This window comes from Dama dama, chromosome 22, assembly GCF_033118175.1.
Source record: "Dama dama isolate Ldn47 chromosome 22, ASM3311817v1, whole genome shotgun sequence".
Taxonomy (NCBI): domain Eukaryota; kingdom Metazoa; phylum Chordata; class Mammalia; order Artiodactyla; family Cervidae; genus Dama; species Dama dama.
The window spans coordinates 53,255,913-53,374,892 of NC_083702.1; the positions used below are offsets into that span (position 1 = coordinate 53,255,913).

General features: G+C 43.7%; 1 protein-coding gene across 3 annotated transcripts; it reads left to right on the plus strand.

The window, feature by feature from the left end:
- The first annotated feature begins 25,048 nt into the window (after nt 1–25,048).
- Nucleotides 25,049–103,354, plus strand: GNPTAB (N-acetylglucosamine-1-phosphate transferase subunits alpha and beta). 3 transcript variants are annotated; one of them, XM_061125532.1, is made up of 21 exons: nt 25,049–25,242; nt 55,082–55,167; nt 63,350–63,469; nt 64,509–64,550; nt 66,724–66,929; nt 74,528–74,592; nt 74,856–74,990; nt 81,384–81,545; nt 82,139–82,318; nt 82,534–82,704; nt 84,010–84,133; nt 85,140–85,343; nt 86,011–87,095; nt 89,159–89,358; nt 89,575–89,794; nt 90,451–90,564; nt 93,810–93,895; nt 94,139–94,237; nt 97,867–98,034; nt 99,957–100,047; nt 101,961–103,354. In XM_061125532.1, exons 1-21 carry the CDS (start codon nt 25,126–25,128, stop codon nt 102,036–102,038), a joined length of 3,753 nt encoding a protein of 1,250 aa, XP_060981515.1. In that variant the 5' UTR covers nt 25,049–25,125; the 3' UTR covers nt 102,039–103,354. The 3 variants fall into 3 exon arrangements, with proteins under 3 accessions (XP_060981515.1, XP_060981517.1, XP_060981518.1); XM_061125534.1 differs by having other exon boundaries at nt 25,058–25,175; XM_061125535.1 differs by lacking the exons at nt 25,049–25,242; nt 55,082–55,167; nt 63,350–63,469; ... (1 more) ...; nt 74,528–74,592; nt 74,856–74,990 and having other exon boundaries at nt 66,728–66,929.
- Nucleotides 103,355–118,980: the final 15,626 nt, after the last annotated feature.

The following is a 118,980-nucleotide window of genomic DNA, read 5'->3' on the forward strand; positions in this document are numbered from 1 at the left end:
GGTGTTAACTCAGACTGTGGGAGCGTGGGACAGGCCTGTAGCCTATCTCTCAAGGCGGATTGACAGTGTCGCCACCGGATGGCCCGGATGCTGCGAGCAATTGTCGCATTTGCCCTACTAGTACGAGAAGCTACTAAATTGACTTCAGGCCAAGATCTGGTCGTAAGAGTCCCACATGAGGTCAACACACTCTTACAAGGAGATCCCCACAAATGGCTATCAAACTCCCGGATTATTCAATATCAAGGGCTGTTATGTGAAAACCCTAACCTCCAGTATTGAGCTTTACCAGATTTTAAACCCAGCCACACTTCTTCCAGTCAGAGAGGGTGGGCCTTCTCATGACTGTGGGCAAGTCTTGGAAGACATCCACGCTAGCAGACCCGACCTCCGAGACCAACTGATTCCGGACCTTGGTTGGGTCCTACATACTGATGGCACTAGCCTGATAAAACAAGGACAGCGGCTGTCGGGTTACGCTATAGTCACGGAAAAGACTATCATCGAGGCTGGCTGCTTGCCACAACACTGGTCTGCCCAACCAGCTGAGTTATGGGCCTTGATTCGAGCACTCCCGCTGTCAACAGGCAAGAGTAAACATCTTCCCCGACTCCAGGTACGCTTCTGCCACACTACGTGTACACGGGCTCTGTATAAGGAGAGAGGCCTCTTGACAGCTAGTGGAAAAGATATAAAAAATAAGGAGCCAGATGCTGTCTGGGAATCAGAAAAGGTTGCAATCATACACTGCTGAGGACATAAAAAAGAGGATACCCCCCAGGCTCGGGAAACTGCTTGAGCTAGCATTGGACTCTCCAAAATACACTGGAGCCCAAAACCAACTAGCCAAAGTGGAAGGGGCTATTAAGACTGAAAAGGGGTGGTGCGAATTGCCAAGTGGCAAATTATTGGTACCAGAGGAGCTGGCACCCACTCTGGTAAGCCAAACACACCAAGCGACCCATCTATGCCATGATAAACTGGAAGAGCTAATTCGAAAATATGTTTTGGTTCCCCGCCTCTCTTCCCAATGCAGAACAGAATCTCAGAACTGCACTGCCTGCTCACAGGTTAATGCTGCCTCTTGGCACAGACAGAAACCTCCAGGGATTCAACTAAAAGGCATGCTGCCCTTTGAACACCTGGAAATGGACTTCACTGAAATGAAACCTCACTGACACTACCTACCGTTACCTGCTGGTCATGGTATGTACGTTCTCAGGATGGGTGGAAGCTATTCCTACCCGGACTGAAAGAGCATCATAAGTAGCCCGGTGCTTGCTTAGGGAGATAATCCCCAGATTTGGATTTCCTACCAGCATTGGATTGGACAATGGCCCAGCTTTCGTAGCTGATTTAGTACAAGTAAGTAAAACTTTAAACATCAAATGGAAACTGCACGCAACATATAGACCCCAGACTTCTGGGATGGTGGAAAGGACCAACTGGACACTTAAAGAGACACTCTCCAAATGGATCATAGAGACTGACTGCTCCTGGGTGGACTTGCTTCTGATGGCTCTACTCAGACTCAGGATGACCCCACCCACGGTCCCATGGCTGCTCCCCGTACTAAATTGTATATGGGAGACCCCTTCCCATAATAAAACAGGTGTCAACCAATGGGATTTCACGGCAGATGGAACAGTTAGGTAACGTAATTAGTCAGGTAACTAAGTTTGTACAAGAAAGAGTGCCATTTCCCTTGGGGGAACAGATTCATGAGTTTACACCTGGTGACCAAATATGGGTCAAAGATTGGAAACATGATTCACTAGCCCCTCGGTGGAAGGGCCCTTATACTGTTATTCTAACTACCCCTACTTCAGTTAATGTTGCAGGTATAATGTTGCCCCTTGGATCCATCATATGAGGGTGAAGAGAGCATACCACACAGATCCAGAAAACGCTGAGTGGACTACGCAGAGGGACCCCACTGACCCTCAAGAGACTAAGATCATCCTTAAGAAGAAAAAGAAAAGAAGATCCCAGACGAGCCTCTTCAGGATGAAGCCGCACAATCAACTCCTGCTGCTTGGCCTCATCAATGTGATTTTGAATTTAACTTCCGTTTCAACTCAGGCCTATGTTTTCATCTCATGGGCACATTCCTACTCAGACTTCCACAACACTTCCAACTGCCGAGTATGTGGGGCTATGCCTCACACTGATGGATGGACTCCCTTTGTGGGTGTCACCGCTCTGCCAAGGAGATTTTAAACCACTCTTCTCTTTTCTGGGACGACAAAAAGAGGCTTTCCTCTCTTTTGTCAATCATAACCTCTCCTTGCTCTCTTGGTGTAAGCTAGACCTACAGTCAATAGACTCGGGTCATGGGGTTACATTTGATATTGTAAAGTATAGTTCCAGCGAGGCAGAAAAGGAAAGATGACCTCAACAGAAATAGGTTACCTTTATTCAGGCAAGGAGGGGCGACAGTCGGCCTGACAACCAGGCTGAGAGGGATCAGGGAGGCTTCAAACTTATAGGGAGGTTTGTGGAAGCGATAAGGGAAACGTTAATCAGGAGGGATATTTTGAGTATTCTTTTGTTGAGATGACATTTGTAGTTGGGCAGGGGATGATAAGTCTTCTGGGCAGGTGTAGGGGGTACAAAGTTCCCGACAGGGGGCGATAAGTCTTCTGGGCAGGTGTAGGGGGTGGAAGGTTTCTGGACAGGGGTTGATAAGTCCCAGATAAATGCAACCGGCCTGGAGCATCAGGGTGGAACTAAAATTCTGTTTTGTTTTCTCCAAAGTTAGATGATTCAGCAAGGGGCCTTTGAGACTGTTGTTCTCTTTTTTAGGCCCAAAAGACTCCTTCAGATATAAATGCCAGTGTAACAAAAGCCTAACCTACAACAAGCCCCGGTAAATATACCTCATTTACATGCTAGGTGGACAAGATCTGTGTTTCAATGGTATGAGTATATTGCTGCCTTATTCGTACCCTCTATAGGGACAACAGATATTATGATTAAAGTAGAGGCCTTGACTAATTTCACAAAACAGGCCCTCCTAGGTAGAACAAAAGTCATCCATGCCTTGAATGAAGAGCAAATCCAAATGAGAAAAGCAGTAATTCAAAATAGAATGGCTTTGGACATACTCACAGCTGCTCAAGGAGGGACCTACGCTATAATTAAGGTTGAATGTTGTGTATACATTCCTGACTTATCTGGCAATGTATCAACTGCTTTAGATGACATGAAAAGCCAGGTAAAAGCAATGTCAAATGAAAACATTCCTTTCTGGACGTTGGTCCTATCTTGGGTGAAGGGCGATTGGTAGAAAACTGTATTTACCACTGTTATAGTTGCCTTGATAGTTCTGCTTTGTGGACCCTGAACTTTACAATGTATTAGGAACTTTGTAACCCAAAGGTTGATGTCATTCTCCCAAATTGGCGGTCGGAGAGCCAGGGTGCAATATAACCCTATGAATGATGCTCTAAATATGATTTAAGAGCATCAAGAGGGGGGGAATGAAGGAGGAAGCAGACAGAGCTGGACTCCCTCTTAGGCCAGGCTGTGAACATTAGGCTACACACATGGTCACCCTCCCAATGGGCTCTGAACTTTGTGCCTGGTGTCTATAGAAGTGGCATACCAATGGGAAACCAGACCCCCCGGATAAAAGAGCCTCAGGACTTGTACTTGGACTCTCCCTTGCCTAAAAGAATATGCTAATTATCTCTGTAACAGAACAAAGTCGGAAATTCCATTATGTTTATCGGGATATGACCAGGCCTATTGATAAATGTCCACTGTTTATCTAGCCTTGTGACACATGAATCATGGGTTAACTTTGATCGTATCTCTCTTTTACCTTGTCCAGACTAGTTTCAAGGAATTTGGGGAGGTGGGTTTGAGCAAGTACACAAGTATATAAGGTTTTCACAAAAACTGGTCAGGGTCCTTGGCTAAGAGGAGACTCTGCCTTGGGCCCGCTGGTTTAATAAACTGCACTCCACTATCTGCATTGTCCTTCTGAGTGAGTTTGTTTCCTGAAACGCATGGCTACAACAGCCTCAACAGTTATGTCATTCTTTTAAAGACTGTGTCTTCGCGCGCGCGCACACACACACACACACACACCTCATTTCAATGTCATCCAGGGGTTCTTTCTGTTGCCCAAGGCAAGCCCCATGCACAGTGAGCCCAAAGGAGCTGAAACATTGGGAGTTTGGAGCAGAAAATGTTGGCTGCAGGGTCATGCGAGGAGAGAGGTGGTTCATGTACAAAAACCTCAAACTCTTGGTTTCGGGGGAGAAGTTTTCATAGGTACATAGGAGGTTAGGGCTCCTGGGTGATTTACTTCTGATTGGATGGTGGTAAGGTAACAGGGCTGTGGCTCCAGGGATCTTGTGCTCAGCCTCAAGTTACCATCCTCCACCTGGGTGGAGCTTTTAGTTCTTCAGAAGAGCTCAAAGATATTATTATGTATATCGCTTCAGGAGGAAAACATACCTACCCCAAGGCTTCACCATTCTTTCTGGATTGCTCCTCCTTTGTTCCTGCATTCCTTCACTTTCCTGGTTAGTAACTGCTGTTTGAATCTGCCCTTTAGTACTCAGAGAAGGTCTAGGAGGCCTAAACTTTTATTCCGAAGAACTATAACAAAAAAAGAAACAGGCAACATACAAAGGATTTGTATCCTGCTTGGTTTCATCATCATTTCAAAACTGAAGATTTCAATTGTTCTTACTCTATAAGGTTAAACTAGTTAATATTTTAAAAGTACTTAAAACAGTGTCAGGGTTTTAGTCAGACACATAGGAAATACTACTTTATTGTTATAATAATAATTATCAGTATTTTGTCATAATTTTATTATACTGGGGCTTCCCTGGTAACTCAGTGGCAAAGAATCTGCCTCCCAATGCAGGAGACCTGGGTTCAATCCCTGGGTTGGGAAGATCCCCTGGAGAAGGGAAAGGCTACCCACTCCAGTATTTTTGCCTGGAAATCTGATGGATAGAGGAGCCTGGTGGGCTACATAGTCCATGGAGTTGCAAAAGAATCAGAAACAACTTAACAGCTAAACAACAAGAAGTTATTATTACTAGCTTTGTTATTATCATTACTGTAAGCAGATAGGTTAGGAAGTCCCCAGAGAAAGAGAACAAAGTGTTGGCTAAAAAAATGCACAACATTAGAGTTATGAATTAAGCTTTTTGGGGCAAAATGAGGACTGCAGCCCAGGAGACAGCACCTCAGATAGCTCAGAGAGACTGTTCCAAAGAGGTCGTGCGGGAAGGCAAGTATATATGATTTTGGTGAAGAGGGAGTTCAATGTAATCAAGCCCTTATTTTAAAAAAGGTTTTCTGCAGTCACAAGAAGCTGATGTCACCATGAAAGGATTTAGTGCTTTTCTAGATCAGAGGAGATATAAGACCTGGATATGATATCAGCTCCTGAAAATATCTATCTAAAACCCTATTCCACCAGTGTGCCTGGAGCACAGAGTGCCTCACTTTCCACTCCTTTCAGAGCATGTCAACGGTCAAGAGCTGCAACAGCTCAGGGTTCAGTCTCTGCAGAGGCAGACTGCAAATGCTACTGGAAAGCGCCGATTTGCAATTGACACAGGAATGGCTTTCTTGACATAAGAGAAGCCATTTCAGCCTAAGCCATATTTTTAAAAATTATTTTAGGCTGTGCTGAGGCTTCAACAGGGCTTCCCAGGTGGTGGGTCTTCATTGCTGAATATAGGTTTTCTCTGATTGCAGTGGATGGGCTTCTAACTGCAGTGGTTTTGTTGCAGGAAGGGGGACCCCTTCCAGGGCCTGAAACTGGGCTCTTGTCTAACACTTGGAAATGAATTGTCCGAGGAGACACATGTGCTGACAAAGCAAGAGATTTTATTGGGAAAGGGCACCCGGGTGGAAAGCAGGAGGGTAAGGGAACCCAGGAGAACTGCTCAGCCTCGTGGCTCGCAGTCTTGGGTTTTATGGGGATGGGATTAGTTTCCGGGTGGTCTTTGGCCAATCATTCTAATTCAGAGTCTTTCCTGGTGGCGCATGCATCGCTCAGCCAAGATGGATGCTAGCAAGAGGGATTCTGGGAAGTGGACGGACACACAGTGTGTCTCCTCTCAACCTTTCCCGAACTCTTCTGGCTGGTGGTAGCTTATTAGTTCCGTATTCCTTATCAGGATCTCCTGTCATAAAACAACTCATGCAAATGGTTCCTATGGTGCCTGGCCAGGGTGGGCAGTTTCGGTCAGTGTGCTTCCCCTGACAGTTTCTCTTGTGGAGCATTGGCTCTAGGGCTCGGCTTCGGTAGTTGTGGTGCCTGGGCTTAGTTGTCCTGTGGCGGATGGAATCTTCCCAGACCAGGGGTGGATCCCATGTCCCCTGAATTGGCAGGCAGAGTCTTAACCACTGGACCATCAGGGAAGTCCTAAATGTAATTAATGGTGAAGTGTTTAGGGATGATGTATACTGATCTCTGCAACTTATTTTAAAATCAAAAAAAAAAAAAAAAACAACGGATTAATGAATGGAAATTGGTATAACTGTTTGAATAGGTATGTGAAAAAAGCAAGTAAGGCAATATGTTAATAGTATTGTAGAATTTTAGGAACTAGATAAGAAGGTGGGGGATATGTATTGTACTTTCAACAAGAAAAGCTTCAACTTTAAAAAAAAAAAAATAATTAAAATCTGAAAAAACAATCGTCTGGAAAAATATGCATCCTGTTGTTAACAAGGGCTACCGCTTGAGATTGGAAACAGGGCTTTGGAGGGAAGGAAGTCATTACCTTCTTACCTTATTCAGTTATTGTTTTTATTTTTATGAGCATGACTTGTTTTGGAACAATAAATTTAAAGGTCAATTTGTGGGAATTCGCTGGTAGAATAAAAAACATCTAAAAAATAGATAAGTCAAAAACAAAGGTCAATATGCAAAACAAAGAAACAAAATAGTAAGATGAAACATTCACAGAGAAAAGATATTGTACCAGAGCTATAGGAAATTTTGTCTTCTTTGACCTCCTAAAAACATAATACTTTTATAATAAGAAAACCAAACTAAGATTTACTTAAAAACAAAAAGATATTAAAATTCATAGAAATAGGGACTTCCCTGGTGGTCTGGTCTAGTGGTTAAGAATCTTATGAATTCATCTTTCAAGATGGTAACAATGACCATATATGTAAGACTGCAAAAGAGACACAGATGTAAACAACAGACTTTTGGACTCTGTGGGAAAAGGCGAGGGTGGGATGATTTGAGAGAATAGCATTGAAATGTGTATATTACCACATGTGAAATAGATCGCCAGTCCAGGTTTGATGCATGAGACAGGGCGCTCAGGGCCAGTGCACTGGGATGACCCAGAGGGATGGGATGGGGAGGGAGGTGGGAGTGGGTTCAGGATGGGAACACATGTACACCCATGGCTGATTCATGTGCATGTATGGCAAAACCACTACAATATTGTAAAGTAATTAGCATCCAATTAAAAGAAATAAATAAATTAAAAAAAAAAAAAGTTCATCTTTCAGTGAAGTGGATATGGGTTCAATCCCTGGTCCGAAGCTAAGATCCTGCATGCTATTGTCAACTACAAATTGGCACTTACCAAGAGCATTGCCAACGACTGAGCAACAAAGGCATTTGCCAGCTGCCTCTATGGAGAGAGAACCCCATGCAGAGCTGTTGACCTTCAGCAACCCCTGTGGGGGCTCAGGGAGGAGTGAGGCACTCTGTGCTCCAGGGGGTCTTGTGGGACAGGATGTTTTTAGGAACAGATTTTATGATCGCAATCCTTGCATCTCCTCATATCTATTTCAGTTCAGTTCAGTTCAGTTCAGCTCAGTCTGCAGCACACCAGGCTTCCATGTCCATCACCAACTCCCGGAGCTTGCTCAAACTCATGTCCATCAAGTTCATGATGCCATCCAACCATCTCATCCTCTATGTCCCCTTTTCCTCCTGCCTTTAACCTTTCCCAGCACCAGGGTCTTTTCTTTTCTTTTTCTTTTTTTTTACCAGGGTCTTTTCTAATGAGTCAGTTCTTCGCATCAGATGGTCAAATTTTCCAGCTTCAGCTTCAGCATCAGCCTTTCCAATGAATACTCAGGATTGATTTTCTTTAGGGTGGACTGGTTGGATTTCCTTGCAGTCCAAGGGACTCTCAAGAGTCTTTTCCAATACCACAGTTCAAAAGCATCAGTTCTTCAATGCTCAGCCTTCTTTATGGTCCAGCTCTCACATCCACACATGACTCCTAGAAAAACTATAGCTTGGACTATATGGACCTTTGCTGGCAAAGTAATGTCTCTGCTTTTTAATATGCTATCTAGGTTTGTCATAACTTTTCTTCCAAGGAGCAAGCGTCTTTTAATTTCATGGCTGCAGTCACCATCTGCAGTGATTTTATAATCAGATTGATTATATTCTTCACAGCCAAAGATGGAGATGCTCTATACAGTCAGCAAAAACAAGACCAGGAGCTGACTGTGGCTCAGATCATGAACTCCTTATTGCCAAATTCAGACTTAAATTGAAGAAAGTAGGGAAAACCACGAGACCATTCAGGTATGACCTAAATCAAATCCCTTATGATTATACAGTGGAAGTGACAAATAGATTCAAGGGATTAGGTCTGATAGACAGAGTGCCTGAAGAACTATGGAGGGAGGTTTGTGACATTGTACAGGAGGTGGTGATCAAAACCATCCCCATGAAAAAAGAAATGGAAAAAGGCAAAATGGATTGTATGAGAAGGCCCTACAAATAGCTGAGAAAAGAAATGAAGTGAAAGGCAAAGGAGAAAAGGAAAGATATACCCATCTGAATGCAGAGTTCCAAAGAGCTGACTTGATTAATGATTAAGAAAATGCAGAAACAAAGGAAAAGCAGTTGAGCAAGAAAAGCAAGAATATTGGAGTGCAGACTTCCCTGGTGGTCGAGTGGCTAGGACTCTGCACTCCCAATGCAGGAGGCCTGGGTTCGATCCCTGGTCAGGGAACTAAATCCCATAAGCCACAAGATCCCACATTCCGAGACAAAGACCAGGTGCATCCAAAAAAAAAAAGAGAGAGAGAATACTGGAGTGGGTTGCCATTCCCTCCTCCAGAGCATCTTCCCGACACAGGAATTGAACCCACATCTCCTGTGAGCCGTTCGGGGAGCCTGAGCCTCAGTACACTCTCACTGTAACACATCGTCAGCTAAAGTGACGCCCCCCAGGGCCCCGACAGTCCTGAGGCCGGCTGAAAGCGAAAGCGTCAGCCGCTCAGTGTCTGACTTTGCGGCGGCTGCTGTGTCAACCACTCAGTCTTCTCCAGCTCTTGGCAACCCCATGAACTGTAGCCCTTCAGGCTCCTTTGTCCACGGAATTCTCCAGGCAACAAAGAAGCCATTTACCACAGACTGGGACTTGAGCCCACGTGCTGGGACTCAAACCCAGCCAAAACCCTGCTTAAGACTTGAACCCTACTCAAACCCAGCCAAAACTCACAGTACCTGGTTTCAGGACCTAATGAAGCTCCGGTTCTTGATGTCTCATCGCAGAAAGAATTCAGTGAGAGACAAAGTGATGGGTAAGAAGTGGATTTATTCAGATACAGAGAGAAACACACTCCACAGAGAAAGTGTGGGCTATCACACAGGGTGAGTGTGGCCCTGAAATCTGGCGTGGTTAGTTTTTATAGGCTGGGTAATTTCATATGCTAACGAGTGGGAGGATTATTCCAGCTATTTGTGGGACTTGAACCCATGTGGCTGGGACAGCGGATGAGATGGTTGGAAGGCATTACCAACTCGATGGACATGAGTTTGAGCAAGCTTTGGGAGTTGGTGATAGACAGGGAGTGCTGCAGTCCATGGGGTCGCAAAGAGTTGGACATGACTGAGCGACTGAACTGAACTGATTTTTGGGAAGGGGCAGATATTTCCAGGATTTGGGCCACTACCCACTCCTTGTTCTTAACAATGCCTTGGAACTGTCATGACACCTCTGGGTGTGTCATTTCACTTGCTGATCGAGGATCAAGGTCTAGTCTTCTCTTCTATCTTGGTCCCATTCTCGGTTTATTTTGTGTCCTTGGGCTATGTCATTCTTTCAAAAGTTGTGCCCTACCCCTTTCCCTCCTGTTACAAGAATATTGGAGTGGGTAGCCATTTCCTTCTCCAGAGGATCATCCTGAACCAGGGATAGAACCCAGGTCTCCTGCATTGCAGGCTGATTCTTTCCTGTCTGAGCCACAAGGATTTCCCTGAGGGCAACTATCACAGATCAAAAAGTGGGTGGTGGCACAATTCCTGGAAATCTCTCCCTCTTCCCTGAAACAGTTGGAATAATCCTCCATTTATTAGCCTATGAAATTATCCAGCCCATAAAAACTAACCATGTGTCTTCCATGGTGGTCCAGTGGTTAAGACTCTGAGCTCCCAATGGAGGGGGCATGGGTTCAATCCCTGGTTAGGGAACTAAGATCCCACATGCTACATGTCCAATAAATATATAAAATAAAACATTAAAAAAAAAAAAACTAACCATACCAGGGCTTCCCTAAAGGCTCAGTGTACCAATGCAGGAGACACGGGTTCAAACCCTGATCCAGGGAGATCCCACATGCCAAGAGGTCACTAAGCCCACACGTCACCACTGAAGCCCACACTATGGCGCCTGTGCTCTGCAAGAGAGGCCACTGCAATGAGAAGCCCGAGCACTGCAACTAGGGAGTAACCCCATTCGCCACAACTAGAGAAAGCCTGTGTGCAGCAAGGATGATCCAGTGCAGCCAAAAATAAATAAAATAATAAAATTATTGGAAAAATAAAAACCTAACCACACCATATTTTGGCACCACTCTTGATGTCTAAGATGGCTCACACTCTATGGAGTGGGTTTCTCTAAAGAAATACACTTCCTACCTGTCAGTTTGTGCTGCAATGTCAAGAACCTGAGTTTGGACTTCCCTAGTGGGTCACTGGATAAGAATCCTCCCGCCAACGAGGGGCCTCAGGTTCGATCCCTGGTGTGGGAAGATTCCACAAGCCTTGGAACAGCTAAGCCTGTGTGCTACAACTATTGAGCCCACTTGCTGCAACTACTGAAGCCCTGGAAACTAGAGCCCGTGCTCCACAAGAGGAACCACCGCAATGAGAAGCCCGCATACCACAACAAACAGTCCCAACTCTCAGCAGCTACAGAAAAGCCAGCACAGCCAATAAATAAACAAATATTCTTAAAAGAAAAAAAAAAAAAAAAGAGAGAGAGAGCGAGAACCTGAACTTCAGTAAGTGCTGAAGCCTGGTGTGTGATCTCAGTTAAAAGACCATGGGTTTTGCCCGAGTTTGTGTCCCAATCTGAGATGCATGGTTTCAGTTCCTCCTGAAAGGCTATAGACATATAGATATACAGATATATAGAACAATCTGATCCATATCCTTGAGTTGTTTTATGGACACCTGGACCCTCCTTGAATAGAAACTGCTAACCAGACTTGCTGGAACCAGAAAGTTGAGGATTGAGGTTCCAGAAATATTATCTTGTTATCTCACCACCATGGCTTCCCAGGTGACGCAAATGGTAAAGAACCCGCCTACCAATGCAGGACATGGAAGAGATGCAAGTTTGATCCCTAGGTTGGGAAGATCCCTGGGAAATAGGAAATGGCAACCCACTCAAGTATTCTTGCCTGGAAAATTCTATGGACAGAAAATTCTATGGCAGGCTACAGCCTATGGGTTTGCAAAGTGTTAGACACGACTGAGTACATGGAATCGGTATGTAACATGTGGTTTCTACCTCACCACCACCCACAATTAGAAGAATGTCCACAAGCTGATCACACACCCTGCAACCTTCACCCTAATGTTGCCTTTAAAAACCATTGCCAACAGGGAGTACCTGGTCTCCTGGCCTGATGTCCTGCAAAATAAACTCTCTATAGTTTCCTTCACTACAATCCAGAGTCAGTAGATTGGCTTTGTTGCATATTGGGTGAGTGAAACTGAGTTCTGTTCAGTAACAAAATGAGTTGAGTGTGTGTTCTCACAATCTGTAATTTGGACAAAGGATTTAGGCAAGTTTTAGGCCCATGTCTGAATCATTCATCTATTCCTTTTATGAACATTTTCTGAATGCCTACCCTAACAGAAACCTGATGGACATGAAGAAGATTTGAAGGAATATAGAGAGTAGAAGTGAAACTGAAAATGTTAGTCACTCAGTTGTGTTCGACTCTTTGCGACCCCATGGACTGCAGCCTGCCAGGCTCCTCTGTCCATGGAATCTTCCAGGCAAGAATACTTGAGTGGGTAACCATACCATTGTCGAGGGGATCTTCCAGACCCAGGGACAGAACCGGATCTCCTGCATTGCAGGCAGTAGACCCTGCCCCCACCCCCCAGAATGTACTATCTTGTTCAAAAGACAAATATACATGTGAAAATTACAATAAAATCATGATGCACTATTGAGTACCATAAACCCATGGAATCTCACATTTATGCAAGGTCTTAACCACTGTTTGTTTCAACCTCATGAGGTGGCTAATGTCAAATAAGGAACAGAGAATTTGCAAGCAGAAGGGATCACTGACTGAGGGTCAGAGTGATTTCTGAGGTTCCAGCCTGGGAGACTACGAGAATAGTGGTACCACTGACAGGCACAGAAAAACAGGGAGGTGATGTAGGCGCTATGATGACACCTGTTCTCGACACTGCATGTGACGGAACAGTAGGATGTTATGTTGACTATTCTCCATTTGCTCCCAGATTCATTTCCATATCCTTTGCTGACCCCATATATGTCTTTCTTTCCCCAGACTCTTGTAGTTTCTTCCTGGCTAGCTGCATCTGTTCTGATCTATCTATCTGCATCTCTAATCCATGACTGCAACTCCTTTGGGCAGCTCCCCCTTCGCAGCTCCACTTCTCACCAGATTCTGAGAACACTACTTCCTTAAAGATGTTATTAAATACCTCCTTTCTTATTAGACTTTTCCTTAGAGGTATTATAATATTATAATATTCTATGGGGAAAAAAAATGGAAAAGGAGACGAGCATAGGGCAGAGATCTAGTTCATGTTATCTGGACTACCTAGAGCAGACAGGAGAATACCACCCAAAAAAGGAAGTTATCAAAGACACTTGAGGGGAATTTTTTGGTGGTCCAGTCATTAGGACTCTGGTTCAACCCCTGGTTGGGGAACTAGGATCCCACAAATCTGTGGTGCTCAGCAAAGAAAAAAAAAATAACTTGAGAAGTATCAGGGAAGTATTCTGTTATGAACATCAAAGTAAGACAACATTTCAAGAAGGAGGTTATTTGGGAATTCCCTGGTGGTTCAGCGGTTAGGACTCAGTGCTTATGCTGTCATGGGCCCATGTTAGATCCCTGGCTGGGAAACTAAGATCTCACATGATACAGCCAAAGAAGGGGGTTATTGAAGGTATTACCAAATAGTGCAGAAAGGTTAAGGTGAAGATGAATAAGAAAATACTTCTGGATGTGTCAGGATTCATTATTTCAGTGATATTTTATTGTTTCAGAGGGCAGTTTTAATAGCAGCAAAGGTAGAAATCAGGTTGTCAAAGGTTTTAACCTCTTTTCAACCTCTCTTTAGAGAGAGTCCAATTTAAGAATTGGTACGGGGGACTTCCCTGGTGGTCCAGTGGTTAGGAGTCTGCCTGCCTATGCAGGGGACATCGGTCTGATCCCTGGTCCAGGAAGACCCCACATGCCTCAGGGCATTTAGGCCCGTGTGCCACGACCCCTGAGCCCACACTTTAGGGACAGACAAGAGAAGCCACTGGAATGAGGCGTCTGTGCACCATAGCTAGAGAGTAGCTCCCACTCGCCACAGCTAGAGGAAGTCCAAGCACAGCAACAAAGATCCAGTACAGCCAAATATAAATAAACAAATAAAAACAAAATTAAACAAAGAATTGGCAAGGGATTTGAATTGGCATTTCATCAAAGAAGACATACAAATAACTAACAAAGATCTGAGAAGATGCTAACAACATTAGTCATTAGGGAAATGCAGTTCAGTTCAGCTCAGTTCAGTCGCTCAGTCATGTCCGAGTCTTTGAGACTCCATGGCTTTGTGAACCACAGCACGCCAGGCCTCCCTGTCCATCACCAACTCCCGGAGTCCACCCAAACCCACGTCCATTGAGTCGGTGGTGCCATCCAACCATCTCATCCTGTCGTCCCCTTCTCCTCCTGCCCTCAATCTTTCCCAGCATCAGGGCCTTTTCCAATGAGTCAGGTCTTCTCATCAGGTGGCCAAAGTACTGGAGTTTCAGCTTCAGCGTCGGTCCTTCCAATGAACACCCAGGACTGATCTCCTTTAGGGTGGACTGGTTGGATCTCCTTGCAGTCCAAGGGACTCTCAAGAGTCTTCTCCAACACCACAGTTCAAAAGCATCAATTCTTTAGTACTCAGCTTTCTTTATAGTCCAACTCCCACATCCATACATGACCACTGGAAAAACCATAGCCTTGACTAGACGGACCTTTGTTGACAAAGTAATGTCTCTGCTTTTTAATATGCTATCTAGGTTGGTCATAGCTTTTCTTCGAAGGAGGAAGCGTCTTTGAATTTCATGGCTGCAATCACCATCTGCAGTGATTTTGGAGCCCAGAAAAATAAAGTCTCTCACTGTTTCCACTGTTTCCCCATCTATTTGACATGAAGTGATGGGACCGGATGCCATGATCTTACTTTTCTGAATGTTGAGCTTTAAGCCAACTTTTTCACTCTCTTCTTTCACTTTCATCAAGAGGCTCTTTAGTTCTTCTTCACTTTCTGTCATAAGGGTGGTGTCATCTGCATATCTGAGGTTATTGATATTTCTCCCGCCAATCTTGATTCCAGCTTGTGCTTCCTCCAGCCCAGCGTTTCTCATGATGTACTCTGCATAGAAGTTAAATAAGCAGGGTGACAATATATAGCCTTGACATACTCCTTTTCCTATTTGGAACCAGTGTGTTGTTCCATGTCCAGTTCTAACTGTTGCTTCCTGACCTGCATACAGGTTTCTCAAGAGGCAGATCAGGTGGTCTGATATTCCCATCTCTTGAAGAACTTTCCAGAGTTTATTGTGATCCACAGTCAAAGGCTTTGGCATAGTCAATAAAGCAGAAGTAGATATTTTCCTGGAACTCTTTTGCTTTTTTGATGATCCAGCGGATGTTGGCAATTTGATGTCTGGCTCCTCTGCCTTTTCTAAAACCAGCTTGAACATCTGGAAGTTCACCATTCATATATTGCTGAAGCCTGGCTTGGAGAATTTTGAGCATTACTTCACTAGCATGTGAGATGAGTGCAATTGTGCAGTAGTTTGAGCATTCTTTGGCGTTGCCTTTCTTAGGGATTGGAATGAAAACTGACCTCTTCCAGTCCTGTGGCCACTGCTGAGTTTTCCAGATATGCTGACATATTGAGCGCAGCACTTTCACAGCATCATCTTTCAGGATTTGAAATAGCTCAATTGGAATTCCATCACCTCCACTAGCTTTGTTTATAGTGATGCTTCTTAAGGCTCACTTGACTGCACATTCCAGGATGTCTGGCTCTAGGTGAATGATCACACCATCATGATTATCTGGGTCGTGAGGATCTCTTTTGTACAGTTCTTCTGTGTATTCTTGCCAGCTCTTCTTAATATCTTCTGCTTCTGTTAGGTCCCTACCATTTCTGTCCTTTATTGAGCCCATCTTTTCATTCATAAAATGTTCCCTTGGTATCTCTAATTTTCTTGAAGAGATCTCTAGTTTTTCCAATTCTGTTGTTTTCCTCTATTTCTTTGCATTGATTGCTGAGGAAGACTTCCTTATCTCTCCTTGCTATTCTTTGGAACTCTACATTCAAATGGGTATATCTTTCCTTTTCTCCTTTGCTTTTCACTTCTCTTTTTTTCCAGCTATTTGTAAGGCCTTCTCAGACAGCCATCTTGCTTTTTAGCATTTCTTTTTCTTGGGGATGTTCTTGATCCCTGTCTCCTATACAATGTCATGAAACTTCATCATGAAATGCAAAGGAAGTACAAATCAAAAGTGTACCAAGTGACCATAATTAAAACAAGAGACCATGCAGAGTGTTGGAGAGAATGAGAGAAAACTGGAATCCTCTTGCATAGATCCTGGGAAAGGAAAATTTGTATGCCCACTTTGGAAAATGGTTTGGGAATTTTTTCAAATGTCAACGTAAACTTACCACGTAAGTCAGCAAGCCCATGCCTTTATATTTACCCAAGAGAAATGAAAACATAAGTCCACCTGAAGACATGTATGTGCATTGTTCATAGCAGCATTACAAATAATTAGATGCAATCCTAAAAACAAAGCAAAACAAATAATTAGACCCAATCCAGAAATGATTCGAATATCCATGCCTGCATATGTGCTGTCATTTCAGTCGTGTCTGACTCTTTGGGACCCTGGGGACTGTAACCCACCAGGTTCCTCTGTCCATGGGATTCTCCAGGCAAGAATACTGGAGTCAGTTGCCATTTCCTCCAGCAGGGGATCTTCCCGACCCAGGGATAAAACCTGAGTCTCTTATGTCTCCTGCATTTTCAGGCGGTTTCTTTACCACTAGCGCCACCTGGGAAGCCCTTCAGATGTTCAGTGAATGGACAAACAAAACATGGTAGGAATACAAGTGAGTACTATTCAGAACGGCAAACAAGTCCAAGATAACTTTTTTTTTTTTTTTTTTTGCTGCTCTGCGTGGCTTGCAAGACCTTAGTTCCCCTCACAGTTTCCTGCACCCTCGAGTTGAAAGCGCGGGAGTCCTAACTGCTGGATCACCAGGGAATCCCCAGGAGAATTTTAGAGTAATGAAACTATTCCAAATGCTAATTCTGGATTGCCATGATGGTTGAACAACTCATAAATTTACTTAAATAATTGTTGACCTAAAATGGTTCAATTTTATGGTATGTAAATTATCCCTCTTAAAGAGGGTTGCTTTTTTAAAAATAATGTTAACTAGATAATATTCTAGGAAATTGAGGCAAAAGAATTCGGGCAGTAAATGGATACAGAAACCAAAACAGTGTTCCATGATTGCTCAACAGACACTGGCTTTGACCCATAACTTTTTTAAAAACGTGATCATTCTTATCTTTTTAAATTAAACATTTTTTTGTTTATTTATTTAATTTTTGGCCACACTGCATGGCTTGTGGGATCTTAATTACCCCATGAGGGACTGAACCCACACCTCAGCAATGAAAGAGTGGAGTCTTAACCACTGGGCCTCCAAGGAATTCCCAAGACCTATAACTGTTTATTTAATATTATTAGAGAGAAATGTGTCTTAATATAAAATAATGTTTCATTTTTTAGAAAAGGAATATTCCTAGCTTATCTAGAAGAACTTCTCAGAATTAATTAGCAGCAAATCTGCACATTGTGAAGTGAAAATAAAGCCAAGAAGAATAACTAACTATCCACTTTAGACCAGAATGAGGTGGAATGGGAGACATGGGCAAAACTAGCCCTATCTCATCTCAACTGAGGACCCAAAGAGGATATCAGCTTAGGGAGGAATAGAACTGTCTACATTGCAAGGGAGGGAACTTAGAATGTAGCTTTTCAAATTTTTTTTTTTTTTTAGTCACAGGAGACATGTGGAATTTTAGTTCCCCAACCAGGGATCAAACCCATGCCCCTTGTATTGGAAGCACATAGTTTTTTTTTTTTTTTTTCCCATTTATTTTTATTAGTTGGAGGCTAATTACTTTACAATATTGTAGTGGTTTTTGCCATACATTGACATGAATCAGCCATGGATTTACATGTATTCCCCATCCCGCTCCCCCCCTCCCACCTCCCTCTCCACCCAATCCCTCTGGGTCTTCCCAGTGCACCAGCCTTGAGCACTTGTCTCATGCATCCAACCTGGGCTGGTGATCTGTTTCACCCTTAATAATATACATGTTTCGATGCTGTTCTCTCAAAACAACCCACCCTCACCTTCTCCCATAGAGTCCAAAATTCTGTTCCGTACATCTGTGTCTCTTTTTCTGTTTTGCATATACGGTTATCATTACTATCTTTATAAATTCCATATATATGCGTTAGTATACTGTATTGGTCTTTATCTTTCTGGCTTACTTCACTCTGTATAATGGGCTCCAGTTTCATCCATCTCATTAGAACTGATTCAAATGAATTCTTTTTAATGGCTGAGTAACATTCTATGGTGTATATGTACCACAGCTTCCTTATCCATTCGTCTGCTGATGGGCATCTAGGTTGCTTCCATGTCCTGGCTATTATAAACAGGGAAGCACATAGTGTTAACCACTGGACCACCAAGGAAGTCCTAGAAATTTTTGTTGTTTTGTTTTACATACAGTTTACGATGAAGCAATAGAGCAAAACCAGCAGCTAGTTTGTACTTGATGATAGAAAAGAAAGACCTAAAGAAAATGGATTTTCTTTTTCATGAGTTTCCCTCTATTCACACATAATGCTAATCATTATTAACTGTTTCCCTTTGTACCCTCTAGGGAGTCTTACCATAGTTATCTCCTAACCCTCTTGGACTGAAATGTCAGAGGCAACAGTTATATTGTCTTCTACTGTGACATTTGCACTTTTTATTTATTTTTTTATTTTTTAAATATTTATTTATTTATTTGGCCTTAGTTGTGGCATGTAGTGGAGAAGGCAATGGCAACCCACTCCAGTGTTCTTGCCTGGAGAATCCCAGGGACGGCAAAGCCTGGTGGGCTGCCATCTATGGGGTCGCACAGAGTCGGACACGACTGAAGCGACTTAGCAGCAGCAGCCGTGGCATGTAGGCTTAGTTGCCCTGCGGTATGTGGCATCTTAACTCCCTGATCAGGGATCAAAACTTCATCCCCTGCATTGGAAGGTGGATTCTTTTTCTTTCTTTTTTTTTTTAGGTAATAAGTGGATTTATTTAGAGAGAAACACACTCCACAGAGGGCTTCTATGGTAGCTCAGCTGGCTAAGAATCTTCCTGCAATGCAGGAGACCCTGATTTGCTTCCTGGGTCAGTAAGATCCCCTGGAGGAGGGCGTGGCAACCCACTCCAGTATTCTTGCCTGGAGAATCCCCATGGACAGAAGAACCTTGCCGGCTACAGTCCATGGGGTTGCAGAGTCGGGCATGACTGAGTGACAAAGCACACACACATCACACACACACACACTCACACTCCACAGAAGGAGTGTGGCCATCATAGGCAAGAGTGGCTGGAAGGTGAATTCTTAACCACTGGACTGCCAGGGAAGTCCAACATTTGCACTTTAGATAAACTGTCAGTGACTCTGAAATTTGGTGCCCATAATTTGGCATCACTTGGATTTATACCGTTCCCTAACATGGGTTATAGTGACTATAATAAATTTAGAACCTTGCCAAAGCTTTGTAGCAAACGATCAGAGTACTCCTGACAGTCTTCTTGAAGCAAGGCTGTGCATGCTAGAAAATTCTTCCGATTTAATTATGCATGTAACATGCAATGAGTTAGATAATCAGGGTTTACAGATTATCAAATACATACATTGAGTGCTCATTACTTTGGCTGTATGGAGGAGAAAACCAGAAACCAATTAAAAAAAAATTGTGGCTATCAGAAAGCTCCAAAGGCGTGGGAATCAGGAAATGGACACAACTTTCAAACAGAAAGGTGGGATTAACTTTTGCAAATATATTCTGCAAAGTATATCATGGTGGGCTTAATAATGATCTTGGGAAATTGTTGGAACCTCTAGTTAAATGGATGGCTCACGAGAACTTAAATGGGGGAGTGTAGGAGCCCGGATACAGAGAGAAAGAAAGAGAAGGAGGGTAATACATATTCTTTTTGAGCAAACCTGAAACTCACAAAAATTGACCATGTACTAGGCAACAAAGGAAGTCTATGAATTCCAGGGTGTCACATCATATAGAATACACTCTTCTGTTTTGGTCAAATTATTATTTGTAGACTAAAGAATCTATTCATTGATTTAAACAGAAAAGGATTCAGCTGGTTCATCCATGAACAATCAGGAGGGTTGAACAAAAAGAGACTTTAGGTTGAATTTGCAAGGAAGTGCTCCCCAAACCTCAACTGAACTGAGCTCCAAGGGAGTTGTGGATTCTGCCACGGTGGGCCGGGGAAGAGCAGACCAGGACGTCTGCTACAGCGCGCGGAAGCCACTTCAGCAATGCTGGCTTCAGAACCACATCACATTTCCACTGTCTCACTAGCAAAAAAGCTGGGTGCCCTTTCCCCAGCTTCTTATCCCATGTCACTGCCAGATTAAAGTCTTCTGTGAATTCACCTGACTAAGAGAATCTAAACTACACCCCAAACCCTAGTTTCAGGGATGTACTGGTTATCAGAGAGTGCCTCTCCGCTCCAAATTCATCCGCTCAGAACCGTCTCTGTGTTAATGGACTTGAACTAAGCATTTCTCTTTCGTAGTGCTGTGATCCTAAACTTTGCCAGTAGAGGGCGGTGGAGGGCTATTGCAGGGAGGAAGGGGGCGCTTCCTGATTCCAGCGTGTGATTTTTCGCTTTTTTCTTCCACGTTCTGCGTGATGGGTTAGTGTACCAGTGTGTGGTGATACAGTGCTGCTCCGCCCCGGCCATGCACGCCCTGGGAACCCAGTTACCACCTCGGCCTCGGCCTGGAGCCATCCTGCTGCGGTTCCCCTGATGTGGACCCCGTGTGCCCGCGGCGGGGTACCTACAGCGTACACCTGCATTCCTTGCAGACGTTCATGGGATGCAGTAAAAGTAGTAATCGAAGCTTATAGTTTGAGGACATTTATGAAAAGCAATAAACACTAAAAATAAAAATTGACCTAAGTATTACATTTGAGAAACTAGCTGAAGAAGCAACGAAGAAGGGGAATTCCTTGGTGGTCCAGGAGTTAGCACTCTGCTTTCACAGCCGAGGTCCCTGGTAGAGAACTAAAATGCCCCACTGGCGTATCCTGAAGAAAAAAAAAGAGCAAGGGAGTAAATTAAGAGAATAAGAGGAAAGGAAATTACAAAGATAAAGGCACAAATCAATGAAATATAAGACCACACAAAAATAGAATGAGCCAAAGCATAAGGGGAAAAATTCCTTAGCAAAACGTTGAGACAGTACAAAGTAATATACAAAATGACACAAAGAGTAAAGAACAATAAACATGACAGAGATTTAGAAACCTAGATGCTGCTGCTAAGTCGCTCCAGTCGTGTCCGACTGTCTGGGACCCCGTAGACGGCAGCCCACCAGGCTCCCCCGTCCCTGGGATTCTCCAGGCAAGAACACTGGAGTGGGCTGCCATTGCCTTCTCCAATGCATGAAAGTGAAAAGTGAAAGTGAAGTCGCTCAGTAGTGTCCGACTCTTCGTGACCCTTCTGCATTGCAGACAGACTTCACCGTCTGAGGCACGTGGAATGCTAAGGGTAGGGATGTAGTTATGAGTAAGAGGGCCGGGCTCCTGCCTTCGTGATGTCTAGGTTGCAGAGATGTGTGTGTGCTAGTCACTCAGTCAGGTCTGACTCTTTGCGACCCTGTAGCCCACCAGGCCCCTTTGTCCATGGGATTTTCCAGGTGAGAATACTAGAGTGGGTTGCCATTCCCTTCTCCAGGTGATCTTCCCAATGCAGGGATCGAATCCAGGTCTCCTGCATTGAAGGCAGAGTCTTTACCATCCAAGCTATTGCAGAGATGAGATATACCCAAAAAACCTACAAGTGAAAATCAAGTAAAGAGAGTAAAGCATGGTCACTCTTTTGTGAAAAAGTGACACTGTCAGTCACTCAACCGTGTCTGGCTCTTTGCGACCCTATAGACTGTAGCTCGCCAGGCTCCTCAGTCCATAGGATTTCCTAGGCAAGAATACTGGAGCGGGTAGCCATTCCCTTCTCCAGGGAATCTTCCTGACCCAAGAACTGAACCTGGGTCTCCTGCACTGCAGGCAGATTCTTTACCGCCTGAGCCACCAGGGAAGCCCCACTTATGTGATAACTATGTGTATTTGTTTATATATACATGATATATTTGCATTCACAAAAAAATACGCAGTGGGCCATGTTATGTTTTGGCTCTTGGAATTCTATCAGAAGCAATGAAATTTTTTAATAATTTGCTTTAGCTATTATTTTGCAAAAATAAATAAATAAAAGCTGTGTTGGCTTTCTTTTTTAAAAAAAAAAGAAAGGCATGAGGTCACTTACAATAGACTTGTGTTTTACGAGCATGCACTGTTTATCTTGAAAGGAACAAGTAGGGGACAAAATTAAAGTATGTTTTCTGACAACATGCAAGCTTTTCAAGCCTAAAGCTGAAAAGTACAAGTATTTCATAAGGTTAACATTTTTATCTTTTTACCTTGAATAAAGCAAGGACTAAGCTAAGTATAGACATATCAGGAGTCATTTCAACTTTGCTTAAATCAACTAGTTAAAGCTCTCTGTTTAGGGTCATTTTCTTATCAAGGTCAAGGTATGCCTTCCAAGTACACCATATCTATATTCGAGGTTTATATTTTGCCAGCCCAGGGCAAGAGGCTCTTCACTGTGTAGGATTGTTTACTTTGGTTGTTCATTTTTCATCAGGACTGAGCAGAAGGTGACACAGAGATACATGGTGTTTAGGTGCCCAACACCTAAAGCATTTTTGTCTCCTGAGTTTCAAACTCATTGAGAATATGGTGTAAGATACAGACAGATGGAGATGGATGCATCGGTTTTAGTGCTGATACGGTGAATTGAAGAATGTTGTTCATCTTTTCAAACCAGCGAGCAGCTAATATTTTCTCTCTGAATGAGACACACTTTCTAGGCCCAGGCCCAGGCTGGGCCATAGGTGCTCCTATGGTTGGCAGATAGTGGATGAGAACTTCTGTCTCTGGCAGACAAGCTCAATTTCTTGCAACTTTGCCAGTCAGGTACCTCCCTCCTCTCCTGGGATGAGGAAAAAGGCACCAGGAGTATTAATAAAATGTTGAAAGAGAAAACTGTGTGTCCTGATAGGAAATATTGTCATTGCAAACCCCTTGAGACTTAAGTCCTCTGGTTTTATCCAGTCCGTCCTAAAGGAAATCAACCCTGAATATTCATTGAAAGGACTGATGCTGAAGTTGAAGCTCCAATACTTCGGCCACCTGATGCGAAGAGCCAACTCATTCGAAGAGACCCTGATGCTGTGAAAGACTGTAGGCAAGAGGAGAAGAGGATGACAGAGGACGAGATGGTTGCACGGCGTCGATGGACATGAGTTTGAGCAAACTGCGGAAGATGGTGAAGGACAGGGAAACCCGGCGTGCTGCCTTCCGCGGGGGTGAAAAGAACTGGACACGGCTGAGCGACTGAACAACAGCACTGTCCACAGGCTTCCCCAGGTGGCTCAGTGGTGAGGAATCCGCCTGGCAATGCGTGAGCCACAGGAGACTCAGGTCTGATCCCTGGGTCGGGAAGATCCCCTGGTGGAGGAAATGGCAACCTACTCCAGTATTCTTGCCTGGGAAATCCCAGGGACAGAGGAGCCTGGTGGGCTACAGTCTGTGGGGCTGCAAAGAGTCAGACACGACTGAGCAAGCATGCACGGATACGGTCCACACTCCCTCTTCTACCTGTGAGTGAAGTCGCTCAGTCGTGTCCGACTCTTTGCGACCCCATGGACTTTAGCCTACCAGGCTCCTCAGTCCATGGGATTTTCCAGGCAAGAATACTGGAGTGGGTTGCCATTTCCTTCGCCCTCTTAAAAATCACCTGGTGCCAAAGTAGAAATAACTGACCTTCTTTGCAACACACGGCACAACATCTGTTGTAACAACGTTTTTATTTTTTAAATAGTATTTAGTGCTTTCTGTGTTTATCTCCCCAGCTAGTCTCTCCCTGGGAACAGTGGCCAGATCTAGTTCATTTCTGACTGTTTTTTTGGCCCCACCTGAACACCACCACCACCACGGGGGCCTGGGAGCTCTTAGTTTCCCAACCAGGGATGTAGCCCTAGGCCCCTGCAGTGGAAGGGAGGAGTCCTAATCTCTGGACAGCCAGGGAATTCCCTCTAGTTCATTTTTGAACACCTGACACCAAGCACCCCGCCAGACACTGGACACTAAATACGTATTCACTAACTAGATGAATGAATGAATTTCGTTTTTAGCACATTTAGTGGTGTTGGAGAAGACTCTTGAGAGCCCTTTGGACTGCAAGGAGATCCAACCAGTCCATCCTAAAGGAGATCAGTCCTGAGTGTTCATTGGAAGGACTGATGTTGAAGCTGAAACTCCAATACTCTGGTCAACTGATGTGAAGAAGAGCTGGCTCATTGGAAAAGACCCTGATGCTGGGAAAGATTGAGGGCAGGAGGAGAAGGGGACGACAGAGGATGAGATGGTTGGATGGCATCACCGACTCAATGGACATGGGTTTGGGTGGACTCCGGGAGTTGGTGATGGACGGGGAGGCCTGGTGTGCTGTGGTTCATGGGGTCGCAAAGAGTCGGACTCGACGGAGCGACTGAAATGAACTGTACTGAACTGAGTCCTCCAAATTCCTCTTTCAACAATATGGTTAGATGGCGGGAGGGGAAAAGAGATCTATAACAGCGTCTCCTCTTAGCGTTGTGAAAAACCATGATCGGCTGATCATTGTAAATGCAGGAAGGGTTTTGCGCTCAAAAACACTGGTGCCCAAGCAGCACTGTCTGGGGCACGGCCTCCTTACAGAGGCCTGTGCTGTGCGGTCGCCAACACAAGCCAGTTTCAAGGATCCCTGCCAGGCCCGAGGAGCGCACGGCGCGTGCGCAGTCCCGGGGGCTCGCGCCTGTCCTCCGCCCCTCCGCCCTCCAGGTGGCGCTGCGGGCCCGGCCGCCGCCGCCGCCGCCGCCGCCGCCGCCGCCGTCTCTAGCCCGGCTAGACTGGGGCGGCGCCGGCTGCCTCGGGGGCCGCGCGACCGCCTCCGCCGCGAGGAGGGCGTGGGCTCCCGGCTCCCGGAAGCGGCGGCCGCGGCGTGGAGCCGAGCGGGCGTCGGTGCCCGGAGCGGCAATGCGCGGCGGCCGGAGGCTGTGACCTGAGCGCGGCGGCCCTGCGGGGGCCGCGGAATGGCGGCTCGTTGAGGCTGCAGCGGCGGCGTCTCCGACTCCCCGGGCGCGGCGCGGCGTGGCGGCGGCCGGGGTGATGCTGCTCAAGCTCTTGCAGAGACAGACCTATACCTGCCTGTCCCACAGGTATGGGCTCTACGTCTGTTTCGTGGGCGTCGTTGTCACCATCGTCTCCGCCTTCCAGTTCGGAGAGGTGAGTAGCGGCGCGGGAGCCCTGGACCGGCACGACCGCGCGGTGTCCCGGCCCCGGCGCGCTGCACTCTCGCCTCCCCATCCTCCCTGCAGACACGGGGATGAGCCCGGCGCCTGCCCTTCCCTCGGGGGCGCCGCCAACTCAGAGCTCCTCTCCGGGCTGCGGCTTCAGCATCTGCGGTCCAGATCTCGCCTCCGACGGTCTGGGAGATCCGCGCTCCTTCTGCCGAATCCTTTTCCCTCCAGGTGCCTTCAGCAGGGTCCCCGAGTCATTTGCCTTTCTCCCTAAGGCCTTGTTCTGCACGCCGCCCCCCTCCCGGGACCCAGAGTTCCTAAATTTCACCGAATTCTCAGTCCTTGCCCCTCCTGCGGCTTCCTCCTCTAATGTCACCCTTGTAACCTTTTCCCTTTACAGAGGCGCTTTATATTCTTAATCCTGTTTCTTCCCGGATCTCGAAACTTTGTCCGAGAGGGGTGTTTTCTTGGCCCGTGAATTTGCTGTGGGGAGAGTGTACTGGCCCCAAATTTAAAGGACTTACACGTGAAAGGTTTTTTTTTTTTTTTTTTTCTTCGTTACATTTTTGCTCTCTTATTTGAGACAGCTTAATCTGTTAATCTTTAGAGGCTGTACTGGTAGATGTGCGTACACTGGTGTGGGAGCGCCGCTGACAGCTCCTGCTCTTCTCTATCTTGAGATCAGCTGAGGCTAGGGCCCCTTCATGTGACCGTGACGCCCTTAACCATCTGGGACTCCAGCACCGGATCTCTAGGGAACCAGCACAAGCCTTCAGGTCATGGGATATGCTAATAACTTCAGTTCCGGATCACACAAGCCCAACCTTTCCTAATCTGCTCCTAGTTGATAACGCATAAAGCAACTCGGTAGGACTGTAAACCCCAAAGGGTTCGAGCAACAGGTCTGGCAGGTGGAAACACCCAGGTTTAATAGATTTTGTGCCCCTCTGGATATGGACTTTAAACATTTTCTTGAGTGAAACAGCCTTTTGGTTGAGGTTGCCTAGTTATTTCATGATTGACCATCCAGTACCGTATTCTTTGTTGTAAACAAATATGTAGGAGATTATGAGTAGGTGAGAACTGAAAATGTACCTGGATGTGATTTTAGAGAACACCCCATTTTAAAATGTGGCCATAGCAACTGGAAGAAAGTTGTGTTTTCAGGTTGTTAGAAATCCATCTCTTTGTTTTAATATATATATGTATTTTGAGGGGGGTGGGTAAGAGGTTGCAAAACGTTTTAAAATGAACAGAATGCTGTTCAGAAATGCCACATGATACATTTGCTGTGTACACAGAATATATATACATTTCCAGTATGAAGTCTGGACTCGTGCTGGATTCTGGGCTCCATAAGAGAGGGTGCTGTCTTTAACCACTGTGACCAGGCGCTGTGCCAGGTAATGCCAGAGTATACAGTCTAAATATTTGTCTGATGAATGAATAAATTATTTGGGACAATTTCCAGGTTTCCAGTTTTAGTAGTTCTTGGTCTAGGGGCTGATGAAAGTAAGTCTTGTTAAGTAAGGGCTGAGAAAGCGACCCAGACCTCTAAGTGTGAAATACGTACCTAGTATTATACCACCTGCTGCCCTGTTCTGTTTCATGCATTGCACTTTAATACAGTGATCGTGTGTATACCTAGTTGTGTCTTATTCCTGATAAAAGATTTGTAAGGCGAGTGCAGAGAAAAAGAGAGTGAGCCAGGCAGTCAGGCAAGAAGAGGAAATTTATTAGAGGGAAAAGACAGGGTGATTGGCTCTTAAGGAGAACCAGCGTTCTCCCTTTCTGACGGAGTCCTTCTTATACCCCACCAATGAAAAAGTCTCTGAAGGGATGGTCTCTAAAGGGTAGCCGGAGGTCTGGAATCTGGTGGTCTTGCAGCTTTGAGAAGATAAGCGCCACTGAGATAACGGGATGCCATTTGGGCAACTTGGTCAGTCTCACAGATCAGTGTGATTTTGTTCTTTGTTTGCAAGGTTGACATAAAGAGCCATCTTATCAATGAGACCCCATGTAGGCCCTATCATTCCAGCCTTTTGATTTAGGATAAGGTCCGAAGGTCAAACATCTGCAACTGCTTCCTTTGGGACAGGGGCTTCGTGGGGGTAAGGTAAGAAAAGGCTGGAATGTGGGTCAAGGGGGTTTGTGTGGGGTCGAAGTTTTTGATCATCTGAGTGAGTTAGAAGTAGTTCATGGATAGTTCAGTTGGTGAAGGCTTGTAAGTGGTCCTGAAGAAATTTTGGAAAAAGATGCATTAAACATGGGCTGAAAGTTAGAATAAGGGTAAGTAGAAGGAGAGGGCTTAGGAAAGGTAAGACCCAGGGCATCCAATTCCAGTTGGTTAACCAGTTTTCCCATGAATTACTGAGGTGTTGGTGTATTCTTCAGGCCCTGTTTGTCAGATTTCTTGCTGCTTCCTTTACAATGCCTGATTTATTGGTGTAGAAACAGCAGGCTTCCTCCAAAAATAGGCACAGGCCTCCTTTTTCTGCTGTGAGGAGGTCTAATCCCCTTCTGTTTTGGAGGACCACGGCTGCCAGGGATTCTAGCTGGTTTTGGATAGTGAAAAGGCTGTTAGCTATTTCTTCTAGGCTGTCAGTGAGGTCTTTAGAAAGACTTTGATAGTAATTTAGAGAGGTTGTGAGTCCTGCGGTCCCTGTCCCAATCCCAGCGGCTATTCCTAAACCGGTTAATAGAGGAATGAATTGAATTGCCCGTCTGGGTTGGTTATGAGTTAGTGGGATAGCAAGGGTCTGACTGTTAGGAGCAATAGAAATATCTGGGACCAGATACACCAGGGTGCATGCTCCTGTTCAGTTAGTGGGAAGACATAGATAAGTAGTGGTTCCACATAAGAAAAATATTCCAGGAGTAAGAAGACAACAGCTGAAATCAAAAACAAATAGGAGTCTTTCTGGGAACTTGTTAGTAGTCTCTGAAACTGACAGTGAACTTACCAGTGTAGCCCCTACAAGAGGAGTATTTACACCATATGCAGAAGGGAGTCTCCCTGAGAAAGTAAGAGAATGTCCTGCAGGTCCTGAGACTTGATGGACAGATCGGCCCGAAGGGAAGGAGAGATGTGAAGTGATTACAGAGGTGTGGCCGTGTTATAGTTCCTAGTTGGGGGTAAGAATTGTTCATAGAGTTTTGTCTGGAAAAACCGAAAGGAGCCTGTTGTAGACGAATGTCAGAAGTGGTGGGTGTTAAGGAGCAGTAACCAGGCTAGGTCTGAGGGTGGGCTTGGGATAGTAATTGAGGCTTTGAATTTTGAGAGAAGGTCTCTCCCAAGAATAGGAGTGGGGCATTTTGGGAGTATGAGAAAAGATGGGAAAATGGAGTATTTTGAAGTGTGCAAGGTAGAGGCTCCGTTATCCGTGGTGTAGATATTAAACCGTCAGCCCCCATAACAGACCTGGGAGACCTTGGTTTCTCCGGAGTAGGCAGGCATAGGAGACTAAGTGGCCCCCGTGTCAATGAAAAAGGAGATCGGCTTACCTGCCACTGTAAGTTACCTGGGCTCCGTGGAGGTGATGAGAGTCGGGGCCCGGGGCCCTGGGCACCTTCGGTCTAAAGCGGAGAGTCCGAGGAGGCTGGGCAGAGCTGGGCCGGAGGACTCCTGCTCAGGACCAGGAGGGGATGTCCGGATCCCCGGAGGGGACCTTCCAGTGTCCCTTCATGCCACAGATGGGACGCGGACCTGGAGGGGCCTTGGCTGTAGGAATGAGCGGCCCAGGGGCCTTCTTTGGCACATTTGTAGCAGGGCCCGGGTGGCTTCCTTTCTTTCTTGGTTGATGGAGGCTTGGAGCCATATAGGGCAGTGGCTAAAAGGTGGTTGGTATTTGGCCTAATCTCGTTGGGCCTTCTCTGGCTTTGCCTGTTCTTCCCGGTTATTGAAAATCTTAAAGGCTAAATTTAAAAGGTCTCGTTGAGGGGTTTGAGGGCTTTCTTCTGCCTTTTTCAGTTTCTTTTAGATACCTAGGGACGACTCGGGAGATAAAATCGGTGTTAAGGACAGTGGTGCTCTCTGCTGAAGTGGGGTCTAATTTTGTATATTTCTGTAGTGCTTCCATTAACCTGGCTAGAAATTGTGCTGGGTTTTCATCTAGCCCTTGAGTTATTTCCTGGAGCTGATCAAAGTTGATGGCCTTATGCCCTGCCTTTTCAAGGCACACAATGAGGCAGGCAACCGTGTGATTACGGGCTGCTCGTCCCGTCTCCCGGCCTGATAACCCCACTTGGGATCTTCTCGGGGGACAGATGTCGCCCCTACAGGCCCCGTGTCGTCTGTCCTGGGTACCTCGTCAGCATGCGCCTGAGAGGCTGGCCGTACTCCTTCCTTCTCTTCTGGGAGAAGAGTGGAGGAAAGCGTGATGCAAATATCATGCCAGGTTAAGTCATAAGACTGGGTAAGATATTTGAATTCTTTTAGATAATTATCCGGGCCTGAGGAGAAGGAGCCAAGACGCTTTTCAGTCTGAGATAGGTTGGTGAAGGAGAATGGGATGGGAACCTGAGCGGTGCTTTCTGCTCCAGCTGCTTCCTGGAAAGGGGGGCCGGGCGGGGACGGAGTGGGGCCCTGCAGTGTTCCCTGTTTTATTTTATTTTTTTACAAAAGTTTATTCTTAAATGTACAAGGTTCCAAGACAACACTTCATTCTAGCTATAGGCGGCAACAGTCCCTGTTTTAAAGTGTTCAGACCGGTAAAGCCTTGGGACCCTCAGGGTAGAGGGTGGGGTGAGGGTGGGCCTGAGCTTATCTCAGGCCCAGGTTGGGGAGTGGGGTGGGGAGCTGTGCTTGAGAAAGGGAGGGGGGGGGGACGTAAGATGGAGGTTGTGGAGCTCGATCTGGAGTGGCTGCAAGGGGATTGGGAGCCATAGGGAGTTGGCCGTGGTCGGAAGGGTTGAAGGAAGAAGAAGAGTCTGAACAGGGATCGGGAGACATTGTATTAGTAGGATGTGGCCCAGAGTGGACTTGGAGTATTTGAGAAGTAGGACAGAATTCAGAGAGGGGGTCGAGAGCGAAGAGCAAAGCAAAACTGAACGTGAGGGATTTCTAACCACTTGCCATCGCGGCGGCAGAAGTTATCGAGGTCCCGTGGAGTATTATTATCGAGAGTTCCATTTCTGGCCATTGGGACCTGTTATCAAGTCTGTATTCCGGCTAAACAGTGTTAGAATAGTAAATAAGTCTTTTTGGTCTTATCTCCCCGTGGAAGCCCAAAGCTTTTAGGTTTTGAAGAAAGCATCCTGGAGGAGTAGATTTTGAGGGCTGGGATTGAGAATTTCCCATTGTGGCCGAATAGGGAGGTTAACAAGGGCAAGAGAAAGCAAGGAGAAAGGTCCGAGAGAAAAGGCATCCCTGTTCTCAGGACTTTCTCAGAGAGTAATAATAGTCTGCTTTGAAATGGGCATCTGCTATTTCAAAGTCAGACAGGGCACTAGGCCTGAAGGCCGTGGGGATCCTCCCGCTGAGCGCAGGGTTTGGAAAAGAGGCCAGAGAGAGGATCCGAGGAAGTGGGATTGCACTCACCCTTGTGAGCGATGGATGAAATGTGGGCTGGTGTGTGGATGTCAGTCTAGCAGGGCAAGCGGAGAGCCCCGTCCTGGAGCTCGTCCCAGGAAGGGACCGCCCAGCTGCGGTGGATCTTCCCTCCTGCGTTCCGGCACCAGAATGTAAGGCGAATGCAGAGAGGAAGAGAGTGAGCCAGAGAGGAAGAGAGGAAGAGAGTGAGCCAGGCAAGAAAAGGAAATTTGTTAGAGGGGAAAGAGAGGGTGACTGGCTCTTAAGGAGAACCAGCATTCTCCCTTTCTGATGGAGTCCTTCTTATACCCCACCAATGAAAAAGTCTCTGAAGGGATGGTCACGTAGCCAGAGGTCTGAAATCTGGTGGTCTTGTAGCTTTGAGAAGATAAGAGCCATTGAGATAACGGGATGCAATCTGGGCCATTTTGGTCAGTCTCACAGGTCATCTTTTTTTGGGTGTTAGTTCTAAAAGTTCTTGTAGGTCTTCATAGAACCGTTTAACTTCAGCTTCCTCAGCATTACTGGTCAGGGCATAGACTTGAATTACCATGATATTGAATGGTTTGCCTTGGAAAAGAACAGAGATCATTCTGTCGTTTTTGAGATTGCATCCAAGTACTGCATTTCAGACTCTCTTGTTGACTATGATGGCTACTCCTGAACTGAACTGAACACATATTGTAATTTTATTCTTCATTTGCAAAGATAACTAGCCATCTTATCAATGAAACTCCATGTAGGCCCTATCAAGATTATTTTGGCCTGAGTACTTTTAAGTTTTAAATTTTATGCGTTCCACACCTGGTTATTTATTTACCAAAAGAAAGTCTAGAAATGGCCGCAGATCTTAAAGTTTGGAACTCTTAAGCTCGTGTCTATGGTTTCTCAAATAGTCTGTGCTATCCCTTGTATGATCTTCAAAAGGATACTTAACCTTTCCAATCTTCAGCTTCCTCATCTTTAAAAAGGAGGCAGAATTACTTTCTTCATAGAGTTCATGCGTGCGTGCTAGGTCACTTCAGTCGTGTCTGACTCTTTGTGACCCCATGGACTGTAGCCTGCCAGGCTCCTCTGTCCACGGGATTCTCCGGGCATGAATACTGCCTGGAGCGGGTTCCCATGCCCTCCTCCAGGGGATCTTCCTGACCCAGGGATCGAACCCCCGTCTCTTTCTTCTCCTGAATTGGCAGGCAGGTCAGGTTCTTTACCACTGGCGCCACCTGGGAATAGTAAAGATCAAATAAGTCGTGTCTGCAAAAGACCTTTCAGTTCCTGGCTCATGACAGGCTCTCATTGAGTGGTAGAACTACAGCTGCTGTTTTTATTGTCACCAACCATCTTACGCCCTCAGTACTTAATTTGAAACAGATCTCTGAAGTAGAATACATTCACAATACAGTTAATGGTGGTGGTGGTTTAGTCTCTCAGTCCTGACTCGGTGGCCTCTTGGACTGTAGCCCACCAGGCTCTTCTGTCCGTGGGATTTCCCAAGCAAGGAGACTGGTGTTGGTTACCATTTCTTTCTGCAGGGGATAGTACCAGCCTAGGGATCAAACCCACCTCTCCTGCTTGGCAGATTCTATACCACTGAGCCTCCTGGAAAGCCAGTACAGTTAATATTACCAACTTTATAATAGCTTCACTAATTGTAATGGATAGAAGGATGAAGAAGATCATTGTTAATTATGAACTCATCACTTTTGTCCCTCTCTTAGGGTAAGTGGTATTGGCTGCTACCTTTTGATAAGCCATTTGTACACTCGTCCAAATTTTTAGGAAGAAAAATGGAATTGAGGGAGGGAAGTATTAAAAGCATATATATATATATATATATATATATATATTTTTTTTTTTTTCCCCCCTTTGAGTCAGGTACTTTCTAGAGAGACCTTGGGAACTCTGATTGAACAAAAGCGGAACCTGATCCAAACCCATAGGGAGGGCCCTCTGGGTAGGGACCAAAGTCCACTGAAGTGCATTGCCTTAGGTGATGGTAGCAGGTAGACTAGTTGACCTGGGCAAGACATGTGGCCTCTGGGAGCCTCAGTTTCCTCATCTATAAATGAATGATCATCCCTTTTAGCTCAGAGACTTCTGATTTTAACTGTTTGTCCTCTGTTGATATTGTGTAGACTTTATTTTTTGGACCATGCCACGTGGCCTGTGGGGTCTTAGTTCCCCGACCAGGGATCAGACCTGTGCCTCCTGCAGTGGACGTGCAGAGTCTTAACCACTGGACACCAGGGACGTCCCTGTGTAGACTTGAACACTTGCTTTTGAAGTAAAAAATGTTACTTCAGAGTCGTCATCATTACTTAGTACATTTTATATGCAGATCCACAATCCCATATCTGAAAATTCTACTGAATTACCTCAGTATCTTTTGGAATGAAACATGTGAGTATTCACAGTCAGTAAGGAAAATAAAGACTATAAATAACTTCAAGTCAGTTTAGGTCAGGTTTTGCCACCAAATGAGGTCAGGTCAGGGTTTGCTGCCAAATAAAGATCTACAGTGTTGAGAGCTTTTTGGATTTTCGGATTGTGAATAAAGGGTTGTAGATCACCTCTGGGTGTGTGAGTATCAGCATGCATGCTTGTGTATAAAATATATCACTTCCTTTACGTGTTTAAGGAAGTGATATATTCCTAAGTATGGAAACAAAGAAGTATCTGAAAATGAACTTCAATGAGGAAGTCAGACAAGTTCAGATGGAGTCTGCCCGTGTGGGGCAGGAACTTTTCCCTGGCCTCTCTCCTCTTTTGCTCACCTGCCTTCTTTTCATTTTGGATTAGTTAGATACTGTTCAGTGAAAAAGGACTGAACACTGGGTCCAACTCCAGTTTCTTATACTGGCTCAGTTTCAAGAAAGAAATTAGTAATGTTTGTATTTGATTAGCTCCCTCATTAAACAGATACGTTTTGAGTGTGTTCTTTGCCAGAGGCAAGAAGTAGGTGAAGTTACAGGAACCTGGCCTGAGAACTGGGAGGCAGCCCTCTGGCCTGGTTCTAGCTCCACCGTAAACTGACCCTCAGTGGTATTGCTTTGTGTAGATTCCTTTTGGGGGTAGGGAAGATTTTCATGATTAAAAACGGTTTAAAACGTCTAGACTGGATTTCTGACACCCGCATTTTTTCTTTTATGTTCTGTGAATTTACATATATTGGATGTTTCACATGGGGAAGCATGAATTATAATGTAATGGAGTTTGTGCTACAGAAAAAATGCCTATGGCTGCCTTGAGCCTCTCTTTTTGGCCATGCCACAAGGGTTGCAGGATATTAGTTCCCCGACCAGGGACTGAATCCATGCTTGGCAGCGAAAGCACGGAATCCTAACACTGGATGGCCAAGGAATTCCTGTACTGAGCCTCTTCAAATGGTATCTTTTTTTTGCGGGGTGGGGGGGAGAGGATGGGGAGGTGCACGGTTTGGAAGAGATACAGACTCTCGCTATCAAAGCAGAGACCCTGTCATTTTTCCCTGCTGTATTCTTTAGCACCTCAAAAGTGCTTGGTACCCAGTAGGTGCCAAATAAATGCTTGATGGGTGAATGAATGAATTGGGGTGATCTTAACCAACATCTCTTTAAGCTCATTTCCAATAAAGGTAAGTTTGCTACTCTGATGTAGATCGCCTGTAGTTGCCTTTTATTTCTCAGACATGATTGATCAGGTTGTACCCTACATGGTGGAAGATACTGTCAGATATGAAGAATTTTGTACATACAGCTCATCCTTGGCCATCTTTGTCAGGTTGAGATGAGGCCATGATATACCTGTGAGTAACAGTACAAGAGAGTAAGTAATTGAATGCCTGAGTAGGTACACAATAATGGCTTAGAAAATCAGAGGAGGGGAAGAGAATTATGGGTCGAAACATTCTAGGGGAAGTTGAGACTGTTACAAGGAGGCGGGAGCCTTTTCTTTTTGAATTATTAGTGGTTTAATATTGTCATTGGTATTAGCCAGCAGCACTTGGTTGCAAGTGAGAGAATCCCACCTCGGACCTGGGTTAGGAGAAAAGGTAGTTTTTTGATTCATGTAATTGAAAAATATAGGGTGAAATTTCTGGTAGGATGAGATCTAGGTGCTCGAATGTTACCATCAGTACTCTTTGTTCCGGCTCTGCAGGGTTTAGTGAGTTTAGTTCTGACAGGCCCTCCCCGTTTGGGAGCCAGGGTTGCTGGCAGCAGCTCCAGCAGCTAGTCTTCCAATTTAGTAACCTTCCTCATCAGTGCCAGCTAGACCCAGGACGGCCTGCCTAGCCGGGGAGTGAGTGCCCTTGTGCCCTCGTTAACCACCTGGATCATCCCTGGAGCTCTGGTTATAGGTGGGACTGTCAGTTTCAACTAAACCAGGTGAAGTGAGAGGGGCTCCCCAGAGGGAAATTAGGAGGCTGCTATCAAAAAGGGCCAGAGCAGCAGATGTCCTAGGCTGGCTGAGACAAAGCCCATTTCCCTGGCCTTAACATGGACACATTGACCCTGTGAATGTGATGGCCTTTAGCCCTTTACCTTGTTCTGGAAGATGTGAAAGTGGGTTGTTTCCGTTTTTAATGTCATGTTGTTAAATTACCATGTTTTTCATTTTTAATATCATGTTGTTATTTGTGAAACTTGTATTCTTGGGTGGGTGTATTAATGTGGAGTTTTGTTAAACACAGTGCAAGTGTGCCCTCATAATCTTTTAGTAATGATGCAATATATATTTTTAATGGGTAATAGTTGTATTCAACTTGACTTACTTTTAAATAGTGTTGACCTTATTAATGACATTAAGTAGGACATTAAGAGAAAAAAACCCAACCTTTTTGCAGCATCTTTCACCCCCTGTGTATGGAAATGCTCACTCCCTCTTTCTTCAAGAAGACCCTCCCGGCTTGTTCTCCTTCTCCACTCACTGTTTTTTCTCAGACTTTAATGCTGGGTCTCCCCAGGCTTTGCTCCTTGCCGTCTTCTCTTGGGCGGGGTTGTCCTGTCTCAGACCCCCATCCTGATGCTTGTGACTCTGTTACCATGTCCAGGCTTGCTCTGCTGACCCCATGATAGGCCAGTGAGTCCGAGAGACAAGCTGTGGAGGCAAGGAACACGACTTTATTGGGAAAGCCGGCCGACTGAGAAGATGGCAGACTCAAAATAACCTTCTTGTTGGGATCTGGACACGGGTTCTTTTACTGAACCAGAGAGAGAGAAGCAATGGGGAACCGAAGTCAAAAGGCAGAATAGAGAGGAAGTAAAGTGAAAAGGGTCTTCTGTTTTGCAAAACATCTCCCAGAAGGGTGGGGCTTTGGAAAGGGGTGTGTTAATCTCTTCTTTTTTTGTGGCCATTCGCAGGTGGGTGGGGTCAGATTATCTCTTTACGAGTTGAACAAAGGCACTTTAACAGCCAGGCCCAGGGGCAGGGTCCTTTGAGACAGGCCTTTATGATTTTAATAACAGCAGCAGCTAAAAGCAAGTCAAAGAAACACTTTCCAACAAGGAGTCAGAATTGGCTTCTTCCTGCACCAGCTCCCCATCTCCAGGGCCTTGCTGCCAGGCCTGGCTGCTCACCCCCTCCTGGCTGCCGGCAGCCCAGTCCCAGCCATGTCCCTGTCCCTCCCTGTGACACAGGGTGCTTCCTCCTCACTGCCTCCAGACATGGCTGCAGAATACTCCTTTAAATGATGTGGGATTCTTCTGGCTCCTGGGCTTTCTCGGAACAGAGAGAACTTGCTCCATGACCTCAGCAAACCTTTCCAGGAATTGACCTCAGTTGGGTCATAGAGCCACCCCTAACAGATAACCTTGGAAGACGGAAGAGATTGCCTTTTGACCCATCTGATTCCTCCTGTGCAGTGGGGGCCCATCTCCTGAAGATCTGCTATGAGAAGGTGGAGTCCCACCGGGAGAGAATAGTTCTGTGTCGCTGGGGGTTCCTGACTGTGGGTGTCGTGTTGGTGAGCACAGCCGGTGGGTATCTTTACCGCCCACTTGCCCTTTCCTGTAGGGTTAGGGTTGCCTCTGCCCCTGGAGGAGACCTCTGGTGGGCCTAACTCAACCTGCTCTTGTCTCACTCTTAAGTAAGAAAAAGTCCTGTGGTTGCTTCAGATGACAAAACAGTGTCAGTTCAGCATTAAAAGCCTGCAGTCACGTGTCCAAACAGACCTTTGAGCCTGTGGAAGTTGAAGCTTCTTGCCTCCCCGGCCCAGGCCTGCTCCACGTAGAAGGCCAACGGCTGAAGAAGGCAGTTTGGCCGTGGTGGGTTGTTTCTTTCTGTCCAGGAACCTGTTTCTGGGTTAGAGGACTGGATGAAGGACAGGAAATGAGGGCCGGAAAGCCCTTCCTGCACAGGTGCTGTTGCTTTGGGATTTGCTGGTGTCAAAGCTCATTCTCTTCCGAGTGCTTTCAAAGCCATCCTTCAGCGACTCCACGCTGAACACTGTGGCTTGCTTTTATTCTGCTGAGAGCTAATGTCCTTTGCTTTGGGCTGGTTGCTTGCTCCTTCCTCAGCCCCCAGGAATCTGGCAACACTGGCCTTAGGTCAGTGCCTGCTGCTCTACGGGACCGCAGACCTGGTCTAAGGTGATCCCCTCCGCAGTGCTCTCTTGTGCACGGCCCATGTCTCTTGCACAAGAGACCTGCATCCTTTGTAAGAGAGGAAAGATGCCTTTTTCCTCTCCTTTCCTCAGTTCTCGGTCCTGTAACAAAAGACAGATGAGCTAGAGAAAAGCACACACATTTATTTTAGGTAAGGTTTACATGACATTGGAGCCTTCGTAAGGAAATGAAGACTGAAGAAGCAGTTAAACCCGAGTGATGGAACGCTAGGTTTGATGAAGAGTAGAGCGTAGCGGGAAAATGTGATAGGACAGAAAAGGGTCTGAGCTCTGAGACACGTGGACTGTTCGTTCAGATTCCTTGTGGCATCCCTCTGTCTTTGGAGATGAGGGTTTCTCCTTCCTGTGGAGAGAGGGTCCCTCTCAAGGAAAGTTTTATGACCTGCTTCAGGGGAAGGTCAGAAAATCCTTTTTATCTGCTGTTTCTCAGCTTCCTTCAGCTGGAAGTATTCAATTTGCCAAGGTGCTATATTTTGAGGTAGCCCTTTCTGATCTCTGAAGGCGCTTCCCTTTGGCTCAGTTGGTGAAGAGTCTGCCTGCAATGTGGGAAACCAGGGTTCGATCCCTGGGATGGGACAATCCCCTGGAGAAGGGAAAGGCTACCCACTCGAGTATTGTGGCCTGGAGAATCCCATGGACTGTGTAGTGTATGGGGTCGCACGGAGTCAGACACGACAGAGCACGTTTCACTTTCTGATCTCAGATGTGAGGCAAATGTTGCAGCATGAAGCGGAGGTTGCCACCTTTGGTGACCCTGACTGAGTCTTTTCCCTGGACTTGAGGTTTCCTGGATGGGAAGGGGGTTTCCACGCCTCTTCGTCACATGAGGTATAGCAGGGTTAGCAGAATGCCAGCAGCTTCCGAAAGCTGTCCTCTGAACCTTGCTGCCGTGATTTGGATGACTTTTCAGCCACCTCGTTAGGAAACTGAATCTTGGTCCTGCACATCACTTGGGAATATTATCTGGTATCTGGTGCCTCAGAGTAAACATGTTTAGATGTACAGCTTCTCAGTGCGGGTACCAATTGATTGAACTTGCCCAGGAGATGAAACTTATTTGCCGTCTCTGCACTCAGCGTTCTGGACACAAAGATGTGATCTTTTCTTATTTTGGAATCCCTGTGCCCGAGCAAAGCACTTAAATCATGCATTTAGTTAGGAAGCTTTCTGTTGTAGCACGGTGCCAGGCCCCTGGGCATAGAGCCGTGAAAAACCCCACGGGTTCCTGCAGACAAGGAGTTTATATCCTGGTTGTGCCGTAAGACATTAAATGTGTTTTATTTACAATTGTGAAAAAATGCTAGAAGGGGAGGGTGTTGTGAGAGAGATCCTCAGGAGAACCTTCCCTGTAGTGGCTGGCTCAGCAGAGGCTTTCTTGACGTCACTGGAGTTCAGAAGGGTCAGAATTACTGAGGCAGAGGACTGAGGAGAGCAGGTCTGCTCTAGACCATTGGTTCTCTGCTGGAGTGATATTGCTGCCTCACCCCCACCCTCTGAGGCATGTGGCAAAGTCTGGAGGTATTTTGGGTTGTCCTGACCGGGACATTGAGCGAGTCGAGGCTAGAGATGTTGCTAACACACTACAAGGCACAGGACAGCCTGCCCCCACCCTCCCCCACCCCAAGCAAAGACGGTCCAGCCCCAAACACTGGTTGTGTCCCGCCTTGGAAACAGCACAAAGGTCTTGAAGTTAATGAAGCCCATGAGGCTGGAGAGCAAGAGGACGTGTGATCTAGGGGAGGTTGATGCAGGGGGTGGTGCCCTGTTGCCAGCCCTTGGTAGATACCATTCAAGGTTACTGTGTGCTGGCATCTGAGGAGAGGAGGCCAGGGATGCTGCCTGGGGTCCTGTCCATTCCAGGATGCTGGACATCCTGTAACGGACAGGGCAGCCCCCACAGCAGAGTTGTCAGGCCCTACATGTCATGGTGCCGAAGCTGGGAGAGCCTGCGTGAGAGGGAGCAAGAATGGCTGCAGGGCATCAGCCAGCGGCCTTGGACTAGGCTGGTGGTGGGCAGATCTGAGAGATTTGAGATTTGAGGGGTGGACAGATTTGAGAGATTTGGCAGGCAGAATCATCTGGCCTTTATGTTTCATTATGTGCCAGACACTGCTAATATCTTGGGATATAACTGAGCAAGACAGACAAAACTTCATTTGTCCTCCCAACCCCAACTATAGGTACTCAGTGAATATTTGTTGAGTGAATACTTACAAGTATTTATGTTTGCTCACTGATTGTGATTGAGCCTGTGAGGAAAGGTGGTTTAAAAGAGATGCCTCAAGTATATGAGGCCCCTTGCATAGCGCCTGGTGCAGGGCGCCCAGTAAGTGCTAATTAAATGCCAGGTGCCACATCCTAGCGCTATTGTCCTCTTGACTACAATGCTGTCGGTAAGACAGCAGGGGACCTACCTTCTGAGCTGATGTCCAAGGTCACACTGAAGAGTGTGTTAATCTCTTCTTAGAGACAGTAGAAAAGTTCACAGTGATTTCTTCACCTGAGTATGCTTTATAGTGGTTGATATGAAACCATAGGGGCCAAGTGCCATATTAGTTTAATACAGCCTGCACTTTACAGTAACGTATGTTATTTTAGTTCCTTATGAAATGTAACAAACAAGTGTAGCTGTGATCGGTTAGGCATATTCATAATGTATCTTTTAAAGTCCTTACCGTCTTTAGATGACTTCAGTCTTGTGATCCACATGCAGTATCTTTAGCAGGTGATTAGTCAGCCTGTGTGTGATTCATACATACACTAAATTAAGCAAGGGAAAAAGTGGTCTTTCAGAAATGTTATATCTAAGTCACCGTTGCGCTGGGGGAGGGTATGATTCTGTGACCAGATAAAACGAATTCTGGGATCGGACTAAAAACTGTGTTGCGCCCTTTAAAATTGCTTCCTAAAATTGTTTCTTCTTTTAGGTTCTAGTTTATCCCCCCTTCATTACCTCTTTCCATTAACTTCATTTCTGTTTCTTGACTAATTCTAAACTGGATAAAGTTTCTTTGCCAAATTTTCCTGAGTCCGTTCAGTGGAGGTACTCACCCTGGGCTAGGTACTGTACTGCCTAAAGACACAAAGATGGTTACTTTTCTTTTTTGCTGTTGAGGAACTAACTGTCCAGTCAGGCCAAGCAAACAAACTTAAGATGCATTGTGATAAATTTAGTCGAAGAGCTAGGCCTGGCTGTCAGGGGTTTTTCATCTGAGCTTGATCGTGAAGGCGATGGCTGAGGGAAGAAAGGGGAGCCCCCTTGCTACTCCCCAGCCCCCTTGTAAGTGAAGGAAGCCCTAGGTATAAAGGTGTGGGATGAGAGGTAACTCTCACCTTCTAGAACAGAGGTGGTTCTTGTGGTGACCCAAGGACGAAAGAGCAGATAAAACCAAGGAAGGTCTTGGAATGCAGGAATGGAAAAACCAGACCCTTATCGTCCTTCTCTCCCCCGTGTGGTAACTGTTCATGGATTTCAGGTCCTCCTGAGCCACAGGGAGAAGGTATTTGCCTTACTCTTCTACCCCCCACCTAGTATATGTGCCTCATTCAATCAGCAAGTGACCCTCAAGATCCCCGTCCCACTCCTTGTACCTGGGTATAAAAGTGGACCAAGGACCCCTGTTCAACGTCAGTTCTCGCTTGAGCTGGCCCGCTGTTCTAACAGCGCCTCCCACTCTAATAAACTTTATTTCCTTCTCATTCTGTCTAATGTCTGGAAACTCTTTTCCAACCTGCGCCCGGACCACGACTGTTCTGAAGGGCCGCAGCAGCGTAGCCGGGAGTGATGCTGGAGAGGCAGGCAGTGGCCGGGTTAGGACTTGCCTGGAGAGTGACGCCAAAGAATTTGGATTCCTCCTGAAGAAAATGGGGGCCATTCAAACAGTTTTAAGCAAGAGAGCCATGAGTCAGATCTGTGTTTAGAACGGTGGTTCTGAGGTAGCACGGATGGTGAATTGCAGGCGGGCCAAGAGCTGGGAGCTGGAACCTGGGGGGCGTAATAGGGATCCGGGAGACCCTGCCACACTGGGTGTGGTGTGCAGAGTCAGCGGGCTTTGCATGTTGACTTTTAAAATTATTTATTTTGGGCCGCCCTGGGTCTTTGTTGCTGCGCACAGACTCTTCTCTCGTTGGGGTGCACGGGCTCCTCGCTGTGGCGGCTTCTCTCGTTGAGGAGCACAGGCTCCGGGGCCACAGGCTCCAGTGGTTGTGGCACATAGGTCTTAGTTGCCCCAAGGCATGTGGGATCTTCTGGACCAGGGATCGAACCCCCGTCCCCTGCGTTGGCAGGCGGAGTGTTAACCGCTGGACCAAAAGGGAAGTCCCAGTCCCTGGCTTAAAATGAAAATTATTCCTTCTCTGGGATGTGCAAATCGGAGGGGAGTTGGCTCCTCTGGGTTGGGCTTGGCTGGCTCTGCCCCACATGTGTTTCATCCTCCTGGGACCAGCAGGCCAGCCTGGGCATGTTCTTCTCAGGGCAGTGGTAAAGGCACAAAACCCAGGCAGATACTTGCAAACCTGCCTGAGGCTGAGACTCAGAATTGGGGCATTCACCTTCTTTTTGTTCCGTGAACACATCAGATCTGTGTCCCTCTTAGGACCCTGGCACTGTTGTCAGCCTGGAGAGCACTGTCCACAGACCCCCGTGTTCCACACGTCTCGGCTCAGGAGCTCCTTGGATGGGCCTTCCCCACCGCCCAGCCCAGAGCAGCCTCTTCTACTAGGTCACTGTTTCTTATAGTCCCATGTTCTTCTTTTTTAAAACAGTGCTTAGTTTCAGTCTGAAAATGTTTGTGTGTGTATTTAATGTCTCCTCTCTCTCTCTCCCTTCCCCAGTATGTAAGGTCTGTGGGAGGAGGGTTTCTGTCTTATTCACCATTGTATCCTCAGCCCCTGGAATAGAGCCTGGCACTAAGGTGGAATGCAGAGAGATACTTTTTTCCTGGTATCTAAACTTGGAAAGGTCCCCTGACTGATCAGTGTCTAAAATGAACCTTAATGGAAAATATATAGGTTTAGTTGATATTAGTTGATATGTAATTATATTAGGGTTCTTCAGAGAAGTGAAACCAATAGGATGTATGTATATATGTACATGCATGCTTGTGGGCACGTGTGTGTGTGTGTGTGGAAATAGGCTTATATGGAATTGACTCACAGGATTGTGGAGGCTGACAGGTCTCCAGGTTCTGCATTAGCAAAACTGGAGACCCAGGAGGCCAGGGATGTAGCTCCAGTCCAAGTCCAAAAGGCCCAGGAACTGGAGAAGCCGATGGTGTAGTTCCTACCTGAAAGTTGGCTGCACGGAGACCCAGGGAGAGCTGATGTTTCAGTTCAAGTTCGTAGGCAGGAAGGCTGGTGTTATGGCTCAGTGCAGTCAGAGCAGAAGATATTCTCTCATGCTCAGCTTTTTTGTTCTATTTAGGCCATCAACTGATTAGGTGAGGCTCATCTACATTAGGAAGGAGGGCAAACTGCTTTACTAGTCTAATTTCACCTGGAAATACCCTAGTTGAAGAAGTTTCCTTCTATTCCTAATTTGCTGAGGTTTTTATTTATTTATTTTAAGTAAAAAATGGGTTTTGAATTTTGTCAAGTACTCTTCCTGTATCTATTGATAGGATCATAAGATTTTTCTTCTTTTGCCTATGAATATGATGGATTACGTTAATTGATTTTGAAATGTTGAACCAGCATTCAAAAACGTGTGTCTAGAATAAATCCCACTTGGTTATATGATTCTTTTTCTGCATTGTTAGATTTTATTTCATAACAGATTTTCACATCTATATTCTTGAAAGTTATCAGTTTGTAGTTTTCCTTATCGAATGAATTAGAAGGAATTCACTCTGGTTCTGTTTTTCTGGAAGAAATTGTAGAGAATTGGTGTCATTTCTTCCTTGAATGTTTGGTAGAATTCACCAGTGAACCCATCTGGGCCTGTTGCTTTCTGATTTGGAAGGTTATTACTCATTGATTCAAATTATTTAATAAATAGAGGCTATTCAGATTATATATTTCTCCTTGTTTGAGCTTTGGTAGATTGTATCTTTTAAGTATATGGTCCATTTCATCTAAGTTTTCAAGTCTGTGATTGTAGAATCGTTCATAATGTTCCTTTATTACTCCTTTGGGAGGAGTATTGTAGTGATTTCCAAAATCCTGTGGTAAAACACAAACAACAAAATTTGTTTTAATGATTTAAATTTAATTTAAATTTAACAAGTTAACAAATTTAAATTTGTTAAATTTAATTTAACAAAATTTTAATGATTTTAAAAATTATTTATTTGGCTGCACAGGGTCTTGGTTACAATAGATCTAGTTCCCTGACCAGGGATCACACAGGCCACCTGAATTGGGAGACTGGAGTCTTAGCCACTGAACCACCAGGGGAGTCCCATTTTAATAATTTTTAAATGTATCAACAGCTCCATGGCATTAATTACATTTACTTTGTTGTGTAATCGTTACTACTGTCTGTTTGCAAATGGTATGCATCACCCCAAACAGAAACTTGGTAGTAAGTAGTAAGTCTGTATTCTCCCCTTGCGCCCTGGGAACCTCTCGTCACTTCCTGTCTTTATGGATTTGCCTATTCTGGACATTTCATATAGCGGATATTTCATACAGTATTTGTCTTTTCTTATTCCGGAGCTTCTGCTTGTTTTTCAGTGTTTCTGAGGGGATGAGAGGTTGGAGTTGCCACTCTGCTATTTTGCTGAGGTTCTGTTCCAGGATGAGAGTTTTGGTGGTTGTTTTTTTCACGTAATATTTCATCAGACATTTTACCATTTAACTAGTCTGTGTGTTCTATGAAGGAAGACCTTTTGTTTTGGTTGTTGCCATGTGTCAGAATTTGGAATGGTGCCACATAATATCCGCTCGCTGACTGTAGCAGTTTAAACACTGCATAATTTTTAACAGCTTCGTAATATTTCTGTGACTGTACCTTAATTTACTTACCCAATTACCTATTGTTTACTTTTTAAAACTGTCTTCAGGTTTTATTTATACAAGCGACAGTGATTATCCTCATATTTGTACAGAAGTCTTTGGGTACACCTGCGTTGATTTTCCTGGCATGTATTTCTAGAAGTGGAATTAGCCAGAACAAAAGACACGAGCATTTCTTTGGTCCTTTGAATCATATTGCTAATTGCCCCTCAGGAAAGGGTTTTTTAAAATGACTTTACAGCTATTTAAAAATATATAACATTCTCCTTGCCTAATTTATGACTTCTCTGCAAAGCAGACTCATAAAAAGAGAACTCTGCTTGGTGAATTTTAAAAAATGTTTTTATCCAATTAACAGTATGAGATTAAAATTCAGTTGTCGGTGGAGGTACATTGCAGTAAGCACCGTAAGCAGATATTTTATAAAACTTCCTGTCTCACTTCACTATAAACTTTTTTATGACAATTAAATTTTACCAAAATAAAGAGGGAAAAAAAAACACCCCAACTTAGTTTGACTAATTTTGACTTCTTGTTATAATAGAAAATATTTACCGGGTTCAACTACACTTTTATTTATACTTTGGATATATTCTTTACATGATATATTGTAATTGTTTCATATTTGTCTCCCTAATAGGCTTTGAGTCCCTTGAAGGACTAAATATGTTCAGTGTTCTTTCATTGTCTTAATACTTTTTATTTCCTTTAGTACTTTGTAATTATTAGAATAGATGGATTTATATCAGCTCACTTGATTTTTTTTTTATAACAACACCTTATGGGATAAAGGATTATTATCTTAATTTTACATTTGGAACTTACAGGGCTATAAGTGTCCTGTCTAAAATCACAGAACTGGGGGCTGAGGTCCAGGCCTCCTTTTGTGACCAGAACTTAACCTTTAAGGAATGAATACCTGCAATGCTGTCCAGGACAGTCTGCGCCGGGCAGAAATGGTCAGTAGTCGTGAGCTGTCCAGCACAGTAGCCACTGACCGCCTGGGCTGGTGGGCACGTGAAGTATGTCTAGTCTGACTAATGTGCTGAGTTTTAAATTCAACCTAGTCTTAATTTAAATAACTATGTGTGGCCAGCGGGGTAGCATTTTTTTGGACAGTGCAGGGCTAAACTCCCAGGTAGAGTAACTGTTTAGCTAGGAGGGCACTGGGTTTAAAGTCCCTCCTGTACATTCTGTGATCCCGTAACCTCTGAACTATAAGACAAGTGCCCAGGAAATTGGTTTGAATACTTCTGAAACCATCTTTGGTATGGTTGTTATTTTTTTTTTCCCTTTTACTTTTATTCAAGTGTGGTTGAGGAGATTATTCCGCCCCCCCCCCCCCCCCCCCCCGTTTAGATAAAACTTTTTAAAGTAAAGTGTGCTGTCAAAGGTTTAACGTTCTTAATTCTGTGTTGTATTTACCTTTTAAATAGTGGATCTTCTTGTTTATTTTTTTTATTTGACTGTGTCCGGGCTTTGTTGTGGCATGCAGGATCTTCCTGCAGCACCTGGACTCTATTTGAGGTGCACGGGCTTAGTTGTTCCGTGGTATATGGGATCTTAGTTCTCCAACCAGGGATCAAACCCACGTCCCCTGCGTTCCAGGGAGGATTCTTAACCACTGGACCACCTGGGACATGCAAAGACTTAATTCTGTGTTTTAATACAAGTTCCTTTATTATTTTGTCTCCTCTCCCCTCAGTGGCAGTCCTTTCTCTTTGCTGCTTTTTTTTTTGTTCTTAGTTCCCTGACCAGGGAGTTGAACCCAGCCCCTTGGCAGTGAAAGCTGAGTCCTGACCACTGGGCCACCAGGGAACCTCAGCTTTCTCTCCTGAGAAAAGGAGAGATTTCATTAAGCTTTTATAATGAACCCTGTCCTTGATTATTCCTTTTCTCCAACAGTAATCTATTTTAACCTGTGTTCATTTAAAAGCTGAACAGTAAATATTCATAAATCATTTCATGCAAGTCAGTGAGTAATCCTTAACAGGATGTCTGCTCCCTGAGAACAGAGCCTTGGGTCCCCTTTTGTGCCCTTTAAAATGGTCAACAAATGCGTGTTGTGTGTCTGATTCTGTGAAGAATTCACAAAAGGTAGAAGTGGTCTAGGAAGGTATCTTTGAATTTAATTAATGTTTGAGTAAGTAGTGGTCATGCGTCTTAGGTTTGGATCACTTCCAGTATGTGAAAAAGGGAAACCACTCCAGTTTTAATAACCATTCAGTGCCTAGTATGAAATGGGTTAGTCTCTTGTTTTATTTAGCCACTTTGTGTTGAGAAATGAGATGAGTTGATTGTGTCCTCCCAAAATCTACCAGCTGAAACTTTATTCCCAGTGTGATGGTATTAGGAGGTGAGGACTTTGGTGATTAAGTCATGAGGGTGGAGCCCCTATGTGTGGGATTAGTGCCCTTATAAAACAAACCCCAGAGAGCTCCCTTGCCCCTTCCAACATGTGAGGTGACACAGCATGAAGACAGCCAGGAAGCAGGCCCTCACCAAACAGCAATCTGCCAGCACCTTCATCTTAGTCTTCGCAGTCTCCAGAACCGTGAGAAGTTGTTGATTACGAGCCACCCCGTCTGTAGTTTTCTGTCAGAGAAGCTCTAATGGACTGAGGCAGGAAAATGAGCATGTCTCATCAAATGTGATTAGAAAACTGGTGATGAGCAGATTTGACTTTCTGATTGGTATCAAAGGAGAAGGTCCATTAGTAAAAAAAAAAAAAAAAATAGAATATCTCTTATGTTATCTTGGTCTCTCATTTAGCGCCTCTTAATGCAAAGTATATTTGGTTCTCAGAAACTGTGAAGAACTTGTAATTTAGGAATAGTATAAACTTCTGATGTGATTATCAACGAATGAAAATCTCTGTCAGAGTTACTTAGAGCTCTTGCTGCTTGAGATTGGAGAGCCTCAGCATCTTAAGCTTTATAAGATCGCATGTCACATTTCGACACTTCAGATGCTGAGAAGGGGACGTGTGTTTTAATGGAGAGAGTTTTGCATCCTTGTGTGCTGCCATCTCTGTACCTCCAGCCTTTAGCTTTTACCTTGACTCTTGGGACTGAATCTGAAAGCAGGAAATTTCTGGTGGGAAACCGTGGAGCGGTAAGCTGTTCTAAGGTGTTTTGTCTTATGAAACTAGTAGCCGTAATCACTCATTCTAGAAAGTTTTATTAATTTTGTGCCAGGCACTGTGCAAGGTTGTGGGACTAAAGACAAGAGAAAGAGATCAAGTTCCTGGATTTGAGTTGCTCGCAGAGGTGTAGACAGATATTTAAACAAGTGAACAGCTTATATTGTATGTAGCATGTAAATGCTGTCTCTAAGAGACCTGCGAGCAGTTGGCAGGAGTATTGTGCAGCCCTGTTGGATTTGCATGCTTCATCAAAACAATCTTGTGAACTCGGTGCGGTTGATATCCTCATTCTACAGAAGAAAAAGTTGAAAATGGAGAAGTGCCCTGGATTTTATTATTAAATGCCAGATTTAAACTCTTGTCTTCTGATTGTAAATCTTATGATCCTTGCATTGTATACTGGTTCCCTTCTTAATAATTACTTTCCTCCTTCCCTTTTTAAAAAAAGGTTTATTTTTCTTTATTTATTTGGGTGCCCTGAGCCTTAGTTGCTGCCTACGGGATCTTTAATCATGGCATGTGGGATCTAGTTCCCTTGACCAGGGATCGAACCAGTTCCTCTGTATTGGAAGCTCAGAGTCTTAGCCACTGGACCACCTGGGAAGTCCCCCTTCTTCCTTTCCTTGACCCCCAAAGGATTACAGAGCTCACACTTCATTCTCTATGATCCTACCACAGGCGTGCATTCGGTCCTCTTCCGGGACCATCAAAGTCATCAGCAAAAGTGTGCACCAGTTTTAAAACTGAAGAAAGTTTTACCAACTGAAAATTTTAGCATTTGTGGGCAAAAACCAGCTAAAGGACTATTAGACACTATACAAATGTTAAGGAGAAACACAACTTTCATTACGTGACTTGTGGTTATTTATAAACATGCTAGGGAAAGTTTTGGGCCATTGAATTAGGGATGGTAAACATACCAGTTTCAGCTGGTTAAATGACCACACTCATGAATGTGTATTTGACAGAGCTGGCTCTGTGTAAGCAAGCGTTGGGGCAGCCGGGGGGCGGCCGGGCAACGCTCAGAGAGCCTGGGCCAGGCTGAGCAGGAGCATGGGCCGCGGACTTGGGTTGACCAAATCTCAGCTCCTCCGCACACACTGCTTCTTGGCCTGGAGCTTCTCTTTGGGCATTGTAGTCCCTGCCTCACAGTTGGTAGCTTGTTGCAGGGATTCATTTGAGAGGGAGGGCGTGCGGGCACGATGGAGCTGGTGAGTGTGTGTGCACCCTTTCTCTGCAGGCAGCTCGCTGAGACTCACTTTTGCTGCCATGTTGTAAAACTAACCAGCAATTGATCTTGAATACCTTGGATGCCATGATTATTAAAATGGAGTCATAAAAGTAAAAAACATTTCAAAATAGTAAACTACCTTTAGATGATTTTTAGATAAATTATTTGTTAATAATACATTGTTTATATGTTACTTCAGAGCTCATGTAGTATTTTAATAAATAGCATTTTTGAGAAGAATAGTGTAGGGGTGTGTGTGTGTGTGTGTCTGTGTGGAATAGCTCAAAATGGCAAGTAGGACATTTTTTGAAGGTCAGTGTTGTATCTTGTATTTTTATCACATGAGTTTCCCATAAAATTTTTGCATTACTACCAATATAATGTTTCAAATGTCTTGCCATTATAAAAGTGTTGTTCAGGAAGTTACGCTTGCTTACCGTTGTTTTCTAGCAAAATAGCTGGCCTTTCATATCTGTGTGCCTGTCGTTGGTTTGGTGCTGTTTGATATCCAAGGTGGAACCCATTTCTCCTCCTGGGAATTGCAAGTCCAGGTGGATAGGCCAGCTGTTTGCCCAGCATGCTCCCTGGGCATACCTTCTATTTGCCCACATCAGGGGAGAATCGCCATCCTGCCCTGGCAGCACAGTGGATTGATGAAACAGATTGAGTACTCACTTTCTAGCTGAGGAAGTTGAGGCCCACACATTTATAGCTTACCCAGCATTTCACAGCTCCCAGGCCAGAGAGCAGGGAGGTTCTCTTAGGAGTCTCCCAAGTTCTCAGATCCAGCCTTCTCTTATGTCACTTCTGCGGTAGCTAGGTAATATTTACTAAGAAGAAAATGGTATATAATGTGCTGGGAATGAGTTTATAGTTAACAGAATTGTAAGTCATTCTCTGCCCTCAAGCAGTTTGGCCTGTCAAGATACTAACATGGGATGAAAGGCAAATAGCAATAAAAAAGCTAAATGACGCAAGGCCAGGGGTTTTACAAGGCAGTGGACAACTGATTTCCAAATAAGTGGTAGAGCTAGAAGTTATTCAGAGTTCTGAGAAGGAAGCATTCAGATTGGGCTAAGAATATGGAAAGGCTTTGTGCCAGAACAGAGGCTTGATTTTACAATAGTCGGTGTTTCTCTAACCTATTTGTCTTTTGTTTACTGCTAATAATTGCTGAAGACTAATTACACATGTAAGTCTTTTTTTTTTTTTTGTCTTCCTTGTTTAGAATGTGTTTGTAAGGTGTATATATAGAACAAACAATTTTATAATTGCACAGATTTCTACTCTTGATAGTATTAAGAAAATAATTTGACACTAACGCTTAGATGAATTTTATTTGATTTACAAGTTTCCTTTTTTCATTCCTCAGACAGCATAACACTCATTCATCTAAAAAGTTTGGGAAGATTTTCATAATAATGTCTAGTTGACAGGAATAGCTGAAAGGGAAATGGTTATGATGGAAGAGAATCAAGTTCAAACGTTGATGGGCTTAGGACCAAGGGCAGAAGACCCAGAGGGGAGGTGAGGGCAGGGAGAGACCCAGTGTCCTCATGGAGCTGACAGGTGGGCATAGGAGGGCCCTGTCATAGCCACACAGTTGGGTGCCTCCTTAAGTCTTAACTCTAGGAATGGCAGGGATTTCAAAGACAGTTTGGTCAGGCCCCCTTCATTACACAGATGAAGGGATAGCCAAAAAGGCTAAATAATTTGCTCAGAGTCACTCCTGTGCTTCCCAGGGGATGCTAGTGGTAAAAAAAAAAACCCCGCCTGCCAATGCAGGAGACGAAAGAGTCGCAGGCTTGATCCCTGGGTTGCGAAGATCCCCAGGAGGAGGGCATGGCAACCCACTCCAGTCTTTGCCTAGAGAACCCCATGGCCAGAGAGGAGCCTGGGGTGTGCTATGGTTCCTAGGGTTGCAAAGAGTTGGACACGACTGAAGTAGCTTAGCACACAAGCATGCAGAGGGCACTCAAAGCGACAGAGCTGGGATGAAAACCCGCATCCCAAGTAATAACCCAGCATTCCTTCCATCTCCCCCAAGGTCTGAGAGTGGAGAACTCTGCACTAGAAGAGTGTTCCTAAGTGTGTTAGAGAAGGACCCTTCACTGTTGCTGTTCTTTCCAACACACTAGAGTGGTTTGGAGATGGAGAGATTAATTTATCTGATGAAGGAAGGCACGTTGTGTTCACACAGAGCGCATCAGCGTTGCCCAGACATTGGTGAGGCTCGTGCTCTCTGCTGTTTTCGCCCCACCTTCCAGGTGGCCCTGCTAACTGAGGACAATTACATTGAGCTTTATTTTTTCGTGGCTTATTTTACGAGAAAAATAGATATACTGGTTGTCCTTTTGCAAGCTACAGAGGAGTATTGATGGAGAATGGCTTCCTTTTGAGCTCATAAGCTGATACATACAATTGTATTACTGAATATAGATACATAGTCTATTATATATTTAGCAAAACAGATGGCATTTCTTAGCTATGTGCCTGTCATTGGTTCGGCGCTGTTCGGTATCCAAGGGTAGAGCCCATGTCTTCTCTGGGAGTATGCAAGTCCAGGTGGGCGGGCCGGTTGTATGCACTTACAGCCTCACGTACACCGTGACTAAAGCGGGACTCGCCAGCTCTCATCGCCTGTCCACTTGCTCCTCCCATGTCATTAAGTGGCCCTAGTCTGTGTTCCGTTACTCATTTCAGAAACGCTGGAAACCTAGCGATCGCCTTGATTCTCTTCCTCCCCTTCACTCCCCTCTCCCCCATCTGGGAACAGATCCCTCCACTGTTCCTTGTTTCCCAGATGAACTGCTGATGGACTTCCATGTATCCTTTAAGACTCTGCTGACGTTGCTTCTTCAGGGCAGTCTTTCCCGGTGTCTTCCTGGAAAGAGTCAGGTGCTCCCTCAGTGCAGCTGTAGCCTGCAATAAAGTTCTTTATTAAAAATAATCAACTGTAGTTCTTTGAAGTCAGGTAACTTAGCTTAATTCTCTTTGTAAATATGGTACCAGGCACATTAGACTCAACACACTTTGAAATTAGTTGTTTTATTTATTTTTTGATTTTTTTATTTTTCAGAAAAGTTTTTTTTGGCTGTGCTGTGCAGCATTCAGAATCTTAGTTCCCTCCTCTGGGTTTGAACCTGTGTTCCCTGCGGTGGCAGTGTGGAGCCTTGACTGCTAGACCGCCAGGGAAGTCCCTAAAATCAGTTGTTTTTGAAGCAGTGTTTATGGAACATCCCAGTGAAGGTAGGCAGAGGCCAGGTCTTGGAAAGTCTGAATGCCACAGAAGAAGCCAGTAGCAGCTGTAGCTCATGTAGGTCCACTGGGCCTCCAGTGGAGCCAGATGTCGTGTGACTGCACTCTGGCCAATAAAAATGGAAGGGGTAGGTGCAGCTCCTGAAAGTCTCCTCAGAAGAGGGGCTCGTCTTCCCCCGCTGTCTCTTCTGTTGGCTGGAGTGAAATCTAAGTGCCTGGGGCTCCCGCGGTCATCGTAGTGTATCAGGGCCACATCCTAGGGTTGGTAGGGCGGGACCCCAGAAGAAGCCTTGGCAAGAGCGAAGGCCTTCCCGGAAGAGGAGCAGAATGAAAGGGCGCATTAAAAGGTCAGAGAGGTGGGATTGAGCTGGCAAAGGAGACTGAAAGGGAGCCACCAGAGTGATGCGTGGAAAACCAAGAAAGTGGTTCAAGAAGGAGGCGCTGGGTGACGCTGCCAGCTGAGTCAGATCGCAACCAGGAAACTGTCATTGGGTTTGACAGCGTGGAAGCCTTGGTAGGGCCAGTGAAGGGGTGAGAACGAAGTGGGGTTGGAGTGGCTGGAGGGTGGATAGATGTCTCTCTGAAGATAGCTGCCCTTAAAGAGAAAGTTCAGGGTAGAGTGACTAAGATGGAGGGGGTTTGGAGGGGAGGGAACATTTCCCTGAGATGCTGGAATATGCTGATATGCTAATAGAATAACCCTATTGAGAGGGAAAGAGGAGGCAAGGTCTTGAGAAGATGAGGTGATGAGATCCAGACAGAGATTGGGTGTTTGCGAGGACGGGGGACACTTTCACGTGTGAGGCAGGTTTACAGATTTGGGGTGCACCCATGAGGGAGCGCCTATCCAAAGCTTTCCATTTCCTCCTGAAGTGTTGAGCAAGGTCAGCTGAAAGCTCACAGGCTGTGAGGTCACCATCCCCCGTGTCTTGTCCAGCTCTTCTGTTGTAGCTTGTGTTCTGTGCTGTGAAAAGCTCCCCGTGTTTTGGATGGATCGTGTAGCTGCCTTGAAGACCTCCAGGGCCCCCGTTTCCCACGGCACGCACGGCAGGCCACCTTCAGGGCCCGGCTCCCTTTCCCCGGCCCCATCTCTCTTTAGGTGCTGCCTGTGATCCAGCCAAAACCAGCGGAACAGTTGCCCTCAAACAACCCCCATTGCTGCCTGCCAACCTTTGAACATGCCCTCCTGGCACTGAACATGCTTTCCTGGCACTGACCTTTTCTCCCTACCTGTGAACTCGTTCTCCAAGACCCAGTCCTCATATCATAATGCACTAAATCCCCTTGACTCCCCTCCCCCTTCCACCGGCCAGAAGCTGGGGCTTTTATTTACATAATTATATAACTATCCTTTTGAATTTTTTTAAATTTTATTTTTTGGCCTTGCCACATGGTATGTAGGATCTTAGTCCCCCAGCCAGGAATCAAACCCATGGCCCCCATGCATTGGAAGCACAGTCTTAGCCACGGGACCCCCAGGGCAGTCCCTAACTATTCTTGTAGCTTTTATTCATTTGGATGGGGCACAGTGTAGGGCAGGCACTGAGTGAATGGATGAATTTTGATTGCTTTACCTGTTTCTTTAGCAATTCTTTATTAAAAAAAATTTTTTTAATGGAAATATAGTTGATTTACAATGGTAATTTCTACTGTACAGCAAAGTGATTCGGTTATACATTTATATACATATACATTCTTCTTCTAAAAATTCTTTTCAATTTTGGTTTATCATAGAATATTGACTCTAGTTCCCTGTGAGTGAAGTTGCTCAGTCGTATCCAACTTTTTGCAACCCCATGGACTGTAGCCTATCAGGTTCCTCCATCCATGGGATTTTCCCAGGCAGGAGTACTGGAGTGGGTTGCCATTTCCTCCTCCAGGGGATCTTCCTGACCCAGGGTTCGAACCCAGGTCTCCCACACTGCAGGCAGACACTTTACCGGCTGAACCACCAGGGAAGCCTCTCAGATCCCTGTGCTATAGAGTAAAACTTTGTTGTTTACCTGTTCTGTTTATATCCTCTAACTCCCACTCCATCTGTCTCCCACCCTCTCCCTCTTGGCAAACACAGGTCTGTCTCCATGTCTGTGAGGCTGTTTCTGTTTCATAAAAGTGCATTTGTGTCCTATTTTAGATTCCACATATATATGTGTGTGTGTGTGTGTGTGTGTGTGTGTATGATGTTATATAGTATTTGCCTGCCTTTTTCTGACTTACTTTACTTGGTATGAAAATCCCTAGTTCCATCCATATTGCTGCAGATGGCGTTATTTTGTTGCTTTTTTATTGCTGAGTAGTACTCCATGGTGTGTGTGTGTGTGTGTGTGTGTATAAAACTGCATTTATCCATGCATCTGTTAATGGATATTAGGTTTTCCAGTCTTGACTAACTAGTGCTGTTGTGAACATACTGTGCATGTATATTTTTGAATTACATTTTTGTCTGGATATGTGCCCAGGAGTGGGATTGCTGGATCATGTGGCAGTTTTATTTTAGTTTTTGAGGAACCTCCTTGTTTTTTGAGGAATCTACTCTTTTCCATAGTGGCTGCATCAACTTACATTCCCACCAGCAGTGCAGGGTGGTTCATCTCTCTCCACACTTTCCCAGGCATTTGTTATTTGTAGACTTCTTAATGATGGCCATTCTGACTGTGTGAGGTGGTATCTCATTGTAGTTTTAGTTTGTATTTCTCTATTTTAATAATTAGCAGTGTTGAACATCTTTTCATGTGCCTGTTGGCCATCTGTATGTCTTTGGAGGAATGTCTGTTCAGTTCTGCCTATTTTTCAATTGGATTGTTTGTTTTTTGTTGTTGAGTTGCATGAACTGTTTATATATTTTGGCAATTAAGCCCTTGTCGGTCATATCATTTGTAGATATTTTCTCCCGGTCTGTAGGTTATCTTTTTATTTTGTTTATGGTTTTCTTTGCTATGCAGAAACTTGTAAGTTTGATTAGGTCCCAATTGTTTATTTTTACTTTTATTTCTATTGCCTTGGGAGTCCTTTGGCAATCCTTAATGAAATTAAGATGAAATGAAAGTTATATACTCTCAATATTTGATGCAAAGTAAACATTGTTTCTTTTTCTTTCTTTCCCTAGGTGGTTCTGGAATGGAGCCGGGATCAGTACCATGTTTTGTTTGATTCCTACAGAGACAACATTGCTGGGAAGTCCTTTCAGAATCGGTGAGAAGAAACCACTTTTGGAGAGTAGCTTTTTTGGGCTCAAATGATAAGTTGTGAAATCACCCATGCTTTATATGGAACAGTTGAAGGGGTCTTTCCAAGTTGTAGGTATGATTTAGCTTGTTTAAAACGACTCGCACGTGAAGGAACCTTGTAATCCATCCTCACATTTCTCGGGATGACAAATTTGATTCTCAAAAAGCAATCCTGCCTTGCTGAGTATTGAGTACTTTAAGTTACATGAGCTCACTCTGTCCTTGACCCAGTTGTGTGAGATAAAGATGATTCCATCCCCCTAGGATGAGAAAGCCAGATGGCTACGCTGTAGCCAGTTCCAAGCCCCAGCCAGTGTTTTGCCCATCACTGTGTTTATAACCAGGGCGTCTGCTGTGGCATCCACCAGGACCCTCACATGCCCTTGTGGTCACCGCACCTTACTGCCTCGCTATGGGGAGCAAAGAACCTCACACGTGGGGTCTTTTTCTCCCTAAGGCCAAGCTTCTTGGTGCAGCCACTCCTGAATGCTGCCTTCACCCTTCTTCTTCCTTGGAGATTTTTTCCTGCCTCACGAGGCAGACCTCAGAGTGCAAGCAATCTTTTCCAATATCCTCCTTCCCTTCTCGCAGCTAAAATGAATCACACAGGCTCTTTTCCTGTTTTGCCTGTTACTTGCATTGTTTTATACCGTAAAAGCAATATATGTTTGTGGTTGAAAACAGTTCAAGCAGTACAGAAAAGTAAAAAGTAAAGCCTATCTCTGCCTCATTCTGAATTTCCCCTGACCCAGAGCAACCACGGCTAATGAATTTTTCTTTTGGATTCTTCTGGTGTCTGTCCTTTTAACCTAAAAAAAAAAAAAGAACGGAGAACAGAATTGTCTCCTTTTTGACTTACTTTGTGCAGTATCTGTTGACTCCTTTCCATTGTAATGGCACAAGGCTAGTCGCTGGAGGGCATAGAGCAGGGGGTGACCAAAAACAAACGTGGGGCAGCCAGTAAAGATAGCTAACGTCTTAGAAGACATCTGTCTGACTATCAAAGACCGTAATCAGAAATTTCCCTAGATCCCTGACTGTTTATTTTCCCTGGAGAATAGACTCCATGAGTCCTCTTTGCCTGCACTGAACTAGAAAATCTAGTAAAAATATAACTAGTATTGGTGTTGATTGGTGCACCTTGAACATTTTCTGGGAGTGCCTCTAGACTACATCAGCAATTTATATGAAGCTCTTGTTTCTGTTTAGAATTACTGCTTGGCACCTCCATCCACTTGTTGTGAGTACCTATGTGGTTCCTATCAAATAAGTAGTTTTTTTAAAAAAGCTATGCCAATTAGACTTAGATGTATGCACTATTATAGTCTGAACATCTCAGCAAGGAAGGGCTGCGGGATTCCTTGAGTTCACTTAAAGCTTTCCTCTTTAGTCCTTAAAGCATCCTGTGTGTGAATGGCATCCCTGAATTTGCTCCTTCAATTAAGGTTGAATCTTTGAACCCTACTCTGTTTTAGATGCTGAGGTCTGACTCTCTACTATAAAGCATTTTGCAGTCAAGTAGGGGAGATAGCTGATCAACAAGTACCTAAGGAAGTAGGGAAACTCTAGATCTTTCTCTTAGGAGCTCTTAAAACAACAGTTTCCAAAGACCCAGGGGATGGGGGGCAGTTGAGGGGGGCGGCAGTGGAACCAAAGCTACTTTCATGACAACACTGAGGTGTTACTTGTCTTTTTTATTGCGTTGACATTTGTACTCATCGTGTGAAAGCCATGGTGGGTACAATTGCAACACCATTATCCTCTCTGCAGGGGTCAGAAAAATGCTGAGTTTGCTTAAGAGTGTTTCTGAAACGTTAATTTGATTATATCTTGGCCCTGTGAGTACACCTTTTCTTAACGTTGTGCGCGATGCAATGGAAAGCACACATCAAGGACCAAATGGTGACTATCTTGAGGAAAAGCCCTCATGCAGTTGTTTTGAGTTGCAACCTGAACTTGGTTTATTTCATGGATCGCCATTGTTATTACTTGGAAGGACAGATGACAGTGTCAGTACTCAGGCTTGGTTATATTTGGGCAGGTATTTTCTTTGCCGTGAACAAAGCAATCCTGTGTTTGAAGGGAAAGAAACAAAGTCATTATTGCCAGTGATAAAATTTGAGCTTTCAAGTGAAAATCAGAATTTAAGAAAACTTGTTTCCACCCCTGTGAGCCTAACATTTCACAATATTATATAAAGACTTCTTTGATTAGATTTGCAGCATTATCCAAGAAAATCACATTTGTTAATATTATGTAAGAAAATTAAGGAAATATATGTCACCATTTGGCTGAGCTGCATACCTCAGTAAGCTTTTGTTTTCCAGATAACCAATGTATTGATGTTATAGAATTTTACACAGATAAAAGCCATTCAATGTGCAAGAAAGACCTATGGATTTTAATGTAAAAGCACAAAAAGTTTACTAATATGGTTTCAGATTATACATTGCAGCTGATTTTTAAGAAACTACCACTTATTTTGGTGTGGTATCAAATAATATCCACCACTATTTGAAAAGGCTATTAAAATGCCCCTTCCCTTTTGAACTGCGTATCTATCTGTAAGCCTGAATTTTCTTCAACCCAGACAACATCTGGGAACAGATTGAATACCGAAGATTGAGACGCTTCCTTGCTTCTCCTGTCATTAAAGAGATGTGGGGAAATGTAAAGCAATGCCTCTCACTGAATTTTTGTTTCATTTCTTGAAAAATACTACTGTTTTCATTTAAAACAGCACATGAAGGGATCTACTGTTGTTTTAAAATGAATTAATATTTTTTGAATGGCTGACTAATTTTTGAAAATGGTGAGTGTGGGTATTTACAACCTTTAAACAAGCTTTGGGGCCTTCTTAAGAATTTTTAATTGCGTGAAGTGTCTGGACCTAAAAAGTCTGAAAATCATTCCTTAACACAGCAGTCCTCAAGCTTCAGTGTGCAGCAGAATTCCACAGAGGGCTTGACAAAACGGAGTTTCTCCCCACCTCCAGAGTTTATGCATCTGTAGGTCTCAGTGTTACAGAGAATTTTCATGTCTTAAAAAGTTCACTGGTGATACTGAAACTGCTGGTTTGGTGACCACACCATGAGAACTGTTGCGTTAACAGATTCGTAATGAGACGTAATCTTCCTACTTCTCCAGTTTTTATTTTAAAACAACGCTGATTGTCCTAAGAAAAGCTCGAAATGGCTGTCTTTTTTTACCCCAGCATTTGTGAGTACTCAGCCTGCTCTGTCTGATGCTGTCCGCGCGCTGATTGTGCACTGACGCATACCTCTCAGCCTTGACAGAGCCTCAGAACTTTTAGAAGGAAAATTAGCTCACATAATCTAGATACGGAGGACAGCTCTCTTAATCATGTTCTCTTTCTAAAGAGCATGTGTGTGTTCTCAGTACTTCTTATAATTTTGTTGTTGTTTAGCAGCTAACTCTTTGTGACCCCCAAGGACTGTAGCCCACGATGCTCCTCTGTCCGTGGGGTTTCCCAGGCAAGCATTCTGGAGTGGGTTGCCACTTCCTTCTGCAGGGGATCTTCCTGACCCAGGGCTCAAACTTGAGTCTCCTGTATTGGAGGCGGATTCTTTACTGCTGAGGAACTAGGGAAGCCCCTCCTAATTTTAGGTTGTATTAAAATGTAGTTTGATTTTTATGCAGGGATATTTCAAAATTACCTAATTTTGCTGATGACAAGAAAAGGTAATATTACATGGATGTTGGTGGTTGGATAGCATCACCAATTCAGTGAACATGAACTTGGGCAAACTCTGGCAGATAGTGAGGGACAGGGAGGCCTGGTGTGCTGCAGCCTGTGGGACTGCAAAGAGTCAGACGTGACTTAGCGACTGAAGAAAAGCGCCATAACATCATATGTTCTGGTATGTTTTAAAATAGCCATAATGTTTATAGGAAGTTTTCAGTGTTTTGCTAGTGTTTCTGCATGTCTTTTTAATGTTGTCCCTGAATGAAAAAAAAAATCCCATTCTATATGCCAGTACCAAGTGAATATATAAATTATGTACTGCTACTAATTGTGAGGCAGTAAGTCTCTCTAGAGCTCAGTTTTGTCATCTCTAAAATGCAGATATTAGATGAAGTGTGAAGTCTCTTCCAGCTTTGGGTCTCCGATGCTGTTTATGCTCTAAGTTTTCTTCTCTGCTTTATGCGATGTGGGACCAAGGGACTGTTAAGTGCCTTCACATTCATTTAAACTAAAGTGATTAAAATAAAAGTGGTATCACTGTCACCACGGCTTTGGTTCTGAATCATAGATCACTTATTTAGTCTTCAGCTCTAAGATAAAGGCTTCCTTCTCATCTGAAGACTAAGATAGTGGTCTGTGGTTAGAATGAAAGCCTCAGACTCACTGTGACCATGTCTAATAAGTAGAAAAACAACTGACTCACTGGCCAGGGGCAGATCACAGGATCTTCTTAGGGTTGTCAGTTTAACACCAGAGAGTTAAGTTGATCATGTAATGCAGTCTTACTAAAAGAGCCAGGACATAAATGAATTATATATTTAATGTTGCTTTCCTTGGTAGAGCTTGTAGAGATAATCTCTTGACTATTAAAATAATCTTTAATAGCTGATAGTTACTTTTAAAGGCAACCTTTGGAATGTACAGATTTCTCCTTCCTTTTTAAAAGCATTTCTAAAATATGTCACTTAAGTGGGATTTTTTGTTGTTGTTGTTGTTAATTTTTTGTCTAAAAGTAGACCACCTGTGACCTAACTTACATGTGGGTAATGTGAAACTTTTTTTTTTTTTTTTTTTTAAAGAAAAGAGACCTCTGTTTATGTTGAGGGAATGAACTGATAGTTATTTAGACAATAAATACATATTAAACCCACTGTGTCTCAGGCAATATTCCTAGGCACATAGTGTTGAACAGGAGGAACTCACTGACCTCACACAGAAGTGATATTTTAGTGGGGAGGGGGGGCTTTTATTTATTTATTTTAATTTTAAAAAAAGTGAACTGTAATCTACATATAAATCAGTAGTTCTCAAAGTGAGTTTCTGGACCAGCAGCACTGGCATTACCTGGGAACTTGTTAGGAATGCAGTTTCTGGGGCCCCCAATCTAGACCTAATCGATGAGAGACTCTGTAGATGGAGCCTAGCCACCTGTCCAACAAGTCCTATGGGTGCTTCTGATGTCTGCTGACATTCGGAACCATCCATATAGAAACATGCAGAAGAAAATCAAGAGAAGGTGGTGTTTGCATATCATGACAGTAGGGAGCGAGAGCCTGAGAGTGTATGGGAAAGAAAGGAAGTAATTAATGAAGATGGGCACGGAACGCATGACACCATTTCTGCCTTAGAGATGCTCGGTATAGTGGAAGACAGAAAAATGGTACAGCTGGTATGCTAAGGACTCCTTAGAGTATGGGGTGCAGTGGAAGTTGCCTGTTAAGCAGTACGTTTTCTTTGTGAGAGGTGAGGGAAGAGGGCGTTTGGGGAATGAGGAAGTGGTTAAAAGAAGCATGAAAGAAAGGATATTCTAAGCAGAGGGAGAAGTGTGTTCAAAGGTACAGAAGCCTGCAAGCTCTTGCCTGTTTGGGTAAGGGCATATAGCTGGCACCTCTGGAGCAGGAGGGTGTGGATTAAGGAGTTTAGATTGCACTCTGCAGGCAGTGACGCATCTCGACGGGAGGACTCAGACGTTCAGCCGTCACTTGTGCCTGAGTGTGAGGTGATTGCTTCCACATTTTTCCCCGTGAGACTCTGGGTCCCCTGGTCCCTCTTTGACTCTCGTCTCTTCTTAGGTTCTTCCCTGTGGCCCTGTTTCTCTCTGCCACACTGGCCTCTCATTCTTTAACCATGCCAGATAAGCAGCCGCCTCAGGGCATTTGCACAGGACATTTCCCTTCTCTGGGCTCTGCTTGCCCAGTTGCCCACACGGCAGCTTCCTCACTTCCTTAACCTCTTTGCTGAAATGCCAGCCTTCCCAGTAAGGCCATCTCTGATCTCCCTATTTAAAACTGCCCCCCCCACCCCCACCCCACAAGACCTAGACACCCAGTATATCCCCCCTTTCTGCTCCATAACATTGAACATCATCTGACTTCATTTATTTGGTTTATTTCCTGACTCCACCTTTCTAGAATGCAGGCATGCATTTCAGCCTGTGCTGAGTCCCCAGCACTGAGACAGTGCCTGGTATGGCACACGCTAGCGCTCAGGAAACAGTTATTCAATCAGTGGATAAACACCTCTTTCATCCAGTCATCTCATCTTCTTTTAAGCTATAAGTGATTATCTCTTTATTTTTATCCCCCAAACCGCCTTATTTCCCCCGAGATTATTAACCTGTGGCCAAAACAAAGATTGTCAAACGTTTTAGTCTTTGGAGCCCTTTGTGCACCGGGGGCCCAATCCTGTGCCTGACCTGTGAGGAAGACAAAAAGGAGAGTAAGCTTGGGTCCTTGGCCTAAAAATAAAACCACCCCCCTCACACCCCCTGAAAAAAGTAACCCTGAAAGTGTAGTGTTCCTCGGAAAAGATCAAACCTGAAACAGAATCATCTAAAATATGTCTTACGTTACCATGAACTCTGTAGTATAGCTCCAGAGCAGGCTCTGAAAGATGGGTAGGATCTTGGTAAGTTGATGAAGGAAAGGAGGAGAAAACTTTTAGCAGGGGTTAATCCCATGGACGGAGGAGCCTGGTAGGCTGTAGTCCATGGGACTGCTAAGAGTCGGACACGACTGAGCGACTTCACTTTCACTTTTCACTTTCATGGTTGGAGAAGGAAATGGCAACCCACTCCAGTGTTCTTGCCTGGAGAATCCCAGGGATGGGGGAGCCTGGTGGGCTGCCGTCTATGGGGTCACACAGAGTCGGACACGACTGAAGCGACTTAGCAGCAGCAGCAAACCTGAGATGGACCTTAGACAGGACAGTCAGGAATTAAAAGCCTGCCTGACATCTGGGCTTCCCCGGTGGCTCAGATGGTAAAGAATCCACCTGCAATGTGGGAGACCTGGGTTTGATCCCCGGGTTGGGAAGATCCTCTGGAGAAGGGAACGGCTACCCACTCCAGTATTCTTGCCTGGAGAATTCCATGGACAGAGGAGCCTGGCAGGCTACAGTCCTTGGGGTCACAAAGAGCTGCACACGATTGAGTGACCGTCACTTCACTGACTCCTTAGGTCATGGGTATGATGGATAGTGAGGGAAAAATCGAGCAGGTTTGGGAAAGTCTTCTATGCTAGTGTCTCAAGTAAATCATCGAGCTCCTATCTGCCGGGCACAAATCCTAGCCCGCAGGGTACTTTAGGGAACAAAGCAGATGGGATTCCTGCTGCCGTGGAGCTTACATTCTAGGGGAGGCACACATGAATTACCAGTGTATGTAGCATGTCAATTATTTAATATGTTAGGAGATTACTGCTATGAAAAAAGAAAAAAACAGGGTCTAGCAAACAGGATTGGGAGGCACCCGGCTTGGGGGCAACAGAAAATGGGAAGTCTGTGGCATTAAATGGGTAGGTCTTCGTTGTGGAAAGTGAAAGTCACTCAGGTGTGTCCAACTCTTTTCGACCCTGTGGCCTATACAGTCCATGGAATTCTCCAGGCCAGAATACTGGAGTGGGTAGCCTTTCCCTTCTTCAGGGCATCTTCCCAACCCAGGGATCGAACCCAGGTCTCCCGCATTGCAGGCGGATTCTTTACCAGCTGAGCCACAAGGGAAGCCCCAACATTGTGGTCTGCTGGCTGACTTTTTTGGGGGTCATTTTGTTTAAGCTTCTAATTTCTTTTCTGTGTTTGGCTGCATTTGTATCCCAGCTTCCTCATTTGCTAAACTGAGAATGTAGCAGTTTGAGCTTCCAAGACCTCTACAGTCTTAAAATGGAAAGGACAGCAGCCTCTTTACAGGGTGGTTGTGATGATCAAATGATACAAAACTACATCAAGCGTCTAGCAGAATGCAGCTCGCAGAGAAGGTCCTCAGTAAATATTACTGCCCCAGCCCCAGTTTCAAAACATGCAAGTCTGTGATATGCACCATGGTTGGATTACCTTTTTGTTGATATTCTTTCATAACCTCTGAGCTTGATCCCTGTATGCTCTTCTTATTCCCAAATATATTGGAAAAATGTGTATAAGCTGGAGGACTTATGGGTTTCCCTAGGCTTTGTCTGCCCATGCCGATCGACGTGGTTTACACCTGGGTGAATGGCACAGATCTTGAACTGCTGAAAGAGCTGCAGCAAGTCAGAGAACAGATGGAGGAGGAGCAGAAAGCAATGAGGTAAAACTGATTGGATTGTTAAGAGAATGAAACACGGCACATTCTACAGTTGTAAGTAACGGTACACTTCAGAAGGTGAGATGATGCTCACATTGTTGTCCAAACAAGAACCTGCATCTCAGGTTCATGCCGTTACACGATTCTGGCAGTCAGGCATCGACCCTTGTTTCTCGGTGCCCAGCGAGGACTTGGCCACTTTGGCGAGATCCTGGCCTCACCCTGCCAGGTGGCCACGGTCTCATGAGCGTGGTGCTCTGGGTCTCTGGGGGCCTAAAGGTGGAGGAGCCACCAGGGGAGCCCTGGTCTTCCTTCTCATTTAGCCTGAGTCTCAGGTGTGACAGTTTCATGAAGTAAGATTTTGTTATGCAAGACAGCTGGATTAGTCCCTTGAAAATAAAACAGACCTGCAGACATAACTTTTCTTCCATTTGATAAAGGTAGTAAAAAGTATATTTGTCACCCTTTTTAATATCGAACAGTACACTATGGAATTAGAAATTTGGGTAGTTGTTTTAATGGAATTTTGATTATTTTATTTACTTTATCTGGGAAACGTACAGTGAGTTTCTGGAGAACCTTCTGAACCAGAGGTCTGGCTGATGTACTTTCCCCTTCGGTTCCTCAGGAGTGTTTACTGGGAACCCCCTACTCGTTTCTCTGTAAATGTTACGGGCGCCCCAGCTTCAGGCCTTTGGCCCTGCTGTGCTGCAGACATTTTCTGTCTGTGTCTCTCTTCTCTCTGCACATGAAAGTGACTGCGATAGCCTCGTTCCAGTTTTACTACAAAATGTAAAAGCTTATGTTTTAAGTAAATTTTCCTGGTTACTATGGATGGGACATGATAATATTTGTAGATTATATCTTATTAAAATGTAGAATTTATTATGCATAAATATCATACACAGGACAGTACTTTTAACCTACTGGTTGGTCCTTGTGGGGTACCCAGGAAAATCAATGTTGTTAAATTCCCTCATATTCTCATGTAAGGCTAACACTTGTCCATGTGTGTGTAATGAAATCTGTGTCCTTTCACTAGAGAAATCCTTGGGAAGAACACAACAGAACCAACCAAGAAGAGGTAAGCATTTTGATTTTCCTCTCAGGAGTGAAAATCAAAGGAGAGAAGTGAAATGTCCAGATTTTTCTTCCTTGCTTTTGTGGCTACATGGTATTTTTTGCTTACTCTTGCTCCTGTTCAGTCACTGTTCCCTAAATTGAGTGCATACGTTAGATGAGAACAGAACGGCAGAGTTGATTGAGAGCTCTGATTATTCTTGCTGTAGGTAACCGAAGCTTTATCGTTTCTAAATGCATTAGGTAACGTTTTTCTTCTTTGCCCTTGCTGTTCATCTGTCTTGATGTGCTATTCTCTTGGTCCACTCAAATCTAACTTATACCTAGTGTTTTCATTTATAGGATCTATGTCCGTTGTTTCATTATGTGTTCAATGTATATTTCCTTATCTTTAAAAGCCAGCATAATCGTATGTCTTATATCTAAGGATTTGGGAAGGAGATTTAACCCAATGACAAGAATCAGATTATTTCTCTTCATTGGAATCGTACCTGACACTAAATAGGCCCTTAACACAAGACTGTCGCACAAACAAGCGGAAGTCTGTTAACTGCCACTTGCCCACTGAACCATCAGACTTAAAATAGAAGAGTTATTCATAGAAGTGATCCAGAAGTGCCTTCTGAATCATCTCTTAATGTTAATTATGCATATTTATTTATAAATATCTATTGCTAATACTGTTATTTTTAAATGACTTTGAAATTAAAGCTGTGATGCAATGTTACAGAAAGGTCAAGAGGAAAGGAAAGAACAAGCTCACGTAATTCTGTGGCCATCACTGCACAACTATGATCGTTTTCTTATTTCCTTTTCATGCACGTTTTTATAGTAAACAGTTTCTCATCTGTACAGTTTTGTATTCTGTTTTTTGTTTTAGGTAATCGTAAATACTTCTATGTTATCTTACTACTTCTTACTTATCCATTTTAATAGTTATATAATATTCCACAAAGTGTACTAAATGTTGGGAACTGCTGTATTTTCACTACTGATGCTATCTTTGGGTCTGTGGCATTTTCTGCATGTGGGTTTGTCTGTTTTTCCTGTTTTTGTTTCTCTTCCACTTGGACTACATTCCTGGACATAAACTACTTCGGAAGAAGCACACGTGTGTTTTCATGGGTCTGATGGAGGTGTGGGGGCGGGGGGTGTGTGTGTGTGAGTCACGCAGTCGTGTCTGACTCTTTGTGACCCCACGGACTGTAGCCCACTAGGCTGCTCTGTCCATGGAGTTCTCTAGGCAAGAACTCTGGAGTGGGTTGCCATTCCCTTCTCCAGGCTATCTTTCTGACCCAGGGATCAAAGCTAGGTCTCCTGCATTGCAGGCAGATTCTTTACCATCTGAGCCGCCAGGGAAGCCCATATGTACACATAATGTATGTGTATATATTAGCAAATTGCTTTTGCAAAGAGGAAATGGGGAATTCATCTGGAGGGACACTGCAGAGTTTGAGAAAGGTAGGCATGCTACACTTGGACAAACATTGCCTCTTCATATTTTGAGGGGTGCTAATTTAGTAAGCTAAAGGTCATCAGTTTTCTTTGCATTTCTTTGACCATTGATGAGGTTTCACAGTTTCATGTATTGTTTATTAACTGGTCATAGCTCCTACCTTCTGAATTCTCTGTGGCCACTGACTGTTATCCTAGGTGTTTCTTATGTTTAGGCAGGAATATTTCATGTAAGTCCATCACGCTGTGTCACATTTGCTTTTGTTTGCCTTGTGTTCTGTTATATTCAGGGCACTCAGTTTTATTCTAGTTGGAATTGGTAAACTGTATCTGATGACATTGTTAACCAGAATTTATCTACTTCCTAACCTGTCTAATCATGGGCTTTACTGGAGTTACAGATAATGTTGAAAACAATAGTAATGAAATGCTTAATTTCTTGTGCACCTTTGAGTTGTAAATTTTGTGGCCGTCTTACTTTATTAATAGGAGTTGGAAAGCTCTATCTTTTGAGTTGCACTTGTTTAATAATTTTCTACCAGACTTGCTAACTTACTAAATTTTTATATTCTTGAAATAGAACTCCTTGTTGATTGAGCATTTATGATTTTTAAATAAAACACAGAAGAAACACCTGTAAAATTTAGTAGTAACCAGTGGGCATCTCAGCGTTGCTTACATTTTTCAAGCACGTGGTTGTGAGCGTGTTCGTGTCTTTCCAGTGAGAAGCCTCTGGAGTGTTTGCTGACGCACTGCATTAAGGTGCCAATGCTTGTCCTGGACCCAGCCCTGCCCACCAACATCACACTGAAGGACCTGCCGTCTCTTTATCCTTCTTTCCATTCTGCCAGTGATGTATTCAACGTTGCAAAACCAAAAAACCCTTCCACTAACGTCTCAGTTGTTGTTTTCGACAGTACTAAGAACGGTAAGATCTTCTTGTGGGTGTTTTAAAGTCTTGATATCATTGGATGCTGGGATAACAAAAGTTTGAATGGAACAGAATTGATTAAGTTTTTAAAAAATGCCTGATAAACTAAAAATATAACAGGAAGCAGAAGAGCTGCCATTGTATTTCAGAAAGGGGTTATATATATTTCATTCTATGTAATACACATGTCAGCCTGAATGCTGAGGTCAGGTCCTGAAAGCTGGAACTCAACGTTTACTGTATTCTCTTGGCTCTGAGTTATTCTGGAGGCTTTTTTTTTAAACCATATAATTCCTCAGTGAGGTTGTCCTCTGCAGCTTGGACTAACCGTACTTGGAGCATTCATGCTGAATGTTCTGAAACGTCTGGTTTTGCAGTTGATTTGGCCAGATAATATCATTAAATGTGTAATTCTTGGCATAAAATGTGCACCCACATCCTTCGAGATCCCGTCCTCCCATCTGGCCACTGAGCTGCTGAGCCCCACGCCTGTGTCTCCCTCCGTAATCCTTCCTCTTGTCTCTTATCCTTCCTCGGCGCTGAGCTGCGCTCCCCAGAACCGCTGTTTTCCCTTGTGTAAGATGAAGGCTGCCTCGTCCCCTTTACAGTTCTGTTCTCAAGTTCTCATTCTGGAACTATCTTTGACCTGTTCTTACTCTAATCTGTAATCAGCCACATCCTATGAGCTGCTTTTTTTTTTTTTTTTTTTTTGCAAGAATCTTATCTTTCATACTTAATCAGATTTCCTCTACACCAGACCAAATTTCTTCACTCAGTTCCAGTAATAGAGTCCTGTCTGCTCTGTCTGCCTCTAAAGTTCTTCTCGGATCTGTCCAGCACATAACTGATAAAATCAGCGTTTTCCAACCTGTTTACAGCTGCTCTCTCTGGAGAGAATAATAGTAGTACGTATTTGTTTTTTACGTGGATACAAACCCTCTTGCTGGTGGTCCAGATGGAGGTTTAGTTGCCTTGGTCATCCTCTTGCTTCCCAGCCCTCCTTGCATCTCCTTGCAACTGTCAGTGTCTTTACGCACAGATTGTTGCCTGTCCCACCCTTCTTCCTCTCCCAGCCCATCTCCTGGTCTTCGTGTGTGTGTGTCTGTGTGTGTGTGGCTGTGCCATATGGCTTGTGGGGTCTTAGTTCCCTGACCAGGGACCGAAAGCCCTGGCATTGAAAGCACAGAGTCCTAACCACTGGACCACCAGGGAATTGCCACCGTCGCCTGTTCTTTCCAGCCCCATCTCCACTGCTGTCTCCATGAGGATCCTGGACTGGGACATTCACAATGATTTTATTTTTCTGTATCCCTGTAGCACTTGTAATCTAGCTCACAGCTTAGTTTTTGACTGCATTGGAGTTTCTGGGGTTCTCACCGAATTTCTTCCCAGCAGAAACCTCCTCACCAGTTTGTGTGCTGAACAGTGTCTAACAATAGTGCTCATTTCCTGGTACTTACTCTTTGTGATTTGAAAGGTCCAAGTGCAGACATCTCCCCCTTCACATTACCAACCTGTTTCTGAACTATTTTGTATAGAAACTTATTTTTAAAATTTATGCTATATTTTTAAATATATAGGGAAAGTAAAGGATAATTTTTGACAAATTTAACAAGCTACATGATTTATTGTTTGGCTGAGTTTAGCTTTCAGTTCAGTTCAGTTATGTCCGACTCTTTGCGACCCCATGGACTGTAGCAACCCAGGCTTCCCTGTCCATCACCAGCTCCTGGAGTTTACTCAAACTCATGTCCATCGAGTCGGTGATGCCATCCAACCATCTTATCCTCTGTCGTCCCCTTGTCCTCTTGCCTTCAGTCTTTCCTAGCATCAGGGTCTTTTCAAATGACTCAGCTCTTCGCATCAGGTGGCCAAAGTATTGGAGTTTCAGTTTCAGCATCAGTCCTTCCATTGAACACCCAGGACTGATCTTTAGGATGGACTGGTTGGATCTCCTTGCAGTCCAAGGGACTCTCAAGAGTCTTCTCCAACAGCACAGTTCAAAAGCATCAATGCTTCAGCACTCAGCTTTTTTGTAGTCCAACTCTCACATCTGTACATGACTACTGGAAAAACCATAGCTTTGACTAGACAGACTTTTGTTGGCAAAGTAATGTCTCTACTTTTTAATATGCTGTCTAGGTTGATCATGGCTTTCCTTCCAATGAACAAGTGTCTTTTAATTTCATGGCTGCAGTCACCATCTGTAGTGATTTTGGAGCCCCAAAAAATACAGTCTATCACTGTTCCATTTTTCCCCATCTATTTGCTATGAAGTGATTGGACCAGATGCCATAATCTTAGTTTTCCTAATATTGAGTTTTAAGCCAACTTTTTCACTCTCCTCTTTCACTTTCATCAAGAGGCTCTTTAGTTCTTCTTTGCTTTCTCCATAAGGGTGGTGTTATCTGCATATCTGAGGTTATTGGTATTTCTTGAAATCGTGATGCTAGCTTGTGCTTCATCTGGCATTTCGCATGACGTACTCTGCATATAAGTTAAATAAACAGGGTGACAATTTGCAGCCTTGACGTACTCCTTTCCCAATTTGGAACTGGTCTGTTGTTCCATGTCCAGTTCTAACTGTTGCTTCTTGACCCGCTTACAGATTTCTCAGGAGGCAGGTCAGGTGATCTGGTATTCCCATCTCTTTAAGAATTTTCCACAGTTTGTTGTGATCCACACAGTTAAAGGCTTTGGAGTAGTCAATAAAGCAGAAGTAGATGCTTTTTTGTACCTTGCTTGCTTTTTCGATGATCCAGTGGATATTGGCAATTTACTCTGATAACACTTCACCGGAAGAGAAAAAGGAATGATATTATGTTAGCAATTATAACTCAGTTATAAAGTCTATGGAGAGAAGCTTGGGTTTTCCTCTACTCATTTTATGACATGTCGAAGATGTAAAAGATTGTAAAGTTTGGGGTTTCCCTGGCCGTCCAGTGGTTAAGACTCCACACTTCCCATGCAGGGGGTATGGGTTCGATCACTGGTCAGGGAACTCAGATCCCACATGTGGCCAAAAAAAAGGATTGTAATGTGTGATATAGGTAAGATTCATAGTAAGTAATAGTCTCTTAAACACTGTTTTTTAATTTCCACTTGGGTTTTTGTTTGACTGTCCTGCTTATCACGTTGACTCATTTAGTAAATATTTGTTGAGTCACTGCCCTGACTTGGTTGTTATTTTAGGCAAACAGCAGAGGAAAAAAGGGCACATTCCTACCTTCATGTAGCTTCCATTTTTAGTAGGCCACAAACTCGCTCTTTTATCATGCTTAGGTATCTAGATCACGGATAGCAGAATTGTTTCATAAAGGACCAGGTAGTAAATAGTTTAGGCTTTGTGGGCTAAGAGGCAAAATGCCAGATATCATGTAGGTATTTGTATAAACATTCAGCCGTTTAAAAATGCTAACATTGTTTTTAGATCGGGGCCATGCTGAATTCAGCAGTGGCTAGATTTTGGACCATGGACTGCCAAACCCTGATCTAGATTAAGAAATTTTAGCCATGTTTGGCATGTTAAAGATAATCTCATTTAACCTCTTTCCAGTTAATCATCGAGATCTGTTGGTTGGTTTTTTTTTCCTTCTGAAATGTGTCATTTCTGCCCTCTCCTGATCACCCTACCACTTCCGCTGTGTCCCGGACTGCCGATTGGACAGGACTTCAGCAGTCACACGGTCCAGCCCTGCAGCCAGGACCCACATCTCAGCAAAATGGGCTTTCCAGTCAAGCTTGTCTCCTTTGATGTTTAGGAAATGAATTTCCTCCTGTGACAATTGATTCTGCCTCTGGACTACATTGATTTTTACGAGGAACTACGAAGTGCTTGCTTACAGCTTTGTCAGCCTGGTTCAATTGTGCCCTTGGGACCCTGTGGAGCCAGTCCCTGCCCTGTGTAGCATCTCTTCTTCTTTAGCTGTCTGTTAGGTACTTGACTGCACCCTCGTTTGATCCTCTCAGAATGCACTTTAGTTTCTATTACCTTTAAAGTGTTTCAGCTGGAATTGAGCACTATGCCAATGTGGTTCAGTCTTCAAAGAGATCGGGACTATTTCTTCACTGTTTATCAAGTGCATACTATATGCCAGATGCAGACGTGAACAGATGGACAGAAATCCCTGCCCTCATCAAATTTACATCTTGGCCCAGGGCTCAGACAACTGATACAGCATACAGGTTAAATCCTATAGTTTGTAGAAGATGAATGCTGTGGAGAAAAACAGGACAGGGGAAACTGGGGGGCGGGTAGGGCAGACTCCCCGAGTGGGTGATTTTTGACGAAAATTGGAAGGAGGCGAGAGAGCCCGCCACACAAGTCTGTGGGCAAGCAGCGCTTCCCCATATTTCCCTATACACACGGTAAGTGGGGTAGCCAGTGGGAGGCCCCGAGGCCCCGAGGCAGGAGTCTGTCTGACACGTTGGAAGAAGGGCAGGGAGGCCAGTGTGGCTAGCACAGAGTGAACGAGGAGGGAGCAAGCAATGAGCCCAGAGAAGCAACAGGCACCAAATGGTACAGGCTTTTGCCTTTAAATCAGAGTGTGTTGCGGAATCAATCATTGAAGGGTTTTGTGATCTGACTTATGTTCCAGAAGAATCAGTCTGGCTGCTATAGTGGGAACAGACTGAGGAGGGGCAAAGGTTGTAATAATTGAGGTAAGAAGGAAAGGGGCTTGGATCAGTGTGGTGGTGAGAAGTGGTTAGACTCTGGACATTTTGAAGGTCAACTCAATAGGGCTTCCTGATGGGTTGGTGTTGGGGAATATCACCCTTCTTATTCTAAGCCCTCTCCTGCTTAAAAGCACAGTGTTAGGAGGAAATTCAGTATGGCCTTAGCATTACTGACTCATCCTGAACTCACTGTCGACTAAAACGCCTCTAAGTCTTTTTTTAAAACTTACATTTACTAACTCAAATACCCATTTTATTTAATTTTTTTAAATTTTGATTTTTCTTCAAAGATTCCTTTTAATTTATACTTGGTTTTGTTTTGTTGCCCAGTTAAAGATCTTACCTCTGTTTGTAGGAGACTTTATTTTGCTAGATTTGACTGATGGCTCTAAACAGTCAAGGACTTTGGGGGGAACCCTTGCTCTGTTACCCAGGGTAATAGCTTCTCTGTTGGCTTCCTGTAAACCCACACATTCCACAAGCATGACTCCTGTATTTTCCAAAACCTTGATGGATTGTTGAACAAGACAGAACCTATAGCAGACCTCCAAAACCCCTCTCTGGGTTGACTATAGCTTTTATAATTTTATACTCTCTGGTCAGAATTGGTTATAACCTGCCTAACTTGAGATCTAGTCTCTGTTAGACCCATAAAGATGACATGAGGTGGTGTTCAGCTGCCTTCCTGAGATTATGAACAAAGACATATTGTGCAACGCTTCTAATTGTCTGATCGACCAGTATTGATGTTGTTCAGTTGCTAAGTCATGTCTGACTCTTTGCGACCTCATGGACCACAGCTCGCCAGGCTTCCCTGTCCATCACCAACTCCCGAAGCTTGCTCAAACTCATGTCCATCAAGTCGGTGATGCCATCCAACCATCTCATCTTCTGTCGCCCTCTTCTCCTCCTGCCTTCAATCTTTCCCAGCATCAGGGTCTTTTGCAGTGAGTCGGCTCTTTGCATCAGGTGACCTAAGTATTAGAGCTCCAGCTTCAGTATCAGTCCTTCCAATGAATATTCAGGGTTGATTTGTTTTAGGATTGACTGGTTTTATCTCCTTGCAGTCCAAGGGACTCTCAAGAGCCTTCTCCAGCACCACAATTTGAAAGCATCAATTCTGTGCTGGTCAGCCTTTTTTATGGTTCAACTCACATCCGTACATGACTGCTGGAAAAACCATAGTTTTGACTATATGGACCTTTGTCAGCAAAGTGATGTCTCTACTTTTTAATACGCTGTTTAGGTTTGTCATAGCTTTCCTTCCAAAGAGCAAGCATCTTTTAATTTTGATTTTGGAGCCCAAGAGAATAAACTCTGTCACTGTTTCCACTTTTCCTCCGTGTGTTTGCCATGACATGATCTACCAGTATAGAATCCACCTTATCAGCAGGGAGAGACAGATAGGGACAGAGTGAAGTGTTTTTTGATAAATTTATCCAAGATGGACTCATGCAGTTAGCCCCCAGTGCTTCCATTAAAGATAAACAGTATACTGTGAAGACCTTCTCCAGCACTCACCAACTATATTTTTATGGTACATTTGAGACTCTTGCCCAGGGTTGACCTCCATCTTGCAGGCTATAATCTGTAGACCCTGCTTTCTGTGTCTGTTTTGAGAATGAGGATTACAGCCTTCTGACCTCCTGTTTTCCGTGGTCCCCAGATGTCAGCAGGTTGCTGATTCCATTTGTCCCTACCACTTGAAAACTCTCTCCTGGTCGGCATGCATCATCATCGTCCTTGCTTGTGCATGCTTAGTTGCTCAGTCATGTATGACTCTTGGCGATCCCATGGACTCAAGCCTGCTAGGCTCCTCTGTCCAGGGGATTTCCGAGGCAAGAATACTGGAGTGGGTTGCCACTTCCTACTCCGAGGGATTGTCCCGACCCAGGGATTGAACCCGGGTCTCCTGTGTTAGCAGGCGGATTCTTTACTGCTGCGCCACCTGGGAAGCCTATCACCCTCCCGACCCCCAACTTAATCTGCTCTAACCACATTACCTGATGAATCACAGGAGTTCACGGTGACTCTGGGGGAATCCCTGGACTTACAGCGCCTCCCCACGTCCATCTATCAATAAATGCTACTGGCCTGGCTTTCAAGGGCCCCTTCTGGTTGCCCTCTTTTCCTTGTACCCACCACTCCCAAATGTTTTACTTTTCGTCAAACAATTTTATTTTTTAAATGAAACTTGTCGATGTTTGATGTTTGGTCTTACCTCTGTCATTCCTGTCAATCTTTTCATTTCTGTTTCCTCTGCACACCGGAGCCTCTCCTTCAGTACTGCAGAATTACAGCGGGTTACAGTAGCTCCCCTCTTGTTGGATGGGTTAATTTTGTCTCCCCCAACTACCTTTTCTTTGAGACCATGTATTATACTGGTTTCAGTTCAGTTCAGTCGTTCAGTCGTGTCCGACTCTTTGCGACCCCATGGACTGCAGCACACCAGGCCTCCCTGTCCATCACCAACTCCCGGAGTTTACTCAAACTCATGTCCATCGAGTCAGTGATGCCATCCAACCATCTCATCCTCTGTCGTCCCCTTCTCCTCCCGCCTTCAGTCTTTCCCAGCATCAGGGTCTTTTCAAATGAGTCAGCTCTTTGCATCAGGTGGCCAAAGTATTAGAGTTTCAGCTTCAGCATCAGTCCTTCCAGTGAATATTCAGGATTGATTTCCTTTAGGATAGAGTGGATTTCTTTGCAGTCCAAAGGACTGTCAAGAGTCTTCTCCAACACTACAGTTCAAAAGCATCAATTCTTTGGCACACAGCTTTCTTTATAGTCCCAACTCTCACATCCATACATGACTACTGGAAAATTTGACAGCTCTCAAAATGCCTTGTACAGTATCCTGCCAGACATCATGGTTAAGTATTCATTAAAATCATGCTTGTTTATTGTATTCTCTGTTGTAGTTGAAGATGCCCAGGCTGAAATGTTTAAAGGAAACAGCAGACAGACAGTTTGGAGGGGCTATTTGGTATGTTACTTTAAATTAGCTGTATTTTTGCAATCCGTTAGAATAAAAGTGTGAGAAATAAAGCTGTTTTACTTTGAGAGGCTTTTTAATGTTTACTTTTCCTGTAAGCTTTCCAGTACTAGTATTGATTTAAATAATCATACCATTCTTGTTTTGAAGCTTGTGTGATGCAATAATAGATCTTTCCTAGTTTTCTCAGCTGTAAGTTTTCACCAGCCTTATGATGTGGAAAGTGAGCTGTGTTTTTCCTGTTCTTATTTTAGACAACAGATAAGGAAGCCCCTGGGCTAGTGCTAATGCCAGATTTGGCTTTCCTGAGTGGATTCCCACCAACATTCAAGGAAACCAATCAACTAAAAGCAAAATTGCCAGAAAATCTTTCTTCTAAAATAAAACTGGTAAGAGCTTAGAAAATAGAACAATTAGTATAGCACATCCCATTTAACGCATGCCTCTTCTCGGCAGCCCCTTCCGTTACATTCATAGTATAGCTGACGACAAGACGCAGAGGGGGAATTCCCGGGTGGTCCAGTGGTTAGGACTCTGCTTTTACTGTTGAGAGTGCAGGTTCAATCCCTGGTTGGGGAACTAAGATTCAATAAACTGAGTGTTGTGTCCAAAAAATAAACCAAAAAACCCAAATGAAGCAAAGAGGTTCTCCAGTCTGTCACATATGCTGTCGTAAAGACAGCTTTTTATTTGTAGAAGATTCTGGCTTTTTTACTCTTAATTTTTTGCTCTTAATTCCAAATGTTAGGAGTCTGACTTGGATTGTAGGTTTCCCGGGCAGAATAAGGATTCATTTGTTTAACAAAGGTGCGTCTGTGTGAGCCAGGTGCTCTTCCGGCTGCTGAGAGTGAGCGTGGAAGGAGGGGATGGGGGAGGCCCAGCACGTGTTTGCAGGCACACACAGGCCCCAGCCTGCGGACTTGCTTAGAGCTTCCACGCACACAGGGCAATGCTGCGGGTACTTGGAAATTTGATAATGGGAGCCCTTCATTCCTTAATAGCTAGCTGAGCCACAAACAAATATATAGTATTTATACACGTTAACTCTTCACACTTGAACACCGAGCCCATCCGTGAGAGCTGACTTTGGAGGCTGTGACATGTGTTAACCTTTCTCGTCCTTAGAGCCGTGTGTCTGATTGACGTAGGGCACAGGTCGTGTGGGTGTGCCGTCCTTGGGACCTTCTGTCAGGACGCCTGCTGTTAGGTTGTAAGGATGAATTCTTCCTCCCTCAGGATGGAAGGCATAAAGGTCTTGGCTCAGAGTTTGCTAGGCTCTGCTCCTCCTGATTTTACAAAGAAACGTTCTCTAAATTCTGCCAGTTTTTAGCTTCCTGCTTCTTCCCTCTGTCTCCTGTTGATGTCATTTAACAATGGGGAGGTGAAAGGATGGAGGTGGAGGCAGTGCGGGGAGAGCTGTGACTAGGGGCTTTTAGAGTTTATGTCTGGACTGTGTTTTCTCTCTGCCTGTCTGAGTTCCCTTCCTTTCCTTTCCCCTTAAGTGTTTCACTGTTTTAAGATACTTTGTATTACCTTTGTAAATACCTTGGTAATATGAATGACACTTCTGTCTTTTCTTCATATTTTCCCGCATAATTTTCTTTCTGGTACCTGGCAATACGGTAATGCCCAGCCCGATGAGGGTTGGATTATTTCTTAATCTGTAGTTTTTTCTTAAAATAAATAATTATATTCCTCCTTCCCCTGAATTATTTTTAGTGTTGATTTGGGCAGATAAACCCATAGATCAGCATTTATTCAGCTTCTTGGCTTCCTAGCTGTTGGTTGTACAGGTGTAGACGTGTGTCTCTACTTTTGACCAGCGAATCTGCTGCTGGGTGGGCGTGGCCTGCCAAAAGATCCAAGTCGTGGTCACCTCTTTGGTAGGCTAGTTTGGGGCAGTGCGCAGTGGTGAGTGCCGGGAGAGGCAGGGAGGGCAGGACTTGAAGGAGGCAGTAGAACCCCAGCTCTGTCCACGGGGACGCCCCCTCCTCCGCCATTCACCCGGCTGGAGGTTGATCTGCATTCCCCAGACCTGTCGTCCTAGAGGCTGGCACCTCCTGGGGGATCCAGCCAGGTATTCACAGTATTTATTGCAGCTCATTGTCACAGTGCCAGCACCTGTGATTGGCTTCAGGAATAAGGGCTTCTGATTTTTGGAGGCTCAAGAGAAAATGAGGAGGAAGAACCACAGAAAGACGGTGGTGTCAGCATTCAAGCCTGGTTCTCCAAGGCACTGTCTTTCTTTGGGTCCTACTTCCTGGTTCTATTACGGGCACCCTGAGGATGAAGTTTCCAACTACCGGGTTCCCAGTCTAGCGTTGATGAAACACCTGCTATGTGCCAGGGACCGTGCCAAGGCTGACCGAGTGAAACCAGCCCATCCACTGCTGCCACAGCCCAGCAAGACATTCAGGTTCCCCAGGTGCCTTGGCAGTGGTGCCAGTGATGAGAATGGTTCCAGAACCGTCTGGAAGCCCTCAGCCTGACCCGCTGACTTACTAGCTCCTGGAGGACACGGAAGGAAAAATGAAAGGGGAAGTGGATGTGAACCACTGAAGGTGGACATGGTGACATTAACCACACTCTTCATGGGAGAAGTAAGATTTGGGGAGGGAAATGAAAGCTCAGTCTGGGGTAATATGTTGGAGGTGCCCGGTGGCACGTGGGAGGAAGGGCTGAGACGCCGGCTCCTGTTCAGGACCTGAGCGGTGAAGCACTGTGCCTCCCCAGGACCCTCCGGTGGCCTTTGCTAAGGCCCGTGAACACCAGAGCCACCTCGGGCTCGGTCCTGTCCCAGAGACCCTGGGCAGGCTGCGAGCATCTCAGGACAGGTACTGCCTGCTCATCTTGTACGCTAGTGATCATCTCTGGGCCTGGCATTTAGGGGCCCTTATTGAGAGAATGAGCAAGAAGCAAGACTCTAACACCTGCCATATACAATGTCCTGGGATGTAAAGGAAACCGTTTTAGTGGAGTGATTATTCAAAGGAGTCTTTTAGTTTTTTGATGTCATGATTTTGTACATCCAACAACTTGGCCTTCATCATCTTGTTTAGTGAAAAAGAAGGTAAGATTCCATTCTTACCCCCATCAGGGGAAGTGGGAGTTAGTTGAAAATGGTTTTGTTTGCAAGGTGATAGATTTGAATTCATGAAAACTCTTCTGTGGACTATAATCTTACAAATCAAGCAGTCTTCTCTATTGAAAACTTTGTAGTTTGAGATATTGGGTTGGCCAAAAATTTTGTTTGGGTTTCTCCATAACATCTTAGGGGTTCCCTGGTGGGCTCAGATGGTAGAGAATCTGCCTGCAATGGGGGAGACCCAGGTTTGACCCCTGGGTGGGGACAATCCCCTGGAGAAGGGAATGGCTACCCATTCCAGTATTCTTGCCTGAAGAATCCTATCATCTTAACAGAAATATCCAAATGAACTTTTTACCCAATACCTTGAGGTGTGAGTCCTTTTGTGATCTGATTAATTACCCTCTAATTTTGCTGTAGAATTTTTTTTTTAATGTGATGGACACAAAATTCAACTTTTGAGAAATCAGGTTATCATGGTCTTTAAAAAATTTTTTTTATTTTATACTAGCATATATCCGTGGTCTTTATTTTCAGCTTCCTCTAAATCATTTTCTTTTTGGACGTTTTCATTCATGGTGACTTTTTCATTTGTTTTTTGGGTTTTGTTTTTGTTCACTTCAGCATATGTTGGAGCAGAAGGTCTTCCCCGAGCTGTCAAGTAAATTCTCACCTGTGGTTGAATTAAGTGATGCTGGTTGCTGAGTGGGTGTACAGAAATGGAGGACATGCACTTGTCCTCAGGCTATTTTGGAGGCAATATATGTGTACATGTAGTGGTCAAGGAGCAAAACAGGATAGTAGGAGGTTAGCTATCAAGGATGAGTTGGCATTTTAGAGACAAGAAAGAAAGATCTGCGTGGATCAGAGACAAGTTTCCAAAGAGTTAGGAGGCTACACGGGATCCTCGAAGGCTGATCAATTATTGATAATTTATTTCTGCAGGAAGGACAGTGTAGGCAAGGTGGGAACAGCATACTGTCTGACTTGGACTCTGACCCCTCAAACCTCTGTTCAAGGCACGACACGTTCAAGGTCGTAGTAAATGGTAGTAATATTTGTACTAATGCCCCCTTTCCTGTGATCTCCCTGAAACCATCTTGTGTGCCTTTTAAAGCATACACAATTTTGTTTTGCAAACAAAACCATTTTCAGGCACCCTTTATTTTGGTTTTGTTCCTCCTGTGAGCATTTTGGTAGATTAGACAGGCACCTCTGAAACTGATACAAGTTTTAGAAAACCACCAGGACATAGTAAGACCTAGTTGCTTGAGTTCTGAAATTACTAAAAAGAGCTAATTTGTTTTTCAGTTGCATTAGCTGGCACATTTTTTTCCCCAACCTCACACTACCATCTAAAGGTGGATCAGTCACATCATTCTAGATAATGTTATTGTAACAAACATCCTAAAGTCCCAGTGGCTTAAAAAATAGCAAAACTTCATTTCTCGGTCATGTTACATGTCTGGCTATGGGTCTGCAGGGGGTGGGTGTAGAAGTTGTTCTGTCTTGGAGAAACTTGTAATTTAAAGAATTAAGACTGGCTTGTAATTTCAAGTAAGAAGTTATATAAGGAACCAGTTGACCCACAGATTCCCAGGCTAAGAACTCCAGCCTCAGGCACTCACTACACTGCGGTTTCCTTACCGCCTCCTGTCTTCCCCTGAAGAGTAATTAAGGCGTCTGGGGTTAGGGTGCCACCTAGCGGCCAACACAGGATCCTTTGCACCACTCAAGACGGTTGACAAATTTTTCTTCATACATACAAACGTTCCTTTAAGCTCTTTAGTTTTCATCTCTTTTCCAATTTTCCATCTCTTAGACAAATCCCTGGGAAATTTCAAAGTAGTTTTCTAGAATAAAAGCAGCTTGAGTAGAAGAGATTAATAAAGGGTACTTTCACTTTCATAATTAAGCTTTCCTGGTGGTTCAGCCGGTAAAGAATCCGCCTGCAATGCGGGAGACCTGGGTTTGATCCCTGGGTTGGGAAGATCCCCTGGAGAAGGGAAAGGCTATCCACTCCAGTATTCTGGCCTGGAGAATTCCATGGACTGTACAGTCCACGGGGTCACAAAGAGTTGGACAGGACTGAGTGACTTTCACTTTCCCAATAAATTTAAAATTAAATTAGGATATTAAAGTATGACATTTATTTATCCTGGAACAGTGATTTTTGCACTCCAGGGAGCCCTGTGAGGTTCTGGGAGTGTCTCTGGGAGGGGAGGCTGGGGGAGGACAGGGAGACTGTTAGGTACTTAGAACAGACAGAGGACGCTTGCCTGCGTGGCCCGCCTCCTCTCCCTCTCCTGGAGTGAGGCAGGACAGTGACAGCAGTCTGAGCAGGTCTGTGATGAGCGCTTTGTGTGCACCAGATACTGTTAGGCGAGAGAAATTGATCAGTAAAGAGGACAGGGCGCACACACGCACACACAATTTGCAGTGGGAGTGAGTGCCTACATAATACAAAGGGGAAGAGAGATAAATGAAATTCTAACTCTGACCTCTACTTTTGGCCTGCATAAACTCGGGAGACTTTGCAGGATGACCTAAACATAGTCATGTAGCACATGCAAAAGCTTAGTGACCCCAAAGTAATTTGTGTTTTCTCTGTTTTTTTATTTATTTTTTTAAATTTGGCTGCACCTTAGTTGTGGCGCCTGAGATCTAGTTCCCCGACCAGGGATCCAACCTGGGCCCCCCTGCATTGGGAGCAGAGAGTCTTAGCCACTGGCCCACCAGAGAAGTCCCTTGCTCTGTTTTGTAAATTGAGAAGGCTAAAAATTGAGAAAGAAATTGACCCTACGAGGAAAGCCCGTTCGCAGTAGGGTGTTGCTGTCCTAGATGAGTGGTCTTCAACCATCTCCCTGCTCTTTGAGTTCTGAAAGCCTCTCTTCACAGGAATTTGTATGACACAGAAGTAAAAACAGCAACAAAAAAGACGTATCGAGGGTGGTGTGGACTCTGGCCGAGGTGGGGAAGGGTGCTTGTAAAATGTGTTGCTGCGTGTGATGTCCCCTCTTGGGTTTATGGCTGCTTCGAAAACACTGCCCCTCACGGCGGTTTTCCTGTCCAGGCGCTTCAGGGCCCGGGCGCCGTGAGGCATCTGCTGACAGACGTGCTCGCCCCCGCCACGGCCCCAGCGCCGGGCAGGACTTGCCTCACCGTAGGCAGCCGGGCAGGGTTCTAGAACAGAGGCCACAGATTGGTGACCAGACGTGTTTTGTTTGTATGCGTGACAATCAAAACTATATGAGCCACCACTGAAAACTGGGAGACTCCACGTGATACTGGGGATCCCGGCCTCTCCAGAGATCTGGCTGCCTTTGTCCCTGTTGACTAGTGGCTGCCTTTTTCAGATGGGGCCTGAGATGTCCTGCTTGTCACAGCCCCCAACGCTCTCCTGGTCCTAAATAGCTGGTCTGTTGCATTCATTTGGGAAATGTGTCTGGCCCGTGTAGGTTTTCTCTCCGCAATACTGGCTTGCTGTTTCAAATATGTATATGAAACTTTTAATCTTTTAAATATATGCAGTATATATTTAATGGGTACAATAAACAGCAGATAGTATAGTTAGTTAGTACACAATATGTAGTATATATAACACGTTATTTATATTTAAGATCAAGGATCAACTGGGAATTTAAAGGTGTCTTTGTTGTTCAGTTTTCCCACATGTAACTCTCCTATTATTTTATAGTTGCACTTGTATTCAGAGGCCAGTGTAGCACTTCTAAAGCTGAATAATCCCAAAGATTTCCAAGAACTGAATAAGCAGACGAAGAAGAATATGACCATCAATGGAAAGGAACTGACCATAAGTCCTGCATATTTATTATGGGATCTGAGTGCCATCAGCCAGGTAAGGAATGCAGAGATTCTTTTAGAACCCAAACTGAGGGTTTTGATTATTAAAGATTTATAAGTCATTGTTATTAGAAGAGAGCTTCCCAGGTGGCTCATGGTAAAGAATCTGCCTACCAATGCAGGAGATGTGGGTTCAGTCCCTGAGTTGGGAAGATCCCCTGGAGGAGAAAATGACAACCCATTCTAGTATTCTTGCCTGGAGAATTCCAGGGACAGAGGAGCCTGGAGGGCTACGGTCCATGGGGTTGCGGAGAGTTGGACATGAGTGAGCACACACGGACATATTAGAAGAAGGAAGAGGGCTTACAGAGGAGTGACTTGATTCCCTGGCACTGCCATTGGTTAATAACTAATTGAAATGACCCACATTCAGAGCCAAGACCCTTTTCTTTAAAAAGGTGTATGAAAGAAATGCTGTTTTTGTGTTGTTTTAAATATGCTAAGTGTTTTGCATTATTTTTAAAGTTTAAAAGCTGGATGCAGTCTTTGAAAGTTTGCTGGAGTTCCCTGAGGACAGAGGGGACAGTCAGGAGGGGCAGTGTGACTTAGGGATATTTTATATCTTTCCGTGCCCCATGCTTTTCTCAGTCTAAGCAGGATGAAGATGTCTCTGCCAGCCGTTTTGAAGATAATGAAGAGCTGAGGTACTCGCTGCGATCTATCGAGAGGCACGCACCGTGGGTTCGGAACATTTTCATTGTCACCAACGGGCAGATTCCATCCTGGCTGAACCTTGATAATCCCCGAGTGACGATAGTCACGCACCAGGTAGAGACTTGCCATGTGTCACAAGGCTGCAGTTTCCTGTTGCGTCTTTTCCATTTCTTTGTCTGGTCCCTCATTTCATCCCCCGACTTTCCTCTCCTCCACATCCACCTTCCTTTAATCCTTCCATTCACCTCCCTAATTTCTTTCCAAAAACAAAACAAAACTCCCCTCTCACTCCCCTTCTTCTGTCTTGTTTGTTTTGTGTCTGTTAAAAGGATGTTTTTCGAAATCTGAGCCACTTACCCACGTTCAGTTCACCTGCTATTGAAAGTCACATCCATCGCATCGAAGGGCTGTCCCAGAAGTTCATTTACCTGAATGATGATGTCATGTTCGGGAAGGATGTCTGGCCAGATGATTTCTACAGTCATTCCAAAGGTCAGAAGGTGAGTAGCTAAGAGGTGCCTGGTCTAGGAATCACTTAGAAGTTGTAGATGGGACATAGGGAAATCAGTGTATATGTCATATTCAGATTTGTCCAAGTGAGCATTTTTGAGTGCTGAGCTCAGGAGAGGTAACAAACAGGGAGTGCGAAAAGTTCCTACGGCAGGAACTTTGCTTCCTTATGTTCTCAACACCCAAACCCACCCTGTATGTTTTCTGCTACTGCAGCAGCAGAGAAAGCAAAATCCCTGGGAAATTCTTGTGCTCACCATGTCAGCAAAACACGCAAGGCAAATTTAGCTCAACGTAGTGCTTTAAAGACATGGATGAAGTGTCACTGAAGGCAGCCGGTCTCACTCTGGCTTTGAGGGGCAGGATGGAAAAAGCGGTCCTGAGCACAGATGTTATAGGTGTCAGCTGTGTAGGCATCGCCAACTTGGGAGTGAGATGAGCTTGGAAAAGCAAGTAAGACTTAACCAGATGAAGAAAGCCCTTCCAAATAGCTGGACAGTGCAAAGATGTAGAGATGTTAAAAGTTTTCAAAAATGTTAGGAAGTAACCATATAGCAAGTCAGGGCTTCCCAGGTGGCACAACGGTAAAAAACCTTCCTGCCAATGCAGGAGACACAAGAGATGAGAGTTTGACCCCTGGCTTGGGAAGATCCCCTGGGGCAGGAAATGGCAGCCCACTCCAGTATTCTTGCCTGGAACATTCCATGGACAGAGGAGCCTGTCGGGCTACAGTCCATGGGGTTGCAGGGAGTCTGATATGACTGAGCAACTGAGCACATACCACGCATGTAGCTTGTCAGTTGTTTGGAAAGCAGAGTTGTTCACAGCTCAAGATGCTGTGCGCATTATTCATCACGACCTCACGGGTGGAGGTGAGGACACTGAGAGGTCATCTGCGCCCCTTTTCAGCCTCGATGAGACGATACACGCATCCGCTCAGGAGCTTACAGCAGCATCAGAGAAGAGCAGTGACTTCTTGCAGACTTCCCACCTGCACACTTTTGTAGTTGGACTTAGGTCTGGCGTGTTGCTGCTCTATTTACCAGCAGATTATTTATAAGCCCGTGTTGTGAGACTAAACCTGTAAGCCAGGCCCTCGTCTGCTTTCCTCCAGTCAGAAAAGAGGGACTGTGCCGGCTGAGACCCATCGGCAGGGCGGGACCCAGAAACCACCACAGGGTGGCCCTTTCTACAGGCTCCATTTGCTTTATTTTTCTTTTAAAGGAATTCTAGCTTAAGAATAATAAGTGTCAGAAGTCAGAAACCACTTTATTTTCTCTCTGGCTTTATCCTAGGTTTATTTGACATGGCCTGTGCCCAACTGCGCTGAGGGCTGCCCAGGATCCTGGATTAAAGACGGCTACTGTGACAAGGCTTGTAATAATTCGGCCTGTGATTGGGATGGTGGTGACTGCTCTGGTGAGGATGTGTTCAGGTGTAACTTGTCTATGTTGTTGGAATTTTTTTTCATTTGTCATCATTCTTGGACCCGTGACCTAGTTTATTCATGTTATTATTGTTGGGGGCAATTTCCCATGTTGACCCTGCACTTGCAAATGCATTTTATTATTCAAAAATATGAGAATCGGTCCTACCCTTAAATATATGAGCTCAAGAGCAAGAGTCCCTCACTCTCACTGGTTTTTGTAGGAGTTCATGGCCAGTGGCTGTCAGCAGATTGCTCCAGGTCAGCGACGACTAAAGAGACGCGGAAGAAATGAACAGTCTCATCTACTTAGCACCTCTCCTTCCTGTCTTGTACACTGATATTTGGACTTGTCGAGGAAACAAGTTTTTACCTTTATTTATTGCCTTTCAGTTTATAAAGCCTTTAAACTTAGAAAGCATCCTTCAGTATCCATTTAAATTTCTCAGCCGCAGAGGAAAAGAGAGTAGGTACAGATACTGCCATCCCTAGTCCACGTGAGGAAGCAGGTGTGGGAAAGTGAAGAGTATTGGAAGAGACAAAGCTCTGTGCTTCAGTCAGATCTGTCAGAGGCACTTTTGAAAAATACACACTGCTGCAGGCAGAGAATGCAGCCGCGCAGGAGGGCCTGTGCCGTCCGGAGAGCTCGGCCTCTCGCAGAGCGGTGATGCTCGGGCAGGGGGCGCCGCCTGCATTAGGACATGCTCTTGTCCGTCCTCAGAGTCCCCGTGTTCAGCATCATGTGCTTCTCCAGACACATCTGCATGTGTCCCTGGGAGCACACCCCAGGCCTGGTCATCCCACACCAGTCCACTGTCAGCTGATACCCCTTTTTAGGTGGTCTCTTTTTAAGCTACATAAAATCTTCTATTGAAGAACAGGGTGAACCTTTCCTGGTAGAAATTCATGCATCAGTCTTGATTGAGAACTAGGAGCTGTCTTTTTTTTCCGAGATTGTAAGCACCACAGGATTCTCTCCTCCTCCTCCTCCTCCTCCAGGTAACAGTGGTGCCAGCCGCTACATCGCAGGAGCTGGGGGCACCGGAAGTATCGGAGTCGGACAGCCCTGGCATTTTGGTGCTGGAATGACTGGTGTCTCTTACTGTAATCAAGGATGTGCAAATTCCTGGTTGGCCGATAAGTTCTGTGACCAAGCCTGCAATGTCTTATCCTGTGGGTTCGATGCTGGCGACTGTGGGCAAGGTATATTTACTGCCATGAAAACATATTTAGAATAAGGGGATAACAGTCCTTGATAAATAGAGGGTGTTTGGATCACTTTTATTATTTAATTATTCTCTAGGTAGCCCTTTCCCAGCCTGAAATCCAAACGAGTTGTGAGTTACAAGAGAAGGACACAGATCTTTAGAAAGCCATAGACACTGAAGCTGCATCTGTTCCTGTTTTGGCTCTAGTCTGCTTTTTTTCTTAAACTAAGCAGATTTATCTTAGTTGAAAATATATAGTGAAGGTTTAATTGGGGAACAATAAAAGGAGACCAGTGGTTGATTAAATAAGCATGGTAGAATACTGGATCTTGTTGCTGGATTATTAACGAAGGTCCTTTTGGTAGAAAGTTATTTTTTTCCAATGGACAAAAGGATAGAGGTTGACCATTGGAACTTGCTGTCCAGAATCATGTTGTACCTCGCTAGTGAACCAGCCCTAGCATTCCATGTCAGTGATAGTGATAGCTTCAGAAAGTACAAAAGAGCCCTAGGCCAATAGCTATTGTGGTAGAATTTCTGATTATTTTAAAGTCCACTTAAAGTCACTCTTAGAAAGTGAAAACTCAAATCCTAAGAATTAAAGGAAAAGGGGGAAAATGTGTAGTTTTTTTTTAAAGTCATGTTTGTGTTTTTTCCTCTAGATCATTTTCATGAATTGTATAAAGTAACTCTTCTCCCAAACCAGACTCACTATGTTATTCCAAAAGGTGAATGCCTGCCTTATTTCAGCTTTGCAGAAATAGCCAAAAAGGGGATCGAAGGTGCGTATAGTGACAACCCAATCATCCGACATGCTTCTATCGCCAATAAGTGGAAAACCATCCACCTCCTAATGCACAGTGGAATGAATGCGACCACAATACATTTTAATCTCACACTTCAAGGTAAAAATGATGAGGAGTTCAAAATCCAGATAGTAGTAGACGTTGACACGAGGGAGGAACCCAAACGGAATTCTACGACCCAGAAGGCTCACCAAAGTTTGGTGAGCTCCACAACACTTCTTCCAGAGGCGGAAATCTTGTTTGAGGATATCCCCGAAGAAAAACGCTTCCCTAAGGTCAAGAGACATGATCTGAACACAACAAGAAGATTCCAAGTGGAGGTGGAAATTCCGCAGGTCAATATTTCACTCCTTCCAAAAGAGACCCAGATGAGCCTTAATAACTTGGATTTGCAACTAGAACGTGGAGACATCACCATGAAAGGATACAACCTGTCCAAGTCAGCCTTGCTGAGGTCCTTTCTGATGAACCCACAAAATGGAAAGTTAACAGTAAATCACCCTCTAACAACAGAGCAAAGAAATGGCGGTTTGGAGGCCCCATTGGCAAAACAGGTTCACAAAAGCAACTTAGGAACATCTGAAAGACTCCAGGGGTCATCATCACCTTTTCCAGCAGTGACAATGACAGTGAACAGCCATCCCCAGAGCCAGATTCCACCCCTGGAAGCAAGATTCAGGTCAATAACCATGACTCCAAAAGTAGGAGGCAGAAATGTGTCAAGAGAAAAGCTCTCATCTCTGACTTTCCCACTGGAAAGCAAGGACGCACAGGAAAAGGTAATCACAGGGAAAGAACAAGAGAAAAAAACTGAGGAAAATGCCAACAGTTACCCTGGTGGCAATGAAGTTGTACCTGGAAGAAAACTGCAGCAATACACAGACAGTTACCTGGGCTTTTTGCCATGGGAGAAGAAAAAGTATTTCCAAGATCTGCTTGATGTAAGTTACATGCAGCTTTATTCCTTCCCATGCTCAGGAAAAAAGTAAGCTTGTTAGTGGTGGTGATAAAGCAATAGCTACCGTTAATCCAGAACTTCCCGGTACCCGCCACCGAACTCAGTGCTTTTCTTCCATGTGGCTAAGTTGCTTCAGCCGTGTCCAGCTCTTTGTGAGCCCACGGACAGTAGCCCGCCAGACTCCTCTGTCCATGGGGTTTCTCAGGCAAGAATACTGGAGTGGGTTGCCATTTCCTCCTCCCGGAATCTTCCCAATAATTCTAACAATAAAAATACCTTGTAAGGCTCTCTGCTATGGTTGTCCCCATTTTGCAGTTTCAGAAGCAGCCTTTGTGTGAGTGAGTAAGAGCTCAGCCAGGGGCATACCCCAAGTTCCCAGCAGAGCAGCGATGGTATCTTATCTTCACTTGGCACGTTATTTCAAAAACCGCTTTTGCATACCTTGTGCAGTCAGATCGCATACTTGTCCAATAACGGAAAGCCTGAGACACAGACAAATTGACTAGCTTTCCCAATGTCACGACAGCAGGTGAGTGTGAGCGGATCCTCAGCGCTCTCCCTCCTGTCCCACAGTGCCAGGGGGTCCTATGTGCATCTCAGGAGCGCCATCCCTCTGCTAACGCCCGGGAGCGCAGGACGGTCAGTAGGGTCAGTGCTCTTAGAGACGCAAAGAGCAAGCAGGGAGGCCAGAACTGTGGCCATGTGATAAGGATCCGTTGAAGTGTGGGACCTTTGAAAAGTGGGGAGGAGTCAACAGACTGAGGCAAAAACCTTGTGGTCTATGCTGGGTCATGAATAGAGCATAGCCTGAGCAGACGTTAAGCTGGAGGAGAGTGGTGGAGGGGATGCAGTTTCATTCCTTTCATTGTCTGCAGGGTGCTTTTTGTCCCCGACAGGGTAGCATTTACTAGTGGTTAAGTGAGGGGCTGCAGAGTTCTTGCCTGCGTTGATTTCCTCACCACCACCACCGTCCTTTTTTCTGAATTGCAGAAGCACTATAAACTTGTGGTAAAAATTGAAGCAATGCAGAAAAAAAAAAAAAAGGCAGTAAAAAAGGAAAAGGTCTCCTCCTCCTTCCTTCCTTAATCTCCTTACTTGAGACAGTCACTATGAATATGTAGCTTGGTGGATATTCTTCAAGTATTTTTCTATTAGATATGTATAGTTTGTTTTGGAACAGTGAAGTTATACATACAACGCTCTGCAGTCACCTTTGATGTGGTAGTATGTGGGCAAACTGCCATTGTTTTTTAACAGCTGTAAGTTGCTTCCAGTGTTTTGCAATTACAGATACCTAATGTTGCAATAAATATTCTTGTACATATGTCTTACTCTTGGGGAAAGCTTTATTTCTATACGTAGAATTGCTGGGTTAAAGGGTCTAGTGTGTATAAAGCTTAAATATGTCCTTTTATGTTGTACCCCTTCCTCCTTTGACAAGCAGTGTGCAGGCCTGCATGTTTCTCCACAGACTAACCAACTGCAGTTAATATCCATCTATATTCTCATCAGTTAGAGAAGGAAAAATATTTCATCTTCTGTAAAGTGTGTTCAGGTTCTTTGCCAATATTCTTTGCCCATTCAGTTTCACCTCTTAGTGGTTTTGATAGGGCTCTTAACATTTCATAATATTAACACTGTTATATGGTGAAGCCAGTTTTGTATTCTAGCCTGTGTCTCCAAAACTCAAGTCCTTGTTGCTTTGATTTCACCAGTAGAAATAACTTCATATTGAAAGCACTCTCAAATGGACTGTAAATCGATTTTCTAAATGTTGCATTGGAATGGGCTGTGAAATCTCACGGTCAATGACTAGTCCCTGAAGAAAATCCTGTAAACAGCCGTTGTCTGCGACACTTTGAACTCGGCCAGGTCAGGCCTGGTCTCAGGATGCAGAAGGAGACCTGTTTAGTGCTCATTTCATTTTCCCCACTCGACAGTGACTAGTTACTTCCACTCTGCATGAAGTAGTAGCCCCGTCTCTTGTTAACACAGGGCACTTGTGCGGTAAATGTAACGCTGTGCTGGGGGGGATGCTCCTTGCAGGAAGAAGAGTCACTGAAGACCCAGCTGGCCTACTTTACTGACAGCAGGCACACGGGGAGGCAGCTAAAAGACACATTCGCCGATTCCCTCCGATACGTGAACAAAATTCTAAACAGCAAGTTTGGATTCACATCTCGGAAAGTCCCCGCGCACATGCCTCACATGATCGACCGGATCGTGATGCAGGAACTCCAAGACATGTAAGTCCCACTCACGTCTGAACGCTCTGCTTGTGCTCGGCCAGGGCGGCTTGAAGTTCACATCCTTGCTATCCTGCATCTGTGGCTCTGACACTTGATGACTAGTGTGTCGGAAGTATTATCTCGGCAGGAGGGAAGTAAGATTCTGATGCCACAGTGTCGGGTACCACATATATCGTAAGTATCCAGATCTCACCGTGTGTTACATTTGGGCAGGTTCCCTGAAGAATTTGACAAGACGTCATGTCACAAAGTGCGCCACTCCGAGGACATGCAGTTTGCCTTCTCTTATTTCTATTATCTCATGAGTGCCGTTCAGCCGCTGAACATATCCCAAGTTTTTGATGAAGTTGACACAGACCAATCTGGCGTGCTGTCTGACAGAGAAATCCGCACGCTGGCCACCAGAATTCATGACTTGCCTTTAAGTTTGCAGGTACTGTAATTTTATCCCCGTCCCCCCTACATTTTGTGACATTTTAAATGAAACTTTTAAATTTGATACTTTCTCTTCTCACCTGCATACTTCAGTGTAATGCAAGTACAGACAAATGAGGGTGTTCACAACTAGTCCATTTTTAATGCCAGGATTAAAATCAGTTTTGAAGTTTGTGTTTTATAGGATGACTCTTTTTAAGACTTTCATTAGGGATTGCTATGGTATTGTGTGGAGGAGAGGCAGACCATAACTGCATATAAGATTCTCGTGACAGGTTCATTCAGGGGCTTCAGATGTGGCTGAGTGGAGCCCTCAGCCAGACCCGTGGTGTTGCAGAGTCCTCTCTGCCTTGGCATCCTCTAGTCCCAGGAGTGGGACACTTAGGGATGATGAGCACCAAGAGGATTCCAGCTGTAGGACACCCATCTGGTGACCCCCTCACTCACCCAGTATCAGTGGGGCCTCCCGGTCCCGTACGTTCCACTCTGAGGCAAAGATGAGTTGTTTGTATTGTCTCATTCCACTCTTTAAGAATCATACAGTCAAGCTCTCTTTGAAGGTAGCACTTACACTTTGGTGACTTTAACATATTTTTAAAACCACAATCATTACTTGTATGTAGAAGGTTTATCCTTTTATTTTTGCTTTGTTAGGATTTAACAGGTCTGGAACACATGTTAATCAATTGTTCGAAAATGCTTCCTGCTAATATCACTCAGCTAAACAACATCCCGCCAACTCAGGAAGCGTACTATGATCCGAATCTGGTGAGTGATGTGGGTTCATTTATGTAAAACAGAGTCCATCCTTATTGGGTGTTACTGTCATTTCTGTACAACACTTCAAAAACTAGAAGCTGGCTCTATGTTTATAGGTCTCTGGTAGAAATCAGTAGCACCAATAATCTAGAATAATTTATATTTTCCTTTGGAATATCTTTTTTTCCTCCCTAATGGATGTTAACATAATACTGAGGTTAGTTGCTTATATTCTATAAGCAGAGAGCCATTTACTAAGAATGGCAGAAGGTAACCGCAGAAGAGCAATCCTGCTAAACATTAACCAAGGAAATAGTCAGGCTTCCCTGATAGCTCAGTTGGTAAAGAATCTGCCTGCAATGCAGGAGACCCCGGTTCGATTCCTGGGTTGGGAAGATCCCCTGGAGAAGAGAAAGGCTACCCACTCCAGTATTCTGGCCTACTCATGAAATTGAACCCCTTCTTTCCTCAAAGCTAAGTTGCTTTGATGATGGCACTTTCTGGATCTTACCAGTAGGGGCAGTAGATGATCTGCACACAAGTGTATTAGGGTGCCACTTGGCTGAAATGGTTGGAAGACTTTGTTGATTCTAAGATGCATCCCAGTTTCAAAGAAATGATAATGTAAATAAAAAAAAAAAGTGCATTTAGAATTGATGTAACAAGGATATAATACAGCCATTTATGTGATGCTTAATTTTACTGATACATATATATGTATGTATATACACACACACACATATACACACACATGGAAAAATGTTTTCAAAATAGGTGGTGGGTTAAGTCATAGGTAGTTTTCTTTTAAAATCATATAGTCTTTTGTATCTGGCTTATTTTTCTTTACTGGTAGTTCTTAATATCTTTTTTCACACTAGTATTTTCATATTTTCTGTAATGAATAGATAACTTTCATAATCAAAATAATGTTTTTTCAAACCTAAGTAATTCTTCTTTTCTTTTTTAATCTTGAAAATTTTATTTGGCCAATAGCATGCAGGATCTTAGTTCCCCAACCAGGCATTGAACCTGTGTCCCCTGTGTTGGGAGCATGGGAGTCTTAGCCACTGCACCACCAGGGAAGTCCAAAATAACATGTGTTTTTAAAAACTGACCATCTTGCAAATGTTCAAGCCCTATAATTATCTGGAGACAAGATGTTTGTAAACGAATGTAGAGAAGAGTAGTGAATCAGTTACAAGTCTGGTTTCTGAAAGAAGGCCGGCGTTCGTTCAGCACTCACTGCACACAGCAGGGATGGTTTTCTCACTCGTGTTCTCAGGGCCCGGGGAAGCCCGCCTATGCGGAGACATGTGAGGGGCACCTTGACAGCTGCTGGAATATGCAGACAAACTATACGTACTGCTGGTTGTGTCCAGCATGTGACACAGGTTGGTGTATAGATATGTGTCACTGAAAGCCAGCTCCCTAAAGATTCTAAACTATGAAATCAATAAAACTGAGATAAGGTGTAAGACCTGGTGTTAGCCTAAGGGAGTCTGCTGTAGTGGGGTGAGCAGGCAAGAATCAGCAGCCAGAGTCTGAGACTGGCTCTGGTTGTGGGCTCTTGGGAGGCCTGGCTGCTAACAGATCAGCAGCTTGTCTCGTGAGGCGCAGCAGCTTCTCCGGGATGTTAGGCCCATATAGTGAAAAGTGCTTTGTAAAACCCAGACTGTTGCACACGTCAGTAGTTCTTTACAAATGTGTTCTTAAAAGATTAAAACGGCACATTTGTAATCATTATAGGTGTTTTCCCTGCCTCCTGAGAGAACAGAATCACAGTTTAAAAAAAGAAATTAGGTTGTGTAGACTAAAAGACATTCTTTCAAACAGTGATACTTTTTCTTTTTCCCCAAATTTGGAATTACCCCCCCCAACAAAGATAATATAATCAACTCTAAATCACCTGATGTCAATGTCCTGGTTTAAAAACACCCTTTATTATGTGTCAAGATAACTGAAGTTCTCTCAAAGATCTGGGTACACCCTTTTCCCAGGAGAGGGACAGTGAGCCTTGAGTTCCAGGCTGTCCTGATTTGTCCCTTCTGGTGTCTTCTTGGTGGGCAATCCCAGAGCATTGACCAGAGAAGGAAGGGAGGAGGAAGTGTGCCAGGCTCCTAAACCATGGCCCCTCAGCCTCTCCCCCGGACCAGGCCTCTCGTGGTCCTGAGGACAGTGAGATTGTGTTGACAGGTTGCCTTAGAGGCCACTGAAGTCACCCCAGGTCTAGCCTGCTTTGGCACTCACTCCAAACTTGTCTTTTCACCACCTTTTATTTCCACATCTGTCTTTTCACTTTTCTTTCCTTCCTTCTCTATAAACTTTGGCTTCCGAGTAAGACTGTACAATTGCCAATCCCCTGTACTTATATAGAACTTACAGAAGCATATTCTTTTCTAAGGAAGATGATCTATGCAGTTACTCATCTTGCCCTTTTATAGACATGATGAAAGATTTTTGAGGGATTTTAGCGTGTTGGGTTTTTTTTTTTTTTTAAGAAATAAATACATCTTCATTTATGAGCAGAGTATTTTATTATTTTACCAAATAATCTGGCATAAGGTTTACAATCAGCAAATATCCTTTGAATGCTAAGAATTAAGTAGGCGCTGCTTTGCTCACACTTACAAGTCAGTCTTGCTGCTGCTGCTAAGTCGCTTAAGTCATGTCCGACTCTGCGCGACCCCATAGACGGCAGCCCACCAGGCTCCCCCATCCCTGGGATTCTCCAGGCAAGAGTACCAGAGTGGGTCGCCATTTCCTTCTCCAAAGTCAGTCTTGAGGCTCATGCAGATCAGCTGTTTAGAGTACAAGCACTAGTCACAGTGGCAGCGTTAGCTGACATTACTTGAGTGAACTCTTAGCCAGATGTTGGCTTCATTTCTGTAATTACCTGTGATTACACACAGGATGAAGTATTTTCTAATTAGACTGTAAGAATGATAGCTTAGCCTGTGAGTATTGTTATAGACCAGTCCATTACAGTTGGTTAGAAATTTATTTTCCTTCTGAAAAAATGATAACAACTCATAAGACTATAGTAATATGTGATTAGAACTTTATTTAAAAAATAGACAATTGGTATGTGAGCCATAGTATGCCAATTTGATTTTTTTTAAATATTGCATTAAAATACTCATCTTGATTACTGATTCATCTTGGTTCATCTTTTCACGCCCCTTAAAACTTGCACTTGAGATGAATGCTTCCCTTGCCTCACCCCAGGCTGATGTAATGTCTGTATTTTCTCACAGCCACCAGTCACAAAAAGTCTAGTAACCAACTGTAAACCAGTAACTGATAAGATCCACAAAGCATATAAGGACAAAAACAAATACAGGTGAGTACTGTATGCATTTTCTCTTTGTTTAAGAGTAATTATGAGTGTGGTATTTTCATAATCTTACCATAGTTTATCTATTAAGCATTCTTTGAACTTTATATGTGATTGTTCTCTTTAATAATATGGAAAGGTTAAGCCATCCTGAGAATGTTGAGTTCTTTAAAGTCTTAAACTTTCTTATTGAAATTTTGTTTTACACATTCATATACATATTTTCACTCATTATATTTTGATAATTAGGTTTGAAATCATGGGAGAAGAAGAAATTGCTTTTAAGATGATCCGTACCAACGTTTCTCATGTAGTTGGCCAGTTGGATGATATAAGAAAAAACCCCAGGTACTGTTTTGTTTTGAATTTAGAACATTTTAGGTTCATAGCACAATTTGAATATAATGGACAGAGAATTCCCTTAACTTTGAAAATATCTTTAATGATGCAAGTCAACATGAAATAGAAGGCAGCAGTTCTGGAGAGAAAGGCGTGTCTTAGTTCTGTCTGGAGCAGATGGAAACCTCTAATGGTGGTGGCAATGTCTGAATTAAGCGATGGGGGTTGTGAGTTGGGATCGGCATGGATATCTCTGAGTCCAGCGACATGACTGTTCAGAGAGGCTGAGGGTTTACTGTGTTGCGGGGGAGGTGAGGCCACATGACTGGGACTCAGAAATTTCTATTTTTCTATTTCTGTTATAGTAAAAAAAAAAATTCTGTTACAGAAAATAGATTTCTATTTTTAGAAATAGGAGCTTCCAGAGAAGTTGTTGTGGTGATTAAGACCTGTCTTTGCAATTCAAAGGAAAGTTCAATTAGCTTCTGAGGAAAAAGGAATGCTACCATAGTTGTGAAAATTAATCTGGCAAACTGCAGTCATTCTTTGGGAATGAATGAAGTGTTCAGCTTTACATAGCCCTGAAAATTTCCAGCCTCGCCTCCAACAGTTGCCCTAGTTTAATAAAATTGGTTCAAATCTACATTCTGAGTTTTGAATTTCAATGGGAAATAGAAGTAGTTTCTCGAGAAAAGAACATTGGTACGTGAAGTTGAACGTTTTCATCTGAGTCTTTTAAATGCTTTTGGAAGTTTTCAGTTGCACCTCATTTACATTATGATTTTAAGTATACATGATCAGAAGTGTAAAATTTCCAGGCATTTTAAAGCCAGGGAATTTTTCCTTAAAATTTCATTCTTTTTTTGGGGGGGGTGGCGTATAGAATTTTAAGAAAAATGAAAATGTTTTTTAATACTTACATACTGTATTCATAAAATATTTTATTCCCTACAAAATAACATTTCCCACAAGCTAAGAAAACAATAAGTCATAATAATTAAGAACTACCCAGTGTATGCTCTTCCCTCAGTTCAGAATGCCCTGCTCTAGTTTTTTAAAAACTAAGAGCCAATCTGACACTTGCTTTTTGCACCCCCCATCCTGTTAATGTCCTGGCTCAGTCACAGGTTATTTGTAGTAAAACCAAGTGAGAACTTACTGTTTCTAGTTGTACCCTATACTTTCATATCCTGTGCAAGTTTAAAAGTCATTGAGTGAGAAAATTCACAGACATCTTCATGTAACTTAAAGGGTTCGGGTTTTGCTAAGAAGATCCAAGTCAAGACAGGCTTTTCCAGCGTTGTCTACTAGGCTCAGATCCCTCCCGTGACCCTGAACAGATGTTATCATTATTAGCCCTTCCGTTTCACTTTTCCGAGGCTCACTTTAAAGTCTGGCATGGAGGACAGGTTTATCGCACTAACAGGGAGCCCGGGACGGCAGCAGCATCTGGGCTCTGTGCCCTCCGTGTCGCTGCGTCCCCAGGTTGGAGGCAGGCCCGCGCCACCGTTGTCATGTCCCTGCAGACACAGCGGTCTGAGCCGGCAGGGGCTGCCCCTCCCTCAGCTCCTCACCAGTCCCTGTGAAGGGGGGACTCACAGTGTCAGAAGCTGACTCTGGGTCGGGTGAGCGTGCCTCCCTTTGAGTCAGTTCACAGGGAGAGAAATACTGAGCAAAGTGCAGGTTCTCTTGGGAAAGACAGGGAGTGTGTGCTGGGCACCCCACATGGTCTGCCTTGGTTACCCTGTATCCACACATTCTGTCTCATACCCATGCTTTTTTTCTTTACATTCTCCCAACTGTTGGAAAAATTTTGAAGATACAGAAAGACTGAAAAAAATAGTACAATAAATTCAGACTCTTAAATTTTTAGTGTTTTGTTATGTCTGTCTGATCTCTTGCTTCATCTCTCTATACAGACAAACACAGGTTTGGTTTTTCTTTTGTTTGCGGGACCATTTGAAAATTAGTTGCAGACAATAATACCCGAATTTACCCTCATTATCGTAGCATAGGTCTTCTAAACAAGGTCATTCTCGTTTATACCATATGACTGTTCACACATATCCAAAAACCTTAACACCAACTAAATAATACCATCGAGTAGATGGTCTCTACTCAGATTTCCCGAGTTGCCTCCAAAGGCCCTTTTTAGCTGTTGTTTGTTTTTAGTCTAGGAGATAGTCAGGGCTCCTGCACTGTATCTAGTGGACATAACTCTTAACTATCCGTTAACCAAAAGCATTCCCCAAGTTTAAAGAAGAGATAGGGCCGTGAACTTGCACTCACTCATCACTCGTCTTCAGTAAGAAGCAACTAGTTGATCTGGTTTCATCTGAACACACCCACTCCTTCATTAGCACTTCCCAGTTATTTTAAAGTAAAAGTATCCTTTTTTTTTTTTGTAAAATTCTCAGTATATATCTCTAAATTAAAAGGATTTTTTGAAAATAACCACAATACCATTATTTATTCCTTAACATGATAACCTCTCTGGCCTCTGTACACATTTTTCCCCCATTGTCTTTTATAAGCATTTATGTTTTTAACTTTGTTGGCTTGAAATGGTATCAAATACACTCATTGCAATTATGTCTATAGGTTCCCCCACCTCTCTCTCTTTTTTTAATCCATATACACTTTTGCATGTGCATTGGTATAGAGCTGTCTGCCAATGCAGGAGACGTAAGAGACACGGGTTCGATCCCTGGGTCAGGAAGATCCCCTGGATGAAGGCCTGGGCAACCCACTCCAATATTCTTGCCTGGAGAATCCCATGGACAAAAGAGCCTGGCAGGCCACAGTCCATAGGGTCACAAAGTCCAACACAACTGAACGACTTATAATGCATGCACATGAAGAAATCAGATTATATATTCTGTAGATTTCCTGAACCTTGGACATTTCTGATTGTCTCCCAGTTATCTAATGTGTTCCTGTGTCTTCTGTATTTCCTATTAAGTTGGTGGCAGGATCTGAGGGCTTTATTATACTTGATAAAATTGTAAAAACAAAATTTAGATGTAATTCAAAAGTGGTGTTATCTCTACCGACCATTTTATGTGCCCTCAACTTACTGACTTTTGCCTTGAAGGAACTTGAAATAAGTTGGGAAGCACCAGTGTAATCTACTTTTTGCTGAAACTCATCATACAGCCTAGTTGGAGACATGTCAATATTAAGAAGTCATCAACCTCATAAAATCTGTAGCTATAAGGAACCATCTCTATCTCAGCTATCCACATGACTGTTCTTAGTAATGTAACCCTGTCAGTTCAGAGAACTCAGTTGTAGGCACTTGCTAATTTTTTCCCTGGATGTTAACACAACGCTTCAGTCAGTTAACCCTAAACTGGGCACGTGCCAACCCCAAACAGCAATTAAAATAATTTACTCCTATAGCTAGAAGGCAGATTCAAAATTATCTATCATCCCTAGTTCTTTTTGTTTTACAGGAGAGAAATACCTAAAGAAAAATTTTACAGACTGTTATTCCCCCAGAGAATCATTATCAGTAAATGCCACAACTTGGGACATAAGTCCATTTAAACATATTCCAAATCCACACTTCTTGTTTTGTTAGGTAAGGATCATCCTCATAAGAACCAATAACAACCCTGGGTCTCTGTTGTCTCCAGGAAGTTTGTCTGTCTGAATGACAACATTGACCACAATCATAAAGATGCCCAGACAGTGAAGGCTGTTCTCAGGGACTTCTACGAATCCATGTTCCCCATCCCATCCCAGTTTGAGCTGCCAAGGGAGTATCGAAACCGTTTCCTTCATATGCATGAGCTGCAGGAATGGTAAGTGTTCATGTTTCATATACATGTATATTTTTCTTTTTTAGAGTGATGAAGTTTCTTTACTGTGTTATTTTCGCTAATTTCTTTGTAAAAAGACAGGTATAGTTTTTATTGATCTAACTGGTCAAGTACATCTACTGAGCCTTATTCGTCATCATTGCTATCTGAGTGGCTTCCCTGTTTTTTAGCCAGCACTGTGCTGGGCACTGTATTTACTCTTTACAATGAAAAGTGCTGCCCTGATTGCCACAGAGAGATGAGAGTTACAGGAATAGAAGTGACGTGATTTCCTCTCTGAGCTGCTTGTTGATCCTCTTAATGCAGGAAACACAGGAGGAAGAACAGTATAGGGGAGGGTACCATTTTGAATATGTGACTTGGGATAGAGACACCAGATAGCTGTGACTGACTCTGCCTTCTGTTAAGCATTTATTTAATCTTCATAAAAACTTATTATTTCCAAATTACAGAGGAGAAACCTGCCATACTTCCCCATGCGCTGCACCACCCCCCCACGCCCCGCCTTTATCCTTAATACCCTCCCACCTAGTCTGATTCCATCCTCAGTGTCTCTTATGTTGCTTGTTTACTTCCATCCTCGCTGCCCTCATCCAGCCGTCATCCTTTCCTTTGCCTGGACTAACGGGACTGCCTGCCTCTGGTCACCTGCTTGTGACATCCATCCTTCAGATAGCCACTCCAATTGTGACACACGTGCGCACACACACACACACGCATTAGAGCGCTGTGTCCAACCCACAGTGTGTGGTTTTCCAGAACAGCTGCAGTCCACAGCCACTGCTTTTTCTTGGCTGCGCACCCCTGTGTCCTCCAGGCCAGACTGGACTCCGCTCTGCGGGACCTGGGCTGCTGCTCCGCTCATGCTCCTCCCCTTTCTCAGCCACAGGCTTTCCTGCCCCACTCCAAGGCTTAAATGAAGTGTCACCATCTGTTTGATGCATTCCTCATTTCACTGTTTCTCTGCAAGACTGCTTTTGATAATAGATATTTCTGTCCACCTGGTGTGGTGGCTGGTTATCTGCACGTCAGCACCTCCCCAGGTTCACAGCCGCTTTAGAGCAGGGACCTCTCCTCATCACCTGTCTACCCACAGGAGTGTTTACTGGGTGACTGCATGGATAAATGTGCTGTGCGTAGTCGCTCAGTCCTGTCCGATTCTTTGTGACCCCGTGGACTGCAGCCCACCAGGCCCCTCTGTCCATGGGGATTCTCCAGGCGAGAATACTGGACTGGGTTGCCATGCCCTCCTCCAGGGGATCTTCCCAACCCAGGGATCGAACCCAGGTCTTCCGCATTGCAGGCAGATTCTTTACCGACTGAACCACCAGGGAAGCCCTAATTCAATTTGACAGTCAAATTGCACACACTCTAACATCAGTTTGAATAGCAGACACGAAGATCTTAGCTCCAAAAACTTCTTTTAGGGTCAAGAAAGAGCAGTTCTAAGCTCAATACCTATGAGACTTGAGACATGGCCCAAAATTCTGCTTGCAGCTGCCAGGTGATGCTTCCACTAACAGCTGAAGTGCAGGCGCTTCCCTTGAGCTCTGTTAGAGGCATTTTACGGGTCCAGCAGTGTTGACGGTGGGGGGGGGGGGGGGGTGGCGGGGGCTAGGTGCTCAAGCCACTGTGTGGTGACCAGCCTTGCCAAGCTGGCTGGAACTATTACTGATTCAAATATTTACTATAACAATGAAAAATCTGAACCCACATGGGAAATGTATAATTATGTTAACATTTTAGAATTACCTTCAGACATTGTTTTTGTGTTTCACAACATTGTTTCTGTTAAGCTAGTATAGTTTGCTAAACTAGTAAATACTACATAGTTAGTTTTACTAGCTAATGATAGTTAAACCCTACACAGAACTACATATTTGCTTTCTTTTTTCTCTGAACAGGAGGGCGTATCGAGACAAATTGAAGTTCTGGACTCATTGTGTGCTAGCAACATTGATTATGTTTACTGTATTCTCATTTTTTGCTGAACAGGTAAGTTTTATCAATTTTATGTGGGCGTCAATTTCTTGGCATCTAATTTTTTTTTTTTTTAAAGAAAATGATATAAATTCATAACAAAAAAATGTTTACTTCTCCTATTGGCTTATAGCTCATATGTCAAATATTTCATAATATTCAGGCAGCAGTCATAATTGCCTTTTTAAAATCTATCTTCTAAACCTATTACCAAATATTCTTTGTTCGTGGAGTTCAGTAAATAGAGCTTTTCAGTTTTAGCCTGAGGTCTACATGTCAAACTATTTTAAACCAAAAAAACCACCCAGAATCTGCATCTGATACTAATTTTTTATGGGTCTCCAATTTTCTTTCTTTTAATCTTTCTAAAAGAGACCACAGTGTCTTTACCTGCAGACCTCCCCCAGTTCTGGCGAGGGCGCCCGGCTTGCACACCAGTCCATTCTCTCCCACTTACGCTTATTCCTTGAATTGCTGGCCGTTCCTCCCCAGGCAGGCAAGCAGACACCTCCTTCATGTGACAGTCCGGAAGGAAGAGGGAGATTTGTGAGGTCAAAAGAGGACTAAGAGAATCTGCTTCAGGCTACAGCAGACGTGAAATTCTCAGAAAGAAGAAAAAGGATTCAAGGAAAGGGGAATAGTGTCAGGCTGACCTGACCTGTGCCGGGCAGGTGAACCCACCTCAGCCTCCTTCCTGGTGATTCTGGAGTGAGGCTTATCTGGCGGTCACGGTGGGATGTTTTCACTGAGTTTACTTACACTGAGGAGGCAGCCGCGGCCTGAGAATCGAGAGCTTTAGGAAAAACACTCCCCGGCTTCCTGCTGTGGATGGAAGGAAACTCGGGGAACAAAGGTCTGGCAGGCCAGCAGTTTCACCTTCGTCCACCTCTCAGGGAATAGAAACGCCGCTCTTGATGGTGTCGCCATTGTTCTTGGCAAGTAAACATCTCAGGAAGCAATCTTACGCTGTGCCTGCTTTTAGAAGCAGAGTCCAGTGAGGAGCCTGTGGGTCAGCTGTGTGCGTGCTGGCTGAAAGGAGCAGCTGGAGGCCGTGGAAGAACAAGAGGGTCTTTGCTTCCTGTCGTTTATACCAGCAGGAGGAGGGGGAAAGGACGAATAACTCCTCTCTCCTTCCTGGCGCCTTGTTCTTCACCAGCTTGAATCAAATTCCTTACCTTCTGCCATACTCACAAACAAGCCACGGCTGCCCCTTCCTCTGCCCAGGAATCCAGCTCGTCCAGACCCCTGTAGTGCATGCTTGGGCACCACCCGGCTCTCACCTCAAGATGGAGGATTAGAGACTGAAACCATAAAGAACACATTTTTCTCATTGAAACTTTCTTCTGACAGTGGTCAGGTTTTCTATTTCAGATGTATCATGGATAGACTGTTTCTGTTATAAGTATTTATTCCAAGTTCTAATCTACTAAGTCACAGATGAACTTTTGCATTTCAGCCTATTCATAAACTTGAAAATACAGGTAATGCCCAATGATTGTTGATATGGTTACTAAGTACAGGAAAACAATGGTGATAGAATTCTTAAAAAAAAAAAAATTAAAATTCTAGCTTACACGTGTAGTTGTTTTCAAACCCAGAGACAGTATCTTAATGGGTGAAGAAGAGTCAGTGTCCTTCAGTGGAAAGACTTGACAGACATCTTGAAGATAAATACATGTGGTAATTGTTATATAAAAGTACGTAGTTTTTATAGGTCTTAAAGAAAAAGAAACTTGGGGAAAAATAATTTGAACCATATAAAAAGCCATTAGTATTGTTTTGAGGGGAGGAATGATGGAGCCTTGTTTGCCATCTGTTCTTTATGTATAGGACTAGGGAAAAGATTAAGGTCATATGACCCTCAGCAAGAAAGTTAAAGTTTGTCAACCTGGAGAATTACAATTTATCTTCTGTCTTTCATCCTTTAGTTAATTGCACTTAAGCGGAAGATATTTCCCAGGCGGAGGATACACAAAGAAGCGAGTCCTGATCGAATCAGGGTATGAAAGAGCTCCATCAGAAATCTACCTCAGCGTTCACTGAGCATTTGAAAACTCGGCATCAGAGATGTCTTCATGATGTGATGCTCAGCCAGCTTGGCCTGCAGAAGGGAAAACAGCCAGGACAGGACTTGTTTTCTGGCGTGAACACAGCCTACTAACCAGGAACCGCTTAACCCACACGAAGACGTGCGTGTTGAGCAGCCCTGGTTTCACTTCTAAAACATTGGCTCATGGACCTGTCTGTCATTCTTTAAATGAAGTGGCTCACGGATGAGACAGAGGTTGCTGTGGGAACTGAGCAGCTAGCTAAAATGAGACACCAAGCCACCTTGAGTGCTGTTGCTAGGAGTCCCCCGTCTTTTGCATTCCAAAGCTTTTTGCTGTGGTTTTACCTTTTGGGGGGGAGTGTTTCTTTTTTTCCATTTCTCATTTTTAAAGTAGCTACTAAGTTAACTAAGTTATTCTTCCTTTCAAAAACAATGAATCAGGATGTGTAACATGTTTTTATAGATATTATTTAAATAATGCAGCAGCAACACATCCTGTTGACAATATCTAAATTATAAATTTTATTAACACTGAAGACTATGTGATCTTAACCTACTTACCATGAACTCAATGACAGACATCTGATATTTGTGCTTGTTTTCTTCAGCCCCTAAGAATACTGTGATTTTATGTGGAGACCTGATTACAAAGGGCTAGAGTTAAGTAGCAGAGCTACTTGCTAGATGTAATTATGTTTTGAAGATGTACATACTCAAAAAGAAGTGCCTCATTTTAGAAATGAGTAGTGCTGATGGTACTGGCACATAACAGTGGTGTCTTTAAATACTCATCAGTATATTCCAGTAGCTGACTCTCAATCAGCTTCATGTAATGCAGGGTCAGGAAACTTTTTCTTTAAAATGCCACAGAGAAAATATTTGCCGGCCACATGGGTCTGTGTTGCATATTCTTTGTTTCATTTAGCTTTTGTTTTAATAATCTTTTTAAAATGTCAAAACCATGTCTAACTTGCAGCTGTACAAAAATAGGCCATAGGCCATGAAACAGAATTAGTATTCTTATGTGTAAGTAAGCCTTGACAGTCAGCTGTGTTTTATGTCATTGTACTGTGGATTTATGAAGACCAGATTCCATGGGTCCTTTTTGAACTCTTGACAGGTATTTTAGATCATGATCTTAACAGTATTCTTTCCAAATGGCATACACATTTTGTAAAAAGGACGTGTAAATAACTTGTGTTTGTGCTGTAAGAGTTACGTATTTCAAAACCTGAAGTCTCATAAAACTTAAAATTTTATCTGATGCTTTAACTTTTGATCTTTGAAGAGTGAGTTTGTTATCTAGATTCAGCAACCATCTGAGTGCTTATATGGCACGTCAGGGGCTTCCCAGGTGGCTCAGTGGTAAAGAATCCGCCTGCAATGCAGGAGATGCAGGTTTGATTCCTGGGTGGGAAAGAACCCCTGGAGAAGAAAATGGCAACTCACTCCAGTATTCTTGCCTGGAAAATCACAGGGTCAGAGGAGCCTGGTGGGCTGTAGTCCATCGGGTTAGAAGAGTGTTGGACATGACTTAGCGACTAAACATTAAGTGGAAGTTAAGTTTCTACAACTGAAATTAAGTGGAAAATAGTGTAAGGACAGGTTGGTAGTGTTACTACCTGGAGAATGTCATTGTATGGGGGAAAATAAGTTCTAAATAGGATTTATGTGGTAAAAATTTAGGGGTTATCTGGGTATCATTCTTAAAGTGAAGAATTCTAGAAAAGTTCAAGAAATGAACATTTGGGTGTGATGGAGATTTCTGGTTAGGTGAACATAATCCACAATTTATTTGGAGCTTAATAGATAATGAGATGGATACAGAATTGCAATATAGAATCATTTATCTAATGATTCAGTAGAATCAGTAGAACAAAGGAACCTCAGAAGTGATGGGCATTCACGTGTCTTCAAGAATTTTAACAAGAAAGGAAAACCATAGGGCAGTTTACCTCATAAGAATTCCAAGTGAAACATTAGTAAATGCAGGTTGGCCAACACTTGAAAATCGGTGTAATTCACATCAGTTGGACCAAAAAAGGAAACTGCATGATAACCTTTTTTTAAAGAAAGCACAGTAAAGCAATTATACTCCAACTAAAAATAAATTTAAAAAAAAGTAAAGCATGGTCCATTGAGACTAAGAAATAATTGAGAGTCTAGGATAACACTTCCCCATTTATCAATAGTTTTCAATATTTTTGCCAGTTTGTTTGCTCTACTATTTTTCTTCATTGGTATATTTTAAAGTAAATCCTAGACTTCCTAGAGACAAGAAGACGGGAGGTGAGGGGCTTCTTATCAGTCTAACTGCTCCTCTTTCTCATTTGCCTTGATAACAACTCTGCTTACTGGACACGTTTTATGTGCTAAATGCACACATCTAACAAGTTGCCTAAGGAAAAGAGGGGTACAGGAGACATGCCCTGAAGAGCCGCGGCTCGGCACCGCCCATCCCTGCCCCTCTCCACGTGCCAGCACTTCTCCCCGCGGTGGGGAAGTGGCAGCTCCCGGCCCCCATCTCCCCAAGAGGCAGGAAGCTTCCTCTCTGACGCAGGTGCCGAAAACCCTGGTGGAGATGAGTTACTGCGACTGGCTTACTCTAGGTTCTCTCCACATATCTGTGGCCAGAATGTGCAGACTTTTACCCAAAGGAGGGGAGGGGTGTTGGGCTAATGAAAACACACCACTCCAGCTTCATGGGACAGAGGCTCGGTACATGTGGACAACCAGGTTTCTAGATTATTGAGTCAAGTTGAAGGCAAGCTGCCATATTTGAAAGCAAGAATACAGTGGACCTTATAATTTTTTCATTATTGAAAGGATTCAAAGAAATGCATGGAAAGCATCAATACAGAATACAGTAGTTGTCGTGTAATAAGTGATCCAGAATGGTTGACAATTAGTCTCAAGTTCTTGATCTTCCTGCTGCCTTTTCCCCCACCTGCCCTGGCCACACACATCTCATTTTCTAAAACATGTTGTGCACTTTTAGGCCTCTGTTCCCTTACAGATGCTTTCCTTACCTGTTAAACTCCTTGTACCTCCACGTTCCATCACCAATAGCTGATCTACTAAGAAATTTTCTGTAAGACTAGCTAGGAGTATGACTAAAGGAATAAGGGATAGAATGTTGAGGCTTTCAAATGACCTTGAAAAGATTCTACAGCCCCACTGACTAAATAATAGGGAGGGGGATCAAGACGGAGTAAGAAGATGTGGAGCTCACCTCCCCCCACAAACGCATGAAAACTACATCTATGTGTGGAACAATTCTCATGGAAAACAGAATTGGCAGAATAATTCCTATACACCAAGGATGCAAGGATTCCCACGTGGTGGGGTGAAACAGGAAAGAAAGCTTCAGGTAGAGACCTGTTGCCCTGGGGTGGGACTCACAGAGAAGGAGAGGGGTGATCACGAGGGCAGACACATGCCCCGCCTGGGGAGTGGGTGGGTCGAGCCACAAGCTAGGCATCTCATGCAGAGGAGAGCAGGCTAGACTCAACTCCTGAGAAGCACCAGGGCATTGGCTTGTCCCCAGACCCAGTGGTGTCTGCTCTACTGGCTGCTGCCTCACCGTGCTCCCCAGTCTGAGCTGAATGACCATCCCAGCCTCACTCCACACCACCAGTTGGTACTGGGCCTAGGGCAGCCAGGTCCTGGGAAGAGACTTGATCTAGGATGCAGAAGTGGTCCAGGGATTATGGTATGGGCCAGGTAGGCAGAGGCCACTGGCACTTACTCAGAGAGCATCATAGCTGCAAGCCACACTTCTGACAGTGGCCTGGCTGCTTCAGTTCCCACAGCCAGAATACCCCACCCCCAGCCAAGCGAATGCTCTATCCCTGCCCATTCCACACCATAACCTTGCTCTAGATCGGTGACGACCAGAGCAGGGGAGAAGAGGCGACCTTGGGCTACATTTGAGCAGAGCCGCAGGCACCGATACAGGCAGCACGTGGGGCCTCTGAGCCACACTCACATCAGCTGTACCCTCCTTTGGGGCAAAGACCCCCTTGCAGGGAGAAGGAAAAACACACCCTTAAATGGAGCAGAGCCAGCTCAAGTCTGACCCTCAGGGCACCCACTCCAGTCACTTGGGAACAGACCTCCACCCCTGCCACTGAGCAGAGAGGAAGTCTACCTCATTTGTGCAGGCTCTAGCTCTGCCAACACCAGCCACACTCCTTATCAAGTAGACAGTACAACATTGAGGAAATGTGGCTGGCATCAATGTCAAATCCAGCCCTCACACCAAAGACATTGGGCACACAAAGTCTACCCAGGGATGCTCCCAAATAAAAACATCCCATCAAGACAACAGATAACTGTTTAACCTAAATTCATAGAAATGGAGAAAGGTAAGTAAAATGATAAGGCAGAGGGATTACTCTCAAAAGAGTAAGAGAAAACCCCTGAAAAAATAATGCAACAGTGATAATCAGTCTACCACACAATGAATTCAAGATGTTGGTAATAAAAATGCTAACTGAATTAGGAGAATCAATCTAAATACAGATAATTTTAACAAGAAACTGGAAACTTAAAGCTTAATAAAAAACAGATAATTCAATTTCTGGGATAAAAAGCACTTGAAGTAATGATAGACAACTAAATAATGCAGAAGAACACATAAGTGATCTGGAAGATTGAATAATGGAAATCACCTAATTGAAACAGCCAGCAGAAAGGCACAGATTAAAAAAAAAACAAACCCACAGCAACATACGAGATCTATGGGATAGTATAAAATATGCCAGTATCCACATTATAAGGGACTCCAAAAGGAGAAGAGAGATGGAAATTGAAAATGTATTTGAAGAACTTTTGATTGGAAAATTCCCAAACCTAAAGAAGGAAACATATTTAGGTACAAAAAGCACAGAGGGTCCCCCAAAAGATGAACTCAAACAGACCCACACCAAGACATATCATAATTTAAATAGCAAAAGTTAAAGAGATTTCTAAAGGCAGCAAGAGAGGAAGAGGGACATACACAAGGAAAGTCACATAAGGCTATCAGCTGATTATTCTGCAGAAACTTTGAAGGTCAGAAGAGAGTAACAAGACATTCAAAGTCTAAAACAGAAAAATCTGCAACCAAGAATACTCTACCCAGCAAGATTATCATTTAGGATAGATGGAGAGATAAAGAATTTCTCAGGCAGAAACAAAGTAATCAGCAATATTGAGCCTACCCTGAAAGAAGTGTTGAAGGGTCTTCTCTGAAAGGGAAAAAATCCTAATAGGAAAGACATACATGTAGTAAGGATTGAAGATCACTTAAATAAGTCAGTACATAGATTTAAACATTTTTAAAAATCAAAAAGCAACTATAACTACAATAAACTGTAAAGGGATAAACATGAAAATATAAAATATGATATGAAAAACAAAACATGGATGAAGGGAATAAAAACTATAGATCTTTTATGGACTTAAAGATTATCATAACAAGTGAAGTAAGTCAGAAAGGGAAAGACAAACACCATATGATAATCACTTATATGTGGAATCTTAAAATATGGCACAAATGAACCTATCTACAAAACAGAAACAGACACAGGTGTCAAAACTAAACAATGAGATCAGCACATTCTCTTACCCCATATACAAAAATGAAAAGGTTTAAAAACCTAAATGTGAGGCCTGAAACCATAAAACTCCTAAAAGACAACACAGACAACTCCTAAAAGCAACACTGTCTGTGCCTTGTGGCATGCGTGATCTTAGCTCCCTGACCAGGGATCAAACCCTAGCCCCCCTGCCTTGGAAGCATGGAGCCTTAACCACTGGACCACCGAGGAAGTCTCAGGCAGAACACTCTTTGACATAAATTGTAGCCGTGTTATCTTGGATCAGTCTCCTAAGGCAAAAGAAATGAAAGCAAAACCAAACAAACTTTTGCACAGTTAAGGAAACCATTCAAAATTGAACAGGAGAGGATGTTTGCAAACGATGTGACTGACAAAAGGTCAGTATCCAAAATATACAATATCAAAAAAATAAACAATCCAATCAAGAAAATGGGAAGATATGAATAGACATTTTTCCAAAGAAGACATACAGATTGCCAATAGGTACATGAAAAAATGCTCAACATCACTAATTATTAGAGAAACGCAAATCAAAAGCACAATGAGATATCGCCTCACACCTGTCAGAATAGGTATTGAAAAGTCTACAAATAACAAAATTTTGATTTTGGAGAAAAGGGAACCCTCATACACTGTTGGTAGGAATGTAAACTGGTGTAGCCCTTATGGAAAGCAGTATGAAAGTTCCTCAAAAATCTAAAAATCAAAATACCATATGATCCAGCAATTGCACTCCTCAGTATACACCCAGAAAAAAATGAAAACACTAATTCAAACAGATACAGGCATCAAAATGTTCATAGCAGCACTGTTTACAATAGTAAAAAAAAAAAAAAAAAAGGAAGCAACTTAAGTGCCCATCAGCAGACACCTGGATAAAGAAGAGGTGGTGGGCTTCCCCGGGGGCTCAGGGGTGAAGACCCCACATGCCAGGGCAGGGTGTGATCCCTGGTCCAGGAATGTCCCACATGCCAAAAAGCAACTAAGCCTGTGCTTCACAACTACTGAGCCTGTGCTCTAGAGCCCCCAAGCTGTAGCCCCTGAAGCCAGCGCCCGCCACGGCCCATGTTCTTCAGCAGAAGCCATCGCAGTGAGAGGCCCGAGAACCACAGCTAGAGAGCAGCCCCTGCTGCCTGTAACTAGAGAAAAGCAGGAGCGGCAGCGGAGACCCAGGACAGCCAAAATTAAATAAATGCAAAAAGGAAGACGCGGCATAGGGAACTCCCTGGTGGTTCAGTGGTTGAGACGATGCTTTCACTGTCACGGGCCTGGGTTCAATCCCTAGTTGGGGAATTTAGTCCTACAAGTCTAGCAACATGGCCCCCACCCCCCAAAGAAGATGTGCTCTCAAAAAGAGAATAAATCAGACAGAAAAACAAATACTATATGATATCACTTATATCTGGAATCTAAAAAAAAAATACCAATGAATGTATATGCAAAACAGAAACTGACTCACAGATACAGAGAACAAACTTGTACCAAAGGGAAGAAGTGAGGGCAAAGGGACAGATTAGGGGTGTGGGATGAATAGATACAAACTACTACAAATGAAATATACAAGCAACAAGGAAATGGCACAGGAAATAATACCTATTATCTTGTAATAACCTATAATGGACTATAATCTGCAAAAACTGAATCACTATGCTACACACCTGAAGCTAACACAATATTACAAATCAACTATACTTCAATAATAAAATTTGCAACAATTAGAAAAAAGAAAATGAGGAAACATTTTCTCAGGAATCCCAGTAATTAGAGGGAATAATTGGGCAATGATATTCAGGGAGATAGTGAAGGAAGAAGCCTGGTCTGCTGCAGTCCATGGGGTCACAAAGAGTCAGACACAAATTAGCAACAGAACAACAACAGCAACATATACGGAGAAGTATTAACAATGCAGTCTTATAAGATCAGCCCTGAGACTTGAACTTGTTAGTTAAGTGCGATCAGTCAAAATCCTGAAGTCTTTGCCAAATCTTTTTTTTTTTTTTGCTAAATCTTAAAGAGGTAAAAATACGTGATTAAAACCAGGAAAAAAAAGTTGGAGAACTGGTAGGTACAAAAGTCAAAACATACTTTTAATTTATTTGGGGGAAAATGCATATATGTAGAGAAGAAAGGAAATAATACCCCAATTTAAAATTTGTGTATTGTCTCTTGGTAGTGAGATTATGAGTGAATTTCATTTCCTTCATAAATTATTTATTTTCTAAAAGTTGTTTTAGAATGAAAACTTTGTAACTAGAATAATTTAACAGTAAATATTAGGTAGAATTATAGTGACCCATGTTAAATTTTTTTGTGGAAAATACAATGCTTTTTATCAGCCAATTCCAGGAAAGCTAATTTTGAAAATCCTTTAAATGCCTGAGCTCCATTTTAGGAGACTATACGATGAAACAGTCATTCCAGTTCTTACATATTTATTAACAGTGGGATATGGATTAAAAATTGAAACCCAAATATAGATGAGATCTCATTTGGCGCTAGAAAAGTCAAAAGATGACAAAACCCAATCTTGATTATTCACAAAGCAGATAATTCTTTCATCTCCTTTGTTCTTGTTTTTTTCCCCACATTTTTAAGTTTCCTAACATTTGAGAAAATAGGAAATGGTTTTAATAAGTCAGCAGATGGAGATGTTGAGCTGCCCTTGTTAATGCAACGAATCAAATTAGTGGTTCCAAACTTAGCATGGTAATAACCTGGAGAATGAATTTAAAATGCAGATTCCCAGTCTCCACCCACACAGTTTAGTAGCCTGTGGACGGGGCCCGGGAATCTGAACTTCAACACTCCTTTCTCCCGCTCCAGCACATGCCCCACTTCATCTTCTGCAAGTGATCCTGGTACAGGTATGAACCACACTTTGAAAAACTGGTATTTGAACTCATATGTATATACGAAAACATTTAGCATAGTGCAAACTGAGAGAGAAAAAAAAAAAAAAAGTAAAACCAATTCCTGGGGAACTCCAACATCTAAAGGTCCATTAGAAGCAGAAGAGTTAGCAACATCCTGAGAAGTTTCCAAAAGAGGAGTAACAAGAGAATGTATAACTATGGAAATCAAAGGGAAGAAAGGAGTGGAAGTTTACTTTGACTGTCGTTAAGAGTCAAGTGAGTGAGGATCAGAGGATGTCCACTGGATTCAGCAACATGGAGGTCATTTGAGGGAACACCATTTCAAATTAGTAGGAGGGGTCAAAGCTGGCTTAAAGTGGCTTAAAGCACACATGGGAGGAAAAGAAATTGAGGCAACAAGCTTAGAAAATTCTTTCTAGAATTTTGGCAGATAAGAGAAAGAGATAGGAGCACAGCAGTTTGTTTGGAAATAAGGCTCAGGAATTTTTTAAGATGAGAGATTTGAGTATTTGTAAATGTTAAGAGGAACTGAAGAGCCTCTTGGTGAAGGTGAGAGAGGAGAGTGAAAAATCTGACTTGAAACTCAACATTCTCAAAAATGAAGATCATGGCATCCAGTCCCATCACTTCACAGCAAATAGATGGGGAAAAAAATGGAAGCAGAGGCAGACTTTATTTTCCTGGGCTCCAAAATCACTGCAGATGGTGACTGCAGCCATGAAATAAAAAGACACTTGCTCCTTGGAAGAAAAGCTATGACAAACCTAGACAGCATATTAAAAGTAGAGACATCACTTTGCCAACAAAGTTCCATATAGTCAATGCTATGGTTTTTCCAGTAATCACGTACAGATGTGAGAGTTGGTGGCTGATAACCAAAGAATTGATGGTTTTGACCTGTGGTGCTGGAGAAGACTCTTGAGAGTCTCTTGGACAGCAAGGAGATCAAACCAGCCAATTCTAAAAGAAATCAACCCTGAATATTCATTGGAGGTACTGATGCTGAAGCTAAAGCTCCAACACTTTGGCCACCTGATACGAAGAGTCAACTCACTGGAAAAGACCATGATGCTGGGAAAGGTTGAAGGCAGAAGGAGAAGGGGGCAGCAGAGGATGAGATGGTTGGATGGCTTTACCAACTCAATGGATATGAATCTGAGCAAACTCCAGGAGATAATGGAGGACAGAGGAGCCTGGCGTGCTATAGTCTGTGGGGTCACAAAGTGTCAGACATGACTTAGCAACTGAACAACAACAAATGTTAATAGGAGGGACTGAGCTGAGAAAAAGAGAAATAATGGATAAGGTAAGATTCTTGGAAGACAAGATGCCATAGAATTCAGATCACAGGCAGGCATGCATGCTAGGTCGCTTCAGTCATGTCTGACTCTTTGTGACCCTATGGACTGTAGCTGCCAGGCTCCTCTGTCCATGGGATTCTCCAGGCAAGAGTACTGGAGTGGGTTGCCATTTCTGCCTCCAGGGGATCTCCCTAACCCAGGGACTGAACCCACAACTCCTGTGTCTCCTGCATTGCAGGTGGATTCTTCACCCCTGAGCCATCCAGGGAGTCCCAGACCACAGAAAAGTCTGAGAGGAAGAACAGATGGCCAAGATGCAGGTAGGCTGTAGTTGGGTGGCAGGAGTTTTGGGGGTTTCAGTCTGAACTATTTCCTCAGGAAAAAAAATATGAAGAGGATCAAATACTAAGCATGAAGGGAGGTGGCAGGGTTGAACGTGGACTAGAGTAGAAAAGGCTTACTGGAGAGAATGAATAAGCTAGAGGGAAATGGAAGAATCTGGGGGCAAGGCTGAGGGCTCAGTTGAAGCTAGAACTCGTAAATTTATATGTTACACATTTGCCCAACTGGGTAAGTTTATTCCGAGATGCCCAAGCTGAGGCAGGCACAGAGAAAAGAGAACTGGATTTCTGCAGAAGCAGCACTTTGCCGGATCAAATGCAGGGGAAGCATAGGTAGTTATTAGCAAGAGACTGAGTGAAGTGATGGAATCTAAATCGAAGACAGGAAGAGAGGAAAAGTAAAAAGGTAAAGGACTGGAAGTTCTGGTGAATCTGGCAAATGGTTACAGTGGGAACAGAGGAAACTAAATGAGCTGGCAAGGTAGGAGGAACTGGTTTGAGGGTAGGATATCTGAGGAATTTTGAAGGTGGAACTGCTTCAGGCCATAAGAGTTGGAGGACTGCATGGAGTGCAGGGGCAGGGGGCCATTTAAGGAACTGAGAGGCTAAAGGAAGAGGGGGAGTCAGCCGAGCAGACTGTGCCAGATGTCATGGTACTCAGTGAATGAACAGGGGAGACCAAGAGGCCGATTATCAAGGCTGACTGCAATGTCTGCCAAGAAGTTCAATTTTCCAAATGAAGCTTTCTTTTAAACTGTGATTGCAAAAATATCAACTAGTTATATATAATCTTGTCCTTTTCAAACCTTCTTAGGAATCTCCTTTGTTTTGATGAGTGGAGCATGAGAAAGTTATGTTGTTTACAAAAGAAAGTGATAGAAGGACTGAAATGGAGCCAGGGTAATGGGGAAATGGAAAACCTGAGGTATAGTGGGAGGCAAGCAAGGAAGACACACAGTGGGAGGGGCCTGGTAGCTGTCCTGAAGCTCTCCCAGGGGACCTTAGAGGAGAAGGACTCCCCAGTTAAAGGGATGTCTACGAAGTTGTTCTGTTTGATGTGCAAAGAGTCAGTTCACTAAACTTAATACAAATCAACATAAACTTGCCAATCAGAGGTGGAACTGGATGGGACAATGTGCGCAAGACTAGTTTTAAGATTGTGAGAGCAGGGTGACTACCATAAGGTTCTTCCAAACCAGACTATGCAAGCAATTTTCCTTTTCATTAAATAGCTGCCAACTTCCCCATCTTTTTTGAGAAATACTTCCTCAAAGACTGAAATTCCTTGTGACAATCTATATAATTTAAGTAACTCATATTGAAAGAACTGTTATATTTTACATCTAAAAGAAATCTCCATTTGTTGATAAAATATAATTTTTAAATTAAAAATGTTATTTTTTATGTTAAATATTTCCAGTGTTGGTGTTTGATATTCAGGAAATACTATACCAGAGACTCAAACAAGTACCCATTATATTGTCAGTGTTGATATCTTATATCTACTATTTGCTATATGCTAAGTGCCTACTAAGATTTTTTATGCATCATTTCCCTTTTTTTTTGGCCACAGCCTGTGGTATGTGGAGCTTCCATGAACAGAGACAGCGGAAGCATGGAATCTTAACCACTGGACCAGTAGGGAAATCCCCCATTTCACTTTTTAAAATAAAAAATTCTATGAGATAAATACTATTATTACGGCCATTATGTTAGTGAAGAAAGAAATGGAGGCTTAAAGTCATTTGACCACTGTATCACAGGTAATAAGTGGAAGTGGTTTAGTCGCTAAGTCGTGTCAAACTCTTGTGACCCCATGGACTATAGCCCGCCAGGCTCCTCTGTCCATGGGATTCTCCAGGCAAGAATACTGGAGTGTGGTTGCCATTTCCTCCAAATAAGTGGCAGAGCCAAATTTAATTTTGTCCTAGATTTTCATGTCACATTTTAAACCATTTTTATGGAGTTTCTCCTTGAATAATATTATACTTAACTTCTAAGATTCTTTTTGGAATTCTTCTTAGTAGGAAGCAGTGATTGCTACTCACCTAAATACTCATTCATCCTTTCCTGGGTCCTCAGCTTGGCAGCATTTGCCAGGCTTCCTGGCTGCTAGGTGTTGACCAGGTGACCAAGCTCTAACCAATAAAATATGAGCAGAAATAATCTGTGCCACTTCCAAGCCTTGCTCATAACAACCTCCATATTCTTTTCCCCTTCTAGATGTCTGGGATGGGGACCACTTCCAGGGCAAACTTGTAAGTCACATGTTGAAGACTGCAGTTCCCACCAACGTGGGCCCCGGACTGACCACATAGATGGAAACTGCCCCAAGGACCTGCTCACTTGCCCAGTACTATTACAAAAGAAAGAATTTTTTTTTGAATCATTATATATATGATGTCATCAGGTTCACAAAGTTTCACAAAAGAATTTCAAACATTTGGCACCACAGAGTCCCAATACTAATAAGTTGTTTCAGAGCATGGAAAATGAAAAACAAAAATTTTAAATTCTTTTTACAAAGCAAGTATAACATTATTATCAAAACCTGTTAAGGGCAAACATAGAAGACAATTATGGGCCATTGAGCTTCCCTAATAGCTCACTTGGTAAAGAATCTGCCTGCAATGCAGGAGACCCCGGTTCAATTCCTGGGTCAGGAAGATTTGCTGGAGAAGGGAAAGGCTACCCACTCCAGTATTCTGGCCTGCAGAATACAATATTCTGTATTGTCCATGGGGTCGCAAAGAGTCGGACATGACTGAGCGACTTTCACTTTCATCCCTTATGATTGTTAATGCAGAAATTCTGAATAGACTCCAATACTACAAGAAAATAATATACCATAGCCAAGTAGAATTCATTCCAGAAATGCAAAGATAGATGAATATTAACATTTTAATATAGTTTACCAAAATAATGGTATAAAGGAAAAAAATGTATTATTATCTCTATGGATGTTTAAAAAAATCTTTTGACAGAAATCTAACAGTCATTTAAAACATTCAACCGTAGAGTCATCATATGACTGAGTCCCTTCATTGTTCACCTGAAACTATCACAACATTGCTAATCAGCTATACCCCAGTACGAAATGTTTCTGGTGTTAAAAGAAATTAAAATTAAAAAAAAAAAAATAATGGAGAAATGCCTGGTGCATTCCTACTAAGGTAAAGAACAAAGAAAAACTGACCACCACCTTCACTACTATTTAACATTGTACAGAAGGCTTTAGCCAATGAAATTTAGATGAGAGAAAACAGAGACATAGGAATCAGAAAGAAGTAAAATTATCTCTATTTACAGATGACATGAAAATACATCTGGAGAACTCTAGAGACTCAGTGAATAAAGTCAAACATTAATTTTATAAGGTAGCAGGACATTAAAGTAACGCACAAAACTCAAAAGTCTTCAAAAAAAGAAAATAAAAAATAATATAGATTCACTTTGCTGCATAGTAGAAACTAACACATTGTAAAGTAACTATACTCCAATAAAAATTAAGAGTAAAAAATTTAAAAACCTCAAAAGTCTTCACACACACAAATGATTACAAATTAGAGGATATAATGGAAATGGAAACAAACCTGAGTTATACTAGCTACACAAACGATGAAATATTTAGGAATAACCTAAACAAGAAACATTCAAAATCTATATTCAAAACACTATAAATGCTTCTTCAAGATGCAAATAGTGGAAAGACATCCCTTTTCCTTTTTAGGACATCTCAGCATCATCAAAATGGCATTTTTCCTTAATTTACAAATTTTAATGCAATCCCAATAAAATATCCAAAGTTTCCCCCCTCTTTTGGAGAGAGACAGGATGATGCTAAAATTCATGTTTTTAAAACAACCCAATACTAGTTATAAAAAACCCTGAAAAAGAATAGCTCTGAGGGGAAGAAAGTAGTCTATGAGATAGTAAAATACACTCATAAATTTGTATAATCCAGTGTGGTACTGATACATGAACAGACAAACCAGTGGAATGTAACAGAATATCCAGAAATAGACCCAACTCTATGGAAATCTAGTGTGTTTAATAAAGGTAGTGCTACTAGTTACTGGGGGCAAAGATTGACTTTTTGGTCAATGATTTTGGGATAAATGGACAGGCATCTGCAAAAGATGAAATTAGATCTCTTCCTCGCACTATAGACAATTCTGTTGGTCCTTTGGAATTTATATTCTAATGGGAGTTCAATTCAGTTCAGTTCAGTCGCTCAGTCGTGTCCGACTCTTGGTGACCCCATGAACCGCAGCACTCCAGGCCTCCCTGTCCATCACTCCCAGAGTCCACCCAAACCCATATCCATTGAGTCAGTGATGCCATCCAACCATCTCATCCTCTGTCGTCCCCTTCTCCTCCTGCCCTCAATCTTTCCCAGCATCAGGGTCTTTTCAAATGACTCAGCTCTTCGCGTCAGGTGGCCAAAGTATTGGAGTTTCAGCTTCAACATCAGTCCTTCCAATGAACACTCAGGACTGATCTCCTTTAGGATAGGATGGACTGGTTGGATCTCCTTGCAGTCCAAGGGACTCTCAAGAGTCTTCTCCAACACCATAGTTCAAAAGCATCAATTCTTAGGCACTCAGCTTTCTTTATAGTCCAACTCTCACAACCATACATGACCACTGGAAAAACCATAGCCTTGACTAGACAGACCTTTGTTGACAAAGTAATGTTTCTGCTTTTTAATGTGCTGTCTAGGTTAGTCATAACTTTCCTTCCAAGGAGTAAGCGTCTTTTAATTTCATGGTTGCAGTCACCATCTGCAGTGATTTTGGAGCCCCCAAAAATAAAGTCTCTCACTGTTTCCACTGTTTCCCCATCTACTTGCCATGATGGGACTGGATGCCGACAATTGAGTAAATTATCAAACTATATACTATTACATTAAAAAGAGGTAAGTGCCTAACAAAGGTACCTGGGAAAGAGGTCTAGGGAAAGAATAGGAATTATAGTGCGGAGTTTACAATTACAATATCTAAAAATGGGGGCAGAGAGGCCTTATTGAGATGAACAGTGACATTTAAGCAAAGACCTGAAGAAGCAGCAAGCTTTGTGCATAGTCTTAATTACAAACTTTCTGGATGGCTCAGTGGTAAAGAATCTGCCTGCAATGCAGGAAACACAGGAGATGTGGATTTGATCCCTGGGTAGGGAAGATCCCCTGGAGGAGGAAATAGCAACCCACTCCAGTGTTCTTGCCTGGAAAATCTCATGGACAGAGGAGACTGACAGGCTACAGTCCAAAGGGTCAGAGAGTCAGACACGACCGAGCACAGACACGGACAAGAGAAAATCCCAAGCCAACCTTAGTCATGAAAATGGACACAAAACACTGACCAACCCAAATGTAGTAATGTGCTTAAAAAGTTAGCACCTCGTGATCAACTTGGGTTTATCACAGGAATGTAAACTGGTTTAACCTTAGAAAACTATATATACATTTTGTTCACCATGTTACCAATTAAAAAGGTCATTTCAATAGATATAGAAAAATAATTTAATAAAATCCAACACTCATAATTTTAAAAAACAAAGTGTGATAGACAAGCAAAAAAGCCCTTAGCAACTGAAAATAGAAACTAAGCTTTCAAAAAGGGCAACTGCCAAAGTCACACAAACAGTAGTGTTACTGAACGAGGTTTGTCTCGCCTGAAGTACAGCAGGACAAAATACTGAGATGCTGAGGTTTGCAGCCAAGAGAGAATTTATACACAAGATAGCCCAGCTATGAGACAGGAAAACCAGTCTCAGCTCTGCCTCCCCAAGGCAAGGAGCTCAGTTATTTATGGGATAAAGAATAAAAACGCAGGGCGGTCCAAGGCATGAGGGGTGTGGAGAAAGATGACTTGAAAAAGGTGTAGAATCTGCCATTCTGAGCATCTGTTAACTAGGCTACAGGCCTCTGCAAGTTTTAAGGGTAGAGTTTTCACTCCGCTGATGTCAAAAATGTCATAAGCAACTCTTGAATGCCCAGTTGACGGGTCAGTGGTCCAGACTTATCCAGCTCAGCTCAAACTATACCCAGCTGACTCCAAATTCCTGAAAACAACTTGGGCAGACACCCTACTGTTTGGGATAAGTGTAGCCAACAAGACCTGCGAGTCTCAAATCAACCTTGATTAGTCATGGCAGGTGAAACGGATTTAACAGGTTTTGGTAGCATCATTGTTAATAGAAACTTTAGAAATATGCCCTTTCAAATTATAAAGGATGTCTAATATTGATACATTTATTCATCTTTCTACTGAAGAGCCTAATCAATACAGGCTTAAGAACTAGAAAGAAACAAAAAAGTCACTATTCACAGATATGAGCCCCGAATCTACAGACAAATCATTAAAAGTAACACAGGCGGTTAGCAAGATGCTGGATAGAAGAATAAGCCCCAGATCCCCTGCTTCCAGGACCAGCCTCACAGCACACAGTGGAGAGAAGTCTTCACAGCTAACTAACCGTGAGCACCCAGATCCGGTGCAATTCTTCCACCAAGGAGGAGGCCGCCATCAGCCACACCTCTGGGCCTCGTCCACCTACCTCTCGGAGCTTCTACTTCAAAGGCAACGAGGTGGCTCTGGAAGGTGTGGGCCGCTTCTTCTGGATGTTGGCCGAAGAGAAGTCCAAGGGCGCCGAGCTTTTCCTTAAGGCGCGGAAGCAGTGGGGTGGCCGCGCCCTGGTAGGCCCGGCAGGTAATGGCCCGGGAGGAGTGGAGCACCGCCCCGGAAGCCATGGAGGCCCCCACGGCCCCCGAGAAGAGCC

What these genes read in the sequence shown, in the direction of transcription:
- GNPTAB (XM_061125532.1), top strand. Translation starts at nt 25,126, where the DNA reads ATGCTGCTCAAGCTCTTGCAGAGACAGACCTATACCTGCCTGTCCCAC. An exon ending in GTCATTCCAAAGGTCAGAAG is followed by an intron (nt 82,705 to 84,009) that starts GTGAGTAGCTAA and finishes GCTTTATCCTAG; the next exon opens with GTTTATTTGACATGGCCTGT. An exon ending in TCTCATTTTTTGCTGAACAG is followed by an intron (nt 100,048 to 101,960) that starts GTAAGTTTTATC and finishes TTCATCCTTTAG; the next exon opens with TTAATTGCACTTAAGCGGAA.